General features: G+C 34.1%; 15 protein-coding genes across 20 annotated transcripts in view; 7 read left to right on the top strand and 8 right to left on the bottom strand.

Moving 5' to 3' along the window:
- Positions 1-21,435: 21,435 nt before the first annotated feature.
- On the bottom strand, positions 21,436-33,017 carry LOC120250304 (very-long-chain aldehyde decarbonylase GL1-4-like). Its single transcript, XM_039259101.1, is given in 9 exon segments — positions 21,436-21,660; positions 28,111-28,218; positions 28,292-28,667; positions 28,786-29,005; positions 29,117-29,349; positions 29,500-29,567; positions 29,569-29,724; positions 29,886-30,066; positions 32,727-33,017. Coding segments are annotated over 8 exon segments (1,281 nt in total). The 5' UTR covers positions 29,946-30,066; positions 32,727-33,017; the 3' UTR covers positions 21,436-21,600.
- Positions 33,018-35,894: 2,877 nt separating this feature from the next.
- On the top strand, positions 35,895-37,810 carry LOC120249272. The gene is made up of 5 exons (XM_039257781.1): positions 35,895-36,111; positions 36,606-37,034; positions 37,134-37,338; positions 37,422-37,594; positions 37,671-37,810. Exons 1-5 carry the CDS (start codon positions 35,895-35,897, stop codon positions 37,808-37,810), a joined length of 1,164 nt encoding a protein of 387 aa, XP_039113715.1.
- An 11,718-nt stretch (positions 37,811-49,528) lies between these two features.
- Positions 49,529-52,382, bottom strand: LOC120250303 (very-long-chain aldehyde decarbonylase GL1-4-like). The gene is made up of 10 exons (XM_039259100.1): positions 52,257-52,382; positions 51,941-52,161; positions 51,595-51,830; positions 51,273-51,492; positions 50,811-51,186; positions 50,629-50,736; positions 50,321-50,521; positions 50,141-50,239; positions 49,880-50,053; positions 49,529-49,795 (listed from the first exon to the last, which is right to left on the bottom strand). Exons 1-10 carry the CDS (start codon positions 52,314-52,316, stop codon positions 49,619-49,621), a joined length of 1,872 nt encoding a protein of 623 aa, XP_039115034.1. The 5' UTR covers positions 52,317-52,382; the 3' UTR covers positions 49,529-49,618.
- Positions 52,383-81,098: 28,716 nt separating this feature from the next.
- LOC120250375 lies at positions 81,099-81,786 on the bottom strand. The gene has a single exon (XM_039259181.1). It carries the CDS (start codon positions 81,709-81,711, stop codon positions 81,286-81,288), a length of 426 nt encoding a protein of 141 aa, XP_039115115.1. The 5' UTR covers positions 81,712-81,786; the 3' UTR covers positions 81,099-81,285.
- Positions 81,787-82,901: 1,115 nt separating this feature from the next.
- LOC120249271 (BTB/POZ and TAZ domain-containing protein 4-like) lies at positions 82,902-84,315 on the bottom strand. Its single transcript, XM_039257780.1, has 5 exons — positions 84,106-84,315; positions 83,873-84,006; positions 83,476-83,782; positions 83,092-83,399; positions 82,902-83,007 (listed from the first exon to the last, which is right to left on the bottom strand). Exons 1-5 carry the CDS (start codon positions 84,313-84,315, stop codon positions 82,902-82,904), a joined length of 1,065 nt encoding a protein of 354 aa, XP_039113714.1.
- A 612-nt stretch (positions 84,316-84,927) lies between these two features.
- LOC120250162 (interferon-related developmental regulator 2) lies at positions 84,928-89,345 on the bottom strand. 2 transcript variants are annotated; one of them, XM_039258948.1, is made up of 13 exons: positions 89,038-89,345; positions 88,309-88,474; positions 87,412-87,492; positions 87,143-87,225; positions 86,956-87,071; positions 86,757-86,867; positions 86,505-86,617; positions 86,093-86,399; positions 85,920-86,003; positions 85,792-85,842; positions 85,623-85,694; positions 85,287-85,364; positions 84,928-85,183 (listed from the first exon to the last, which is right to left on the bottom strand). In XM_039258948.1, the coding sequence occupies exons 1-13, from the start codon at positions 89,039-89,041 to the stop codon at positions 85,139-85,141; spliced, it is 1,311 nt and encodes a 436-aa protein (XP_039114882.1). In that variant the 5' UTR covers positions 89,042-89,345; the 3' UTR covers positions 84,928-85,138. The 2 variants fall into 2 exon arrangements, with proteins under 2 accessions (XP_039114882.1, XP_039114881.1); XM_039258947.1 differs by having other exon boundaries at positions 89,032-89,344.
- A 5,292-nt stretch (positions 89,346-94,637) lies between these two features.
- LOC120283609 (cyclin-D5-1) lies at positions 94,638-96,810 on the top strand. Of its 2 annotated transcripts, XM_039290314.1 has the most exons (5): positions 94,638-95,250; positions 95,347-95,433; positions 95,698-95,989; positions 96,077-96,210; positions 96,294-96,810. In XM_039290314.1, exons 1-5 carry the CDS (start codon positions 94,951-94,953, stop codon positions 96,465-96,467), a joined length of 987 nt encoding a protein of 328 aa, XP_039146248.1. In that variant the 5' UTR covers positions 94,638-94,950; the 3' UTR covers positions 96,468-96,810. The 2 variants fall into 2 exon arrangements, with proteins under 2 accessions (XP_039146248.1, XP_039146249.1); XM_039290315.1 differs by lacking the exon at positions 95,347-95,433.
- A 1,461-nt stretch (positions 96,811-98,271) lies between these two features.
- LOC120283721 (calcium-transporting ATPase 10, plasma membrane-type-like) lies at positions 98,272-105,681 on the bottom strand. The gene is made up of 7 exons (XM_039290444.1): positions 104,897-105,681; positions 103,953-104,007; positions 101,867-103,818; positions 101,617-101,775; positions 101,182-101,353; positions 100,789-101,087; positions 98,272-98,868 (listed from the first exon to the last, which is right to left on the bottom strand). The coding sequence occupies exons 1-7, from the start codon at positions 105,071-105,073 to the stop codon at positions 98,620-98,622; spliced, it is 3,063 nt and encodes a 1,020-aa protein (XP_039146378.1). The 5' UTR covers positions 105,074-105,681; the 3' UTR covers positions 98,272-98,619.
- A 4,673-nt stretch (positions 105,682-110,354) lies between these two features.
- On the top strand, positions 110,355-111,690 carry LOC120283556 (probable strigolactone esterase DAD2). Its single transcript, XM_039290261.1, has 2 exons — positions 110,355-110,822; positions 111,100-111,690. Exons 1-2 carry the CDS (start codon positions 110,416-110,418, stop codon positions 111,527-111,529), a joined length of 837 nt encoding a protein of 278 aa, XP_039146195.1. The 5' UTR covers positions 110,355-110,415; the 3' UTR covers positions 111,530-111,690.
- Positions 111,691-112,086: 396 nt separating this feature from the next.
- Positions 112,087-112,542, bottom strand: LOC120249270. The gene has a single exon (XM_039257779.1). It carries the CDS (start codon positions 112,540-112,542, stop codon positions 112,087-112,089), a length of 456 nt encoding a protein of 151 aa, XP_039113713.1.
- Positions 112,543-117,365: 4,823 nt separating this feature from the next.
- LOC120283476 (U-box domain-containing protein 4-like) lies at positions 117,366-119,078 on the bottom strand. The gene is made up of 2 exons (XM_039290170.1): positions 117,664-119,078; positions 117,366-117,544 (listed from the first exon to the last, which is right to left on the bottom strand). The coding sequence occupies exons 1-2, from the start codon at positions 118,636-118,638 to the stop codon at positions 117,491-117,493; spliced, it is 1,029 nt and encodes a 342-aa protein (XP_039146104.1). The 5' UTR covers positions 118,639-119,078; the 3' UTR covers positions 117,366-117,490.
- Positions 119,079-123,818: 4,740 nt separating this feature from the next.
- LOC120249616 (mitochondrial outer membrane protein porin 5-like) lies at positions 123,819-127,263 on the top strand. Its single transcript, XM_039258189.1, has 6 exons — positions 123,819-123,990; positions 124,091-124,158; positions 125,803-125,913; positions 125,996-126,082; positions 126,352-126,560; positions 126,646-127,263. Exons 1-6 carry the CDS (start codon positions 123,942-123,944, stop codon positions 126,950-126,952), a joined length of 831 nt encoding a protein of 276 aa, XP_039114123.1. The 5' UTR covers positions 123,819-123,941; the 3' UTR covers positions 126,953-127,263.
- A 1,729-nt stretch (positions 127,264-128,992) lies between these two features.
- Positions 128,993-134,756, top strand: LOC120249617 (adenylyl-sulfate kinase 3-like). Of its 2 annotated transcripts, none has more exons than XM_039258190.1 (7): positions 128,993-129,316; positions 131,701-131,841; positions 133,067-133,216; positions 133,513-133,628; positions 133,716-133,800; positions 133,899-133,945; positions 134,205-134,756. In XM_039258190.1, exons 1-7 carry the CDS (start codon positions 129,148-129,150, stop codon positions 134,301-134,303), a joined length of 807 nt encoding a protein of 268 aa, XP_039114124.1. In that variant the 5' UTR covers positions 128,993-129,147; the 3' UTR covers positions 134,304-134,756. The 2 variants fall into 2 exon arrangements, with proteins under 2 accessions (XP_039114124.1, XP_039114125.1); XM_039258191.1 differs by lacking the exon at positions 128,993-129,316 and adding an exon at positions 130,494-130,869.
- A 1,062-nt stretch (positions 134,757-135,818) lies between these two features.
- Positions 135,819-140,010, top strand: LOC120249269 (endo-1,4-beta-xylanase 5-like). Its single transcript, XM_039257778.1, has 7 exons — positions 135,819-135,891; positions 136,501-136,547; positions 136,996-137,218; positions 137,319-137,488; positions 137,620-137,718; positions 138,114-138,887; positions 139,654-140,010. Exons 1-7 carry the CDS (start codon positions 135,819-135,821, stop codon positions 140,008-140,010), a joined length of 1,743 nt encoding a protein of 580 aa, XP_039113712.1.
- A 2,109-nt stretch (positions 140,011-142,119) lies between these two features.
- The window catches only part of LOC120249565 (putative FBD-associated F-box protein At5g56560), a 5,938-nt gene continuing 4,294 nt past the window's right edge, over positions 142,120-143,763 (top strand). Inside the window, exons 1-4 of one of the 3 annotated variants that reach the window (XM_039258118.1) lie at positions 142,120-143,128; positions 143,200-143,358; positions 143,450-143,668; positions 143,746-143,763. The exon at positions 143,746-143,763 is cut by the window's right edge and continues 119 nt beyond it. In XM_039258118.1, coding sequence (XP_039114052.1) covers positions 142,184-143,128; positions 143,200-143,358; positions 143,450-143,668; positions 143,746-143,751 — 1,329 coding nt within the window. In that variant the 5' untranslated portion in view covers positions 142,120-142,183 and the 3' untranslated portion in view covers positions 143,752-143,763. Of the gene's footprint in view, positions 143,129-143,199; positions 143,359-143,449 lie in introns of all 3 variants that reach the window. The other 2 variants (XR_005532852.1, XM_039258117.1) reach the window with 2 other exon arrangements.

The following is a 143,763-nucleotide window of genomic DNA, read 5'->3' as shown; positions in this document are numbered from 1 at the left end:
TAATCTTAAACACATATTTTTTTTATTATTATAAATCACCTATGCATTGAGAGAGAGTCGAATTTTCGATCTATTGTATGGAAGTCATATGCCTTAATTGCTAACCTATTGTTGCGAAAACACTTTTGGCTTATAAGAGAAATGAAATATCACCTCTCTTATTACAAAGATAGTTTAATAGAAATAGAGGTTCCAATTCTTAATTTTTACTCCCTTTAGTCTTTTTATTTTTATTTTTTTCATTTTAACTAAATCACATGTTAAGAAAGTTAGTTGAAATTAGTTGGTAATCTAAAATTTATAAAAATTATATTAACTTTATAAAATTACTTTTATTTAAATATGCTTTAAAATATGTGTAATTAAATATAATTTATTGAAAGTTGTAAAAGTATATTAAATATAAAAAGTAAATTTGAAAAAAAATAAATAATATTTAATACTTTACAAATTTTTAAATGGACAAATAAAAATAACTAATTTTTTTTAAAATGGGACAAGAAAAAAAAAATCAGATAGAGTATTTTAGGAAAATAAAATACTAATTTTTAATCATAAAAATAGTATGGGGAAGAGTGTAAAATGTGAATGGTTATCCCTTTTATTGTTTTCTTAAATAATGCAATTAATCGGAACATGTAAATTTGCCTCAATCACATGTATGAACTATCATTTAATGCAAAAGTAAGTAGTTGATAGCTATGCATCCAAGATGCAGGTTTGGTGAACGCTGGACAAAGTTATTAACTGATATGAATATGCGAAGCAAATTAACTAAATCATCAAAGTTGGTTGATATAGACGCAAGTGTACATACCAATCGTGTAATATAAATGTGTAAAGTAAGATATCGTTCCACAAAGAAGAATGAAAATACTAGTAGTAACCCTAATTCTGAAAATTAGCCTAATCAATTGAATGATGTATGTATGAACAAAAGAGAATAAAGTAAGAAATAAAGAAATAAAATATGAGAGAAATCAAGAAAAGAAACGATGTTCGGGTATAGCATCCCTCTAAGGTTTGATAAGGTGCAGAACAAAGGTCGTATAAATATGCAAGCCTATTTGAGCCAAGAGATTTTCTGATTATACCAAACCCCTCGGTAGAGGGTGAAGAGTAACTAAATCAGTGGAGAGCTAATACAATCATCCACACAATCGCATTAATACTCTATGAAACCTCATTGTGGGATTACCTACTTAATCTCTTAAGTAGGTAATCCCTCTTATGAAGAGAGATTACTCCTAATCCGAATACAAAGTAGAGGTTTGATTTCTCCTAAAATCTACTTATTAATTCACTCGGGAGATTTGAGAGAGACAGAGTCTCTAAGGTACCCTATGTCTAGGCTCACTCACAATTCCCTCGAATCACCGCATGTCTATGCTATTAGAGAAAACAATCAAGCATTCAAACACGCAATTAGACTTAAATATAATAGATTGCAATAGAGAAAATAAGTAAATTACATAAATCTAACAACCCATATCAAAGAGTAAACCCTAGAGTTCACTATGTCCAAACATCTACAAATTAGCCTTCCATTAGTGGAGGGCAATCATTCAACAAGCAAGATACGATGAGAAACATTAAAAGCATAAAAACCCCTTTTTTTAATCATGTCGTAGGTGAATTGTCGAAAAAACCCTAGGAAAGCTTCCACGCATAGCGCCAAGGTGAGCTTGGCAGCTACGATCTCCTATCCCCTTGAATGTGGATCAAATCTCTTCTATAATCACCCTTTGAGCCTTGGAGATTCGTCTCCTTCTTCTCCTTGCTTCGCCTCCAAGAAAAGAGTGAAAGAAAAACTAAAGAATGCCCTAAAAATCCTCATTAGATCTATTTATACTCGGCTTCTTACAAGCGTAAGCATGTGGCCGTAAGGAGCTAGAGCACATGGGTTGTGAGCCTCATGGAGCTTTATAGGATCACTTACGCCCGTAAGTTCGGTCCGTAAGGTTTTCTGTCTGTGTTATGGTCCAGCTTAAGGTCGTAAGCGTTGGACCATAAGGTTCTCTGTGTTGCCCCTTGCGCCTGCTTTTACGGGTTTATGCTCTGGTCATAAACTCCTCTGGATGGTCCTTACGGGCATAGTTGCGAGCGTAAGTCCTACCCATAAGGTCCTCTGATTTGACTCTGAACTCCTCCTTACGAGCATAAGCATGCCCACAATGTTCTCTAGATTGTGTTTACGGTCGTAAGTTAGACTATAAGCTACTCGTAAGCCTCCTAGTTTGCCATGTCCTTGTTTAATCGATGCCGAGAGAGCTCCAACTTCTTCGTTTAAGAACTGAAATACTTCTTTGGTTCTTTCTCATCTTTAAGTACTGCCCAAAGCCTGAGAATGCAAGGCACACTAGATTTAGGATCAAATTCCAAAATATACTTCAAATACAAGCCAAATTAGTGTACATAATGATACAAAATACATGCATGAATGTTATACACTCATCATTGCCAAACAATATACAAGTAATCAATTTGTTATGAAGTTTATGTTGGACACAAAAGGAGCCATGCATGAGACAATAAATGAAGGTTACCTACTACTTGCCCTCCGTCTGGTTTTTTTTACTCAGATTCAAAAAATTAATTAAATTTAGTTGATAATATAAAATTTATAAAAATTACATTACCTTTTCAAAATCACTTTTATTTAAAATATGCTTAAAAAAATATGTAGTTGAATATAATTTATTAGAAGTTGTAGAAGTATATTAAATATGAAGGGTAAATTAAAAAATAATATTTAATATTTTTCAAATTTTTAAATGGACAAATAAAAAAACAAAAAAAAATCTCTAAAATGTGACAAGTAAAAAAGGACATAAGAAAATACTTTAAAACACCAAATGATTTTACTTTAGAAGAAATGGTCGCATATTTGACAAAGCAGAGGGAAAGGAAATGAGGCATGGTCCTATGCACTTGCTTTCTATATAAAACGAAAAAAGTGAAAAAAACGCAATCAATCACCGAACTATGTAGAATAAGCTATTTTGGTCAGTGAAAAACATATCCTCCATTTAACTTCATCGCTCTATGTCAGTTCCCACAACCATTTAATCTAATAAAAAAATATGTTCTCTGTGGACGTTTGTAAAGAGTTTGCAGAGAACGAAAAATAAAAGAGAACGACATAAGAGAGAGATAGAGATAAGGGTGAAGATTGAGAGAAGGCATGCAATAGTAGGGAAGAACAATGCTAGGTTGTATTTTGTTCTGAATGGATAAATAGGTTGGTTGATTGGTTTTTAAAAAAAAAATTCTGCAAGGGTGGTGGGGGGAAAGTTGGGTGCTAATTAGATTTGATAGTTGTGATCAATAGGTTACTGTTGAGATGGTGATCGAATGGTAGTGATGCAATCATTGTTCATCTACAATATTGTTCATTGTACTGTTCACACTATGGATGATGTGCAACTGCACAGACATCCTTAGTAGATTGATCTTCTATATAATATATATAGTTAGATAATAAGAAATAAGAGAAACAACACAAGAGAGGGAAGAGAAAGAGAACGAGATTGGATTGGATGAGGTTCAAATTATTATAATATTCTTTAGGGGAAGCCGCTGTCCAACAATTCTTAGAGATGTCCTTAGAAGACATAAGTTCATATATATATATGGGGACCACTGTCATCTACAAATGTTCATAGATAAAAAAAATCTTTAAACGTTCAAAGATCCACTACCCGAATTCAAATAGAACAACTAGAAGACATGGGGTGCTGCAATTATTTTTGTAAACAGTGCAAAAGTAGGATAAATAGTAAATACTATTTTATAAATGGCACTGTTAAGTGGGATTTATAATGCACATTGTTCAAACGTTAAACAATGGAAGCAATCATCAATCCAAACAGTAATCCCATGATCCGGTCAGCCCAAGCTTATTTGCACCCCAAAAGAAAGGGCTTTTTTCCAAATTGGTACTAATTTTTTTAAATATTGTCAAAATCATCCTAGGATTATTTTATTTGTCAAAATGACCATAGAGCCATCATATTAATACCCAGTCAGCATCCATGTGCTGACTGAGCATTTTTAAATTAAAAAAAAAATCTTATTTTTACATTTTAACCTCTTATCTCTTTTATAATTATTTAAATAACTTATCTGTGACCTTTTATAACCCAATTTTTTTTAAAAAAATTGTTATTAACATATAACATTATTTAAAATTAGAATTATTATTATCAATTATTTTAAATTATTTTAATAATATTTTGATTATTATTAGAGTGGTAATTATTTAAAATTATTTAAAATTATTTTAGTGATGAAATCTGTCCAGATCATGACTTTGATTTGAGTGCACTCGAGTGATCAAGTGATTAAGTAGTAGTGTTGGAGGTGGGTCGTCCTAGCGACTGTGGCATCCGAGCGTGATGCCCTCACCACATCACTTGGCATCACATAAAACCCTTTCAGGTCAAGTTTTGTCGAACAGACAAAACCTGGTGCCCTAGGGACAAGCGTCACCACCGCAATGGATATCATCGCGCGCGCGGCCCTCAGTGCACCTAAACAAAGGAACACCAGCGCACTGCAACGGATGGCGGAGCACCATTTGGGTCTACTCGTGTCAAAATATTATTAAAATAATTTTAAATAATAATTAATAATAATGATTATTCTAATTTCAAATAATATTTTCTATTTTAATAACATTTTTTTTAGAATTTTGGGATAAAAAAGGCCACAAATAAGTTATTTAAATAATTATAAAATAAATGAGTGGTTAAAATGTAAAAAATAAAAAAAAATTAATTTAAAAATACCCAATCAGCAGCTCAACATATGACTCATTATTGATGTGATGGTCCTAGGGCCATTTTGACAAATAAAATGGTCTTAGAATTATTTTGACAATATTAAAAAAATTGGACCTAATATGAAAAAAAAACCTCAAAAGAAATTATAAACACCCACACCCTCTACCCCGTCTACACAAATACAATATTTTAAGAACTGTTCACATATTTGTTGCATTCACACACACACACTCTCTCTCTCTCCCTCTCCCCCCTCTCTCTCTCTCTCTCTCTCTCTCTCTCTCTCGTATTTTGTGTTTTTATCTCTCTCTATTATTTTTTACAAAGGCCAGTTTTACGGCAGGAGAAAGGATAACCAAAGTTGAAGTAAAAAGTCATTCATCATTAATTCCTTCCTTGCTTTAATAATAGTTCACTTTAGTTCTTACAACTAATCTCATTTAAACCATGAAAGTAGAAGATTCCATCACAATAATACGCTGGACAATTCACATGGCATATGAGTTGTCGGATTTATTACTGAATAAGTTACACAGAATGACTAACTTGTATACTATGGTGTTGTGTGGGGACCAATAGGTCAATATATATATATTAGAAAAAACTATTAATTTAATAATATCAATAGAATTATTGCCCGGCTAGTAATTATTGATAGTATTATTGCCAGTTAGTAACAAATTAATGTAAAGATTGATTTATACATAGTAATGGGGTAAATTTTTTTGGCAGAACACCAAACTGTGATTTTTTTTCATTTTGGAGTCCAAATTTTAATTAGAATCAAATGATTACTCAACTTCAATTTTGTTTTTCCATGTGGTTATCTGAGAGATTTCAGATTTTTTTTATGATGTAGATGTTAAAAATTCTCTGTCAGAACATACATGACACACCATCCATCTAATTAGCAATTCCGTTTCATTTGCTGATAGAAAATTTTTAACATTACATCATCGAAAATAAACTGGATTCTCTCAGGTGACCACACAATGAAATAAAATTAAAATTAGATAACTGTTTTTATTCAAATTGAAGTTTGTATACAAAAATTAAAAAAAAAATTATAGTTTGGTGTCTTATTATAAATTTACCCCATAATAATATTATAATTTGAGGACTAAATATAATTTTTTAATAAAATATAGATAAGTCATATATTAAAAAAATATATAAGCGTGAATATTTCAACACATCTGTATTATACTCACACTATATATGAGTAGATGTTTAAATCTTCCTCACCGATAAAAATGCAAACATCCCCAAAAAATCTGTACCAAAAGTCTAAGAGGTGGTAGACCAAATACATTTTTTCTATATAGTTTGAGAATTATTGGTGTACTTCCCACCTACAACATGACTGTACAAGATTAAACAAATGAAATAAATTTCTTTAGACAAATACAATTATAACTTCTTTTATTAAATAATCAAATATTAATATATTAATACCATCATAACAAATATACCCGCCGGTCGAGTTTATTTCTTTTTCTCTTTTTTCTTGTCTTGCTTTTGTTCTGTCTTGCTCATTGTTCTCCTCATCTCTGGTAAAAATTTCAATTAGTTTTTTACTCTTAGTTTTTTTGTTCGTTATTATCTTTCTGTTGTATTTCTTTGTTCTTTTCTTATTTTAATAAATTTATAATTTATTTATTTTATTAAAAAAAATTATAACAAAAATACATTTGTATCTATATTACACAATGCGGTACAGGTAGTATGTTTAAAACGGATGAGTCCAATTATAATTTTACTTGTTTATTAGTTTTCAAAAGAGTTTAAACTACATTTTCCAGCGGCAACGTTGATGTTGTCATTTAATTCCCTCACATGACATCAGACACAACAAAGCAATATTAATTTCAACACATTAAATTGGCATATGAATGACATATGTGGGAAGTTGGGCTCTTCACCCTTTTGTGGTGGCACGGTAGTGCGGTACTACCTATTTAATTCCATGGCATGCATCACAGACAACAAAATAATACTTAATTTTAACATACTCAAGTTTTTGTTTTTACTTTGTAATTTTAATTAATTCATATAAAATTAAAAGAAATTGATTAAAACTAAATTTTATAAAATTATTTTTATTTAAAATATAATTTAATAAAATATGTAGTTCAATATGATTTATTGAAAGTTTTAAAATTATATTAAATATAAAAAATAAATTTTAAAAACTAATATTTAATGCCTTCATAAATTTTATAAATATGCCTTAAACAATTGAACATAACTTTTCAATTTTCAACTCAAATTTTGTTTTTTAGAAAAAAAAGACAACAATATCATTTGGAGAAATAATTAAACATATAATTCACAAAAAAACCTTCATCATAAAACATTAGAGTGCCAGAGTCGCTTGATGAGGTGGTTAGCATCACTAATTATGGATTTTTTGGAGAGAAAAATAATACAGTGAGAGTTCGAATCTCACATTGAAAAATTAACTCCAGAGGAGTTTAGCCTCTCATATGGACCCAATAACCCAATGTGAGGGTGTGTGATGTGTTAACTCCATGGGTGTCTTTTAACTAAACCAGAGGTTTGTCTCTAAAAAAAAAAAACTTAAAGTTGTGTTTGGTTATAAATATTTTGAGATAAATGAAATTTTATGAAATAGATAAAGGATATTCATTACAATGGTGTTGATCTTTATTTATATTTTTTATTTATTATTATCTTTATAATATAGAAAAACCACGACACATTCTATTATATCTCAATGAGGCAAATATTTTTACTGTTTGGCTATTATAATAATGACTGTTTAAAGAATACACTTGTGTGCATTTTTATTTATATCATTTATTATTATTATTTTTATTTTTATTATAATCTAGACAAACCACCTCACATTCTATTACACTTTAGTAAGTTAAATATTTTACTGCTAGGTTATTATGGTAATAACTGTTCAAAAACAATTTATATTAGGTTATAAGTAGGATAAATCACAAATGCAATTTGAAAAAAATATGAAAAAAAAAGAATAATTTACTCTTGCATCAGGCAAACTTAATCATACTAAATTTATTTAGAAATATGTGGATTGACTTAAATAATTGATTTATTTATAATTTTTAAATGTTGTTTTGGATAACTCTAAATAAATTCTTTTATCCAAGATATACCTATTTGCCAAGCAAAAGCAAGAAATCGAGAGTTTTTCAGTCACCTTTTCACAAGTATGAGTTTTCTTTTTTTAAAGATGGATAAATCACTTTAAATTAAAACATGAATATCATATTAGTTAATAAATTGATGGTTTATCTACTTTATTAAAAAAAAACAAAGAATATCATATTAGCAATGGCAGAGGATGCATCAATTTTATGGGTTAATTAGGGCTTCGTATGTATGGCCACTGAACATCAAAGAAAAAGATGAAGTCTTCTTCCTAGAATTTTACTCACAGTGCACAGCCTAACAAAACCACAAGAGAAATGGAGAAGACCTATAAGTGATTTTCAAAATAATATCCTTAGGCCGCAAAGAGATGTGACGTGAAAAGCAGCTGGTAGCAATTTTTTTCTTTCAAACACGAGCTGCTAGACTGGAAAATCATGTACAAGCTTTGGTGGTAAGGGCTACACACAACCACTACTTATATTTTCAAATATATATTCTTTAATTTTAATTGTTATTCGAACTCTCAATATTAATGAAAAATTTAATAAAGATCCAAATATTAATATTAGTAAACCACTTCATCATTGATAAAAGTAACCGGTGGTTGAGAGACTTTAAAAGTATGATAGATAGTAACTATTATTTTTTTATTTTAAAATTATATTGTAAGGACAAATGGTTTTTTTATATCAAAATTAACACATTAAAGATCTATTATTAAATTGTAAAGTCAAGTTTGTAAAGTAGTGGTGAATTAGAAATATGAAAATTTAGGGGGATAGTTTGAGGATTTTTTAAAGATGGGAGGAACTACTTTAAAATTTTTTAATATTTTGGAAAAAGTAATGTTGTGAATTATTTTTAAAAATCTGTATTATAAAATTGGTTCTAATTTTGTGCAATCTAGTGCATACAAAAACATTAGTGGCTCAACTATCACGCTTTAATTTACAAATTTTAATTTAAATAACCAATGCACACAATTACATTTATAAATAGCAACATAAACTATCATAAAGAGAATCGTAAAATTTGCATAATTAGAATTTTTATGTCTATGGAAAAAAGACCAAAGAACTCCATTATAATTAAGAAACAAAGTACAACAACACATAAAAAAGAAAAACCTTGTTTAATAAGATTATGTCAGTAATTTAATGTGTAGAACTTAATTCAAAGAGCAAATTGAGAATATAACCAGGATCTATATTCAAAATTCATGATCTCTATATAATCTCAATTAATGTTCATTATAATCTTCCCATCACAAATCTTTCTTAGAATTTTATCACATATATTTATAATATTTTATTAGATAATCTAGCAAATAATTCATAATTAACTTAGCGTGAAATTACGCAAATATTTCTAATTTTGCATTTAAATTTTCCTCTAGCTATTTACTCATGATTAGTCTTAGTCCATATTTCAACAAATGCTAGCTTTATTAAAGTAACTCAAGTCACTGACATTAAAATCTAATCTTATTTTAGATCTCTTAAACACATAAAATATGATATTAATATAATGAAACGGATTAAATTTCGTTAAAAAAATAGTGATGTTAGCCATCTAACTGCCGTTGTGTAGACAAAAAAAATAAATATTTTATACATGCCATATATAGGTCATTTGCAGGGACGGAACCAAGGGGGGGCTAGCAGGGGCTTCAGCCCCCCCTTGGCACCGGAGATATTCTTTGTTTGGCCGGAAAATACAGAATCAGCCCCCCTCGGGCCGGCCAGCAGCTCAATTAAACTTTGTAGTAGCTCACTCACAGTTTGTATTCACACAATTAATCTGAAAAATGTATATAAAATATACTTGACTAGGAGAAGAAGTAATTTAGATGAGATATAACTCAAAAAACATCTCATACTCTTTCCATTGATCACTGAGAAATTTAAACAAACATTTGATATGCATGCCAGAGAGGCGGTGAGGTTCATACAACAAACACAACCTCTAAATACATAATACAAACACACAGTGAACGCATAAATAAAGTCATACAAAACAATAAGATAACATCAGGTTGATGTCAATTCCATCTGGGAGAGTGTTCACGGGTTCATTCAATTCTATAGCTTGTAGCTTCCACACCAAATGTATTAGCCCTCTGCCAGGGACGGAACCAGGACTTGATGGCAGAGGGGGCTCAAGCTTAAAGGCAAAACAAAAAAATAAAAAGTAAAAAATAATCTAACAAAATAATTATTTTAAATGAAGAATAATGTGCTAATATAACCAAAATTTGAATACACATATTAAAAAAAAAGTATAATTTAAAATTTTGTTACTACCGATAAAAAATATATGAGATTTTCAATAATTCAACTAATAAGAATACATCTCAAGTTTGTATTGTTTTTTAAAATATGGTAAAATTGATCATGCTCATTACAAACAACCAAACTATTGTTTATAAAAAAACTTTTGTTTTTTCACTCTAGCATATATGGTACATTATAACATATATATATATATATATGTTAGGCCTCATGATCAATTCAAACTTTTTTTAAATTACTAAAATTTGTATATAAGATTTATTTTATTAAAATTTTGAAATAATAGTAATTTTTAAATTAAAAAATAAAATGTGAACATATGCACCAAGGGGGATTTGAACTTGGGTGGATCTAAAGACCTCAAACCTTATAAATAAACCCACAAACCACTCAAGCACACCCATAATTTTCAAATATTTTATTTTACATGAAATTAAGTATAGAAAAATCGAAAATCACCAAATTTTAAATTGTTTTAAAAATATTTTCTCCAGTGCTGAGGGGGAGCTTCAGCCCCTGCTAGCCCCCCCTTGGTTCCGCCCCTGTCCTCTGCTTTTGTTCTTCACAGCATCCTGTCTGATCACTATCCTCAACACGGACCTCCTCGGCCAGCAGCCCGGACACCTGTCGCCGCCTCGCCGGCCGGCCCCCCCTCTCCCTTATACTACTCTCTCTCTCTCTCTCTCTCTCTCTCCGGATGGTTGACCCCCTCTCACCTTTTTTTAGTTTTTTTACCTCTCTCTCTCTCTCTCTCTCTCTCTCTCTCTATATATATATATATATATATATATTTATTTTTTTAAATCTCTATCTCTATCTTTAATTCTTCATAGTTTTTTTTATTTTTTAAATATCTCTCTTTATCACTATATCTTCATAGATTTTTTTAAATTTTTTGTTAATATCTTTTTAGATTTTTATTTTTATTTAAAAACAAATCATTTTTTAATAAATTAATAGCTATAGTCTAAAATATAAAAATATTTTTAAAAATATTTACAAAAATTATTATTTAATCTATGGATATGTTATAAATTACTTTAAAAAACCAATTAATTTATATAATATATAAAATTATATTATTGGTAGAATTTTTTAAAAATTATTGTTTGACACTTAATTTTTATAAACTAAAATATAAATTAACATTTAAATAAATTTTAAAAATTATAAAAATTTTATTAATTGAATTTATGGGTGAATTAAATAGAACATGAATGATAAACTTCATTTTTATAAATATGTCTACAATGTGTTCGATTAAATGCCTTAATGAGTTAAAATGCTGAAAATATCAAATATTAATATGTATCATAAATTCATAATGTATATATATATATATATAACTAAATAATATTTAGTGTTAAATCTATATAGCAAAATGCATGATTGTCTATATTGAGAAAGAGGTTTTTGCAACTATTGACAATGAGGCGATTCTACAATATTTTCAAAAAATGCAAACTCGTCGTATTCAACTACCTCCTCTGAGTAGCATGTGTCGCACAGATGACAGTTCTAGCTCGAACTTGCGTAGATAAATGTTTTATGTTTGTTATGTTGACTGAAATAGTTTTTTTTTTGACATTTTACCCTCAGCCCCCCTATGAATAAGTCATGGTTTCGTCCCTGGTTATTTGTGTCCATCAATTGCAGTAAAAGACAACAAAATCCTCACTGTATCGATGACTCTCATCTTGAAAAGGGAAAAACAGGCTCCGCGCGCTTCACACATGAAGTCCCCCATGAATCAAAAGGGAAGGCACTCATCACCAAAGATGTTCCGATCAGCCGTGCACGCGGAGAGGCAACAGGTACGATCACCGGAAACTTTCGAAAGGTCCGGTCTGTCGATGAGCTGAACTCTATTGCGGTGGAGGTAATTAAATAACTCCCACAGCCCAAGCCGAGATCATTAGCCTAACTCCGCCTTCGAGTTTGAAAGGAAAGCAACCAAGGATCTGCTTGATAGACGCGGACCAATAATATGTAGCAATAAACAAACATGCATGAGCAATGCACACTATCAGCAGCTTCTCACAGAGGAACGACTCAGACCAATATTGAAGGAGATACTCAGAAAGATAGATAATTCATTAGCAGCTATGCTTATGAAGACATATAACCAAAAAAAAAAACATAACAAACTACGTCCAGTACATGTCCTCACACCCATCACATGTCAAGTACTACAGTGTGATAACATTAAGCTCATTTATAAAGAGCAGATCTTCATCCTATCCTCCATAGCCGGCATATCTCCAGAGAATGGGATGTCTCCTCCCATTTGTACCTGCTCATCATCATAATATTCAATCAGTCTGCTAGCTAGCTAAAGAAGTGGTGGGCGGTGGAGGTTGTTATGTCACGCCCGAACCTGGCTCGCCAGGTCCAGTGTACTGACAAACAGCCACATACCAACCAAGCCAAGACCTAGTAGGCATGCAAGGCCTCAAAACCCCGATCTTAAAAATCATAAAAAAATCTAATAGAGAAGCAAAAACTAGAAACAAGAATATAGTTCAACACTAAAAGACATAACTAAGTGTTTTTGCATGACTCATTACAAATTTATTTCAAATAAAACCTATGCCCACAACAAACGGGACTTATTACATGCTAAAAGAATTGGCGATGGCCCAACGATCCCCACTAAGCTATCCACTACTCACCCTTACTCCTGATCTGAAAAAAAAATTATCCACAATATTTATGAGCTTGACAGCCCAGTATGCACCACTAAAAATATAGGGATCAATCACACAAAACATAATTTGTCGAAAAAATGCAAAATAATTAATGAAATTTATTCCAAGTAAACACCAATGTCAAACACTAAGCATATAGTTCCCCCAAGCAACTATTGGCAAAAACAAAAATCACAAAAATTCATATGTTTACCCTCGGTGACCCGAGACAAAAATTTAACAAAAAGTCATATTTTTTTACCCTCGGTAACCCCGAGCCAAAAATTATCGAAGGCGTTATTCTTCACCGACGGAAAGTGGTGGGAAACTATAGTTTCTAGAACAAAAATACGTGTCGACACGGTCGGGTGTTTAACCCCCCTAGTGACAAGGTTATTGCAAAGTTATTTGGGGATTAGTTTCTAAGTCAAAAATACTTTCTATTCACAAAAAAACAACAAACTATCAAAATTTAGATTGAGCAAAAATAGAAAGTAATTCGCCAAACAACATTTTTAGCAGTCACGTGATCACTTTCTTATAATATCAAAATATGCCGGTTATTTGAATTCAGACTTGAACAGATAATTTAAAATATATTTAATAAAAACAAATATATATATATATATATATAACACTTTCAAACACGTGAGAGGAATACAAACAATCATAATTTAAATAAATTGTTTAATAATTCAGAATTTTAAATAATCATAAATCAATACATTATATGAAATTTCAGAAGTCAAATAATCGGGATTTAAATGAATTATCTAAAAATTCAAAATTTAACACAATCAGGATTTGCACGACACGCTTTAAACATTTCGATTCTAAAGAATATCATTAATTTAAAATTTTAAACAAATTAAAAATAATTCCAAAAAATAGTATCAATTAAATAAATATAATTTGAATGGTAAATAGAAATCTAATTATCCAAAATAAATAAGTGAAATACTTATTTTCACAAATCTAGCTAGTTTCAAAAGGACTATATACATAGTATAATTTATATGTGGTTACTTACCTAGATGTCTCCCAACTCCAAGAATCCAAAAACGGATTATCAAAAATCAAGCACCGAAGGAAGCCCTAACAAACATTAAACATGTGCATAAATAACAAAACCCCAAATTATAAGCTCACAGATTTTGTGAGAGAGGCATACTGGGATGCACATGACCATACCACAGGGTTGTAAGAAAATACCTAACAGTGCAAATGACTAAAATGGTCATCTAAAAAAAAATACATCCTAAAGGCCAATGTATACAGTAGCTTAAAATCAGTCCACAACAATTATCAAAACTATGAAAATATTTAAGGAAAAGCCAAGTGATAGCAAATCCCATGAGAAGATTCATTCTTGTCCAAGTCAACGATGCAAGATGAAATTGAATGAATGAAAAAGCATTGGTATTCAAGAGAAAGGCTAGAAAACCTATACACATAAATGGGAAACATGCTGATGTATACAAGATACTGAAAATAAAAATAAATAAATGAATGAATAAACAAAAAAAGGGGTGATGAATACATATCAAATTCCTCATGGTAGTCTATGGAGTGGAAACTAGTGGCGGAGCCAGAAACTATAAGGCAGGGGGGTGAATTGCAAAACAAAAACAATTAATTAATTAATTTTTTTATATTTTTAAAAATTTATTTATAAGTTAATTTATAATTTAGATTATAAAAATTAGTTGTTAAATAATATATTTTTTAAAAAAATTCTACTTAAAAATATAATTTTATATATTCTATAAATTAATTTGTGAAAATAAAAAACTAAAACATAGATTTAAAAAAAACATATCTAAATAAAGTAATAGATTAAAGAATAAATTTTTGTAAATATATTTTTAAAAAATTATTATATTTTAGATAATAAGGATTAATTTGTATAAAATTTGATTTTTTAAAATATAAATAAAAACTCTAGAGAGAGAGAGAGAGAGAGAGAGAGAGAGAGAGAGAGGGGAAGAGGTTAAAAAACATAAAAACTTTAGAGAGAGAGAGAGAGAGAGAGAGAGAGAGAGAGAGGGGGCAAGTCCGGGAGAGTGCCACCCTCTTCCTCCGTCCCTAAGTAGGAGAGAGAGGGTCCGCCGAGAGGGTGCGGCCCGCCTCCTCCCTCGAATTAGGGATGAGGATAAGCAGTCACCATGACCGCAGATCTACCTGATTTTTTTTCGTCACAGCTCAACGGGAGCAGCATCGCCAGACACGAGACGAGAGTAGTCCTCCGCCCACCTCTTTATTTAAAACAAAAACGATCACGCAGGATCTCACTGCGTATGAACTGAGCGATCCGGGAGGCTAAGATAAGATAACGATCTTCTTTCAACATAACAACAATCAAATCCCCTAACTGTAGCACCCTAACCACGAGGGTCGTCAGTCCTCCCTCCTTTCAGGGAGTTTAGTCCTCCAAACTTCTAGAGGTATCAAAGACACGATATCTCTTTATCTCAAACTCCAACTCCTGCTTTGCCTCATCGAATGATATCCCTCGACCTGACACGATCTGCCTCGAGTTTGCTCTCAGGTCCACATCGCAGGTCGCTCTCATACATCAACACTGCTAGCTCAAAGTCCCGAGAACTCGACTCACATGGTCGATTCGACTTTGAGCTTAGCAATGATTTGATGTATGAGGAACGACCAATAACGATTGTGGATTTTAAGGAGCAAATACTGAGAAGACGGGTCATTCCTTATGTCAAGGTTCGGGGGAGCAATCATTCAGAGTGGGAAGCAACTTGGGAGTTGGAGTTTGAGATAAAAGAGAGATATCGTATCTTTTTGATACCTCTAGTAAGAGTTTAGAGGACTAAACTCCTTTAAAGGAGGGAGGAGTTTGTAGACCCGTCCTCTTAATTAATTTAAATTACTTTTAGTTAAATTTATTTATTTATTTATATTTTAAAGAAAGATCATTATCTTATCTTAGCCTCCCGGATCTGATTTATGGTTCCGTAACGCCCTAGTGAGGATCCTCACGTGATATTTGTTTTGTTTTTTAAATAAAAGAAGAGTGGAAACCGGAGGAAACCCTATCTCCTCTCGTATCTCCTCTCGTGTTGTGTGGTGACCTTGGCGGCATGCTCTTGATATCTTCCCCCCGTTGAATTTTATGACAAAAAATCCAAGGTAGATGCTTGAAATTTTATTGTGGTTGTGAGATCTTGCTTATCCTCATCCTTAGTTTCAGGGGGGGAGGGAAAGGGGAGGGCAGGGGCGGCCGCCCCACCCACCCCTCTCACCCCACCCCTTTCACCGGCGGACCCCCTTCCCTCCTCTCTCCCTTTTACTTAGGGACGGAGGAAGAGGGGTGGCCGCCCCACTCTTCTCTCTCTCTCTCTCTCTCTCTCTCTCTCTAAAGTTTTATGTTTTTAACCTCTTCCCTCTCTCTCTCTCTCTCTCTCTCTCTCTCTCTCTCTCTCTCTCTAGAGTTTTTATTTATATTTTAAAAAATCAAATTTTATACAAATTAATCCTTATTATCTAAAAATATAATAATTTTTTTAAAAAATATATTTACAAAAATTTATTCTTTAATCTATTACTTTATTTAGATATGTTTTTTTTAAATCTATGTTTTAGTTTTTTATTTTCACAAATTAATTTATAGAATATATAAAATTATATTTTTTTAAGTAGAATTTTTTAAAAAAATATATTATTTAACAACTAATTTTTTTATAATCTAAATTATAAATTAACTTATAAATAAATTTTTTTAAAAAAATATAAAAAAATTAATTAATTAATTGTTTTTGTTGCACCACCCCCCCCTTTTTATAGTTTCTGGCTCCGCCACTAGTTTCCACTCCATAGACTACCATGAGGAATTTGATATGTATTAATCAGCCCTTTTTGTTTATTCATTCATTTATTTATTTTATTTCGTATCTTGTATACATCAGCATGTTTCCCATTTATGTGTATAGGTTTTCTAGCCTTTCTCTTGAATACCAATGCTTTTTCATTCATTCAATTTCATCTTGCATCGTTGACTTGGACAAGAATGAATCTTCTCATGGGATTTGCTATCACTTGGCTTTTCCTTAAATATTTTCATAGTTTTGATAATTGTTGTGGACTGATTTTAAGCTACTGTATACATTGGCCTTTAGGATGTATTTTTTTTTAGATGACCATTTTAGTCATTTGCACTGTTAGGTATTTTCTTACAACCCTGTGGTATGGTCATGTGCATCCCAGTATGCCTCTCTCACAAAATCTGTGAGCTTATAATTTGGGGTTTTGTTATTTATGCACATGTTTAATGTTTGTTAGGGCTTCCTTCGGGTGCTTGATTTTGATAATCCGTTTTGGATTCTTGGAGTTGGGAGACATCTAGGTAAGTAACCACATATAAATTATACTATGTATATAGTCCTTTTGAAACTAGCTAGATTTGTGAAAATAAGTATTTCACTTATTTATTTTGGATAATTAGATTTCTATTTACCATTCAAATTATATTTATTTAATTGATACTATTTTTTGGAATTATTTTTAATTTGTTTAAAATTTTAAATTAATGATATTCTTTAGAATCTGAAATGTTTAAACGTGTCGTGCAAATCCTGATTGTGTTAAATTTTGAATTTTTAGATAATTCATTTAAATCCCGATTATTTGACTTCTGAAATTTCATATAATGTATTGATTTATGATTATTTAAAATTCTGAATTATTAAACAATTTATTTAAATTATGATTGTTTGTATTCCTCTCACGTGTTTGAAAGTGTTATATATATATATATATTTGTTTTTATTAAATATATTTTAAATTATCTGTTCAAGTCTGAATTCAAATAACCGGCATATTTTGATATTATAAGAAAGTGATCACGTGACTGCTAAAAATGTTGTTTGGCGAATTACTTTCTATTTTGCTCAATCTAAATTTTGATAGTTTGTTGTTTTTGTGAATAGAAAGTATTTTGACTTAGAAACTAATCCCCAAATAACTTTGCAATAACCTTGTCACTAGGGGGGTTAAACACTGACCGTGTCGACACGTATTTTGTTCTAGAAACTATAGTTTCCCACCACTTTCCGTCGGTGAAGAATAACGCCTTCTGATAATTTTGGCTCAGGGTTACCGAGGGTAAAAATATGACTTTTGTTAAATTTTGTCTCGGGTCACCGAGGGTAAACATATGAATTTTGTGATTTTGTTTTGCCAATAGTTGCTTGGGGGAACTATATGCTTAGTGTTTGACATTGGTGTTTACTTGGAATAAATTTCATTAATTATTTTGCATTTTTTCGACAAATTATGTTTTGTGTGATTGATCCCTATATTTTTAGTGGTGCTTACTGGGCTGTCAAGCTCATAAATATTGTGGATAATTTTTTTTTTCAGATCAGGAGTAAGGGTGAGTGGTGGATAGCTTAGTGGGGATCGTTGGGCCATCGCCAATTCTTTTAGCATGTAATAAGTCCCGTTTGTTGTGGGCATAGGTTTTATTTGAAATAAATTTGTAATGACTGTGCAAAACACTTAGTTATGTCTTTTAGTGTTGAACTATATTCTTGTTTCTAGTTTTTGCTTCTCTATTAGATTTTTATGATTTTAAGATCAGGTTTTGAGGCCTTGCATGCCTACTAGGTCTTGGCTTGGTTGGTATGTGGCTGTTTGTCAGTACACTGGACCTGGCGAGCCAGGTTCGGGGCGTGACATAACAACCTCCACCGCCCACCACTTCTTTAGCTAGCTAGCAGACTGATTGAATATTATGATGATGAGCAGGTACAAATGGGAGGAGACATCCCATTCTCTGGAGATATGCCGGCTATGGAGGATAGGATGAAGATCTGCTCTTTATAAATGAGCTTAATGTTATCACACTGTAGTACTTGACATGTGATGGGTGTGAGGACATGTACTGGACGTAGTTTGTTATGTTTTGTTTTTTTTTTTTTGGTTATATGTCTTCATAAGCATAGCTGCTAATGAATTATCTATCTTTCTGAGTATCTCCTTCAATATTGGTCTGAGTCGTTCCTCTGTGAGAAGCTGCTGATAGTGTGCATTGCTCATGCATGTTTGTTTATTGCTACATATTATTGGTCCGCGTCTATCAAGCAGATCCTTGGTTGCTTTCCTTTCAAACTCGAAGGCGGAGTTAGGCTAATGATCTCGGCTTGGGCTGTGGGAGTTATTTAATTACCTCCACCGCAATAGAGTTCAGCTCATCGACAGACCGGACCTTCGAAAAGTTTCCAGGTGATCGTCACTGCTGCCTCCGCGTACGTGCTGATCGGAACATCTTTGGTGATGAGTGCCTTCCCTTTTGATTCATGGGGGACTTCATGTGTGAAGCGCTGAGCCCTGCTTTTTTTCCCTTTTTCAAGATGAGAGTCATCGATACTGTTGAGGGATTTTGTTGTCTTTTCATCGCAATTGATGGACACAAATAACCGTGGGACGAAACCATGACTTATTCATAGGGGGATTTGAGGGTAAAATGTCAAAAAAACTATTTTCAGTCAACATAACAAACATAAAACATTTATCTACGTAAGTTCGAGCTAGAACGCTATCATCCATGCGACACATGCTACTCAGAGGAGGTAGTTGAATACGACGAGTTTGCATTTTTTGAAAATATTGTAGAATCGCCTCATTGTCAATAGTTGCAAAAACCTATTTCTCAATATAGACAATCATGCATTTTGCTATATAGATTTAACACTAAATATTATTTAGTTATATATATATATATATACATTATGAATTTATGATACATATTAATATTTGATATTTTCAGCATTTTAACTCATTAAGGCATTTAATCGAACACATTGTAGACATATTTATAAAAATGAAGTTTATCATTCATGTTCTATTTAATTCACCCATAAATTCAATTAATAAAATTTTTATAATTTTTAAAATTTATTTAAATGTTAATTTATATTTTAGTTTATAAAAATTAAGTGTCAAACAATAATTTTTTAAAAATTCTACCAATAATATAATTTTATATATTATATAAATTAATTGGCTTTTTAAAGTAATTTATAACATATCCATAGATTAAATAATAATTTTTGTAAATATTTTTAAAAATATTTTTATATTTTAGACTATAGCTATTAATATATTAAAAAATGATTTGTTTTTAAATAAAAATAAAAATCTAAAAAGATATTAACAAAAAATTTAAAAAAATCTATGAAGATATAGTGATAAAGAGAGATATTTAAAAAATAAAAAAAACTATGAAGAATTAAAGATAGAGATAGAGATTTATATATATATATATATAGAGAGAGAGAGAGAGAGAGAGAGAGAGGTAAAAACTAAAAAGGTGAGAGGGGGTCAACCATCCGGAGAGAGAGAGAGAGAGAGAGAGAGAGAGAGAGAGAGAGAGTAGTATAAGGGAGAGGGGGCCGCCGAGGCGGCGAGTGTCCCGGGCTCGGCCGAGGAGGTCCGTGTTGAGGATAGTGATCAGACAGGATGCTGTGAAGAACAAAAGCAGAGGACAGGGGCGGAACCAAGGGGGGGCTAGCAGGGGCTGAAAGCTCCCCTCAGCACTGGAGAAAATATTTTTAAAACAATTTAAGATTTGGTGATTTTCGATTTTTCTATACTTAATTTCATGTAAAATAAAATATTTGAAAATTGTGGGTGTGCTTGAGTGGTTTGTGGGTTTATTTATAAGGTTTGAGGTCTTTAGATCCACCCAAGTTCAAATCCCCCTTGGTGCATATTTTCACATTTTATTTTTTAATTTAAAAATTACTATTATTTCAAAATTTTAATAAAATAAATCTTATATACAAATTTTAGTAATTTAAAAAAAGTTTGAATTGATCATGAGGCCTAACATATATATATATATATATGTTATAATGTACCATATATGCTAGAGTGAAAAAACAAAAGTTTTTTTATAAACAATAGTTTGGTTGTTTGTAATGAGCATGATCAATTTTACCATATTTTAAAAAACAATACAAACTTGAGATGTATTCTTATTAGTTGAATTATTGAAAATCTCATATATTTTTTTATCGGTAGTAACAAAAAATTTTAAATTATACTTTTAATATGTGTATTCAAATTTTTGGTTATATTAGCACATTATTCTTCATTTAAAAATAATTATTTTTGTTAGATTATTTTTTTTACTTTTTTTATTTTTTTGTTTTTGCCTTTTTAAGCTTGAGCCCCCTCTCGCCATCAAGTCCCGGGTTCCGTCCCCCGGCGGAGGGCTAATACATTTGGTGTGGAAGCTACAAGCTATAGAATTGAATGAACCCGTGAACACTCTCCCGGATGGAATTGACATCAACCTGATGTTATCTTATTGTTTTGTATGACTTTATTTATGCGTTCACTGTGTGTTTGTATTATTTATTTAGAGGTTGTGTTTGTTGTATGAACCTCACCGCCTCCGGCATGCATATCAAATGTTTGTTTAAATTTCTCGATGATCAATGGAAAGAGTATGAGATGTTTTTTGAGTTATATCTCATCTAAATTACTTCTTCTCCTAGTCAAGTATATTTTATATACATTTTTCAGATTAATTGTGTGAATACAAACTGTGAGTGAGCTACTACAAAGTTTAATTGAGCTGCTGGCCGGGCCGAGGGGGGCTGATTCTGTATTTTCCGGCCAAACAAAGAATATCTCCGGTGCCAAGGGGGGGGGCTGAAGCCCCTGCTAGCCCCCCCTTGGTTCCGTCCCTGGATACAACTCACCGTATCCATTGATTTTTCTGCCCTGCAGATCGAGTTTGAGATATATTAATTGGACTGCAGTGAAACTTACAAGCCTTTTTTTTTTAAAAAAAATATTGCTTTTTTTAATTAATTAGTAAAATAGCATTTCTACAATTATTTACCAAACTAGGCATTTTTATTTTTTTAATATTAAATTTTAAATTTTTTTAATAGCTTTGGGTTCCACGGATTTTTTAATATTAAAATTTTATTTTATTTTTTTAAAATGACAGGTCCCACTATTTTTTTAATATTAAAATTTATTTTTTTAAAACTGGGATGCGTCCTACTACTTTTTTTTTAAAATTTAAAATAATTTTAAACTAAAACCCTTATATATAATTTCATAAAATTTTTTATAACTAGTTTTATTCCCATTTCTACTTACAATCCAATGGCTCTTGTGAATAGGGTAGGTACCATTTGCCACTAATAATTCAGCCCATCAACCCCCAATAATACTCTCCACCTACCCTAATAATTACATCTTTAACTATGAGATAATTTTTGATGCGGACCTGGTTGATGAGCTAGCTTGCGCCTACCTGGACAAGTGGGATGCGATAACCTAGGCGGGGTCATTTTCATAATTTTGCTAAAGAGGTAATTTTGGTGATCAGAGGACCCCATTAGATGGAAAACAGGTCAACAAGCAAAAGTCACGAGTTTGCGCAAGTCACACCCTTTTTCGGCCAAATTCCATCATCTGGGCCTCGAAAACAGCAATTTTTACGTTTATGGAAAGATTTTCTCTATCGATATCTTGGCTGAAGATCTCTGATTGAGACGCCGTTTTTGGCATTCACTATGTTTGGTTTTTAATTTTTATTCTATAGTATCAATCGCGAATTTTCTATTTTTGGAAAAATTTCGATTTATTTCTCCTTTAGTGTTTCTTGTTGGTCTATTTATTTGTAAGCCTTCAGGCTATGAAGGCAGCTTGAATTTGAAATAAAATTGATATGTTTTCCTCTAAATTCCTGGGTATTCTTAGACTAAACAGGATTTAGGTTTCCATTTCGTTGTTGACTTGGGTATTCATAGACTAAACAAGTCCTCAACTATATCCCGTTGCGTCAGTTGGTACCAGAGCTTCGTTCGACTTTGGAGGAGACATGGCACCTAGTCGTGAGCAGAACCTTCAAGACGTTTATGAGCGTGACTAGATGAATCAAATGGAGCAGAGGTTGGTGCAATTGATAGATCAACGACTTGAGGGAATAATGGAGGTGATGACCCAAAGGATGGCGGCGATGATGAATAACCACGTACCAAACGTTACCCAAACTAATGTTGGTTCTGGTGAAGAGGTAACTCAATACAGAAGAGGCCCTACGGAGTACGATCAGAGGCGATGGGAGACCGGGATGCGCATTGAGATTCCTGAATTCCATGGAGGCCTATAACCAGAGGAGTTCTTCGATTGGTTGATGATTGTGGAGGAGATCTTGGAATTCAAAGGCGTGCCAGAAGACAAGCGCGTGCCTTTGGTGAATACTAGGCTTCGGAATAGAGCCACGACATGGTGGCAGCAACTGAAGTTGACTCGAAACCGGTTGGGAAAACCGAAGATATGTACCTGGAAGAAGATGAAGAACCATTTGCGCACGTAATTCCTTCCTTATAACTTCCAGAGACTGATGTATCAAAGGCTGCAGAACTTGAGGCAGGGTACCAAGTTGGTTGATGATTACACCACAGAGTTTTACCAACTTGTGGCCCAGAACGAGATCCAGGAGACGGAGGATCAGTTGGTGGCGCGTTATATTGGAGGGTTGAGGATGCAGATTCAGGATACTGTTAACATGTTTGATCCTGTTTCTGTTTCTACAGCACATCAGAGGGTGCTATAGGTGGAGAAGCAAGGAAGGCGTAATCCTAGTATTTCTGGAATGCATAGCAGTGGTGCTAGCAACAGTAATTCCCCTAATGGCGTGAGTCGTCTGTGAAAGCAAGCGAGTGTCGGGTGCACCTCGACCCAGAAAAAAAGCAGTGCACACGTTTTCGGTGTTTTTGGGTCGTGGAGAATCGGGCCATCGACTATCTGAATGCAAGAAGTCCGCCGGCAAAAAGGTCCTTCTCGTTGAAGCAGCAGATTTTGAAGAGGAAGATGAAGATGTGGCAATAGAAGAGCAACCCGATGATGAGGAAGTTATCGGAGGAGATGTGGGTACTGCATTGGTTGTGAGGCGATCTTGCCTAACACCGCGGGTCATTGAGGAAGATTGGTTGCGGACGAACATCTTTCAGCCTACCTGTACTATCTCTGGTAAGGTATGTCGCTTTGTGATTGATGCAGGAAGCTGTGAGAACATTGTCTCTGCAACAGTCATTCAAAAATTGAGAATCGTAATTGAGGAGCATCATAGGCCTTATAAGCTTGCATGGCTCAAGAAAGGAGGTGAGATGACCGTGTCTAAGCGCGCTTTGATCTCCTTTTCTATTAGATCAAAGTACAAGGACACAATTTGGTGTGATGTGGTTGCTATGGATGCGTGTCATCTGCTATTTGGGCGGCCGTGGCAATACGATAGGAGCGTTGTGCATAATGGAAGAACTAACACTTACAATTTTACCAAGGATGGAGTCAAGATTGTGTTACTACCTAGTAGGGACACCACCCACACCAGCACAACTATGGACAGTACCAATCTATAGACCTTGGCAAAGTTCGAGGAGGAGATTCTACAGTCAGATGTCGTGTTTGCCCTAATAGGGAAGGGAGTTGCAGTGGAGGAAGCTATTCCACATATTACAAAACCAATTGTGGATGAGTTCAAGGATGTGTTTCCTGATGAACTGCCCGATGAACTACCACCATTGCGAGATATCCAGAATCAGATTGATTTGGATCCCGGCGCGGCTTTTCCAAATCGGCCCCACTATCAGATGAGCACAACAGAACATGAAGAACTGCGGCGACAAGTAGAAGAATTATTGGCCAAAGGGCATATTCGAGAAAGTTTGAGCCCTTGCGCGGTTCCAGCCCTTTTGACACCACAGAAGGATGGTTCCTGGCGAATATGTGTAGACAGCCGCGCCATCAATAAGATTACGGTCAGGTATAGATTCCCCATTCCCCGCCTTGATGACTTGCTTGACCAACTAAGCGGGGCGGCCATGTTTACCAAGCTGGACTTGAAGAGCGGCTACCACCAAATCCGAGTAAGGCCTGGTGATAAGTGGAAGACGGTGTTCAAAACACATGAAGGGCTCTATGAATGGCTCGTGATGCCTTTTGGGCTATCCAACGCTCCCAGCACCTTCATGCGGGTGATGAACCAGGTTTTGAGGCCATTTATTGGCAAATGTGTTGTTGTATATTTTGATGATATTTTAATTTATAGTGCTAAACCCAAGGACCATCTTGAGCATTTGCGGGCAGTTCTTGAAGTTCTTCGCAGGGAGAGGTTCTTCGCCGCAACCAAGAAGTGCGTCTTTATGACATCGAGGGTATCATTCCTTGGCTATGTCATTTCTGGAGAAGGCCTGCAGGTGGATAAATCCAAGGTGGAAGCAGTGAGGCATTGGCCACGACCCACCACCATCACGGAGGTTCGTAGCTTTCATGGACTGGCATTATTTTACAGGCGATTCATTCCTCACTTCAGCAGTATCATGGCCCCATTGACGGACTGCATGAAAGGCGGGAGACTTCTATGGACTCAGGAGGCGGAAGGGGCGTTCGAGGTGATCAAGTTGCGCCTCTCTTCGGCCCCAATTTTGGTGTTACCATATTTTCACCAACCTTTCGAATTGCACTCGGATGCCTCCAAGGTAGGGATTAGAGCGGTCTTGAGTCAGAACAACAGACCCATCGCCTATTTCAGAGAGAAGTTATCAGGTGCTAGGATGCGGTATAGCACATATGATGTGGAGTTCTACGCCGTTGTGCAGGCTATCAGGCATTGGCGCCACTATCTTTTCCACAGGGAGTTTATTCTATACACTGATCATGAGGCGCTAAAGCATCTACATCGGCAAGATAAGGTGTCCGCACGGCATGCTTCATGGGTGGCCTATTTGGAGCGTTTTACTTTCGTGGTGAAGCACAAATCGGGGGTGACCAATAAAGTAGCCGACGCACTAAGCAGGAGGAAGGCTCTTTTGACCAAGATGCATGTTGAGGTACCCGGATTTGACTCTTTCAGTAACTTACTTGCTTCTCACACCTATTTTTCTGGTGTTCTGGTAAGAGTCAAACGTGGGGAGGAGACTGAATTCTTGCTCCATGACGGGTTCTTGTTCAAAGGGAATCAACTGTGGATCCCTGATTGTAGTTTGCGGGCCCTCATCATCAAAGAACTACATGGGGAAGGTCATGTCGGGCGGGACAGAACCTTGCACTTGGTTCAAACCTCCTACTTCTGGCCGACTATTCGCAAGGAGATAGAACGCTTTGTGAAGAAGTGTCAGATCTGCCAAATATCTAAGGGCGCGGCCACCAATGCGGGGTTGTACATGCCACTTACGATTCCTTCTCAACCTTGGGCAGATGTCAGCATGGATTTTGTGATGGGACTATTCCGCACACAGCGAGGTAATGATTCCATCTTCGTGGTTGTTGACCGTTTCTCTAAGATGGTTCATTTTATCCCTTGCAAGAAGACCACAGATGTGGTGAACGTGGCTCAACTCTTCTTCCGCGAAATTTATCGTTTGCATGGTCTTCCTACCTCCATTGTGTCTGACAGTGACACTCGTTTCCTGAGTCACTTCTGGCAAAGTTTGTGGAAGATGGTGAACACCAAGTTAAATTTTAGCAGTGCCTACCACCCCCAGATGGATGGCCAGACAGAAGTCGTCAACAAATCCCTGGGAAACTTGCTGAGATGTCTAGCTTGGGGGCATGTGAAGAGTTGGGACCAGAAACTGTGGCAAGATGAGTTTGCCCACAATCATGCAGTCAACCGCAGCACAGGCTTCAGCCCCTTCCAGGTGGTGTACTCTTCTTGTCCCAAGGGACCTCTGGACCTACTTCCAGTACCGAGCATGACCAGACTACATGCAAAAGTGGAAGATTTTGTGGGAGGATTGCAGGAACTTCACAAGAAAGTGCAGGCCAACTTTGAACAAGCTGCGGAAAAGTACAAGAAAAATGCGGATAAAATGCGTAGGCATGTGGAATTTGAAGTCGGTGATTATGTGTGAGCCATCCTGACTAAAGAAAGGTTCTCTGTGGGGGAGTACAACAAACTGTCCGCCAAGAAGATTGGACCGTTGGAAATTATTGAGAAGATCAACCCCAACGCTTACCGACTTAAGTTACCAAGTCATGTTCGAACCGCTGACATGTTTAATGTTAAACATTTGGTGTCTTACCATGGTGATTCCTCAGATGATGATAATTCGGGGCGAATTCTAATCAACCTAGGGGGATGATGCGGACCTGGTTGATGAGCTAGCTTGCGCCTACCTGGACAAGTGGGATGCGATGACCTAGGCGGGGTCATTTTCATAATTTTCCTAAAGAGGTAATTTTGGTGATCAGAGGACCCCATTAGATGGAAAACAGGTCAACAAGCAAAAGTCACGAGTTTGCTGCGCAAACTCGTGAGTCACACCCTTTTTCGGCCAAATTGCATCATCTGGGCCTCGAAAACAGCAATTTTGCCGTTTATGGAAAGATTTCCTCTATCGATATTTGGGCTGAAGATCTCTGATTGAGACGCCGTTTTTGGCATTCGCTATGTTTGGTTTTTAATTTTTATTCTATGGTGTCAATCGCGAATTTTCTATTTTTGAAAAATTTTCGATTTATTTCTCCTTTAGTGTTTCTTGTTGGTCTATTTATTTGTAAGCCTTCGGGCTATGAAGGCAGCTTGAATTTGAAGATAGCTTTTGTGAATTTTGTAAGTGCCACTTGTGACCAATAATTCATCCCATCAAGCCCCAATAATACTCTCCACCTACCCTAACAATTACATCTTTAACTATTCTAATATTTGAGATAATTTTAATTTTTATATATATAAAAAATTTTAACCACAACAATTTTTATCTTTTAAATTTTTGACCGAATATTACTCATAATTTTTATCTGTTAGAATTATTGTAAGTAGAAGTGGGAATAAAACTAGTTTTAAAAAATTTTATGAAATTATAAGGGTTTTAGTGTAAAATTATTTTAAATTTAAAAAAAAAAAACTAGTAGGACCCATCCCAGTTTAAAAAAAAAATTTTAATATTAAAAATTAGTGGGACCTGCTGTTTTTTAAAAAAAATAAAATTTTAATATTAAAAAACCAGTGAAACCCACAACTATTAAAAAATTTTAAAATTTAATATTAAAAAAATAAAAATGTCTAGTTTGGTGAATAATGGTAGAAATGCCTATTTTAGTAATTAATTTAAAAAAAAAAAAACTTTAAAAAACAAAAAGCCAACTTACACTTATGCTTGATTAGCGTTTCAATGCTCACAATTAAACAAACGAGAACAAACAGCCTACCTTGTTTAACATTCCTAGGCTCAAAACTCTAATTCCTCTGCAATCTGCCTCAAGAACAGCCTTCTCAATCAGATCATTGATTGCATTTTTCTCCCAAGATAATTCATACTGCATTTAATAGTAATTAATCAAATCAATGAAGATGTCTGAAACTTATGTTGCTCTTAATTTGATTTCTTACTTGGAAAGAATATCTGGGTATTGCCCACGTCTGCATTATTAGTTTCTTCAGTTTGTTTCTCTCAACAGTAAAACAAGAACCATAGATCCATGTAAATGCCATTGATATGAGCGACAATGGCCAAAGCAACAGCATGTACCACTTGGAATCATATGGTTTTGAAGACAAGGAAGGGAAACCGAAACGAAGATGGTAAATAGATTGCAAGGTTGTAGGATGAGTTAGATGAACGACATCACATTTTTCTTCTTTTCCTTTGCGGGAAGTCTCATACAAACAATCAGAAGACTTGTCCATGGTGTTGTAAATGTAGTCATAAAAAGGCATGAACAGACAGTAATTTGTTCTAAACTGAGTATGATGAAGAGAGTGATACCTGATCAAATTAAAGTAAAAGTTATTAGTAAGAACAGACAGTAAATTGAAGTTATTAGTAAGAACGTTTAGATTTGTATGTAAAGATTAAGGATTAAAAAGATAAATGATGAACTTACGAGGGAGTGTACATGAGATACTTGAGAGGCGGGAAAACGTTGAAGAACCAGTTAGGGACAAGCTCAAAGTTACAATGTCCCATGTTGTTCATGAAGTCAATGTAAGTTACATAGAAAAAAAGAGCAAGAATGGAGTTTGTTTTGGTGAAGATGGAGATTTGCAGTGGAATAGAGAAGAGAAAGTAGCACACTATAAGCTCTGCAAATGGATGAATCACGGCTGCATGCAAAGCACCAAAAATTATTAGTAATTTTTAATGAAAAAGACAACAAAAAATAAAGATTAAATAAGGAAATTAAATATATATAGTATATAGGTAAAGATATATACAACTGATGGGCTCAGTGACAATAGAAGCATGGTGGTGAGAGTGATAGAGAGAGTAGAGGAAGTGATGGTGAAGAGCTCTGTGGAACCAGTAGTAGAGGAACTCCACAGGGCCCGCATGGAGAAGCATGATGATGATCCAACCGTCCATTCTCCATATCGGAAGGTAGGTAGCATCCGTGATCAACATGTGGGCCACGTAGAAGAAAAGACCATTGAACAGGATCTGGTCATCCCTGTTCATAACAACCAAACACTAATGTCTTTATCCCAAATATATATATATATATACATAATATAATTTCATTGTGGTGACTGGTGAGAGAGAGAGAGTGAGTAAGAGAGAAGAGAGAGAGAGAGAGAGAGAGAGAGAGAGAGAGAGAGACCAGTTTCTCTCACGGTCAACTTGGTCGAAGTCAAGGCTTCTATCAAGGATATATCCTGTGTTTGCTCCCGGCATTCTGGAAGCGGGATATGGAGATCCAGACCAGGTTGTGAAGCACTCTGGAGAGAAGAAGGGGGAGGATGGCTAGATACGTTAAGTCTACATTCCATCCCTCTCTCATGGCCTTGTGAGCTCCATCCACCACCCATGGAGCTAACAGCAAGTACTGCAAGTTATCATTCATTCATACGATATATATATATATATATATATATATATGAATGGAAATTGAAAGGTGAAAGATTATATATGAATATATATATATATATATGAATGGAAATTGAAAGGTGAAAGATTATATATGAATATATATATATATATATATACCTTGAAGTTGCCAAGGCTTTGCCAGGGCCACTGAGTTAGGTAGCCTGGTTTTGTTGCCATATATGTTTTTCTTAATTCTTACAGCATGGAGGGATGGGATATGTCACGCCCCGAACCCGGCTCGCCGGACCCGGTGCACAGACAAACGGCCGTAGATCCACAAAGCGTGAACCAAGTAGACCTGCAAGGCCTCAGAACCTGATTTAGGACAAACAAAACTATAACAAACCAACTGGGTTACAGGATTACAGACTCTACAAAATATACAATGCAAAAATACAAGAAGTCCAGAAATACAAAATACAGGAACATAGTGATAGACAATGACAATGACTACAATTTTACACAGGACAAGCAACATCTACAGGCAATCTTTCAAGATCCACCATGGTCTACCACTCTTGATCTAAAAAGGATTTAAAAGAATCCTTAAGCTCACTAGCCCAGTAAGTAATCCAGAAATTGTGTTAAAACAACAGGGTTTATAAATCTCGAATTCAGATATAAAGAATAATTCAAAGTTTAAACATAGTTTAAACTAATACAAAATAGATAATTCAACAGAGGTATAGTTCTCAAGTAATACCGCTATTTAAGAATACTATAATCAAAAGAATACTAGATTCAAAGTTTTAAATAAAAAATATAGAAAATTTTCTAAATATGAGCATAAGTTTCCAAACCATAGTTAGACTAAATCAGAAATTACAAAAGTAACTTTTCAAGTATACCGGATTTTCAGAAAAGCACAAGTCTCCGAAATCACAATTTAACAAAATACAGAGTATAATGTTCTAATAAAAGAATATTTCCAAGTACGTCGTTCACCAAAATTTTGAAAACCAGGAATGCGAATATGAAATTTGTACAAAAGTCAATAGCACCAAATAGCATTATCAAAACCAAAGGATAAAGCATAGATAACAAAATCGAGAGTATGTCTCCAAATTCACTGTAAGTGCCAAAGGTCATTTGTTTATCCTCGGTGACAGACCCGAGCCCAAAATAACAGAAATCATTTATTTACCCTCGGTGACCCTAGACTGAATACCAGGTGGCCGTTGATTATTTCACCAAACGGACACGGTGCTAAACTGCAGTCTCTTTTTCCCAAAATTACTTGTCGACAAGGTCAAGGTTTAACCCCCCACTGACAGGGTTGCATATCGCTCATTTGGAGACCAAAACATTCAGATACAAAATATTTACAGAGTACAAGTTCAGAAATTTTTAAAATTCCTCAAGTTCATATATATATTCAAAAATACTAATAAATAACAAAATCTCACTTTAAGGGAAATAAATCGATAACCATAAATGAAATATAAAAATTTAAGTACATAAAGTATTTAAAATTATTCAAAACACCAGCTCCTTCAAAACTAAATTAAATGATTAAATAAATAAATAAATAATGGAATTAACTAAGTCAATTCAAATGATGGCAGAATCATTAACCCATGCCTACAAACAAACGAATTTTATAAATGTTGAAGTAATCATTTGACTGTAATCGCACACATAGTATAAATAATAAATTAACAACCAAGTTAAAATGAATAGCAATCCTTTAATTAGCATTACACCAATGTAGATTTACCAAGTCAACAACTAAACAAAAATAATTAATTAAATAAAATGCCTCAAAATACATATTCCAATTAAATAATATCAATATTAACAAAAATAATAGATATTCAAAATAAAATAACAAAATACTAGATAATTATTTTACCGAATAAAATAATTTCTCAAATATTGAAAATACGGAGTTATCGGTGGATTACTTACCTAGTATTGGCCTAATTGCAAAATGAGATCTAAGACCACTCCCTAAAACGATCCTAAAATCCAATGATTTACCAACGTTAAAACAAAATCATTCTAATCACAAGTTTAAACACCAACCAAGTATTACTTTTACATTCTCTAGAGAGAGAAACCAAAATAAATAAATAAATAAACTAAATAAAATAAGTGTCTTGCATGTATTCCAGCAGGAACACACCCAAGAAATAAATACAACTCAAAGGCATAACCAATTAACATGATTAAAATTAAAGTGATCCAATGCTTAACCTCCAATCATTCGACATTTGCCTTGAACTAATATTTTAACTTGACGAGAACATCTCCACCATCCAATTCTAAACACATTCCACTACAAAACTTCCCTCATTCTCTTACAATGCCTTGACTAATAAATATATATAAAAAAAAAAAAAGCAAACCATTAACACAAAAACATTTCTGCAGGTTCACAACCAAGCTCTAGTCTTTAGACATATTAACACAATAATGCTATCAACTTTACAAAACCACTCCACCAACAACAAAAGTTGTAGAACCCAAACTAAGAGAGAAAAAAAAACATATCTATTTATACAACCAATACATATATATAATACAAGTATATATATATATATATACATGGAAACATACACAATATGCATGGCTTTTAGCATGCTGGTTCTACCCTCAAATAAGGTCCAAGAATCTCCACCATGCTTGGGTGAGCAAGAAACAATCAACTTAACACTCATTAAACTAATGCCAAGGCCAAATCTTTCTCAAAACAAGGATGGTTAAGCATAAGCCCTTGAGCTAACACTAAGCTCCAAGGATTTCAACAACAATTATGAGCTATGAACTAAGAGAACAACAAGCATGAACAACTCCGAATTTAGCCATCAACATGCCAAGGTTTCTAAATAAAAAAAGAGCTAACATGCTATTCAACAAAACATGGCAAGCTAATCAAAGGATAGAGAAAATGTCATGGTTTTAATTACCAAAAACAACACTACTAAAAGAATTTACCAAGAATGTCTAGGGGCTTACTATGATGGCCGGAAAAGAGAGTGTTGAAAAGATAGCCCAGCTGAAAACCAAGCTTCAAAAACCTTCCAACTAGCAACCTCCCTTACAAGACAAAGGAATGAAGAAGAAGCACAAGAGAAGAGGAAAACAATAAAGTTAAAAAGGCTGAAATATCAAAGGCATAGATGTGATGGGAACCCATGAATTCCTCCGGGAATTCCTCATCACCACTTGATTTGAGAGCAACCTGACAAAAGGGAAGAGAATAAAGGGGAAAAACAATGCTTAGACTATTCTAATCAAGCTTTGGGCGGGGTCCACAGGATAGGTGGGGAAGGAGATGATATATATATACACACACTATATAGCAAGCAGAAAAGAGAGGGAAGACGGAAGAAGGTAAGGGGTTCTGGCTTTGAACAGTGTAACAAAGTATAAGATGAGAGTCACAGTCACTCACCTGCCCCGCTAATGCCTGTGTTAGTTACACCAACCACATAAGATGTGACTCATTATTAGGTATGGATTTATAAATTTTATTATTTATTTATTATATAACATAAAAATAAATTGATAATTATCTTAAAAATTTCATACATTTTATTCTAAAAATTAATAAATTAAGATAATTCAATGGACAAGATAAGACACATCTCAGTTACATTATAACTATCACAGAGCAGAGTCTATAGGATTATTTCTCTTCCTTGTGAATGATACTAAGGAAAGCAAAAAATTTATTCATTCCTTCATTTATTTTGGTGCATTATTAATCAAAGGCAAGGTTGTCAAACCCGGACCGACCCAACCGGTTCAACCAAAAAAACAGAGAACCGGCCATGTGGCTGGTCCAGGCAATGCCCCATTGAACCGGGTGTATGAAGACTCGGTGTCAACTCGGTGACCCGGCCGGTTTAACTGTGAACCAGGTGACTCGGTCGGGTCAACCGGGTCATAAAGTTAAGGAAATTTAGGGCTTTCAACTCAAGCTTCCCCTGGTTTCTTTGTAAACTTTCAAGTTTCAACCCTCAAAAGACTCCAATCCTCCTCCATGGCTCCATCTAGCAGCACTCTCTTAAGCCGACTCCATTAAACTCCAATGATGCTCCGGTGACTCCACCAACCTCGTGTTAGATTTTATATTTTGGTACTAGTGGGCTCTATATGGGCTTAATTAGGGGTCTTACACCAAAAAGTCTTAAGACTTAGTGGTTCAACCCCTATTCCTATATATAAACCCATTACACTTTTATCATACAACTGATGTGGTACTATATTTCCAACACCCTCCCTCAAGTTCAACTTGATCGAACTTGTTCAGACTTGTACACCAGAGGTCTGTTTACCAGGACTTGTACACTACTTTGTGTCTCAGAGGTCCTACACACATGGACTTGTACACTACTTGTGTCTCAGAAGGCCTACTCACATGGACTGGTACACCACTTGTGTCTCAGAGGTCCTTTTTTTTAATATATATATTGGGCTCCACTATATTTCTCTGATACAATGTTAGATTTTATATTTTGGTACTAGTGGGCCCTATATGGGCTCTATATAGGCTTAGGGGTCTTAAACCAAAAAGTCCCAAGACTTAGTGGCTCAACCCCTATACCTATATATAAATCCATTACACTTCTATCACACAACCGATGTGGTACTATATTTCCAACACCTCATGCTTGCTCTTGGTAAGAGATTTATAATCTTGTACCATGCTTTGAGAGATTTATCTAGATTATGTTGACAGTTTTGAGAGATTTTTTTGAATGATTTGTAATCTTGTACCATACTTTGAAAATCTTGTAATCCTTGTTTTTTTGTTGTTTTAGATCTCCTTACTCTTGATTTCTTGGAAGATGCTTGCATGGTTAGTGGTCACAACTCACAAGTGTTGCTCAATTTGTTAGATTAAGGTAACTAATGATTTTTTAAAGGATTAGTGAATTAATTACATGACAATAATGTAGTTTGATATTGAATTATACTATAAATAGATGCATGATACATTATGAGGATTATCTATATGTATGGCATGGGAATTACTAAATAGAAAGGCAAGCATGATACATTCATCCTATCTATTTTACAGAAAAAATACAGAAAATATTAAACTTTCTTATTTGATTGCATAGAGATTATAAAGTGGGAATTGTCTTTTGGTATATTGATTATTTTTCTATAATTTGGCTTCACCTCACATTTATAAGAGATCATCTTTGTAGGTTCTAGAAAGGGGTGAACATCTAAAAAATGGCTTTTGTTACTCTAATTTTCCTCACGACATATGGTAAGTTGGTAACATTTTTATTTTTCATTGTTCATTTTTGTTTTAAAAATTTATGAGTACATCATGTGCCTAAAAAAAAATATTTGAGATTACATATTTCATAAACATATATCACAATAGAGATCACACTATAAATTGACAACATATATTGGTTGATTTTGTTATGTGTAGGATCCAGAGGCCATCAATACACAATCTTCTAGTTGTTCAAGTGGCAATGTTCGTTTGAAGACTGATCCTGCTTGGGACCATTTCAATGTATCTAATAATGCACAAAGAAAAAAGATTTTCTCATGCCTTTATTGTGGATCAAAATATCAAGGTGGTGGAATTAATAGAATGAAGTATCACCTAGCTTGCATTAGGGGAAATATTGCGGTTTGAAAAAAACTTCCCGATGATGTTCGCAAGCAAATGGCGGGGTTTCTTACTTCATCAAAACAAAAGGAGGAAGATTCATTTGATGATGCATATGAAGAAGTTGAAGAAGATGATGTTCAAGAATTTAATCCTCTAATGAAGTCACAACAAAAGACAACAACAATAGAAAAATCTTTAATAAAAAAGGAAGGCCAAGGATTCCATTGAAAAATTTATGGTTCCAAGGACACCCCCGAAGTCTCAACCGGGAATCAAGAGTGCATTTGCAAACAAGCAAGTAATTCAAAAGGCGTATATGTCTTTTGCACGGTGGTTTTATGATTCATGCATTCCATTTAATGCATTAAATTCACCTTATTTTCAGGCAGCGTTGGATGCCATTGCTGGGATTGAATCTGGATATATAAGGCCCATCTTATAATGATATGAGGATTCATTTACTTGAGAATTGTAAAAAGGAATGTCAGTTGCTTGTTGATTACTTTAAAAGCAATTAGGCTAGTTCTGGATGCACGATTATGGGTGATGGTTGGAGTGATCAAAGACAAAGAACTTTGATCAATTTTTTGGTGCATTGTCCTAATGGCATTTCCTTCATAAAAATTGTTGATGCATCGGATATCGTTAAGGATGCCACAAATTTGATGAATTTGTTTTCAGAGATTGTGGAATGGGTTGGGCCTTCAAATGTTGTACATTTGGTGACAGATAATGCTAGTAATTATGTTGCCGCAGGTATGTGATTTAAAATATTTTAGCTTGCATGTTATTTTATTAGTTATAGTTTTTTTATATTATTTACTTAACCATGCTTCTTTCTAAACTAGTTTGATATATTTTTTCATCATTGCAGGAAGACTATTGCATGAAATATATAACCACATTTATTGGTCTCCTTGTGCCGCACATTGCCTAAATTTGATTTTGAGAGACATTAGGAAGATGGATCATATGGTTGACCTTGCCTCACAGGCTTCTAAGGTAACCATTTTTATGTACAACCATATTTATGTTGAGTTGGTTAAGAAAAAGATTGGGTTGGAAAGAAATTGTGCGCCCGGGAGCAACTCGTTTCGCTACCGTTTTTATCACTCTAACAAGCATTTATGATCACAAACATGATTTGCAAGCTTTGGTGACCGACAAATACTATACTTGTCATAGATTGTCCAAATCCGCCATGGGTAAATTGGTTTGTTCTATTATTTTGGACAACAAATTTTGGGAAGATTGCTTGTTGATGGTGAAAATAGCGGCTCCAATAATTAAGCTACTTCGTGTTGTGGATGCCGATGAGAAACCTTCTCTTGGTTATGTTTATGAGGGGATGTTTAGAATTCATAAAGGGATCATGTCTATCTTTAGAGACAAGCAAAGGTTGTATGATCCTTACATCAAAATTGTTGATGAACGATGGGATAAGCATTTTCGGCGCAACATTCATGCGGCCGCCTATTTTCTCAACCCCGCTTTTTTATATGATGAAAGCACATTTGTAGAAACTCCAGAAGTAATGCAAGGCCTACTTGATTTGTTAGAGCAAAGAAGCATATGTAGCAATAGTGAGAAGGTGATGAAGGAGATCAAAATATATCAAGATCGATTAGGGAGTTTTAGTCGTAAATCCTCTTTGCCAGCATCTAAAAATATGCAACCAGGTTAGTTCTACATTCCAAATTGTATTTGATGTTAAATATTAATTTAACTTATATCTTGTTATTTACTAATATATTTTAAACTTTTCATACATTTTGTAGATGAATGGTGGAAATTATTTGGACATAGTGCTCCTTACTTGCAAAAAGTGGCTATTCGACTCCTTAGTCAAACTGCTTCTTCATCAGGATGTGAACATAATTGGAGTCTCTTTGAGCGCATTCACACTAAACGAAGGAACAAATTGGAGCATCAAAGGTTAAATGATCTTGTGTATGTAACTTATAACTTACGTTTACGACAAAGGTATTAACATCACTCGTTCTCATTTATAATTTTGTTATTTTTAGTTAGATAAATTTATTTCTTATATTTTAAAATATACATAGACATCAACACAAGAAAAGGAGCTATGATCCGGTTGATTATGATTGTATTGATAAGACGGATTTTTGGGTAGCGGAAGATGAATGTCCTCCCGAACTTGATTATGAAGAAATCATGGATGATAATGTTTATGGAGATAATGCTATTCCTATATTTGATGATCGTCATGGTCAAGGTTAGCAAAAGTTTTAATATTAAATGTATAGTTGATAACAAGCTTTTTAATAAATGGCTTTTATTTTATTTATTAGATGACGTGGATATCCAAGAAGAAGTAAATTTGCAAGATTTTGGTGATGTTGGTGGTGTTGGTGGCCATGCAAGCTTTGATCAAAGATTTGATGGAAATGATGATATTAATTTGAGTTTTGATCCAAGTTCATGGACTTAACTCGTGTTAGTTGTGTTTGTCTATTTGAATACTTGGGTAAATCTTTTGATTATGTAGTTGTGAGTCTTGTGAATATTTTGTTATACTTGGTATGTACATGTTTTGACTATTGAGTGTGGAATTAAACTTTATGTCGTATTGTTGTTAGTTGTATTTGAATACTTTGGTGATTGTTGTTATCTTTGGATTATGTATTTGTGACTATTTTCTTATCTTTAGTTGTTATCTTTGAATTGTGATTGGTATGTGTTTGTTTGAGTGTGAAATTAAACTTTAAATCAAGTACTTGTTATTTTTTATGATGCTTGTTTTGAGTATGTATTTTTTATTATTTTGTTAGGTTTGATGTGTGCATATTATATTTTAATGATGGTTGCTATGAGTGTGTATTTTTTTATTTTTTTTGTTAGGTTGATGTGTGCTTGTTATATGCTTCAAAGTATGTTTCTTATTAATATTATAATATAAATTATTTAATTTGATTTTAACCTTTGTTATAAACTCATGCTATTTGATCATGGAAGGAGTAAGGCTATTTGTTTTAAAATATTATTTTTTTTAATTAATTACCAAAATAGGTATTCCTGTAATTACTTATGAGGCATTTTTTTATTTTTTTAATATTAAATTTTATTTTTTAAAAAAAGTGTGGGTTTCACTAGTTTTTTAATATTAAAAAATTATTTTTTTAAAATCACAGGTACGACTAGTTTTTTAATATTGAATTTTATTTTATTTTTTAAAACCGTGTGTCCTACTAGTTTTTAAAATTAAAAACAGTTTTACATTGAAGCCCTTATTTTACATTGAAGCCCTTATAATTTCATAATATTTTTTTATAATTTGTTTTATTATCACTTCTACTCTCCTATTTCAACTATCATTAATTCTAAAACTTGTGTTCCTCTTAATCTAGGTAGCCTTCTTCGTTGGGTATGACAAGAATATGAATTTTACTAGCTTGAATGCAAAGGAAATAAAATAACTTTGCAAGAAAATAAATAAACTTGAATAACACAAGTTTTAAAGAACTTCTCTACATTGATAATTTTTCTTATAACAATGCTTTTGTGCTTTTACAAAAGAGACTTGTACGGTTTATATAGGCCTCCACCTAACAAATGAATGGGTATGATCAATTTGATCAAATAGCTCTCGTGAATGGGGTAGGTGCACTTGCCATAAATAATTCATCCCATCAACTCCTAATAATGCTCTTTACCTATCGCAACAGTTGCAGATTTGACTATTCTAATATTTGGAGATAATTTTAGTTTTTATGTATTAAAATTTTGACCACAACAATTTTTATATGTTAAAATTTTGACCAAATATTATTCATAATTTGTATCTATTAAAATTAATGAAAATAGAAATAAGAGAATAGAAGTGGGAATAAAAAACTTATAAGAAAATATTATGAAATTATAAGGGTTTGAATGTAGAATTGTTTTTTTATTTAAAAAAACTAGTGGACCGATTGTTTTTAAAAATAAAAAATAAAATTTTAATATAAAATTTCAAACCCCAGCTTTTTTTTTAAAAAAAAAACCTAAAGCTTAATATTAAAAAAAAAAGAAAATGCCTATTTTCGTAAATAATTACAGAAGTACCTATTTTAGTAATTAATTAAAAATAATAATATTTAAAAAAACCAAGAGTGATGGAGTGAATTGAAGTACTAACTTTTTTTTCATTTAGAGATGATTTGTGTTAGTATATATGGTTGAAAACCATTTGCTTTCGGATGTTAGGTTTTATATTATTATTACTATTATTGTTAGTTTAGAGAGGAAGGGGGGGGGGGTAGTTGTGTGATAATTTTTCTCTCAATCTCACAAGTAATGAACTCACACACAAACAATCAAACAAGAGAAAAGAGACACAAATTGGTAATTACCCAGTTTGGAACAACCTTGCTTATGTATAGGAGGCCGAGCAAGGAGAAAACAATCCACTAAAAGAGAAAAAGGAAAGAAGAGTTACAACACCCACTCTTTCTCACAACAAAGGACAATCCTTTTAAGATTGCCCGATGCCCACTCTTCTCAACCCACACACGAGGGTTTCTCATTCGTGACTCATCATAAATCTTCAAGTAGAAATCTTATATGGGCGTACCTATATCCCAACAAAGCTTTCTTTTTTAGATTCTTCGCAGATTCCTAACTTGGACATCATCCAAAATTAGACGTTGCAACTCCAGTTCCAACCGAACTTGTAACAAGGACCACCTATTGATCCTGACTAAGTTTTAGCTCCAGATGCAACACGAGTTGCGACACCTCCAACCCTACCAGTTGCTCCAGGTCAGGTCCACGCAGTCCACTCCTCTCGAGCTCCTGCCACCCGCAACTAGCCTCCTTCCTCATGTCATATCAGAAGGTCCCTCCCCTGAGGGTCGTACCCACTAAGGCGCGAATCTATCTCACCAAAGATGGCCTCCAAAGATCTCCCAATTTTCTTTTCAAACTTAGTCCAAGTTTGGTCTTCACAAAATCATCAAACTTGATCTTCATTCAACCAAGTTTGGGTCTTCAATATATTGTTACTAAACTTAATCTTCTCTCATCCAAGTTTAGATCTTTAATATCTTCCAAGCATGATCTTCCTTCATCCAAGCTTGGGTCTTCAATCTTCTGTCAAATCTTGCCATAGATGTCTTGTGCCCTTGAATAAATTATTTCTTCAAATAGCTTTAGATATTTTCTTCAAATTGTATTGCTACTTATGATATTGAGAATCATGTTGGCTTGCCCTTGCTTTCCGTAGTTTGTGTCTTTAAAATAGCTTCACACCAAACTAAACTTCTATGCAATATTTGATGATCTTTTAAACTTGCCAACATGTAAGAGATCATTCCTTAGTTTAGAAATAAACCTCTCATGAGAAAATAGTTTACTGAAGATAGCTTGGTCTACGCCGGCTGTGGATTCTTAGAATTAGCGCCAGCACCGAGATTAGGCGGCGATCAGGCGCTTAGCCGGCATCCAAGCGGTGAGCAAAGATCTCCGGCGACTCCTCTTTGTGGACTAACATCAAAAACTTTTTTTCCTAGGGACCTAATCAGAAGTTAACCAATTATTAATAATTTAATATTAGTTTTTATTTATTTGTTTTATTAATAGTTAATGAAAGTATAGGAACTAAGATGGAAGAGAGGAAAATAGGGGAACTGTTTTAGTGTTTAAACATTTAAAAAAATACATCAACTTGTGCCTATGTCAATAAAATATATGAAAACTTGCATTATTTAGACATATATCAAAAACAATTTTGGTAAATATCAAATTAACATAAACAATTTTTATTACTTGATATTTAATCAACTATTAAATAAATATCAAAGATGAATTACATGAATAAATAAAAATATATGCAATAAATTAAAATTACCTTAGAAATTCAACAAGTGCAAAATCCTCCAATGTGTATACACCCAATACTCTTAAATAACTAGTATGAATAATAGAGTTTTTCTTCTAGATTTGTTTTTATAGAAATATTTGAGTAATATGATAGGCATAAAGCAATTAGATAAATTAAAATTTAAAAATATATAATAATCTCTAAATCATTAGTAAATTTGACTGTATTAATTTTTATAATTACAATCATGCCTACCATAAATTAGGGTTAAATAAAAGGATAGAATCGGTTTTTTACTTATATAACATAACATAATATAATATAATATAATATAATATAATATAATATATTTAAATAAATATAATTATCCATACTCATTATCTATAATTCAATTTAAAAAAATTAAAGTAAATGATTATGCACAAATTATATTAATTATTTATTAAATTACCTAAAGTAAATGATTATCCAAATTTTGAAGCGGTTTATATTTGGGTATGGCCCTAGGTAAACTAAAATTTATTTTAATTATTTATCAAATTATTGTAATAAATTTAACAATTTTTTAAAATAAAAAATATATGCTGACTTCATTATGTTTATAATAACAAAAAATATTGGTTTTGAACTGTTATATGTTTATATTCATATTTTTTTTAATTAATTAATTAATTTAGCTTAATTTTTTTGTTTATTTGAAATTATGAGATGATGTGTGAATATGGAATTAATAATAGAAAAAAGTAAGGAGAAAGGATAAAAGAGAATTTAAGTAAAATAAGGTGTTAAAAGATATAGAAAGGAGAACTAAATAAAAGATCATCTCTAAAAATCAAATGGGCCAATCATTATTTAGTTCACGACTAAAATATTATGATAATTAGCAAAGACCCAACATACAAAACATTCAATAGAAGTTATCTAAATAAATCTTTAGCATACCCCTTATCACTATTTTTTTCTCCTTTTCTTCTACATTGTCGTCTTCATAGCCATCCTCAGCGAACTTGTTCAAATCAATGATTGAAATTAAATTTTTTTTCTTCTTTTTGTTCGAACTGAACTTCCTTTTCATCAGCACCATTGCTTAAATCTAATTGATGCATTATGGCAGCACTTTCAATGGAGTCATATTCTATCTCATCTACAACACTTTCTAGTGGGTGCGAGACAACCTCCATTAAAACATCTTCAAAAAAATCTTCAGCTTTTTTTATTACAATATATGGATCCATTACAACTACAAAATAAATAAATAAAATAAAACTTGCATGCTCATATAATTTGAATGCATACACTATTGCAATATCAAAAAAATTTATGAACGAATAATAGTCAAGAGAGACATGCCTGACAAGATTCTTCATTAATATTTGTAGGGCTTCAATCTTTATATAGGTGAAAGATAACTATATAAAAATATAAATTAGGGTTTAATAAAAAGATATAAATAAATTAGGGTTTCAATCTAAAAAATATACCATCAATATAAATATATATAAATTAATTTTAAATTTTAGTTTAAAAAAAAGTTAATTCGAATATAACTATATTAAAATAATTTCAAATTTTATTTTCATATTTAATTTTAAAAAAATTATTCGATTTGGATATATCTATATTAAACAAATTTCAATGTTTAGTTCATATATTCCCAATTTACCACTGGTACATGAATCTCTCTCTACATTATATTGATAGATTCTGTTGAAAATCTTGATCATTGTAGAACTTACCATCATGATTCAATTTTTTTTATATATATATAATATATATCAATCACACGTTCACTAAACCACAATTATTGTTTTTTATTTGAAAAGTTGAACCTTCAATTGCCACACATTCCTATATTATCCGAAACAATAAAACAAATAACTAAAATAGATGATAAGCACGTTGCAATGGTAAAATCAATTTACTCTCTTTATCCAAATAGAAATAGAAGTATTGTTTATTTATTCACTTTATCAAAATAGGTATAGAATTATTATTTATTTACTCTCTTTATCCAAATAGGAATATAATTATTATTTATTTGTAAAAAAATTGCCTATATATATGACATGGTTTCCTAATTAGATCCGTTAATTTGTGAGATCTGACTTTTTACCACTCCCGAACACCACCTGCAACTCCTATCTCAAGCAATTCTTGCATAGTAAATAATATTTATTTAGAAAATATTAGTGACATATTTAATAATTTTTCACTAAAAAAATTTATTAGTGACATATGGTTAATGTCAATAAATTAATTAATAAATGGTGACATTCACTAATATCACCCTTTAATGCCATATGTATTTGGGACAATAATATAATGCCAATATTACTTACATATAGGTGACGGATAATATAATGTTAGTATTAATTATATTTAGATGACGAATTTGTATGTCATAAAAAATAATTAAGATACATGACCAAATTTAAATTATCACTGCTAGTAAATATTAATATTGGTGACATTATATTAATTTTTTTTACAAGTAAGATATTTTAGAATTCGTCACAAAAGAATATTGCATTAATGACTTAATATAACTGTCACCCAATGTTTAAGTTGCCACTAAAAAAATTTCCCTCCATCTCCATTTAGTCAGAAGATATAACATCAAATATTTGGTGACACCATCATATGATGATTTAAAATATTGTCACATAAAATATTCGAACTAATGAAATGCGCAATGAAACCATATTTTTGTCACTTAATGTCATTTATTTGTGACAAAAAACTACTATGTCATAACTAAATTTGTTACTAATCATCAATTTTGTTATAGTGGATCATGTTCCTATGTTAAGAGGTGATAATTATAAAACTTGGAAGAAGTTGATTTTCCTTCAGTTGGGACGCATGGATTTTGACTATGCTATAAGGAAGGATGAACCACCTGTGCCGACAGACAATAGCACTCCGGGTACGATTGCCTTGTATGAACGGTGGGAGCGATCTAATCGCTTAAGCATGATGTACATTAAGACACGTATATCTGCTAGTATCCGTGGTTCAATCCCATATTGTGCACATGTAAGAGATTTGTTGAAGGCAATTGATGATCAATTTGAATCTTCAAATAAGGCTCTTGCTTGCACTCTAATGACCAAATTATTATCCATGAAGCTCACAAGTGTTAAAGGTATGCTAGAGCACATCATGAGGATAAAAAACTTAGGGGCTCAATTTAAGGCTTTAGAGTAAATCGATTTTTCATATGCTTACCTTGTGGACTTTATCTTGCACTATCTTCTACATCAGTATAACGCTTTCAAAATCTCATATAACACACATAAATATAATGGTCTATTAATGATCTTTTGACCATGTGTATTCAAGAGGAGGAAAGGTTGTTATTAGAAAAGAGTGAAAGTGCACATATGGCTACTCGAGGTAAGAAAAGAGGATAAACCAACCTGAAAAATGTTAAAGGCAAATTACCTGTTCAGATCGAGAAGGTGTCCAAGTACTTCTTTCATAAGAAGAAAGTGTACATGAAGAAGGATTGTCCGAAACTCAAGATTCATCTTGAGAAGTAAGGTACTGAAATTTCTTTAGTTTGTTATGAATCTAATATGGTTGATGTTTGTCATAACACTTGGTGGATTGATTATGGTACTACAATCCATATTTCTAATACCTTACAGGGCTTCTTAAGCTGAAGAATACTGACAAAGAGTGAACAGTTTATTTATCTTGGGAATAAGATTTGTTCACATGCAGAGGTTGTCGGGACATGCAAATTAGTTTTAGATTCAGACTTTGTTCTAGATTTGGAAAAGACCTTTTATATTCCTAGTTTTTCTAGAAATTTAATTTCAGTTTCACAACTTGTACCATTAGGATATTCCTTTAAGTTTTATCAATCATATTTTCGTTTGTTTTATAATTCTTCTCTTGTTGGGAATTGTGCATTGTGTGATGGTCTTTTTCAAATTTATTTGCAAAGTAATGTTTCTTATAATGTGTTGCATGATCAACTAAATGTTGGTATTAAACGTAGTGTAATCAATAATAAATCTTTTATGTTTTGGCACCAGAGATTGGGACATATCTCCATAAAGAGAATTGAGAAGTTGGTGAATGATAGAATCCTTGACTCTTGATTTTACCGACTTTCAAACTTGTATGGATTGCATAAAGGGAAAGCAAACCAACAAACCTAAGAAAGGTGCTAGGAAAATTTCATGCTTATTAGAGATCATACATACAGACATTTGTAGTCCAGAGATGTACTTGTATGGTCAGAGATACTTCATCTCTTTTATTGAGAATTACTCACGCTTTATGTATCTGTACTTGCTTGATAATAAGGCTGAAGCATTAGATGCTTTCAAGATCTTTAAAGCTGAAGTAGAGAAACAATGCAGTAATCAAATAAAGTCTGTGATATTAGATAGAGGTGGAGAATACTATGGTAGGTACACAAAAGATATATAGACAAGCACCAGGTCCATTTGCGAGGTTTCTAGAAGAGCATAGTATTGTGGCCCAATACACTATGCCTGGCTCACTAGATCAAAATGGTGTAGCTAAAAGAAGAAATCACATTTTAATGGATATGGTAAAGAGTATGCTTAGCAACTCCAAACTTCCTCGATCTATGTGGACTGAGGCTCTTAAAACAGTAGCATATATATTAAACCAGGTTCCGACCAAGGCAGTTTCTAAAACTCCATTTGAATTGTTCAAAGGTTGAAAACCGAGTTTGCAAAATATGCATGTTTGGGGTTGTCCAGCTGAAATAAGAGTGTTTAATCCACATGAGAGAAAGTTAAACCCAAGGACTGTTAGTAGTTATTTTATTGGTTGTGCCGAAAAGTCCAAGGGTTATAGGTTTTATTGTCCATTATATAGCACTAGAATTGTGGAATCAAGAAATGCCAAATTTCTTGAGAATGACTTGATTAGTGGCAGTGATCAACCTCTAGACTTTGGTTTTGAAGAAGATCATAAAGAAACTCCGGATTCTAATCGAAGATTGATTGTTTCACATGATAACCATCAAGATTTGGAAGACATTGAAATGATAATCATTGAGGAACCACATCCTACTGATCTAGTTGATCAAGTCCCATGACATCAATCTGAAGTTGTTGAGCAGCAACTTCATTAAGAAGATAATAATGTGGTATTAAGAAGATCAACTAGAATTAAAAAATTGGCAATATCTAGTGATTATATTGTGTATTTACAACAATCTAACTATGATTTTGGAGCTGCTGATGACCCTAAAATGTCTTCACAAACTATTAATTGTAGTAATTCTAAGTTGTGGTATGATCCTATGAAGGATGAGATGGAATCCATGGCACATAATGGTGTTTGGGATCTAGTCAAGTTGCCTGAAGGGGCGAAAGTCATTGGGTGTAAGTGGGTTTATAAACCAAGAAAGACTCGCTAGACAACATTGAACGTTACAAGGCTAGATTAGTTGCTAAAAGATTTACTCAGAAAGTGGGCATCGACTATAATGAGACTTTTCTCCAGTTTCGAAAAAGGACTCATTTCATATTATAATGACATTAGTTGCTCATTTTGACTCAGAATTATATCAGATGGATGTGAAAACGACTTTCCTTAATGGAGATCTAAACGAAGAGGTGTTTATGAAACAACCTAAAGGATTCTTCTCTAGTGAAGGTGAAAGCTTGGTTTGCAAGCTTAAGAAATCTATATACGGACTGAAACAAGCATCCTGACAGTGGTATTTGATGTTCCACGATGTTGTCTCATCATTTGGTTTTGTTGAGAACATTAAGGATCAATGCATATACTATAAAGACAGTGGGAGTAAGTTTTGTTTTTTAGTCTTATATGTTGATGATATTTTGCTTGCAACCAATGATAAGGGTATGTTGCATGATGTGAAACGATTTCTCTCTAAGAATTTTGACATGAAAGATATGGGTGAGGCATCTTATGTCATTGGCATTAAGATACATAGAGACAGATCCTGTGGTGTTTTGGGTTTGTCTCAGGAAGCCTATATTAATAAAATTCTTGAGAGATTTCCAATGGAAAATTGTTCACCTAGTGTTGCGCATATTGTGAGAGATGACAAGTTTAACTTAGACCAGTGTCCTAAAATTAACTTGGAAAAGGAACATATGGAAAACATTCTGTATGCTTCAGCTGTTGGAAGTCTTATGTATGGTCAAGTCTGTACGAGACCGGACATTGCATATGTTGTGGGGATGTTGGGAAGATATCAAATTAATCCAGGGATTTACCACTGGAAAGCTGCAAAGAAAGTAATGAGGTACTTTCAGGGTACGAAGGAGTATAAGCTTACATACAAAAGAGTTTACTAAAGATAGATTTATCATCTCAGATTTTACCGAAGATAGATTAAATCATATCCAAGATAAACTTGCTTTTCAAGATATATTCTTTTAGCTTGATGTTATTTCCAAAAATAGTCTTACTCATTTGATTGATTGAGAGAAATCTTCCAAACATAAGCTCTTCTCATGGTCTTCTAGCCTTCATACCTTCATTTTTACTTCTTGCCACATCACCAAGTGGTTTTGCCATTTCATCATCCTTGTGACCTTGTTTGTCAAATCATTGCATTTGTCACATCAACATTACTTGTGTCACGTTAGCTCCTTACTTGTCATATAATGCCAATTTAGGCTTCTAATGTTAGTTTGAATTCTATTCTGAATTAATTTCGTGATGATATCAATACAACCTGAATTCAAACTATATAAAGTGATACATGACTTTATCTAATGGAATCCTAAGTTAACTCTAATTGGCACTTTGTATAATTATCTACTTAAGTTTTAAGTGGAGTTAATCCTTTGATGGCAAGGATTATATATTAGACATCACCATGGGTCCCCAATCTATTGTTCTTGCAAATACCTAGCTCAATCGGTGGGAGAGGACGAGATAGATTGGAAGAGTCCCTGGTTACTTCAAGTGTGGACTTAAAGGCTCTCGTCATCTTCAACAATTTGATATAGCTAGAGGTAAGTGATCCTGCTTCCGCATATAATATACGACATATATGTCGCAATTAAGTTTGATGAAATCTAACATCCAAACCTAACAATTATTTTTTTACAAATGTCACAAACACAATCAGGGTGTGACCACTGGTTAGAATTTATCGTCTAGTCATACGTCCTCACCCGGTGATATGGAGTTTAGGTTTTAAGCTTGTATTACCACCAGTGACCAGTTACCGCTATTGCGTCTAGTAAGACTTGATTAAATTAAAAAATTGAATTTTCAACACCAACATTTTTTATGGGTGGGGTCAATACTACTAGACTATCAACTTGGCTTGGCGTTATTCTTAGATTTAACCTAGGTAGTCAGAACCGGATCCGGACATTAGACAGGTCCGGTTCAGCCTATAAAACCGGGCAGAAGAAAAACCGCTGTTGAACCGGATAAACCGGTCGGTTCAACCGTGAATCGGATGAACCGGACCGGTTCATCCGGTTTCAACAGTGAATTAAAAAAAAAAAAAGCCAATGGGCCATGGCCATGGCCCATGTGTGGATTTCATTTCAATGTGGAAAACTTTTTGTGTATGAAACTATACATTTTGAATTTTCTTACCATGCTTATTGCATAGTATTATCTAAATGTATATTTTGTTGAGAATTATGAGCTATGAATTTAATTTTATGGATTTGATTTTAGTGTTTGAGAAAAACTTGATGAGATTAATTTTATTTAGTGTTTTATACTTTTATATGGATTTAGTTTAATTAAATGTTGTTAAATATTGTGTTTTGAATGTGGAATGATTGGAATCAAGACTTGTTTTGTAACTTTTGTTTGATAGGTTGTATTTAAAAATTAATATAGGTTGTGTATTAAATTTAAAAATTAATATAATATTTAATGTATTTTCTTTTATATTTTTATTTATTAAATCCGGTTCGACCCGATTTGACCGCGGTTGGACCTCTTGACCCTTGAACCTTGGCCTCATCAGGTTCAAAGGTCCGGTCCGGTTCTGACTACCTAGAATTTAACCCTCTAAAAGTATATTTATTTTAATCTTTAAATTAAATTGATTCATCTGGTTAATCTTCTTACTGATTCGAATGCACGTATGAATTAACTTTTAACGGTGATACATTTTAAGATATAATCAATAAAAAAAGTTATTTCACATCAATCAAAAGAGAAAAGTATTATATAGGCACGTGTTGATACAAATTAAATTATTATTTGAAACCTATGCAATTAAGAAAATTCTCCAACTATTTTCTCTAGTGTGATACATATCTGAAAAGAGAAATTAATAAAGTTTTTATAAATTTCATTCAAGATATAATATTAATTAGATTTTCAAAAAAAAAAAAAAAAATGGGCACATCTCAAACTAACTCATAGTACTGTCATTTAATGTTATCGAAATCAAAGTAGTACATGGATATATTTGATAGCAAACTATTATTGTCTCAATTATTGTTTTTCATATGATGCTTGAGTTAAAGGGAAGAATCCATGAAGGATTGCAGCAGACAATACTTTCTCAATGTCAAGCATTGTGTCTCCACATTCATGTTCGTTCCATCCTTCCAATGCATGAATTATCCCTGCAACTCGCCATGCGCTCATAACCCTTCTCGGAAGCCAATTCTGTCGTAACAACAGAATAACCTGTTTAGTTTCAGATAAAAAAAAAACCGGAATTGTTTCGAAATTGTAATTGAGATGAATTACCTCACAAGAATGCACATTCTCAAGTGCATCAGGCATTCTCAAGGAGGGGGTGGAGTAGTAAGTGCAATCCTTGCGAGCTTTCTTCAAAGGAAACTGTGAGAAAGGTATGAAGATGGCGCCTTTCGGTGCCATCATTTGCTCTGCATGATCCATTCCTTCTCCTATCAACCAAACCTGCGTGTTTTATTAATAAATCAATTACAGTACAGCAAGTGGTCCTGCCAACTTGATGGAACTCAGAATTATCTCAAACTTAATCACCTGAGTGGTATAATTCCTTGTGAAAGTTAAGTGTCTTGAAGTCGAATCTAACATTCTTAACATCAGATAATCAAAATCAGTCTTGCATGTCATCATAACCTGCCATCAATTAATTACGAGTATTATCAGTAACTGAAACTTGAAAGATTGATAAAGCAACTAAAGTGAAGATTTAACCACCTGAGTTCCCTTTTTACATAGTTCTGTTGCAATTGCACAGCCAATCTTAGAGAGAGTTCCTGAAATCAGTACTTGGTTTATTCCCGATGGAATACTTCTGAGAACAACTGCTGCTGCTAAACTACTTCCATCAACAATCATTAAATTTAAATTTGGGTGTTTCCTCAGATACAATTCACCGTTTCCATTGATTTCTCTGCCCTGCAAAGTTTGAGATAAATTAATTTCAGTGCAGTAAAACATACAGTTGTGCTTAATTAGCGTTTCATGATCAGAATTGGACAAATGAGAACAAATTAACAGCCTGCCTGATTTAATAGTCCAAGACTCAAAACTCTAACTCCTCTGCAATCTGCCTCAAGAACAGCCTTCTCAATCAGATCATTGATTGCATCTTTTTCCCAAGATAATTCATACTGCAATAAATGGTAATTAATCAAATCATCAATGAACATGTCTGAAATTTGAGTTGCAATTTGATATATCTTACTTGGAAAGAATATCTTGGTATTGCCCATGTCTGCATTATTAGTTTCTTCAATTTGTTTCTCTCAACAGTAAAACAAGAACCATAGATCCATGTAAATGCCATTGATATGAGCGACAACGGACAAACCAACATCATGTACCACTTAGAATCATATGGTTTCGAAGCCAAGGAAGGGAAACTGAAACGAAGATGATAAATAGATTGCAAGGTTGTAGGATGAGTTAGATGAACGACATCACATTTTTCTTCTTTTCCTTTGAGGGAAGTCTCATACAAACAATCAGAAGACTTGTCCATTGTGTTGTAGATGTAATCATAAAAAGGCATGAATAGAGAGTAATTGGTTCTAAACTGAGTGTGATGAAGAGAATGATACCTGACCAAATTAAAGATGAAGTTGTTAGTAAAAACGTTTTGATTTTAACGAAAAGATTAAGGATTGAAGATTAATGATGAACTTACGAGGGAGTATACATGAGATACTTGAGAGGAGGGAAGACCTTGAAGAGCCAGTTCGGGACAAGCTCAAAGTTACAATGCCCCATGTTGTTCATAAAGTCAACGAATGTCATATAGAAAAAAATAGCAAGAATGGAGCTTGTCTTGGTAAAGATGGACGTCAGCAAAGGAATAAAGAAGAGAAAGTGGTACACTATATGCTCTGCAAATGGATGAATCACAGCTGCATGCAAAACAGCAAAAATTATTAGTAATATTTAATGAAAAGACAAAAAAAAAAAAAAAATTAATGAAAAATTAAAGAAATCTATATAGGTATATATACAAGTAATGGGCTCGGTGACAATTGAAGCATGGTGGTGAGAGTGATAGCGAGAGTAGAGGAAGTGATGGTGAAGAGCTCTGTGGAACCAGTAGTAGAGGAACTCCACAGGGCCAGCATGGAGGAGCATGATGATGACCCAACCGTCCATTCTCCATATTGGAAGGTTGGTAGCATCAGTACTGAAGCACATGGAGATCGAGTAGGCTATAAAACCACTGAACAAGATCTGGTCATCCCTGTTCATCAACCAACCAACATTTTATCTCTTTATCCCTGATATATATACACATATATAATATAATTTCATTGTTGAGAGATCGAGAGAGAAAGAGAGATAGAGAGAGACCAGTTTCTCTCACGGTCAACTTGGTCGAGGTCAAGGCTTCTATCAAGGATCCTGTGTTTGCTCCTGGCATTCTGGAAACGGGATATGGAGATCCAGACCAGGTTGTGAAGCACTCTGGAGAGAAGAAGGGGGAGGATGGCTAGATACGTGAAGTTTACATTCCATCCATCTCTCATGGCCTTGTGAGCTCCATCCAGCACCCATGGAGCCAACAGCAAATACTGCAAGTCATCATTCATTCATGCAATATATATAAATGATTGGAAGTTGAAAGCGGAAAGATTATATATGAATATATATATATATATATATATACCTTGAAGTTGCCAAGGCTTTGCCAGGGCCATTGAGTTAAGTACCCTGGTTTTGTTGCCATATATGTTTTTCTTAATTCTTACAGTATGGAGGGATGGGAGAGATGGGGAAGGAGATGAGATATATATATAGCAAGGAGAAAAGAGAGGGATGATAGAAGAAGGGAAGGGGTTCTGGCCTTGAACAGTGTAACAACCGTATAAGATGAGAATCATACATCCTAAGCCGAGTGTTGATGACTGTTACCTAATTAATTAGACCAACCAGATTGCCTGTGATATAAATAATGGTACTAGGTTTTGCTTGTGAAGAATATGAAGGTAGGCAAAAATTTATTCATTCATTTATTTTGGTGCATTATTAATCAAAGGACGTTTGTTGGAAAACTCATGCTATTTGATCATGGAAAGATTGAAGTACTAACTTTTTTAGTTGGAGATGATTTGTGTTAGTATATATGGTTGAAAACTATTTGCATCATAACTAGGTACATGTTATCAATATTGTATATCTAATGAGAATTGAATTAGAGAGTTGAACTTTCTACACCAATATTTTTGATAATTTAGCTAATGCGACTAGGCTATCAACCTGGTTTGGAATATATAATTCTTAGTTTTAACCCTCTAAAAATATATTTATTTTAATTTTTTTAATTAAATTGATTCATCTAGTTGATCTTCTAACTAATATGACTTGGTATGAATTGATTTTTAATGGTGATACATTTAAGATATAATAAATAAAAAGAGTTATTTCACATCAATGACGATCACATGCTTCGATACAAATTAAATTATTATTTTATACCTTTGTAATTAAGAAAATTCACCCACTATTTTCTCAAGTGTGATATATATTTGAAAAGATAAATTAATAACGTTTTGATGAATTTCATTATTCATATTAAACAGGTACACATTCATTATTAATACATGTTTGAAAGGGAAACTAATTTTTATATGATAAAAAAAATAACCCCATATGAAATTAGGATTCAATAAATCAGTGACACCATGTACGATTTTATCTTTTCAAATCATAAGTTGCTACATCAGAATTTTATCTTTTTTATTATAAAAAAATATATTTTTTTTTTATTATTAAACACTAAACAGAAAACCTTTCCTGAAACCTTAAATTGTAAACCGCAAACTTCCTCCATTTCAGGCTTCAAATTTAGGATTTAGGGTTTATAATTTAGGGTTTAGAGTTTTGGATTAAAAGTTTACAGTTTAGAATTTTGGGTATAGTTTTAATAGTGTTTGGATTTATGATTTTTAGGGTTTTATAATTTTAAAAATTTAGAGATTTACACTATTTGAATTTAAAGTTTATAGAAAAAAAATAAGGTGGATAATGATGTGGATGCCAACTTGGCATGCACATCATTTAAAAAACATATTTAGTCTGATGTGGTGATTTATAATTGAAAAATGATATAAACTGACTTGATGTCACTGTTTCATATAATCCTTCCTCCCATATGGCAACATAAAAAAATAATCCCAATTTTCTATTGGCCATTATCTGCAAACTATCACTATACCAAAAGAGTGTTTTTGAGGCGGTTGTCAAGCCCTATAGAGGCGGTTTTAACCGCCTCTATAAATATAGTGTTGGTTTTTTCACCCGCCTCTAAACCGCCTCGTATCAAGCCGGCTCTACACTTTAGAGCCGGTTTGTACAAACCGTTGGAGTAAGTTTTATCTATGGAAGCGGTTTTTAATAAAAAGAGTAGAGGCGGTTTTAACCGCCCCTAAAAATTATAAGTGGTAGAGGCAGTTATAACCACCTCTATAGCTATTAAGTTTTCATCACTCTTTAATAGTTTTTAGAGGTGGTTATAACCGTCTCTATAGCTATTAAGTTTTCATTACTCTTTAATAGTTTTAGAGGCGGTTATAACCGCCTCTATAACTAATAATTTCTTATACTACTCAGTAGTTGTAGAGGTGATTATAACCTCCTTTATAACTAATAATTTTTATCACTCAAAAGTTTTAGAGGCGATTATAACCGTCTCTTAAAAGTATAAATGTATAAGAAATTATTAGCTATAGAGGCGGTTATAACCGCCTCTAAATTTGTTCATTAATTGAATTAAATTAAATTTTAATTTATTTTCATACTAATAATAAATAAATTTGTTTAACTTGTAAATCAAAAACATGAATATTTCAATACCTTCAAAAGCATTATAATTCAATTTTATTGACTTTTATTGACAAGTGCAATATATTTTAATTAATAACAAAATGTAAAAAATTTTACATTATTTATATACTTTTATTACAATTTTTTTTGCTTAATTACACAAAGTAAAAAGTTTCGTGTATCCTCTTAATTTTTAACCCTCTCGATCTTTAACCATGAATTCTCCTGCAAAAGTAGACAAACATTATTAAATAAAGACCTATAATTATATTTAAAATCAAATAAAAAATATTAAATAATAAATTATAAATCCATACCATGAATTTGGAAAAAAGGAAAACATGATAATGTGATGCTATCCATTAGACACTTACTCAACCTTCAAATTGCAATAAGAACAGTGGTGGTCCTCTTTGTGATCACATTCTCTAATTGTTAGTGGAGAAGAGGCACCACAAAATACTCATAAAAGTTCACTGATGATGGGTCAACTCCAATAAACACTACATTGTGCCTATAGTTAAAGCATGAGGATATTTAAAACTCAAAAATAAACAACACTCAATGAGAACCACAAAATAGAAGACATTTTATTAAAAAATAAAAAATAAAACAGAAGACATATAAATCATATAACAGAGCTGCGCAACTTGGAACTGATATGACTGCATTGTGCTACCCACCAGAATGAGTAGCTTGCTTAGAACTTACGAAATACTATGCTAACAAGGCTTGAATCACTAAATAAATACCAACACATGAAATGGAAATCGTAGTTTTAAAACTCTAGCAAACAACATAAAGCCTTAGATATCAATTGATGTTAAATATTGTGTTCGATTCCCCAAGTAGTTTCCCCTAACAAATTATTATAAACACTACAAATATCAAAAAGTCAAAAAAAAAAATTATTTTTAACCATGCTTAAATGCAAATGATACGTGTGATATGAAAGATAGAAGAGAAAGAATCAATCTACATTGCATCTAAACAAGTGTGATTATAGGTTTACATATAGAAGCCAATGATACCAATGTACCCCATGGCCTACATACATACAAATATATAACATACATAACATATATACATATAACACCCCCCCCCCTCAAACTCAAGGCGGATCATACGTCTTGAGTTTGGATAACATGAAGTGATGCTGATCACGCGTCTGCGCCTTAGTGAAAAAATCAGCTACCTGAACCTCGGTAGGAAGATAATGAAGTGACACAATATGAGCGCGGACATGACAGCGAGTGAAGTGTGCATCCACACCAATGTGTTTGGTCAGCTCATGCTTGACCGGATCAGTAGCAATCTGAAGAGCTCCCGTACTGTCGCAGTGAATGGGAATAGGCGAATGGATCGATATACCAAAAATCCTCGCGAATCGAACGAATCCAAAGCACCTCCTGTACGGTAGAGGCTAAAAGCACGAACCTCGACCAAAGATCTGGACTTGGCAGTCAGCCCGTTTGCTTAGTCTTCCAAACAACAAGTGAAGACCCAAGAAAGATACAAAGAACTCAAGAATGTAAACTCGATCATCGGAGAGCTAGCCCAAGTAGCATCGTAATAGGCATGCAATCGAAGCGGGTGGATCGACGTGAGTAGACGCACCACGAGATACAGAGCGCACGAAGGTATCGCAGCATTCAAGAAGATGAGCATACTAATGAGCGGGTGCCGCAACGAACTGACTGAGGATGTGAACTGCATGGGAAATGTCTGGACGGGTGACGGCTAAGTAGACTAAACTGCCAACCAAATGTCGATAGCGAGAAGGATCAGATAAGGGAATCCCATCATAGGCACGAGGCTGTAAATGCAACTCCATCGGTGTAGCAGCAATACGGGTATCAGTCAAACCAGAGCGAGCAAGTAGATCGTGAGTATAACGTTGCTGAGAGAGACGGTACCATCAGGATGAGAAGTAATCTCGATACCCAAGAAGTAACGAAGCGGACCTAAATCAGTCATCAAGAAAGTTTCACATAACTTCTGTTTCACAAAGGTAATGTGAGCAGAGTCATCACCGGTAAGGATCATATCATCGACATATAGAAGAAGAATGGTCTGCCCACCAGAGGAAGAGTGAATGAAGACTGCCGGGTCATGTATGCTCGAAGTGAAACCAGCAGCCTCAACCACTATACTGAACCGCTCAAACCAGGCCCGTGGAGCCTGTTTGAGACCATAAAGAGCTCGGCGAAGATGACAAACAGACCCCGGAGGTACCCGAAGGCCAGGGGGAGGAGTCATGTAAACCTTCTCCTTCAAGTCCCCATGAAGAAACGCGTTCTTCACATCAAGCTGATGAAGAGCCCAACCACGAACAGCAGCAACAGCAACCAAAGTGCGCACAATGTGCATATGGGCTACTGGGGCAAAAGTCTCCTCATATGGGCTACTGGGGCAAAAGTCTCCTTATAGCGCTCGAGAGACCCATCAGAACGAGTCTTCACACGGTAGATCCAACGACAAGTGATAGGAACCGCATGAGAAGGAAGGGGAACAAGATCCCACGTATGAGTCCAAGTCAAAGCATCAAGCTCCTCTGCCATGGCAGTCCGCCACTCAGGTAATCAAACTGCTTCCCTGTAGGTACCTGGCTCAAAGACATTTGAAACACTGGTGCTAGCAGAAGCAAAACGGACTGGGGGATGCAAAGTGGAGCGATCGCGTAAAGAATAAGTGTGAGAGTGTACCTCAGGAGCTGGATCGATAGTAGGAGAGGTGTCAGAGATGACCAACGAGATAGAGGCTCTGCGGGATCCCAACGGTGGTATGTGAAACGAATAGGTGGGTGAGCAAGAGGAAGCGAGGGTGGAGGGGAAGACAGTATAGGAGACTCAACAGATAAATGAGGGGAAGACACTGTAGGAGAGTCAACATATAAAGGAGGAGAGGGGTCAAGAGAGGAGTGAGAAAGAAACTCGGCAGGAGGGTTGGATGGTGGAGGAGAGCAAGATACAGGAGGAGTATGCTCAACGGAAGGGGTAGGAAAAAGGAAGGACAGAGGGACAGAGGGAGATGAGGACTCAATGGAACATGGAGAAGCATAGAAAGGTGTGGACTCATCAAACGTAATATCACGGGAGATGTGAATGCGACGAGTGACTGGATCATAACAACGATAACCTTTATGCTCAAGGCTATATCCAAGAAAAACACATGAAACAGACTGGGCTGTTAGCTTTGTTCTCTCCCGAGGTGATAGTAAAACAAAGTAGCGACAACCAAAAACACGAAGATGATCATAGCGGGGAGGTGTCCCATGAAGACACTCACCTGGACTACGACCATTAAGGTAAGAGGAGGGTTGTAGGTTAATGAGATAGACGGCAGTGCTGACAGCTTCAGCCCAAAAATGAGGGGGAAGAAAAGCACCTAGAAGAAGAGCACGTGTCGTCTCTAAGATGTGACGATGCTTACGTTCAGCAACCCCATTCTGAGGATGAGCTCCAGGACAAGATAACTGAGGTAAGATGCCTTCAGAAGATAAAAAGGCACGAAAGACGTGAGAGGTGTACTCACCGCCAGAGTCAGACCGAAAAGTCTTAATAGAGGCAGAGAACTGGGTGCGGACCATAGTGGAAAAGGAGCGATAAATAGATAATAACTGGCTACGGTTAGGCATAAGATAAAGCCAGGTGAATCGAGTGTAGTCATCTATAAAAAGAACATAATAGCGATGACTACCTTTAGAGACAAAGGGAGCAGGATCCCAAACATCAGAGTGAATAAGTTCGAAAGGAGCAGTAGTCCGAGACACACTCAAAGGATAAGGACGTTGGAGTTGCTTACCAAGTTTACATCCAAGACAGACGACATCAAAAGGAGGAGAGACAGCTCCTAAAACGCTATGACGAACAAGAGACGACATACGAGACGAACATAAGTGGCCAAGACGATGATGCCACTTATGATGAGACTGAACGGCAGTATAACAGTGATGAACGGGTTCAGGTGAAGATGGAAGACGAAGGGAATCCAACGCATAAACTCCATTTTGACGACGGCCAGTTCCAATCACCGTCCCACTGCGATCATGCACATGACACGAGGTACGGTCAAAGATAACCTGACAATCATAATCAGTAAGCTGGCTAACAGATATAAGATTCATACATAAACGAGGAACATGAGAGACTGAAGGAATTGAGAAATCACTAGAAGAGAAATGACCAGTGGAGGAAATAGGAAGAAGTGTGCCATCAGTAGTGCGAACACGGGTGACATGAGAAGGTGAATGGGAATGGTGCAGATGAGTGGCATCAGGGGTCATGTGGAGAGAAGCACCAGAGTCAAGAAGCCAGAGAGGACAGAAACTACCTGAAGCAGATGGAGCAACCTGAGTGGAAGTCGCATGTCCAATAGATGATATGGAGTTTGTCAAATAAGACTGCTGAAACTGCCGGAACATGGTTAAAAACTGCTTATATGTAAGAGATAGTGGAGTAGGATAAGCCTGTATAGAGTGAGGTGTTGGAAGAAGAGGTGGAGCCGGTGAAGAAACAACAGGGCAAGTGACGTGCGTGAGTCCTCGCTGCTCGGTCCTCTTTGGCCTTGGAGGAGGCCTAGAGGAATCAAGGGGAGGAGCCTGGAAGCAAGTAGGAGAAGACACTGAAGGGACAGAAGAAAAGTGCGAGACAGTCAGAGCACTGTCCTCCCTTCTGAAAGAAGCCTGAGGACGTGTTCCCTTAGTACGAACAAAAGCCGGTCCATAAGTATTCATCATTTTTATTTTTAAAGCAAATCAGGAATTTTTAAGCAAATCGGGATTTGGAATACAATCACAAGTGCACAGTACAATCACATCAAAGCCTTTGCTTTAGAAGACAATGAGTCACTTCATCTTGGTTTCTTGTGTTTGGAAAAGGCTGAAAAATCTTGATTCTAGGGGATTTGGAGAAAAAGGGTGAGGCTGGTCGGCTGAGCGGCAAGCAGCATCGTCCGGCGAGCGGCGGCGCGGCGGGCGGGCAGACGCAGCGTGGTGCTGGTCCCGGGCGCGGGCGGAGCGCCGGGCGATGCGTGGGCGAGGGCGCCGACGGAGCGCCGGGCGGGCGTGGGCTGGGCGCTGGTCAGCTGGCAGGCCGTGGCTGCAGGGCGAGGCTTGGATGGTGAGGTTGATGATGGTGGGGAAGGAAGCTTGATGATGGTGGAGGTGGTGAAGAAGATGGAGAAGAGAAGATTCCGTTTTTGAAAGAAGAGAAAGAATGGATGATGAAGGAAAAGAGTATGTAGATGAAGAGTGCCGAGGAAGATGACCGGAGAATGCCGATGAAGATGGCCCGGAGTAGTTGGCCGGAAAAAAAATAACCTAACCTAGCTCGGATACCATGATATGAAAGATAGAAGAGAAAGAATCAATCTACATTGCATCTAAACAAGTGTGATTATAGGTTTACATATAGAAGCCAATGATACCAATGTACCCCATGGCCTACATACATACAAATATATAACATACATAACATATATACATATAACAACGTGAACCCATTTTGCTTAAATCTGAGTCATTCACATTCTATTATATATAGTCAAACTAGTATCTACCTGTGTGAGTAGATGATCTATACAAACCACAACTGTTTCCTCCAAGTAAAGTTTTGATCTTGAACAAAAAGGCTCTATGCCATGACAATCCAACTTCCAAGTAAAGCAAGAGGAAGAACAAGTGTTCAGAGAAGTTCACAATTCATAACTTCTGACTGGCCACCTTCTTAGCATATTATTAGCATCAACAACAGGACATCTCATGTTATCACTCCAAGATCAATAATCTTTACAATGAAACCTCTCAATAATCAGACAAATTATGTTGTTCTACATTGTAAAACAATAGATGCCACTCTCCTCTCAAGGTTTTCATGCTGAATTTATTCTCTCAAGGTTGCCTAAATCAAATAAGTAAAAAAAATTGTTTCAAGTTATGAAGATCAAAGCAGAACAATAAAGCTTTCAATATCATAATATAAATCATAGGAATTAAAAAAAAATCCACTGCTCACTCGTAATGAACTCCCAAACAAAATCATTGCAAATTCGCTCCTAAATTATTGATCATGAGCACCTCTGCATTAATCACTAGCTATAGTGATGAGACAAACGTCCATGTGTTGCCAATAAATAGCTTTTATTATCATTAAACCAATCTTGTCATCTTACTTAAAGTTTCATTTATCACGTAACTAGTCATACTTTACAAGAGATACAAAGTCCAAACAAAGCCAAGGATTTTATTATTGATGTCAATCATCTCTGCAGTCAAATGCCACAATTAATTAGCAATTTAGCAACAACAAGCTTCTCTCAAACAAAAAAAATTAAACTAATCAAAGTTAATTTACAAACAACTATTCTAGTATGTTATAAACATATAAGTTAACAGCATATTCAGCAAATCACCATCATGATTATATTTTCTGACGGAAGATTATTTCTTCATTTTTTTAACTTAGTCACCCCACAAAATATTAGTTGAGAATTTTACAACTAATATAACTCAATTTTCACCAGAGATTAAGCATAAGGCCATTTAAAAATCCACTAGAATCACACTATCAAGATTGATACTTACTGTAACTATGGGAGGTTTTTCCTTGGTCCCCTGGCAATAGAACACCAATGGGAGGTTTTTCTTCAGCTTCCATGACCTAAGATTTATACAAAAGAATGAAAGATAAGGAACACCAATGAGAAACCTTGGAACAACAGTTGATTTTGAGATGCATCATCGAATCTTAACGAATAGACAATATCTTCCAGAGAAGAATATGAAAATATTTGAAGAAAAACACAAATCTTGAGCAGAACTCAATCGTCAAGAGGCTTGAGATCTTTGACATCATCAGTATCAAGAATACTAACAATATCATCCTCCTTTAACAATATATGGTCAGGCCCTTCCAGCTATGTTCCAGCATACTTGGAGTATACAACCTCCAATCATTTTATAGACAAAACTTATCACATAAAATTCTCATGAAGTGGTTATTTTATCTACAAGAACAAGTGAAAATTAAACCATAACTCAATAATAAATAGAAATTTGGTCATTTAAAAAATCCAAGTGAAAAACTCAACATAGCCATGAGAAATTATATAGGAACAAATGCCTTTTAGAACAAATGCATTTCTACCATAATATGTTTTTCTCACCATAACTCAATTAAAATGTCTAAAAGGCATTTGTTCCTTACTACAAATCTCAACAGATGATTTTTCTGATTGCTTGCTCTTGGGAAATTATATAGGGCATGGTAGAAATGCAAAAGCTAGTAATGGGCATGGTAGCAGCGGCAAAGCTAATAGTGGGAATAGCAGCAGTGGAACGGCTGCTAATAAACAGAGTCAGAAGAAACCAAAGTAACCATATTCCTCTGATAAATCATCCCCGGGAAGTCGAAAAGGGTGTGCTCCTAGTGGAAAGCCTGACTGCCAATGTAAACAAAGTGAGAAGAAACCAAAGCGACCACATTCCTTTGATAGCTCAATTCCGGGAAGTCGAAAAGGGTGTGCTGCTAATGCAAAGCCAGAAAACCAGTGTAAAGCTAAGCATGGTCTGAAAAATCCAAAGCAAAAATCCAAATGAATGATAACAGTTGGTTTTTTGCTTCAGGAGGTTGTTGGATGAATGAGCAACTCAGTTGGGCAGTTTGGTTTGTATAATGAGACTTGCTCGATGATGACCAGTGGAAGAATCTTGTGAATCTAAATAAGATGCTTGATTTAGTTTGTTAATGCCTAAAATCGGCGATGATTGACCGGCAAACCATGAAAGGGTGCTTGATTTGGTCTCTATTGATTTGCAAAAGAGAACATCTAAATAGAGAGCTTCGGCATTGAAAGATATCAGAGTAGCGGAAAAAATCAGAAATGATACAACCAGTGGTTGCAGATATTACCCAAAAATACCCATTGAATTTGCCGGCGGAGTAATACATCAAACAGTTGATTTTCAATCATATTACACACAACATGTAATGCAGAGCCATTGTGCTTCATGAACAAGAACACACTAGGTTTAGTAAAAATGTAGGATATATAAACGACTTGGATAAAGTGACAAGAATGTACAAATATAGAAACAAAAACATTTCAAGAAAAGTGATAGCATGGAAGCTCATCTTCAAGAACTATAACAGATGAAAATTCCTGTTAGAGTTAACAAGGCAGGTGATTTTCAAAATTTACAGCGGATACAGAAATGCAATATAGAGCATACAAAGACAAAGTGCTTGGTAGGATAGTGTCAAATTAATTACTGCTGACTTCTTTTGAAATCACACAAGTTCTGTGATGAGAGCAAGAAAACCATGCATTTTAGAAACCCTTTCAAGATCAAAAGTTGTGGCTTACACTTTTAAGTGTTTCAGCATTAACTTGGCAAACTACGAAGCTCATCATAAAAAGGTTTGCTGATTTATAGTCAAGACATCAACCTCCATAGTGTATATATTTGAATACATAATTTTTTTTCATAGGTACATAAAATGCACTCACTGAATAATGTGGTATAAAGGCATATTTTTCTTTCAATATAAGCTTGGGTAGACACTAATACAATCAATCCTAACCAATATCACGAATGTTAAATTTTGAGAACTGATAATTTCCTTGCTCTATTGGATGTTCATTCTATTATTGAACTGAAAAAAAAAATACTTATTTTTTAAAATTTTGAGCTATTGTAATTAAATGCATGTGATTTGCATTAGGATGTTTTGCATTTCTTTTTTATTAAGTGAATTGTTGTGATGCTCATCCAACTGGTGGTTTCCATATTGCATTAATTGTTGACTTTTGTTGCACAGGAGGCCGTTATTCAGAATTCATCAAAGGAAGTGGGAATTGGGTTGCGAAGGAGTGCGCGCTAGACTAAAGACAAGCCATTCGCCAAATTTAAAGACTTCATATTATAATGAAATATAGTATATTGTGGGTTGTTTGAGGTTGTTATGGATGTAATTAGGCAAGGCGTAATTAGGAAGGTTGTTATTACGTTACCAGCTGTATTGGCACAGAAGATGTTTGTTGAAATGCCAGACTGGCAAGGTCGTTAGCATCTTGTATTGATTCCATATATCGAGAGTACTGATGAATGGAGAAGGCTATCTTTTGGCCTAAAAATCCTCTTTCCTTCCCTCTTTCTCTCCTATCTTCCTCCTTCCCGATCTTTCTCTCACCTTCTTTTCTCAACCTCATTGAAGATTCTGAAGAATTTCCAATTTGGAGCTACAATTTGGTGCTTTCATTGATTCATGACGGACGGGATGATGACGCGTGCACGCGTCATTAACGAGCAGTTGTCGTCTATCACCGATCAGCTTGCCCGTCACGACATTGTTTTCTCCAAGATTGATTCTCTCTGCAACACAGTCCAACAGCATTCTGAATCATTCGATCTACTGCGGAAGAATCACTCAGAGTCCTTTGACATCCTTCGTAGCTCCCTGGCAGCTTAACAATCAATCATGGCTGAGATGATGGTAAAACTTCAACATCTTGACAAAGCTTCACCTGCATCTCCTTCTGCCTTCTCATCGTGCCAATCTCCATTACTACCACTACCCTCATCCCACCAAGTTACCCCAATCCATTCGTTGTCTCCTCTAATGCCTCCATCCCTTCATTCAAACACCTCTAGATCTATAACCCGTCCACCCAAAATTGAAATTCAACTTTTCTCTGGAGACGATGTTCTAGGTTGGTTATTCCGAAATTAATCACTATTTCCTTTTTCATCAAATTCCAGCGGATCAACGATTGGCCATGGCTGCATTCTATATGACTAGATCTGCACGACAATGGTTCCAATGGCTTCTTTCTACTGATCAGCTCACAAATTCGGATGATTTCGTCCGAAAGCTTGAGCTACGCTTTGGACCATCCTCTTTATTTAACCATGAAGCCTCTCTATTTAAACTCAAGCAAACGACCACTGTCACAGCGTTTCTCCAGGATTTTGAGTGTCTGTCCACTCGGGTGACCAACTTAAGCCAGCGGAGCCTACTGAATTGCTTCTTATCTGGCTTAGAGAAGACATACAGCGTGAGCTATACATCCTAAAACCCAGTGATCTTCATGAGGCGGTGGGGATAGCGAAGCTCATTGAGGATAAATTCTCTACTGCAAAACAGAGACTCCGCGACCGTCTTTTCCTAGGCTTGCAATGGTGCCACACACACCGGCAGTCCAACGCTCTGTCTCTTTGCCTATTAAACGACTCACTCCAGCGGAGATGGCGGCCAGGCGGGAAAAGGGCCTCTGTTTTAATTGTGATTCAAAGTTTACTCCATGTCACAAATGTAATCCGACATTATTTCTCTGCTTGATGATTGAGCATGATGACCCTGTATCTCCAGAAGAGGATCCGTTACCTGATCTCGAAGCTTTGCCAAATTCCTGCTCTCCTGATGCCGAATGGGTGACAAGGACTCCCTGTATTTCTTTTCATGCGCTGATGGGTCGCATGGTGCCATCTACCCTTAAACTCTCTGGCTCTATCAATGGCAGGGAGGTGATCGTGCTTATCGATGGCGGGTCGACAAACAACTTCATCCAGTCACGGTTAGCGACTCACCTCAATCCTGCAGTCCAACCATCAGCTTATATGAAGGTGACAGTCGGTAACGGAGATGCTCTGTCCTGTGGTGGCGAGTGCTCGGCCGTGAAACTCGAACTAGGAGATGCATTCTTTGCCGTTGATCTAATCTTGTTACCGATCTACGGCGCAGATTTGGTCTTGGGTGTGCAATAAATGCGGACATTGGGCCCGATTTTGTTTGACTGTGAGCATCTATGGATGGAGTTCTCGCATCAAGGTGCGCTCATTAGGTTGAATGGGGTGAATCCAACTCAATGTGACATGACCCGATCAGCTTCATTGTCTAAGTCAGGAGGTGATGCAGCCCAACACTATCACTTAAGGGTGGAACCCGTTACTCTAGACCCATCCCCAAAATTGGGTCCCGATACCCCAGTCATCTTCCTCAACAGAATCAAGACACTCCTCTGCAACTTCAGTGATGTCTTTCAAACACCAAACGGATTGCCGCCAGTCCGACCTCACGATCATCGAATTCCCTTACTTCCAGGGACTGCACCTGTTAATGTTCGTCCATATAGATACCCGCACTTCCAGAAAGCGGAGATGGAGAAATTGGTGGGTGAGATGCTCTCCGAGGGGGTCATACGACCTAGTAATAGTCCATTCTCATCTCCGGTGTTACTGGTTTGGAAGAAGGACGGGACTTGGAGGTTTTGTGTTGATTATCGGGCTCTCAACGTTGTCACAATCAAAGACCGGTTTCCAATTCCAACAGTGGCGGAGCTCTTGGATGAGATTGCCGGCGCCAGGGTTTTCTCGAAGCTAGATCTTCGTGCTGGTTATCACCAGGTCCGCATTCACCCTAAGGATGTAGAGAAGACGGCGTTCAAAACTCATGATGAGCATTTCGAATTTTTGGTGATGTCGTTTGGCCTATCGAACGCTCCGTTGACCTTCCAATCTTTGATGAATTCAACCTTCAGGCAGGTATTGAGAAAATTTGTCCTTATATTTTTTGATGGCATTCTCATCTACAGCTTCGACTGGGATTCCCACTTGCTTCATCTCCATGATGTTCTCGATCGACTTCGTGTTCACAAGTTATTCGCAAAGATGTCCAAGAGCGAATTCGGGTGTACCTCACTCGGCTACTTGGGGCATATCATCTCTGGTAATGGGGTGGTTGTTGATCCTGATAAGATCCAAACTATCAAGAATTGGCCAATTCCGCACTCTGTGAAGACCTTGAGAGGATTCCTCGGATTGTGTGGATATTACAGACGATTTGTGCCGTGTTATTCTGTTCTCGCTGCACCCTTGACGGCTTTGTTGAGGAAGGATGCCTTTGTGTGGACAATGGATGCTACGAAAGCCTTTCAGAAGTTACAGACAGATTTAATGCACACTATGGTACTGCAATTGCCGGATTTCACCAAGCCATTCATTGTCCAAACAGATGCATTGGGTACGGGTATTGGCACGGTGTTGTTACAGGAGGGACATCCCCTGGCCTATTTCAGCCGACAATTGACTCCCAGGCAGCAAGCGACTTCTACATATGGTCGCGAGATGTTCGCGATAACGGAAGCAGTTAAAAAATGGCGTCAGTATCTCTTGGGGAGACATTTCACTATCCAAACTGATCACCGGAGTCTAAGAGCACTGATGCATCAGACGATTCAGACGCCGAAACAACAGAGGTGGCTCTATAAGCTGGTGGGGTTTGATTTTGACATTAAATATAAACCGGGGGTGCTCAATGGTCTGACAAACGCGCTGTCACGAATTGAGCGGGTTGCTTGCAATGCTCTATTCGCGGAATCACGACCTCAACCGATTCTTTGGGACGCTATTCGTATGGATTATAAATCCCATCCAGAATCACTACAGCAAATTGATAATGTCCTCAAGGAACCAGGAGAGCATCCTAATTACTCAGTTCGTAATGGAATTTTGTTTTTTAAGAACAGGGTGTGCATTCCGGCGAACTCAGCTTGCGGCCATTGATAATGGCAGAGTTCCACTTAACTCCGACATGAGGGCACGCAGGTGTGCAGCGCACTCTGTCCAGATTGGCGGGAGTTTTCTACTGGCCCGGGCTTCGGTTAGCTGTACAGGACTATGTTTCCAGCTGCTCTGTTTGTCAAGCAACAAAGCCATTCAATCGAGCACCTCAGGGGTTGTTGCAGCCACTACAGATTCCCGGACAGATATGGCACTCTATAGCAATGGATTTTATAACCGGGCTGCACCCGTCGGGAGGTAAGGTGACTATCTTAGTGGTCGTCAACCGATTGTCCAAGCATGCCCATTTTTCTGCCTTGGGACCCAACTTTACAGCACCTCAGGTCGCGGAGATCTTGATACGGGATGTGATTAAAATTCATGGGATGCCAGCACAGATTGTATCTGATCGCGATCCACTGTTTATGTCCGGGTTTTGGCTGGAATTGTTTAAATTAGAAGGCACACTGTTGGTGACAAGTAGCGCATATCACCCGCAAACTGATGGACAAACGGAGGTGCTAAACCGGTACCTGGAGGATTACCTCAAGTGTTTCGCGGGTGACAATCCACGGTAATGGTCTCGGTACTTACCGTGGGCCGAATGGCACTATAATACCGCTTGGCATTCGGCAATTAAAATGTCACCATTTGAAGCCGTTTTCGGTAAATCACCTCCGTCCTTAATTGATTACCTCTCCAGCTCGTCGATGGTGGCATCAGTGGATGAGTTACTCACTGACCGTTCCGCACTCATAACTTCATTGTAGGAGAATTTAAAACAAGCCCAGCAGAGGATGCAGAACCAAGCAAATGCCTGTCGCATAGATATTCAATTCAATGAAGGTGATTGGGTGTTACTCAAACTACAACCTTACCGGCAATCATCACTGGTGCGTCGAACCTCTCATAAACTTGCCCGCAGGTTCTTTGGGCCGTTTCAGATAATCGAACGAGTGGGTGTGGTAGCATACCGTTTAAAGTTTCCAGATTCTGCCAAATTTCATAATGTATTTCATGTCTCAAAACTGAAGAAGTTTATAGGTGATCCTTCAACTGTTCTTAACCCATTACCTGCAGAATTCTTTAATCAACATCCGTTCCTACAGCCGAAGGCCATTCTGAAGTATCGGGATGTTATAAAAAAGGGCAAGATTTTCTCAGAGGTGTTGGTCCAATGGACTTATCAGTCGATTGAAGATGCAACGTGGGAGAATACCACTGCATTCAAGAGTACATTTCCTGAATTCAACCTTGAGGACAAGGATCACATCCAGATGGGGGCAATTGTTGCGCAGGAGGCCGTTATTCAGGATTCATCAAAGGAAGTGGGAATTGGGTTGCGAAGGAGTGCGCGCCAGACTAAAGACAAGCCACTCACCAAATTTAAAGACTTCATATTATAATGAAATATAGTATATTGTGGGTTGTTTGAGGTTGTTATGGATGTAATTAGGCAAGGCGTAATTAGGAAGGTTGTTATTACGTTGCCAGCTGTATTGGCACAGAAGATGTTTGTTGAAATGCCAGACTAGCAAGGTTGTTAGCATCTTGTATTGATTCCATATATAGATAGTACTGATGAATGGAGAAGGCTATCTTTTGGCCTAAAAATCCTCTTTCCTTCCCTCTTTCTCTCCTATCTTCCTACTTCCCGATCTCTCTCTCACCTTCTTTTCTCAACCTCATTGAAAATTCTGAAGAATTTCCAATTTGGAGCTACAACTTTAGTTTGTAAAGATTTTTGTGTTTGTTTAATTTTGTGCTTTCTCCAATAATCAAGATTTTTGTTGCCAATTTTATTTTGTTGTGAATAAATTAGGTGTTGGACAATTTGGTAGTCATCTAGTGCTATAAGAACATATATATGTGCCCATTTATCATTCTATATATATACGTGAAAATGTTATATTTGACCTCAGGTCATTGAGAATCATGAGTGCCTGTTCATTGTCTGAAGTTGGTCACTTCTAAATGGTTTTGGGATGTTGGAGGTATCTAGATTTAAATGGTTTCTTGTGTGACAAATTTGCTAGTTGGTTTGTTTATGGGCATTCTTCTGAAGCTTGGTGGTGTGCCTGATATTTTATAGGAGTTATTTGTTGCTCTTCTCTACCCTAATCAAACCTAAATACAATAAAACTTCTCAATTTATTGAATACCCTAAGCTAGGGTTTCCAAATTCCAATTCGGCTACAAAACTAATTCTTCAAGGTCAAATTCTAATGAAGCCCTAATCATTCAGTCTCTTAAAAAACCCAAATCAAGCAACTGGTCTGCAATACAAAACCTCAATCCTAGGAAAAAAAAAAAAGCCAAAAACTCACCGGAATCCGAGTCAATTGCGGCCAAGACAGTGTCCGAGGAGGACGGCGTCAATGATTTGAGGGTGGCTCCGCGAGTAGCGCCACCGATCTGGTGGTGGTGGTGGGGCCTTGGGAGGAGATGACGACCATAGTGGGGGCTAGGGCTTAGAGAGAGAGAGCAGGAAAGGAAGGGGCTTCATGGGATTTATTGCCGAGGTGCTTTGCTCTCACCAACCCGAGGTCCCGAAGTTTGTAAAGAATCCACAGTGACATTGGCTAATGTTTTTTTTATAACAAACACTTACTGACTTACAGAGCCGATTCCTTTAAACCGGTTCTAAAGTGGGATTAACTTTTTAATCCTATTTATTAGTGCCAGTTTTCTAAAACCGGCTCTCCTTATCTGCTTCTATAATTATAATTTGGTGTAGTGTATTTATTAACTTTTTTTTCAAAAGGTAAAATTAAAATTTATAATTCATATCTAATAAAACTATAATATATCCACTTTATTAAATATATATATATATATATCTAAAATTTATATCTAAAATTTTTAATTTGATAAACTTCATACTTTTCTTATAATTTTCTATTAACAATTTTTCTTTTGTCGCATTATAATTAATGTGAAAAATTTAGATCTAATTCTTCCCATGCTTTCTTTCTATCTCATCCCTCATTACATGCGATATTGATTCTTTTGATAAATTATGATTCAACTTTTAAAAGATATATTTCACCATAAAATTATTAAAATAACATGAAGGGTTAATTGGATATAACACTTTTTAAATAAATAAAAAAAAATCTTATCCAATTAATTGCAACTTTAGAAAAATACATGTTGGCAAATTATTTTTGGCATTTAAAAAAATATCTTTATCATATTAAATTTATCATTCAAAAAGAGTACATCAAATGTACATTATAGTTTATGTGATTGGATAATTTTTATTTTTTTTTCATCGACAAAAATAGAAAAATTATGTTAGTGGCATGCACAAAGTATGACATTAATCCCTCGACATACTTATATCTCATCTTATTAATCTATTTTTAAAAATATATTTTTCAGTGAAATATTTTTTATAAATGTAATTATATTTTTCTAAAGGTCAAAAACTAGCAAATTCAAGTTTAGAATTATCTCAAAAACATACTTTAGAGACAAATTTAACGATCACTAAAGCGGTGTCTATTTATCAATGGCTAAATTAGACATTATAGACAGGCTTTTTTTTTTTAAATAATGTAATTTTTTTATTTAATTACAAAAATAGGTTTTTTTTAAATTATTTACCGAATTAGGTAAAACGGGATCATTGATCCCGTTTTCAACTTTATATTTTTTTTAAAATATTTGTCTTTTTTGAAAAACGGGATCATTGATCCCGTTTTCCATTTTTTATTATTTATTATTTTTTAAAATTTTTATATAAATTTTTATTTTATCTTTTTAAATGTCTTTAATTATATATATTTTTTTAATTATTGATTTTTTTGCACTTTAACATGTCATTTCTTTTGTTATTATTTAAATAATTTATTTGTGTCTTTATACGAAATATATCCCAAAATAGGGTTCATTTAAAGTGATTATCACTTTTACGGGATTTCACATAAGCTGGAAGATATTGTTGGGAATTAGCATACCTAGCTACCTTATACAAGTTTATGTGCCGTGCATGTAACAAAGACATGAACCCTACTGTATCGTGTATTAAAATATACCTACTTTCCGTTTTACCTAAACTCGTAAATAATTTAAAATATACCTATTTTTGTAATTAAATAAAAAATTACATTATTTAAAAAAAAAAGCCATCTGCCGGCTAGGGGAAATAACACATTTATATGTTTGAAATTCTATACCATGACCATAATTGGAGTGATATCATTGATCCATTAATATTTTTCATGTCTTTGTTACATGCACGGCGCATAAACTTGTATAAGGTAGCTAGGTATACTGATCCCCAAATATATCTTCCAGCTTTTGTGAAATCATGTAAAAGTGGCACTCACTTCAAATGAACCCTGTTTTGGGACATATTTCGCATCAAGACACAAATAAATTATTTAAATAATAATAAAAAAAAGTGAGGGGTTAAAGTGCATAATTAAAAAAATTGTAATTAAAGACATTTAAAAAGTTAAAATAAAACTTTATATAAAATTTAAAAATAATAATAAAGAATAAAAAAATTGGAAAACGGGATCAATGATCCCGTTTTCAGTGCAAAATGCCTGAAAGCGGGGTCATTGATCCCGTTTTCCAAAAAGACAAAAGAAAACGGGATCAATGATCCGTTTTACCTAATTCCGTTAATATTTAAAAAAAAACCTATTTTTGTAATTAAATAAAAAAAGTGCATTATTAAAAAGAAAAAAAAAACCTTATAGACAAGTGTGCAAGTAGTCATTTTCCACACCAAAATAGAGGTCTCTCCTATTAGTTACCAATATATACATAAAAGCTAAATTGCTTGTTAAATATTAGCTATGTGTGATTTATTGGCCGTAATTATTGTGTCACTAATTTAATTATTAAAATAAGTAATCACTGATTTTTTTTACATTATTAGAGATTGAAAATTAATATTTTTTTTATTAGCCAAATAGGGTTTGAAGACTAGAAAAATAATTCATAATTACAGCATGTGCATTGCATGGTTGTCCTTTTTTATTTTTGATTTTTTAAAAAATTTTAATTAATCGATTCATATAAATTTAACTCAATCACACATTTATATGAACTTTCATTTAATGTAAAATTAGTTCATAGTTATGCATCCGAACTTAAGTTGATATATGACAAAGTGATCCACTGAAAAGCATAAGATTAGAAACAAATTAAAACATCAAAGTTAGTAAAAAGCAAACGTAAACGGTCAATCAACTTTATAGCTGATATGACAATAATACCATTAATCAATACTAAACTTATAATCACTGATTTATTTTACATTATTTGAGATTGAAGACTAATATATTTTTAACTAGCCAAATAGGGTTTGAAGACTAAAAAAAATATTCATGATTACAGCATGTGCATTGCATGGTTGTCCTTTTTTATTATTGAATTTTTAAAAAAATTTAATTAATCGGTTCTTATAAATTTGACTCAATCACACATTTATATGAACTTTCATTAATTAATGCAAAATTCTTTGGAAGTCATGCATCCGAACTTAAGTTGATGTTTGAAAAAGTGATCCACTAATAAGAATACGATGAATCAAAATAAAGCATCAAAGTTAGTAAACAGTATACGCAAGCGGCCAATCAACCTCATAGCTGATATGACAATAATCCCATTAAACAATATTAAACTTATAATCAATGATTTTTTTACATTATTGGATATTGAATACTAATATGTTTTTATTAACCAAATAGGGTTTGATGACTAAAAAAATAATTCATGATTACAGCATATGCATTGCATGGTTGTCCTTTTTATTGTTGACTTTTTAATAAATTTTAATTAATCGGTGCATATAAATTTGACTCGATCACACATTTATATGAACTTTCATTTAATGCAAAATTTGTTGGTAGTTATGCATCCGAATGATTGCAGCATGTGCATTGCATGGTTGTCCTTCTTTATTGTTGACTTTTTAATAAATTTTAACTAATCGGTTCATATAAATTTGACTCGATCACATATTTATATGAACTTTCATTTAATGCAAAATTATGTTGGTAGTTATGCCCCCGAACTTAAGTTGATGTTTGAGAAAGTGGACCACTAATAAGCATACGATGAAGTAAAATAAAGCAATACTAAACTTATAATCAATGATTTTTTTACATTATTAGAGATTGAAGACTAATATTTTTTTATTTAGCCAAATAGGGTTTGAAGACTAAAAAAATAATTCATGATTACAGCATGTGCATTGCATGGTTGTCCTTTCTTATTGTTGAGTTTTAAAAAAAAAATAATTAATCGGTTCATATAAATTTGACTCAATCATACATTTCTATGAACTTTCATTAATTAATGCAAAATTCTTTGGTAGTTATGCATCCGAACTTAAGTTGATGCTTGAGAAAGTGATCCACTATTAAGCATACGATGAAGAAAAATAAAGCATCAAAGTTAGTAAACAGTATACACAAGCGATCAATCAAGTTCATAGCTGATATGACAATAATACCATTAATCAATACTAAACTTATAATCGTTGATTTTTTTACCTTATTAGAGATTGAAGACTAATATTTTTTTAATTAGCCAAATAGTGTTTGAAGACTAACAAAATAATTCATGATTACAGCATGTGCATTGCATGGTTGTCGTTTCTTATTGTTGAGGTTTTAATACATTTTAATTAATCGGTTCATATAAATTTGACTCGATCACATATTTATATGAACTTTCATTTAATGCAACATTAGTTGGCAGTTATGCATCTGAACTTAAGTTGATTTTTGAGAAAGTGATCCACTAATAAGCATACGATGAAGCAAAATAAAGCATCAAAGTTAGTAAACAGTATATGCAAGCGGTCAATCAACTTCATAGCCGAGATGACAATAATCCCATTAATCAATACTAAACTTATAATCAATGATTCTTTTACATTATTAGATATTGAAGACTAATATTTTTTAAATTAGCCAAATAGAGTTTGAAGACTAAAAAAATAATACATGATTGCAGCATGTGCGTTGCATGGCTGTCCTTTCTTATTGTTGAGTTTTTAATATATTTTAATTAATCGGTTCATATAAATTTGACTCGATCACATATTATTATGAACTTTCATTTAATGCAAAATTAGTTCATCGTTATGCATCCGAACTTAAGTTGATGTTTGAGAAAGTGATCGACAAATAAGTATACGATGAAGCAAAATAAAGCAACAAAGTTAGTAAACAGTATACGCAAGCGATCAATCAACTTCATAGCCGAGATGACAATAATCCCATTAATCAATACTAAACTTATAATCAATGATTTTTTTACATTATTAGATATTGAAGACTAATATTTGTTTAATTAGCCAAATAGGGTGTGAAAATTATTCATGTTTACAGGATGTGCATTGCATGGTTGTCCTTTCATGTTGTTGAGTTTTTTAAAAAAAATTTATTAATCGGTTCATATAAATTTGACTCAATCACACATTTATATGAACTTTCATTAATTAATGAAAAATTCTTTGGTCGTTATGCATCCGAACTCAAGTTGATGTTTGAGAAAGTGATCCACTAATAAGCATACGATGAAGCAAAATAAAGCATCAAAGTTAGTAAACGGTATACGCAAGCGGCCAATCAACTTCATAGCTGATATGACAATAATCACATTAATCAATACTAAACTTATAATCAATAATTTTTTTTTACATTACTAGAGATTGAAGACTAATATTTTTTTAATTAGCCAAATAGGGTTTGAAGACTAAAAAAATAATTCATGATTACAGCATGTGCATTGCATGTTTATCCTTTCTTGATGTTGAGTTTTTAAAATAAAATTAATTAATCGGTTTATATAAATTTGACTCAATCACACATTTATATGAACTTTCATTAATTAATGCAAAATTCTTTGGTAGTTATGCATCTGAACTTAAGTTGATGTTTGAGAAAGTGATCTACTAATAAACATACGATGACACAAAATAAAGCATCAAAGTTAGTAAAAAGTATACGCAAGCTGTCAATCAACTTCATAGCTGATATGACAATAATCCCATTAATCAATACTAAACTTATAATCGCTGATTTTCTTTTACATTACTAGAGATTGAAGACTAATATTTTTTTAATTAGCCAAATAGGGTTTGAAGACTAAAAAAATAATTCATGATTACAGCATGTGCATTGCATGGTTGTCCTTTCTTGTTGTTGAGTTTTTAAAAAGAATTAATTAATCGGTTCATATAAATTTGACTCAATCACACATTTATATGAACTTTCATTAATTAATGCAAAATTCTTTGGTAGTTTTACATTTGAACTTAAGTTGATGTTTCAGAAAGTGGTCCACTAATAAGTATACGATGAAACATAATAAAGCATCAAAGTTAGTAAACAGTATACGCAAGCGGTCATTCAACGTCATGGCCGAGATGACAATAATCCCATTAATCAATACTAACCTTATAATCAGTGGTTTTTTTTACATTATTAGATATTGAAGACTAATATTTTTTTAATTAGCCAAATAGGGTTTGAAGACTAAAAAAGTAATTCATGATTACAACATGTGCATTGCATGGTTGTTGATGCGGACCTGATTGGTAAGCTAGCTTGCGCCTACCTGGACAAGTGGGATGCGATGACCTAGGCGGGGACATTTTCGTAATTTTCCTAAAGAGGTAATTTTGGTGATGAGAGGACCCCATTAGATGGAAAACAGGTCAATAAGCAAAAGTCACAGTTAGCTGCGCAAACTTGTGAGTCACACCCTTTTTCGGCCAAATTCCATCATCTAGGCCTCGAAAACAGCAGTTTTGCCGTTTATGGAAAGATTTCCTCCATCGATATCTTGGGCTGAAGATCTCTGATTGAGACGCCGTTTTTGGCATTCGCTATTTTTGGTTTTTAATTTGTATTCTATGGTGTCAATCGCAAATTTTCTATTTTTGGAAAATTTTTGATTTATTTCTCTTTTAGTGTTTCTTGTTGGTCTATTTATTTGTAAGCCTTGGGCTATGAAGGCAGCTTGAATTTGAAATAAAATTGATATGTTTTTCCTCTAAATTCCTGGGTATTCTTAGACTAAACAGGATTTAGGTTTCCATTTCATTGTTGACTTGGGTATTCATAGACTAAACAAGTTCTCAACTATATCCCGCTGCGTCAGTTGTCCTTTCTTGTTGTTGAGTTTTTTTAAAAAAAATTATTTAATCGGTTCATATAAATTTGACTCAATCACACATTTATATGAACTTTCATTTATTAATGCAAAATTCTTTGTTAGTTATGCATCCGAACTTAAGTTGATGTTTAAGAAAGTGATCCATCAATAAGTATACTATGAAGCAAAAAAAAAAGCATCAAACTTTGTAAACGGTATACGCAAGCGGTCAATCAACTTCATTACTGATATGACAATAATCCCATTAATCAATACTAAACTTATAATCGTTGATTTTCTTTTACATTACTAGAGATTGAAGACTAATATTTTTTTAATTAGCCAAATAGGGTTTGAAGACTAAAAAAATAATTCATGATTACAGCATGTGCATTGCATGGTTGTACTTTCTTGTTGTTGAGGTTTTAATACATTTTAATTAATCGGTTCATATAAATTTGACTCGATCACATATTTATATGAACTTTCATTTAATGCAACATTAATTGGTAGTTATGCATCTGAACTTAGGTTGACATTTGAGAAAGTGGTCCACTAATAAGTATACGATGAAGCAAAATAAAGCATCAAAGTTAGTAAACAGTATACACAAGCGATCAATCAACTTCATAGCTGATATAACAATAATCCCATTAATCAATACTAATCTTATAATCACTGATTTTTTTTACATTACTAGAGATTGAAGATGAATATTTTTTTAATTAGCCAAATAGAGTTTGAAGACTAAAAAAATAAGTCATGATTACAGCATGTGCATTGCATGTTTGTCCTATCTTGCTGTTGAGTTTTTAAAAAAAAATAATTAATCGGTTCATATAAATTTGACTCAATCACACATTTATATGAACTTTCATTAATTAATGCAAAATTCTTAGGTAGTTATGCATCCGAACTTAAGTTGATGTTTGATAAAGTGATCCACTAATAAGCATACGATGAAGCAAAATAAAGCTTCAAAGTTAGTAAATGGTATACGCAAGCTGTCAACCAAATACATAGCTGATATGACAATAATCCCATTAATCAATACAAAACTTATAATCACTGTTTTTTTCACATTACTAGAGATTGAAGACTAATATTTTTTTAATTAGCCAAATAGAGTTTGAAGACTAAAAAAACAATACATGACTGCAGCAAGTGCGTTGCATGGTTGTCCTTTCTTATTGTTGAGTTTTTAATACATTTTAATTAATCGGTTCATATAAATTTGACTCGATCACATATTATTATGAACTTTCATTTAATGCAACATTAGTTCGTAGTTATGCATACGAACTTAAGTTGATGTTTGAGAAAGTGATCCACTAATAAGTATACGATGAAGCAAAATAAAGCATCAAAGTTAGTAAACAATATACGCAAGCGGTCAATCAACTTCATAGCCGAGATGACAATAATCCCATTAATCAATACTAAACTTATAATCAATGATTTTTTTACATTATTAGATATTGAAGACTAATATTTGTTTAATTAGCCAAATAGGGTGTGAAGACAAAAAAAATTATTCATGTTTACAGCATGTGCATTGCATGGTTGTCCTTTCCTGTTGTTGAGCTTTAAAAAAAAATTATTAATCGGTTCATATAAATTTGACTCAATCACACATTTATATGAACTTTCATTAATTAATGCAAAATTCTTTGGTCGTTATGCATCCGAACTTAAGTTGATGTTTGAGAAAGTGATCCACTAATAAGCATACGATGAAGCAAAATAAAGCATCAAAGTTAGTAAACGTGTATACTCAAGCCATCAATCAACTTCAAAGCTGATATGACAATAATCCCATTAATCAATACTAAACTTATAATCACTGATTCTTTTTTACATTACTAGAGATTGAAGACTAATATTTTTTTAAATTAACCAAATAGGGTTTAAAGACTAAAAAAATAATTCATGATTACAGCATGTGCATTGCATGTTTGTCCTTTCTTGTTGTTGAGTTTTTAAAAAAAAATAATTAATCGGTTCATATAAATTTGACTCAATCACACATTTATATGAACTTTCATTAATTAATGCAAAATTCTTTGGTAGTTATGCATCCGAACTTAAGTTGATGTTTGAGAAAGTGATCCAATAATAAGCATACGATGAAGCAAAATAAAGCATCAAAGTTAATAAACAATATACGCGAGCGGTCAATCAACTTCATAGTTGATATGATAATAATCCCACTAATCAATACTAAACTTATAATCACTGATTTTTTTTTACATTACTAGAGATTGAAGACTAATATTTTTTTAATTAGCCAAATAGGGTTTGAAGACTAAAAAAATAATTCATGATTACAGCATGTGCATTGCATGGTTGTCCTTCCTTTTTGTTGAGTTTTTAAAAAAAAATAATTAATCGGTTCATATAAATTTGACTCAATCACACATTTATATGAACTTTCATTAATTAATGCAAAATTCTTTGGTAGTTATACATTCGAACTTACGTTGATGTTTCAGAAAGTGGTCCACTAATAAGTATACGATGAAGCAAAATAAAGTATCAAAGTTAGTAAACAGTATACGCAAGCGGTCATTCAACTTCATAGCTGGGATGACAATAATCCCATTAATCAATACTAAACTTATAATCAATGATTTTTTTACATTATTAGATATTGAAGACTAATATTTTTTTAATTAGCCAAATAGGGTTTGAAGACTAAAAAAAATTCATGATTACAGCATGTGCATTGCATGGTTGTCCTTTCTTATTGTTGAGTTTTTAAAAAAAAAATAATTAATCGATTCATGTAAATTTGACTCAATCACACATTTATATGAGCTTTCATTTATTAATGCAAAATTCTTTGATAGTTATGCATCCGAACTTAAGTTGATGTTTGAGAAAGTGATCCATCAATAAGTATACGATGAAGCAAAATAAAGCATCAAAGTTTGTAAACGGTACACGCAAGCGGTCAATCAACTTCATGGCTGATATAACAATAATCCCATTAATCAAAACTAAACTTATAATCACTGATTTTTTTTTTTTTACATTATTAGAGATGAAGACTAATATTGTTTTAATTAGCCAAATAGAGTTTGAAGACAAAAAAAAAATAATTCATGATTGCAGCATGTGCATTGCATGGTTGTCTTTTCTTATTGTTGACTTTTTAATAAATTTTAATTAATCGGTTCATATAAATTTGAATGGATGACATATTTATATGAACTTTCATTTAATGCAACATTAGTTGGTAGTTATGCATCCGAACTTAAGTTGATGTTTGAGAAAGTGATCCACTAATAAGCATACAATGAAGGAAAATAACGCATCAAAGTTAGTAAACAGTATACGCAAGTGGTCAATCAACTTCATAGTTGATATGATAATAATCCCACTAATCAATACTAGACTTATAATCACTAATTTTTTTTTTTACATTACTAGAGATTGAAGACTAATATTTTTTTAATTAGCCAAATAGGTTTTGAAGACTAAAAAAATTATTCTTGATTACAGCATGTGCATTGCATGGTTGTCCTTTCTTATTGTTGAGTTTTAAAAAAAAAAATAATTAATCGGTTTATATAAATTTGACTCAGTCACACATTTATATGAACTTTCATTAATTAATGCAAAATTCTTTGGTAGTTATGGATCTGCACTTAAGTTGATGTTTGAGAAAGTGATCCACTAATAAGCATACGATGAAGCAAATAAAGCATCAAAGTTAGTAAACGATACACACAAGCAGTCAATCAACTTCATAGCTCATATGACAATAATCCCATTAATCAATACTAAACTTATAATCACTGATTTTTTTTCTTTATTTTAGATTGAAGACTAATATTTATTTTAATTAGCCAAATAGAGTTTGAAGACTAAAAAAATAATTCATGATTGCAGCATGTGCATTGCATGGTTGTTGTTTCTTATTGTTGAGGTTTTAATATATTTTAATTAATCGGTTCATATAAATTTGACTCGATCACATATTTATATGACCTTTCATTTAATGCAACATTAGTTGGTAGTTATGCATCCGAACTTAGGTTGACGTTTGAGAAAGTGGTCCACTAATAAGTATACGATGAAGCAAAATAAAGCATCAAAGTTAGTAAACAGTATACACAAGCGATCAATCAACTTCATAGTTGATATAACAATAATCCCATTAATCAATACTAATCTTATAATCACTGATTTTTTTTTTTACATTACTAGAGATTGAAGATGAATATTTTTTTAATTAGCCAAATAGAGTTTGAAGACTAAAAAAATAAGTCATGATTACGCATGTGCATTGCATGTTTGTTCTTTCTTATTGTTGAGTTTTTAAAAAAAAAAAATAATTAATCGGTTCATATAAATTTGACTCAATCACACATTTATATGAACTTTCATTAATTAATGCAAAACTCTTTGGTAATTATGCATCCGAACTTAAGTTGATGTTTGAGAAAGGATCCACTAATAAGCATACGATGTAGCAAAATAAAGCATCAAAGTTAGTAAACAATATACACAAGCAGTCAATCAACTTCATAGCTCATATGACAATAATCCCCTTAATCAATACTAATCTTATAATCACTGATTTTTTACATTATTGGAGATTGAAGACTAATAATTTTTTAATTACCCAAATATAGTTTGAAGACTAAAAAAATAATTCATGATTGCAGCATGTGCATTGCATGGTTGTCCTTTCTCATTGTTGAGGTTTTAATATATTTTAATTAATCGGTTCGTATAAATTTGACTCGATCACATATTTATATGAACTTTTATTTAATGCACATTTGTTGGTAGTTATGCATCTGAACTTAAGTTGATGTTTGAGAAAGTTATCCACTAATAAGCATACGATGAAGCAAATTGAATCATCAAAGTTAGTAAACAGTTTTCGCAAACGGTCAATCAACTTCATATCTGATATGACAATAATTCCATTAATCAATACTAAACTTCAAATGTAATACATGCGATATATTGAATTTTTTCCCATAATCTTGATAAATAGAAAAAGAGACATTTAGAAAAGTATAAAATGGAGAAGCTTACAAATTAATTCTTATCCTTTTCTTGCTTAGGAACAACAGTGACCACATTCACTTCAACACAATCATATTTAAACAAAAACAAATTAAGAAACAAAATTCATATGATGAAGATTAAAGGGCTCAAATGTATCTCTCTATTCAAGCTCAAAAGCAGACACAGGGAAGCTATCAGAGAGGCCAGTGCCGGTCTTGAAGGTGATTTTCCCAGAAGAAGGATCCTCAATGTACATCTCCACAACAGACAGCCAAAGAAGAAGCTCTCTAGTCTTCACTCCGCTGATCTTCATCATCTTTCCCTTCTCAACAAAGGCAGTAACCTCAGTGGCATAAGACACAACTTGTTTGATCTTCTTGAATGTGTGTTCCTTCTTCTTCTTCTGGACAAGCCAAATGAATCCACCTGCACGGTTGTAACCAAACTCTTGAATGTCATCCAATGGAAACAAACCATTCGGAAGACCGAGCTCTCCGAGCACTTCGGCAGCCTTCTTCTTGCAAGAGGCGTCACCTTTTACGATCTCTGCACCTTCCCGGTGACTCTCAATGGCTTGGGATGCCATTTCTTAATGAAAAGAGTTAAAATGTATTGAACTAGAAGAAGAAGAAGAAGAAGAAGAAGAAGAAGAAGAAGAAGAAGAAGGCTAAGGAGTTTGATGAAAAGAAAGGTTTAGTTAGTGATATATAGATAGATTAGGAGGTGAGAAGTTAAACTGTTTTAATTTGAAATGGACCGAGTTAAGTGTAGAGCGTGTCAAAAGAGACGGTGGGTGGAATCGGTTTATTTATGGTGAAATATGAACTCAATAATTGGCCGGTTGAGATGTATTCAGAACATGGTTTTAGACTTCAGTGGACAAGTATGGCTGCTTGAAAATGATAAATAATAAAGTTCATGCTTGTTTTTATAATTCACATGGTCCACCTTTTCAAAAAATAAAATAAAATAAAATAAAATAAAATAAAATAATTCACATGGTCTTGATCTTTTATTTTTTTTTCTTTTTTTTTTTAATAATTGATCTTTTAATTTTGATTTTTTTTTAAGTGATTACTTGAATCATATTTTTAAGTATTTGAAAGAGATTTTAGTGGAAACTTTAAAAGTGGTGGATTTATTTTGTCAAATTATGTTTGTTTTTTTTGATAAAATGAGTCATATTTTCACGTATTTGAAAGAGATTTTAGTGGAAACTTTAAAAGTAGTGGATTTATTTAGTCAAATTATGTTTTTTTTTATAAAATAAATCATATTTTCGAGTATTGAAAGAGATTTTAGTGGAAACTTTAAAAGTAGTGGATTTATTTAGTCAAATTATGTTTGTTGAGAGGTAGACAAAAGATGCTAATTAATTTAACTCCAGGTCTTGCTGTTTCTCAAAATAAACCATTTTCATATTGGTGGCGTGCAATGTATTTTAAGAAAAGGAAGCACTTTACTTCACCTCAACATAATTAAAGAATTAAAAAACTTCAAGTTGACTTTAATAAGCAGCTAATTGTCACATTAGGGATGATGGACAAACATTTTGTTTTATTCAAGTCAATAGGTTTATAACTTTATATATTATTTTTAAAAAAAATAGACAGATCATGTTGCCTTTTAGAAATGAAATAGACGGAAAAATAGTAATGCACAATTTTTTTTTTCTTTTGTTAGTAATCCAAGAAAAAAAAATCCAAGGGTGTTGTTACTTTTTTTCATTCCTTGAATTATGCTCCCAAATTATACAAAGAAACAGTTCAGTTAGTTTCAGGAAAACAAAGAAGTTGTTTTAACCTCCATCACCTTTCTCACCAACAACTTCCACTTCAGCTCATCCTTCTTGTTTTGCTGCAACACCTTCTCCTTAAAATGCCTTCACTCATACACCCAAAATCAGATTAACATAATAATCATAATAGTCCCACATCAGTTAATTAAATAATTTAGTAAAATATACCTGCAAAGGGGAACGTTGCACCCATCTTTTGTTGAGCATAACCTGGAATGGAGCTCGAGGAGTTGCCACATTCTCTTGCACTGACTGCAACCACCAAGTGCTCTATCTTTACATGCGGCAAAATGCCGAATAAGCGATTCGATCCCTTTACATGCCGGGAATTCACAACTACTTCCCTTGAGCGCTTTATCATGTGGACCAATTGTTCGACATCCGTTACTGCATATATGAACAAGAGCTTCCATGGCTTCATTCAGTTGCAGATATATTTTCCTCTCCTTCAGTTTCCTCTGTTTCTCTTTCCTTTCCTGAAAATATATTTTATATTAGACTAGTCTCTGTATTATATGGTTATTTCATGTAGTTATATTGTTTAAGACTTACTGAATCAACATCTACAAGGGACTCTAGTATCTCTCTTTCAAGCTTTGGATTGCTTTGTTTCATTACTTTCCATCCATCAGTGGCCGAGACTGACTTGAAGTTTCGTATGATCAATCGGTGGCAAACTAGGACAAGACGAGGAGCGTCGCAAAGGCAAGCAAGTTGTAAGACATCGGCAACATTTTGGACAGTGATTAACCTCTTTTCCAGCTGCTGCACACACAATTTTTTCAATGAGGTGATCACAAACACATGGGATAGCACCAGCAGGTGAAGTGCATACTGGTTGATCTCCTCTTCCTCATAACTACATAAAATGCATCCCAAGCAATATGTATACTTAAAAACTGATTGAAAACTTGATCAGCATTTGTGCTGGAAAAGATTTAATAGCTACCATGATGAATATATAAACCGAAGGAAGGCCCGAACTGCTTGATCAGGAGCTCCACTGATCGAGATTATTCTCCGACCACCCCTCCGGCCTTTAGATTGCCTAATCATGTTCTTCAGCACAGGTGATGCCATGCCCTGTGATATATACTTAATTAGCTAGTCAAATGTTGCCTTTTATCTTGTTATATAAACTTGACATCCAACTGAAAAATAGAAAAGTTAATAAGAGCTAACAAGAATGATGGCATGAGCAGGGATGATGCAGCCATTTGTAACAACAAGAACATCGGCCCCATAACCTTCATTGAAAAGCCGAACCCACAAGTCAGCATTTGAAGGGTTTGATAATCCTCTCCAATGATTTTTCCTTCTAATGAATCCAGAAATGGATGGTGCTAGGGGAGAAGAAGCTTCACTCCCACTGATCCTTCTCTTGTCCGCCATGTGTTTCTCCTTTTATTTCTCTGCAATGGGAAATCCCCATTAAATTGAGAAGCATAACCATGAATTGGATGGATTTCATGTTTAAATTTAATCAATCAAACAGGAATAATAATGGAAATGTAGGACTATTTAATGTTTAATGGATTCTAATGTTCACCTCAGAGATGGAAATCAGAATGATGGTTCTCGTCTTTTTCTCTCTGGAATTCATTAAGGATTGGGCATGTTTATATTAAATGGGAATTTCCCGGGAAAACCACTGGGTCACGCGCGACTCACGAGCCTGAAAAAGCGGGACGAAAACTAACCGTTATATTTTAAATTTAAATTTTATATTTTAAATTTTAATTTATAATTAACAGCGTTTCTGCGTTTCCATTACTATTGATGGGAAATGCTTTTCTCTTTATTTTGCACTTTGAATTGAGAGGCTAATTTTTTCTCATTTTAATACTTAATTTAGAGCTTGTCATGGTCTTTTGCTTCCAAACAGTTTTTTTTATTTTTTTACAGCGAAATTTCGTTAAAAATTAGGAGCAATAACAGTGAACCTCAACAATGTCATGTAGAGATACATGTTCTTAAAATTTGTAAGCAAGGAAAAAAAACAGAGAGAATAAAATAAACTTTTATTATTCCAGTTGAAATGTAATGTAGGATAAAGTAGTTCACAAACCCAGCCTTGCGACAATAATAGATATAGAGAGGATTCATTCCAGACAAGAGTCCAAATGATAAACAATGAAAATACTAGAACAAAATGGAAAAGATTATCCTCAGTGGGATTCATCAATTGTTGTGCTGTCTCAGACCACTGATCTTACTAAGCATCTTCAGCAATCACAGAGTAATGCCCCTGGTTCCTATCCTGCAAACACAACGTTACACGCATTGAAATATTTAAGTTTTCTCAGTTTATTAATGATGAGAGAAAAACAAATAATGAGTAATCACAAGCAGCCAATAGATACCTGGGCCCATGAGCGGTACTTGTTTCTCATTTGAGTTCGTTCTTTATTAACCACAGAATTTGGTGACATGAACATCCTCTGCAAGAGAAAATTTCAACATTTATGATGCAGTAAACAGGAATTGGAGATGTTATTGAGATAACCAAAGTGTGTTATAAGGTTTTGGAGAGATCAGTCACCAATGTTGAATGAAAAAAAATGCATATAAATGCATATATAAATGAACAAATTCATAATTAAGAAAATATTCACTTCATTGGGAAAACGTGTCTCTCCAAGCTATTGCATATTTATTGACAACAAACTCCAAGCTATCACTAGGAAAATTGCAATTACCTTTTCTTTGCTTGACAAGTTTCCCTTCTTCCCCGGAGTGAAACTAAAAACATCATGAAGTAACTCATTGTCCTGCAGAACCCCGATGAAATCAATCACTTAATGTGAACACATTTGAAATTGGCAAATAAAAACAATAGCCAGAAAGGACTATTTAGCAGATTCTAACCTGCATGTGCTTCAGGAAACCACTTGCAAGGAAGCGTTTCAGAAAGTTTAACTGACGAAAATAATGTTAGTGAAAGATAGCAATTTATTATACAATGAGGAAGGTAACAACAGCTAGAGCCAAAATACCTGAATGGATTGAGCACGCGTTGTCACTCTCAGTGCACCCAAGTTGTTAGAAATCCTCATAGAGATCTCAGGGCACTCACCAGTCTGACAATAACAGTTCAAATTATGCCACCACTACATATAGTTTTCTTGGTAGAAATTGCCCAATGAATAAAAAATGAAAAAAGAAATACCTCGAGAAATATTAAAATGTCCTGAAACAAATCCCTCTGAAGATTAAGGTCTTTCTTGCCAGTGCCCTTACCTCCCGCCTCCGCCGAAAGTTCCCGGACTTGATTTAATATTTTGCCTTTCATTGAAGCAACATAAGCAAGCCCCCGGGGTTTGAAACCCTCACGACCTGCACTATCTGTTTCACCCTCCTCTCGAGAGAACTTGTCCAGCCTCCCAATCTCAAAAATAAGGGCTATTGCTTCTCCAGCAGCAATACGGACAGCACGATCATCTCTCTCCAGTAGAATTGAAAGAAAAGAAATTGATCTGAACAGGATTATCAAGATGTTGCGATTTTGATTTTAATGCTACATAAACATCAAATGAAAATTAAAGAACTAACTAAAAATGTATCAATAAACTTCCACTTACTCCTGCCAATTATCAGAGTTGTTTCCCCAACCATTCATGGTAGTTAAGAGAAATGACCATGCAGAAATAGCAGCTGCTAATACAGCAGGTTGAAGTTTGGCGGCCGATCCAACCTAAAGATATCAACAGGATGGCATTGTAAACCAAAGATGAAAAGAATATTACATTTCTGAAGATACACGGTATTATTCAAAAAATGGGGGCAACTCAAGCTATTTAAAAGATAAAGCCACTATAACTATGCTCACTTACAATGGTTCCTGATTTTGGATGAATGGTTTCCCAAATTATTTTCATAGCATTCTCAGTTTCATCTGTATCAATAGCACCAACAAAAGTGACAAGAGCGATGCAATCAAGTACCTGCAATTTTCAATTGAAAAAACAATTTATCAAAAACGCAATTACTCGCTCTGAAGGAAAGAATCTATGGACTTGATGAGAGCATTACAGATGATTTTTTCTGAGCATCTGATCCACACTTCAAGGCTAGTGAAAGTGGTGGCAATGACTCTTCCATTATTTCATGAGCACTGTCTCCAGCACCAACAGTAATTGCCAACAATCCTGGAACGGAAGAACATCAAATGAGAACATTACAGAAGACAACAAAGTAGATTAAAAGGCTATAGAGTTACCAATGGCACGAGAAGCCAAACAAGCTTCCTTGGAAGAGCCCTTTTTAACAGAATTTAGGTACTGATGTAATAAAGTGATACATCTGCATCATGCAACAAAAGAAACATTACAGAAGATAACAAGGCATAATATATATATATATATATAAGTCACGAAAATAAAATAAACTTTCACAATTGGTATCTGAAAAGCATTGGATCAAGCCCTGCGCCAATTAAAAAAGAGACATCCATAAAGTACAATCAAGTAGAATCACTAATAGACTTACTTGTTTTCTACAAAACCGTGCAGCAATTGGCTGCTGAATGCATCAACAAGACCTGTCAACGCCTTCTCTCTTGTCGATGCCCTTCATTAGCAAATGAAAACAAAATATTCATAGCAAAAACTTGGTACCAAATGAAATCAACATGAACATAAAACAGAATAACATATGTACAATAATGCATTTTTCTACTTATAGATAATGCAATCATTGGTGTAACAAGCATAAATCATTCACAATGAAGAGTTGCTAATAGTTAAGCTTATAACACAGATTGCTGAAAAACAAAGAGCAAAGATTAAAAGAGGTCAGGAATGAAAAAATGAAAAAGCGCTACCTTTTTAAGTGGCTTTAAATCATGGTATGAAATTGCAATTTTCTTTAGTTGTGGTGAAAAAAACAGCAAGTAAAATTCTAAGTATTTGAATTGAGATTTCAATCCATGCTATGCAAGCGGTTAGCATTTAAGTCTATTCCTAAAAATAGAAATAACAAAGCACTCTCAAGAACTTTCAGTTCAAATGTAAGGCAAAACATTTTTTTAAATTTCAAGATTCCAACTTTCGTCTCAACACATGAAAGAACAACTAGAATGCCATTCACAGTTTCAGTTTACTGTCAGGAATACAGTTTCCACAGTAGAACAAGACAAAAAAAAACCTGTTGCTCACCAAAACTTTGCATTCCTAAAAATAAATACAGGCCAAGCAAGACCAAAGGTGGCCCACCTACAAGACATGCTACCAAGCTATGCAGTTCCAATTAATATGCGCAAGGAATGACATGACAAACAGCTTAAATGCAGGATCACACAAACTTCCAACTTTACACCAGGTACAAACATTCTTTAGCTTTCTATTCTAAAAATAACATGTGTGGCATTACGTTGTCAAAGAATACCTCTTTTCATATAGGGCATCAAGGTATTTTTCAAGCAAGAAATCTTGAGAGTTCACACGCTCGGTCTCGTGAGCCATGGGTAGATCAGACATAGCTGTTGAAGTGGAGCTGAGGCTATCATCATCGCTGCTATCAAGTTGGTCAGCATTCCTCCTTTGTTCACGTTCTACAACAAAGTTCCCAAGCAGTTAACACATTATCCAAAGAATCTCACCCACCAAAGGAACATCGTATCCAATCCATGGATATATAGATCCATCAAACACAGGGTTTAAATAAAAATCAATCAGACGAGAAAAAATCTTTCAATAACATAACTACTTTCTTAACTTAAATTAAACAAAAACTCATTTTTAACCCAAAGATTGAACTTTTTCCTCAAGAACTCCATCCGGAAAAAAGTCAACTAGAGAAGAACTATTCTTCCAAAATTTATTACCAAACAAACCACAGAGGCCTCAGCTTTAACAAAAAACAATCCAGTAATTCAAGGAAAAAACAAATAAACAAACGCGTTAAACCTCCTTATAAATCAGTACAAAAAGAGGAGCTAAATTCCGACAGGAACCAACAAACCTAAAAGTTACGGCTATTCCCCGCAATCAATCATTCATGATTATAGAAAAATCAATCAAAGCAAAAACAAAAAAAACAAAAAAACAAAAAAAAAACACAAGAATAACAAATTAAAGATCAAGAGATCGAATTAAGAAGAACACTTACTCCTACCCATTTCGCAAGCCACAAAACGTCACAGGAAAAGATCAAGGACGACGAAAACGAGTCGATATCAAAGAGTTACAAAAGAAATCGAAAGCTATAGGAGATTGGGAAAGATCTGAGTCGGAATTGCTAAAAATCAACAGAGAAAAGGGGATAATTGCATCAATTTGATGGGATAAGGGTTGATCCATGTGATGACGGATAGAATCGGGAAGAATCGGAGCTTCTCAAAAGGGGAGGAGAGAACCAGAGGCACAAATCGGGACTTTTTCAAGCGGCGGAGCGTATTAAAAAACCCTAGATTTCGTAGTTTGGCAAAAAAAAGGGATTATTATTTTTACCGCCTTTGGGAACAAACAGTTGCTTGCGGACCGCGGAAACGGACCTGATTAAGAGACCTTTAGTATATTTGACGTGAGTTCTATTTGAAGGTGCCAAAGTGTGAGTTTTTTTACTGTTTTTTGGGTAAGCTTAAGCGTTGGTGTAGAAGATACCACGTAGATTCGGTCTGAATCACCGACACGACACGGCACGTGTTATATATTGAATTCAGTGATCAAATTCCTGATTAGTCCTCCAAGTTTATCATCACTGTAATCAGCCCACACTTAATTTTTTTTTTCTTAATCTATAAGAATTCTGTTTTGTGTTTGTTACGTTAATTTTTCTTCTTCCCTTTTGCATAGAAGATAGTGGCCTTTTTGTTGAAAGTTTGCAATTTGTTATACTTCGAGTTAAATTTATTAAGCCTATGTTATTGAGTGATAGCTTGTATTTTTTTTATTATTTATAAATATAAAAATATTCTATATATTCGACGATGTATGTACAAATTAAAAATTTAATTATCCAATCTAAATGACCTAATGAATTAACTACAATCAGGGATCTGTTATCATTACTGTATCCAACGAGATTTAAACTTAAAATTTTTAAATGATTAAATCTCTACAATAAATAAATATTATTGGGTTATAAATATTTTCATTTGAGTATAGTTGAATTAGTAAAATAAAAGAAGTTTAATTTTGACGTTCATATTTTGATCATATGGAAGGTTTGAGATTGGAAAAGAAAACCCTTAGAAACACACTCAATGTTCTAGAAAAGTACAGTTTGGACTGCTTGTAAAGGATAGGCTTCAGGGAATATTTTTGAGGAATATACTCTCCAAGGAATATGAGCATTGAATATTCTTGGAAGCCAACCCAGTAAATGCATGAATTCCAAGAACTTCTATTTCTGTTTTAAATTTTAATTCAAGTATCCTCAGTAAATCCTATCAAAATTACTTTATTTTTTTATAAATGATAGTCTTAGAAGACAAAAAATATTAGCATGAAAAATAAAATAATTAGAGCAATAAAAGCCCAATGATAAACTCATGCTTATGCTGGGCCCAACAACTCTTAAAAGGCCCAATGATAATTTACAAAGCCCAGATAGTTCTAAACCTCGTTAAATGGGCTTTTATGGTGGGCCGAGTGACATCTTTATTCCAAGGTTTGCTTTTGAGTCATGAAAACCAGGTTAAGTTCGTTTCTAAGTTTGGCTGTTTGAATTCAACAATATTAATTTAAATAAATATTAAAAATAAAAATTATTTTTATAACTAATACTTTATTGATATCAAATTATCAAATTAATTAAATATTAAAAAAATACTGACCCAAGTTATATGAGGCAAAAATTAATACAAATATAATCACTAATAGAGATCAATACAAACAGTAGAGTTTTCAATCATTTAATAATTAATTTCAAATTTGAATTCTTGTGTATAAAAAATAATTTAGAGAGATTTATTTTTTTACAGGCTCCTAATATTTTATCTGGATTGATTTATGTTTTATCTCGAATTGATTTATAACACATGGATTACAGGAAATTTTTATTATTTCAAAAATAACTTAAAGAAAAAAAAATGATGCTTATTCCCAAGGGAGGGGAAAGGAAAAGGTTATATCCCTTGGTTGATATGATAAGACAAGGCTAATCTGAAAAGGGCCATGAGACATGAAGGTTAGCTTTGGTGTGGGGTTAGGCATGGAAAATCATTGTTTCCATCTTTTAGTTGGCATTAAATTAGGTTGAATGGTGATGAAAGGGAGGTGGTGATGTGGGTGGGCTGATAGAGTCTGACATGCACCACATGATTTATGGCAAGGGAACTTGCAGCTCAATGTATGTGCAAAGTGTTGGAACTTGGGTGCATGGGTTGGGTTGGGACCCTTTTCTTTGCCCCTATTCTTTTTTTCTTTTTTTCTCTCTCACTTTTCCTTCCTTTACAGGAAGAGGAAGAGGGGGCTGTTTCCAAAGTTGACAAGGAAATGCTCTCAAAATCATTCTTGCAAGGGAATATGGGCATTATTCTCTATCAGGTTAGGCTCTAGGGAATATAGACTTTTCTTTATATATATATATATATAGAGAGAGAGAGAGAGAGAGAGAGAGAGAGAGAGAGAGAGAGAGAGAGACTTTTCTTTGTTGTACAAGCACTATTAAGTGTTTTTTTATTGCTTTGTTTGAATTTGTTATTTGATGCTTTTAAAATCATATATGGTTGTTGAGATGAGAGGGAGCTTTCTTAGTTTTAGGAGTTAATTGTTCTTGTTTTGTATTTCAAAAGTTTTGACAAGACATTTTTTTCATTATTTTTAATCTATTTTGTTTTAAGGGAAAGATAATTAAATAATAATTAAATAAATAATCCATATGTATCAAGAAAAAAGAGCAATGTATGATATATATTTTTTGTTTTTTGATTTGAGAGATGAATTATTTTATTAAAAAGTTTTTAGAAATATGATTAAATAAAAATAATATGTTTATTTTTTTTAACTATGCACAAAATAGATTACTGCTCAACTTTGTATTTTATTTTTCATTTAAAATTCATTTATAATTGTATTTTATTTTTCACTTAAAATTCATTTATAATTCAAGAGCAAAACAATTTTCTCAGTTTTTAAAATTTAATATTTTTTAAAATGTAAATTTTTTTTTATTTTTCCATCCATCTTCACTTAAATTAATATAAAAAAAATATTGAATATGCATAAAATGCATTTTTATCAAAATCATTGAATATACACCTTGTGGCAATGAATCACAAAATAAATAGTTCTAAAACATCAATGGGGTCGTGGTGTAATAATATTCTCGATACAAACAAAGACTTATTTGTATAACAAAAATACAATAAAAAATACTAATTAAATGATTTAGTTGAATAGTTAGCCTCCAAAATCTCATATTAAAAATGACAAATACATATACTATATTGATTGAACAGTTAAGTATATCCAAAAATAACCCAAAAAAAAAAAAACAGAGATGATTTCAGTTAAGGATGTTCCAAAGACAAGGACAAATGCTGTTAAAAGAAAAGCAAGCATGGGGTTTACTTAGCCTTTTATCAAAGAAAAGTGTTACTTTAAGAGGGGACACAAGCAAAACTCTCAAGAGATAAAGGAAAGCAAGAAAGAAAAGAGCACCTCTCACTTATGAGAACAACCACATACCCTAATGGAAAAAAAGTTCCTCATCTTACTTATATATATATATATATAATAGGGTTACCCTTGCAATAGTAATGGTAGTTAGTAGATAAGCCATGGACCATAGGACATTTGACAAACCATGTTTGAAATTGGAACCCTAAATCCACTTACAATGTGTTAGGTAATAAGCTTTGAAAACATGCCCCCCAAAATGATATATTATAGAGGGAGAGAGAGTCCAACTAGAGGGCCATCTTGTGATGCAAATGATGTGTGTGTGTGCACTTGTGAGCCCTTGTGGGGTATATATTTAGTTATATGTTTTTTTCCAATGGGTTATCTAGTGACTGTTTTGACTCTGGTTGGCTTCTTGTTTATGGTTTGGATGGAGACTTCCAAGTACTATTCTCTTATCACTAATCTCTATGGATCAAATGTGGCCTAACATTTCACTCTTTATGATCCCTTTGCTTATATCTCTATACATTGTATTGTTTATCAATTAGCTTGTGTTTGTGCTTGCTTGTTTGTTGATAAGTTTGGGATTCCGACCAAGACTGTAAACTCATTAGGTACATATATATATATATATATATATATAAGGTCTTGTTTGTTACTGGGATTAATCAGATAAACAAACAGCAAGTTTTAGAATATCTATTATTTTGTTAAGTTGTGTTTGCACATGATTTGTGAAAAGAGTCCACAAGAGAATGTTCTCATCATGGATTTCATAATATATACTCATATTGTATTTTGTCGAAAAGAGGAAGGGATTATAATTTTTGGGTTCTAGAATTCAATTAAAAAGCTAACGGTCAGTAGGGTGATCATTGTCCGAGTTTGAAATATGCTAAACGCAGTACCAAAAATCCTCTATTATAGGTGTAGATTTGCAACCAAATTCTACTATCAGTCTGGTGAGGATGCATGGACAGACTCGTATTGTCTTTTATAAGTATGTTCATGACAGGAAATACACCTATCATACTTGCAAAAAAAAAAAAAAATCAAAATTTCCATTCATTAGTTATTGAGAATATTGGCTCGAATTTTGCTTATATATTTAGCTCACATTCAAATTATATTATACATAAAAAAGAATATATATATATATATATATATCAGAAGTAGAGTATACTGCATGGACAATCAAGTATCCTCTTATTAATTAATCTAATAAGATAAAGATTCAAATAAAATAAAATAATATTATGAATCAACTAACATACACCTAAGTCTTTAATGAAACATCTTTATCAAGTTAGGACTTTGAAAAGGGAATTAAAGCAACATAGGCTCAATGAAGATATGAGAGCTCCCTTCCACAGTTTGGGGGGCCTAAGTTTTGAACTAATGCACCCAATAATTCAAGTTACAAGGATATAAAGCATATGTGACATTTCTAAACACGCCATTATGACTTTTCAATGATACATATATATGTTTTTTTTTCTCTTTATAATCCTTGTTTAATTATGATTTAATTAATGTTTTGGATCATTATAAGAGGTTCTTAACAAATGTAAAACATTAAAATAAAATAAAATTTCATAACCACTTGGCCACTACAATGTGTGTGTGTGTGTGTGTGTGTGTAACTTTTTAAGGAAGTCCTTCCAAGTTTGAGGTGATGAAAGAAAGAATCAAATCTCAATGCTATTGCTAGACCAAGCTGAGCTGGCACCCAATCAAAATTTACTCCAAATGAAAATAAAAAAGTTCCAAAAATGAAATAAAAAAAATAAAGCACCTAAAATTCATACCACACAATCCAACATGGTAGCATGTACCATTCTCATTATAAATTCCAAATCCAATGCAAGCTGTGAAAAGCTTATGGTTTTGGTTATTAAATCCTAAATCTTTGTCACCACTTCTAAACTCATCTTAGACCAAATGAAGGAAAGACTTTAGAGAAAGCTCTTAATAATGATGTTATTTAACACTAAAACTTTGTCACCACCTTTAGTTAATAATCTTAATTAATTACTTAAAAATAATACACTAAACTTTAGACAGTGTTTCATGATGTGAACTAGTTGGAGATTTGGATATAAAATGTGAGCAAGTTCAGTTGATCAAGAAATGAAGAAGGAGATGTTGAGCCCAAAAACACATCAAAATGTGTCCCATTGTCCTCAAAATGGCAAGTCCTCCCCACAATCTTGAAAACCAGAACAAAAATCCAATATCACAGCTCACCATCCCCACTTGTTGAGCCTTTAGAGGAGTCTCTTTCTCACAGAAAAACACTCTCTCTTCTCTAGGCAACTGTTGGCAGTGACCCATCAATTGCATGAAAGCATAGAGATCAGATGGTGTTGTAGCTTATTAGTTTGAAGGGACAGAAGGGAAGAAGAAGTAGAAGTAGAAGTAGAAGTAGAAGAAGAAAGTTTGGATATATAGGTGGCAAATGGGAGACTCTGAATGCTCTTTTTCCATATCCAACCTCATGTGTCAAGAAGATAGAGCATTGCTTGATGATGAGGATGAAGAGGAAGAAGAGGATGAGGAGAAGAGTGAAGTGTTTCTGGTGCTGAAGGATTCAGAAACTGAGGATGATGAGTATATTGAGAGTCTTTTTTCAAGAGAAGCTAGCTTTGATGGTAGAGGTGTGGATTCATTGGCAGGGAATGAAAGCTCACTGCTTCTTGTTGCTGGTGGAGATTGGCTCAAGTGTGCTCGTTCTGATGCTATTCAGTGGATGTTGAGAGTGAGTACTACTACTGATGAGCCATTGCCCCAAAGTTACCATTTTTATTTGCATTTGCATTTGCATTGATTCTAATGGTTTAATGCTTTGGATTAGACTAAGGCGTGCTTGGGATTCAGCATTCAAACTGCTTTATTGGCTGTCTCTTATCTTGATCGCTTCTTGGCTCGGCGAAGCATAGAAGTAAATCTCTGTTCATTCCCAATTACCCATCTTTTTTTTTCTCCTTTTTGCCACAAAAGAGATCATCTTGTCTGCATTTATGCAACACTTGATTGCTTTCTTTAATTTGTACTTGTTTCTCTCCATATAGAGTTTCCATCAATTGTCACAGCTCAAAAGCTTTCTTTTATCATTATGTCTTGAATATTATGTTCCCTTTGATGTTCTAAAGTTGTTCTTTTTCTTTGTTTTTCCTTTTATTTATGGATTTTGTTGCCTGCTTAGGAGGGCAAGTGTTGGGCAGTGAAGTTAGCAGCAGTGGCTTGTTTATCACTGGCTGCAAAGATGGAAGAACTCAGAGTCCCAGCATTATCAGAGTTCAGATTAGAGGAATACCAATTCCGGAGTGATATAATCCAAAGAATGGAACTTCTAATCTTGAATACATTAGAATGGAGAATGAGTTCAGTGACTCCCTTTGCATATCTAAGCTATTTCACAGCAAAATTCCAGTTTGGGTCTGAACTGAAGGACCTGTTACCCAAAGCCATTGCATTGATCTTCTCAACCATTGAAGGTTGGTGTCTTTGCATTGAGTTGGATTTGTGACTTTGATCAAATTGTTAATTTCTTACCATCCAGCCATTAATGAAATTAACTGCAGTGATGAATTTAGTTGATCACCGAGCCTCAGAAATTGCTGCAGCAGCCATTCTAGCAGCATCAAACCAGAGATTAACAAAGAAGTTAATGGAGTCTAAGATGAGTTCCATCTCATTGTGTGCATCCTTGCAATCAGTAAGTCAAAGGACATTTTTGATTTCTAAAGTTGCAAACTTTAGTCTTCAAGATGAGTAAATGCGCTATAATTTTCTTCTCAGGAGCATGTGTTTGCCTGCTATACTATGATGGTTCAGAAGTCACACAAGGTGGGACTGAAAACATCAAAGATATTAATTTCTTCAGACCTTTCAACTAACAGAGAGAGTGGCAACAGCTCCATTGATGTGATCAATGTTGTAGCTGCAAGCAGTAAGAGGAGAAGGTTGGAATAGCAAGCCAGGTGTTCTACAGGAATGCTTGGATTGAAGCAGAGAGACACAGAAAGAGAGACCCCAGCACTATTTTTTTTGCTGTTCTTGGGGGTGATTTGATTTGATTTCATTCTATTACTATTACTATTATTATTACTATTACTATTACTATAAAATTAGTGTCTGAAGTGTATGTGTTTGAGATTTTTTGGGGTTTTTTTTTTTATAATTTTTTTGATAACTCTAAAGGGAAGAGGAGAAGAAAGTGAAAGTGAAAAAGGCTGACTGAAGTGAAAAAGCATGGAAGTAGGAGTCCTTTTGGGTGATAGCCCTTGTCATTTATTCATGAATACTTACCTACAAAGGAAAAATCATTTATATTGTATTTTTCTTTTGCTCTGTTTTCATAAGTTTCTGGTTGCAGTCCATCCATGATGTAGAGGTGCTTTCACTGAGAGCGTCTTTGAAAAGACTGAAAGCAATGAGAGGGTGTGGTTGGAGTGTGGGGGAGGGTGCACTTGTTGCTGCTGCTGCTGCATGGAGGCCAGCTTCAACAACTTTGTAAAGGTGCACCATTGTATCTGATTGGATTTGTTGTTTGAAATGAATATTGGGAATGAAATTTCAAGCTTGTTCTTTCATTTAATAATATATACAACTCTTGTGCTTATATAATAACTATATATCTAACAAAGTTATCATAAGACACTGTTCACTGATGACTACTTTCAGATATCTTAAAACAGTGCTATTCATTGAATATATCTGCAAAGATGTGGTGGAGTTATTGTCTTTAGCCACTTTGATATGTGGGGTTCCACCCTTAAACAAGAGTATTCATGTCTTTGAACAGTGCCACTCACTCAAGAGAGGAGTGCTAAAGAAATGCCAAAGGACTTGAGCAGTGAGCATGTGGGTTCTGTTTTTTACTTACTTCAATGAGTAGTAGGGGGGAGCTTTGATCCATGGCCATCTGATCAAGATCAGATGGTTGTGATTCAGTGAATCAGATAAAGACCCACCCATTTGTTTGGTTAAACTTGTTGGTGCCTCACAGGTTCACAGCAAAGCAGCAGGGGGAAAAGGATAAAGAAAACCTAGCCTGTGGCTCCAAACTAAAGTTTTCTTGCATTGGTGCTCTGCCCATCTTTGCAGACCTAAGAAACTGTAAAAATTTAAGAACGAATACCCATCTACCAAACTCCATTGGACAAAGCACAGTTCTCTTTAGTCATTCTTTGACTGAGTCAACAAAAAAATTTTCTATATCTCCTGCTGAATGATGATCTGTCATATAATAATTCAGCACTGCAGAAACCAAGCATCAGCAATCCAGACTCAATGTGGGGTTTAAGTACATAGTACTAACAAAATTGCAGGCAAAAAAAAATGTATTGGGAGTACTTACTGCATCTTGTGATTCAACTCTTCATGCAGTCATTTTGTTTTTACACCTGTTATGGTTGAGGTCATGAACTGGAAAGCTGAATTTGGTCAAAGTTGTGGGAGTGAAGAGATTAAACAAGAGTTTTATAAGTTTCTGAATGTTTTATGTGGGGATGCGCATGGACATATCCTTTTGGCTAGGCATGTTGAGTGAAACATTAACATCTCAGCATGTTCTGTTTTATTCCAACCTGTGCAGAGTACTTATTTCACAGTTTTACTAAATAAACCTATCGATGCAAAATTGATCATTTGCCTTCATTGCGAAGATCCAACAGAAATTCTTGAATGTAGTAGAATTCATTCAGAGTAATTTAAAGGCATCAGTCACTTACAAAAAAAACATAAAAAAATAAGGGAAACATTTGAAGGGACTGCAGATACAAATCCAGCTATTTCAATCTATTTCAATTAAACAAGTTTGTATTTTTGGAACAAACAGAAAAAGAGATACAAAAATGAGGCATCCTGCCGACTGATTCTGATTTTTAAGTCATAGTTGTAGCAATTCACAGAGTTGTCAGGCACAGAATCTGTTAGCATGGCAAATGGTTTAGCTGTGTGGAGGAGATCAGTTGTTTGTTTTCCATGTATATAGAAAGCCATCTTCAACCAAATGTTTCGCTAGCGCTACGAATATAAAGCATGTGGCCGGTCTTGAGAAAAGACCTTAGAGAAAATGCAAAAGTGAATCTCTACAAGTAAAGCTTCTGCTTTCACTAATCTCTTACTTTGATCCAACAGGAACCAACTTGACGGCAGCGGCAATAGGCATGCCAAGAAACCCGATTAAGATGCTCAAAAACCATTGAAAGAATGTTAGTGGAATTGTGTATGCAAAATCGCCAAGAAACTGAACAATAATAAACTGAAAAAGGACAGTGCAGGTCAGAACAGCCACAAATACATAATTCTCCAACATGCCATGGAACACATTGATCTTCTCCATATCCCTAGAGCTGATCTCATTGAACACCTGCAAGAAAGAATGCTAGATCAATAATCACTCACATCAACAGCTAGGGAATTCACTATAATGTTGAACCAAACTTCTCGATGAATAGCTACAATTTAGATAGGTGGGATCATTGTGAGCTCTAGTGAGTTCATTGATTTCAATCAATAACTTTCACACAATTTCCCCACATCACATACCACAAACAATTTTGCATTTGTTATCATTGGAAGGATCACCCTTCTTTTATGGGGAGAGGAGAATTCTTGGACTAATTCTATTTCTGGTGATCACCTCCACTTTCTGAGGTTGTTTGTTTCCATGAGATCTAAACTATCTCAGACAAAAAAACTTCTTGATCAACCACCTCAGGACTTCCAACTTGTTCAAATGGTAAAGGATTACTTTACTCCTTCCCATCATTAAATGGCAATAACATTGTTCTTATTCCTAAGTGTAGAACTTCAACTCATGGAAGGACCAGAGGCCCGCCACTTCATGTAACTTAACATATCAAATAATCTCGAAAATCATCTCCGAGGCTTAAAATTGTTCTGATTGATAATATATCTTTCGAACAAGCCACCCACATCCAAGACTGGAATGAGTAGAAAACAACATTTTTCTTGTTCAGGATATGACCGTTCTACCTTCCTGCGTCAGAGAAAATGTTCTGTGTCATGTCGGACCATAACAAGGCCTTTATTCGTGGTAACAGTGGATACTTGTATTAACTCATGAATTTTACGGACTCCCCTCCACAGTTCACTAGTTGGATTAATTAAAAGTCACAAAGATAAACTGTTCTTTTCAATCCAAATTAATGGTGCTCTGCAAATGATTACCATTCCAGGTGACAACTATCTTGCCACAGGCATAAAAAAAACTGGGTTGCGACTATTACAATTACCTGACAAAAGTCATCTGAAAATGATTTTCTCTGAAAATGGCAGCAACTTGGAGCAATTAAGGAATGTGCTAAGCTTTTCTGTTACTTCTTTTGCACTCTCATACCTTGGAATCTGTATACAAATCAGGCTTTATCCCCTGTTATATAACTAACAAACTGCAAAGTCTCTTGTGTAATTTCTTATGCTGAAGACAAGCAGAAAACAAAAGCATTATTCCTGTCTCATCCCAATCTAGGTCTTTGGGATCTAAAGACTCCAAAGTGCTATTCTATGTAAACTAGCCTGGAAAACACTTGTGAAGCAATTACTATGGACCAAGTGGATGCACTTTCCAGTTAGCCAAACATCACGATTGTTCTCTTAACTGGAGGTGCAGACTCGGAGTCAGAAGATTTTTCTCTATCTCTATCATTCTCACAATTGGCAAGGGCAGTTCTGCGCACATTCTACATGATCGATGTCTCTCCAGAGGATATCTTATTAACAGAATGATGGCAGACATGTTCCTGGTCTTCCCCATTTGTCCAGGGAAAGCAATTTGATCACATCCAGACACTGGGGCCTAGTAATTTTCCACTGCCTACACAAATCAAGGACAAGATTGTGGCTAATCATTAACCATGTGGATCTGCTCCTTAGTTACTCAAACACCTTTGCTTCAGATGTGAGTATACCAACTGGATACTTAAAAGCATTATTCATATGCCATGCTGATCATTTATGACATATGGACTCCACAGATGCCTATATTGATATCTTGTCCCTCACTTTTAGAGGGAACAAAACAATGCACATATTTGATGGAGTTCAGAGACAGACCTATGCTTGCCTACTTCTATTACTCATTTGTTGCCTCTCTGTAAAGCTAGGAGATCTAATTGAATGCCTAACGTATATTTGCCTTTCATAAAGAAAGTAAGGAAAAATGTCTACGAATATGTTCACCGTATCAATTTAATCTTTAAGAACAACTTCAAAGAGACAAAGAAATCATATTTTGAAACAAAAAAGCTTGTTGCAACATGCTTACCTGGCAAAAGACAAATGAATTGAAAATGAGAGTATTCAGAGTAAGATCAGCATCAGTGTCGTCAAGTCGAAACAATCGCTTTCCTTCTGTTTGAAGATACCATATCACGACAAACTGATAGAACGATTGTCCTAGTATATTCCTCCACATTACATTGCTGATAAAATTTCCTTTCCTTCCAACTGGTGTTCTTCGCATTAAGTCATCCTTCGGTGGCTCGGTAGCTAATGCAAGAGCACCTAATGTGTCCATTATCATGTTTACCCATAACAACTGAACGGCAGTGAGAGGAGCACTCCCTGAAGCACCAGGAAATGTATTAAAACAAGAACAACAATGAGACCTTAACCAGATTTTTGTATTCCCTGAAGAATGTGAGCAGTAAGTTCTTACCGGTTAAACAAGCTGAAGAGAAATTAACAATTAGAGCAACCACATTAACGGTCAGTTGGAACTGTACAAATTTCTGAATGTTTATGTACACAGAACGCCCCCACTTGGCCACAGTTACAATTGTTGAAAAATTGTCGTCAAGAATTATAACATCAGCACTCTCTTTTGCCACCTGCATGAAACAAATGGTAAAATTGACAAGAAGTTCCATAATAAATTTTTTTCTATAAAAAAAAAATTACTAGAAGCAGTGAACAAGACTCCTCAAAAAAACAGAAGATTGCATCGTTGAGCATTTTTCCTTTGATGAAAAACTCCTAAAATGAAGTGAATTTCTTCCATCTCTAATAAACTAAAGAACAAGTTTGCAAGGTATACGACGATCTCATTATACTTCTTAGAGAGAAATAAAGTAGAATCACAGAGAGAAGTTACCTCTGTGCCGGCAATACCCATTGCAAGCCCAATATCTGCCTCATGAAGAGCTGGGGCGTCATTTGTGCCATCGCCAGTCACAGCAACAACTTCGTTGAACATGGAGCGAAGGTGCTTCACCAACGTATGTTTGTCTAGAGGTGAAGATCTAGCCATTACCTGCAAACCAATACACCTTACCAAGTTGGTGAGATATGATCAATTGATGATGAGTAAATAACAAGAAAATATTTGAGTGACATGCTAATACCTGAATTTTTGGAATCAATTCATTCAGCTCTTCCAAACTTTTCTCTCTAAAATCTGGACCTTCGATAGCAACACCACCATCAGTAAGGATGCCACATTCCCGAGCAATTGCTTTTGCCGTGTTAATGTTGTCACCTGTAACCATCCTCACAGTAATGCCAGCTGATCTACAAATTGCGACAGATTCTTTCACACCAGGCCGGACAGGATCTTTGATACCCACAATGCCAATACACGTATATCCATTAACAGGAATTTGTTCCTCAGCTATGAAACGATTTTCCATTTCCATATAAGCAAGGCATAGTGTTCGAAGAGCTTCACTAGCAAAGCTTTCAATTATACTGTGTAGTTGATTGAATGCTGCTTCATCTAAAGGTATTACATTACCTTCGGCATCTAAAACCTTGTCACAAGCAGCTAAAATTATTTCCGACGCACCTTTACAGTGAGCACGATGTGAACCTTCAGGAAGCTGAAGCACCACTCCCATTCTCTTTTTCACAGAATTGAAAGGTTCGACTTTGACAATCTTAGATTCCTGGCGTACTACTTGAAAGTCTCCACCAATCAACAGTCCAAACTCTAACAACGCAGTTTCAGTTGGCGTCCCTAGAATTTCCTGCTTTCCATCCTGGTTGACCACAACTTCACCACCTGTATTATTAAATATAGACTGGACAAGAGTCTTCACCACAATATCTGGAAGTCGCGAGAACATGGCCAAAGCTGCCTCAGAATTGCATACATCCATTACATTTCCACAAATGCAAGCTTTCACAACGGTCATGTGGTTGGTCGTCAGTGTTCCTGTCTTGTCGCTGCAAATGGATGTAGCCGAACCCATAGTCTCACAAGCTGCAAGGTGGCGAACCAACGCTTTATCATTCATCATCTTTTTCATGGCAAAAGCAAGGCTTAAAGTTACAGCTAACGGCAGGCCTTCAGGAACTGCAACCACAACTATTGTAACTGCAATTGCGAAATACTCCAACATCTGCAGTGCATCGTCTCCGGACCAGCTCAGATATGAACTTTCTTGAAACTTTCGAATAATAAGACCTTGTGCTAGCACCGCAAATGTCACAACTGCAAAGAATAAACCTATTTTTCCTATGATAGTGGCAACTCCATTGAGTTTGACCTGCAAGGGAGTTTCATCATCGCCTCCTTCACTGAGTGTGGCCATCAGCTTGCCCCATTGAGTTCTCATGCCAACTGTTGTCACCAACATCTTGCAAGAACCGTCTTGAACCTTAGTTCCGGATAAAAGAAATGGGCTTTCAGAATTGATAATGACAGGCTCGCTTTCGCCAGTAAGACTGGACTCATTGATCAGCAGAGAAAATCCAGAAACGAAAAGTCCGTCAGCAGGAACTTGATCCCCAATTCCTAGATGCACAATATCACCAGGGAGAAGATCATATATCGAAAGCTTTTGTCTGAATCCTCTCCTTGTAACTTGTATGGTTATCTTCTTCTTCTCCTTATCAAGATCCTTGAACTGTAATGATTGTCGGTAATCACTAGTTGCAGTGACAAACACAACTAGAAGAATACTCGCAACAATTCCAAGGCCATCATGAGCACCTTTCGGCCACCCTTCCATGGCAATGCCAACGACAAGAGAGACAAAGGCACACGCAGCAAGAATCATCAGTGTCATATCTTGAAGCGCTTCCCATACAAATACCCAAAAACTTTTAACTTCACTTTCGGCAAACATATTTATGCCAAAGATATCTTGTCTACGCTTTAAACTGTCCCCTGTATCAGTAAGTCCAATCGTTGTCGATGTCAAAAGCTTGTTGCCAATACCGTCAACACCACCATGCCCTTTCAACTTCTTCACATCATGGCCTTCAACAATAGACTCTAACTCATCAGCACAAATCTGGAAGCCAGCTTCCTTGACTTCCTCCGGTACTTTGTATTCAGTACGCAAAGTGATACCTAAAAGACAGCTAAAGATATTAGTATCATTACAATCTAAATTTTGAACAAAAGACTTTGTTATGAGGAAAGGCAAATCATTCAAATTTTCTCAAGTTTGAGACTAGAAAAACAAACAAAAGTCATATAATTACCATGTATAAACTGCAGTGCAGCTTTTGAAACTAGAACAGCAACTCGCAATTTCTCCTGAAACACAGTGCATCTGGAAGTCAGGGCATAACAAAGGCACCAGACATTGGAACTCACCAAAGCATACAACTTAAAAATGGTTCCCTTGTTCAATATTAACAGTAAAGATGAACCAGCATCACTCTGCCAAGGCTCAAGGTATTAATTATATTTAAATCCTCAATTTCCAATTCTCATGAACCCAAATTAGGAAGTAGGAAGGTTTAAGAGACCAAGATCACCCTATATATTGTATCAATATGGAAAATTACTTCAGAAATGAGCATCACAGATACTAGAAGAATTTGTGAACTTAAAAACTTACTAAAATGGGAAAATTACAGCAACACAAGCACATAAACGGCGCAAAAAAACCTCATAAAATTAGGAATTCATCAAAAGCCTTTACCAAGAGCATGCTGATTAGTCAAACAATCAAACAGCACTACCACCAAAAGAAGCTAAGTGAAACTTCGGTTATTCTCTAGAATTTCTTCAAGTTAAGATCATGTGAACAGTATCAATTCACTGGGGGAATAAACTTTTTCACATTATTCACATTATCATGTTTCTAACTTTCTAAAATTCCCTGGCAGGAACCCACCATTTATCACAAACAGCATATATTTTCCCCTAATAATCTCTTGACAGGAAACAGAGTTACAGAACATCCACCCATACAGTACTACCAAGAGGTTTACGCATTAAGCTTCTTCCTAAGAATCTTCATTTAATTGAATGAAAACCAAAGCAACCCAAATATCAAAAGATTTAATAAATTCATTAACAAAGTGTCAAGAAATTGAATTTTTACCACTGGAGCAGTGGAGCTCAAACAAACAAAGAATTAATTATATACATACGTATATATATATATATATATATATATATATAAATAGAAGATGACCTGATTGGTTCTCTTCATGGCAGCAGCCTCAGAACGCTTGGAGAGATTAGCAGTGAACCGGAACCGCCTTTTAGGGTTCTTGACGACGCCGCAGAGCCGCCGCCATCGCCGGAGCGCGTCCTCCGACGAGTTCTTCGACTTCACCCCGCCAAAATTCTCATTCAGATAGCTCTCCATCTCCCTCCCTACCCAAGATCCAACCTTTCCTCCTCTTCCACCTTGCAACCCCTTAGCACACCCGAATCCAAGCACTTATACTCCAAAATTCGCACAATTGCAAGGAATCTAATGCAAAGGCGACTCCTTTGGGAGAAAAAAACTCAACTTTTTCGCCCAGGTAGTTGCATTTCAGAGAGAGAAAGTAAATGGATCCGAGAAAAGATGAAGACGGGGCTTGGTGGCACAAAGTGCTTCGATTTTGGAAACTGAAACAGCAAGTGGAGGGTCAAAGATCTCAACTTTCAACAACGAGAGGACAAATACATGGATCCAACACTGGAAAGTTTGGAACTTTGGAAGGTGTTGGTTTGGTTTCCTTGAGCTTCATGAGCAACTGATTAGGACTTGAGAAGAACTCTTCTTCTTGTGTTTGGATTTGGTACATTCCACTCAATGAGCCCGTTTGTTTTTTTCCCATGCATTTATATGGTAACTATGTCCGTCATTATATGTGTTTTTGACTTTTCACATAATAATTTCATCCGTGTGATTAGTAATTACTAGTAATTATTACGTTTAGATAAGTTTATTATACCCAATCATGCAATTATAAAGCATTGATGAGCATTGGAAAGCACTATGTAATTGTTAAATTAAAATAAATGATTGTGTCAGTTGAAGTATTTGATCCACCGTGTTAAATACTCTCTATGTTATTTTTTATCTGTGAATAACAAAAATTGATTATTTTATATAATTTAATAAAAAATTAATTATATTTTTTTAAACTACCCATAATTTATATCTTCATTTTTTTTTCATATTAAATTTAAAAAAAAATAAATAGAGTATTTTTAAGAAAAAAAAATTAAATAAAATATTAAGATAATTTTAAAAAAATAATAATAAATACTTTTTGATATTTAAAAATGACAGATAAAAAGAATTATGGATTTATGATAGCTAAAAAAAAACGGAGGGAATAATGGTTATATAAGTAACTAATAAGTATTGGATCAGTTATTATTAAATATTTTTGAAAACTAATAACGGTAAAAACGTACACACTTGATATATATATATATATATATATTGAGTTTAAATTTGATTTTTATAATATTAACCGAGTGTATGAACACCAGAGGCATTTGTACACTGGAGGCCTCCAAATGTAATGTCTGAGAAGCACCTTAGCATTAACAAAATGTTAAAGTACTTGTTTGGTGCCTCACTTCCTTACCTTGCAAATCTAATGCTAACTTTTATATGGTACGTTGAATTTATGGATTATTATTTTGTCTCCAACTTCTTTGGCAACATACTATATTGCCAATGAATTTAGTTTTATGTAATTAACATCAAGAAAGAGCCTTAAAAAAAATAAGAACAAGGACAAGCGTACACTAAACATTAAATGGTTTGATTTCAAATATAAATCACTGGATAACAATGGATTCCACACCTATGATCCAATTTGATTTTAAGTGATAAAATAGACATTGAGAAGGAAGTATCCATCAAACATACATGCATGATGCATTCAAAGTTAATATATTATTTTAATATTTTTTTAATAAAACTAGATAAATCATAATTTTATTAAAAATTACGACAACCCTACCAAAAATAGTCAGGGAAGAAATTATTATTATTCATTAAAGATAGACTTGACCAACCGGTGATTATGGTTCTATAAACCTTGAAAATGGAGCCATAGTTTTAAAGTTTCCATCGCAGTTTAGGTTTGGAAGCAGTTTTGGTTTTGGTTCAATTCTAAATGACTTGGTCATTTTCTATTAATTAAATTATATTATATATTATACAAATTTTATTTTAAAACTAAAAATAAAATCGGAATAAGTAGTTCAATTTCATATTCTAATTTGAAAGAACTTTATTAAAAACCTTTAATTCTTGTTCAAAATTCCTGTTAAATTTAGCGCCAAGAAGACACTCAAGTGAGATGTTGCTGAGGGAGCTAATCCGATGCTATATGTTTTTATAAAAAAAAAATTATATATTTTTTGGGTAAAGAACTTAAATGTCTCTTGCTTTTATGTGTGCTTCTATTTCAACCGCACAGATTTATAAGTTTTGATTTAATTACTGTATTAGTTTTTGTTACAATTTGATCATCAAACATACACGGTTAACACCAATTATGTGACACATCTTTTCTCAAAGTTGGTATTTGAGTTTACCACATGTGATTACCATTAATGGTGCATATTTGGGTGATTAAATTGTAACAAAAACTAAAAATTGAGTATCAAATTGTAATTTGTAAAACTTATTAACCAAAATAGAAATATATATATAAAAAAAAAAGTTAGGATTATTTATTTATTTATTTTCTCATATCTTCTTCACATGATAATAGTTGCAACTAAAAGTCATGAGTCATATGGTTCGCAAATCTCAAAGCACTGCAAGATAACACACATATCTATCTTTGAAAATATATTTAAAAGTAATTGAAAATATATTACGTAAGTGATCAAGGCAAGTGGATGAGAAGAAGACAAAGAGGTGGGCCAGGAGAACCACTGAAGCCTTGAGATTGTGTTGTTGAAGTGAATCAGATTCTTTTCAATACCAACCAAACCAATCTTTGTAAAATCAAATTTTATTAATTTTTTTAATAAATATTTCCCCAATAAAAATATTACAAAGTGGATTGAAGTGTACTTCCATTGCCATGGAATCGCAGATATTTTTATCAATAACACTTATTGCCTAATTTAATTATGATATTTTTAAGACCAAAATTGACTAAATTTATAAATTGTTCTCATGCACAGTTCAAATTTTTAACCACTCATTAAGTTTTTAGACATATTCCATACTCCATAGCTGTACAGATTATCATATTTTATAAAACTTTTCAAATAAAGTGTATCATGAAATTTAAAAAATATATAGAAAATTCTCTTTTATACAAGAAACATAAAATAACTAAACATATATATACATAAATTGTGGTCCAAATATATAAAGTATATGTGTTCAGGTGATTTGTTCACATAATATATATATATATATATAATAAAAGAGAATATATACTTGTGACTGAGATTGTTAGAATAACAAGAAAAATAAAGAAAGAATGATAAATAAATGAATAAATAAATTATGATCAAATAAAAAGAAAAAAAATATGTAAATAAAAAATGTATATGTTTAGATGATTTGTCCATATTATCAAAAATATATATAATAAAAGAGAATATATATTTGTGACTGAGATTGTTAGAACAATAAAGAAAATAAAGAAAAATAATAAATAAATAAATAAATTATGTAACAAGTATATATATAATGTATATGTAATTATCCACGCTAATTATTCCATAAGTAACACTGTTGGAATCCTCTCATAACCCACCCAGAAACAAATCTTTTTTTTGGGCAGGGGTGACTTCCACATTATCTTTCTTCCGTTCATGCATCACGAAATCCATCAGAAATGGTTCTAACACTTCACTTTGGTCTGATCGTTGGCATGCTGGACTTCGTCTTAAAGATTGTTGGCCCGATCTCTTCAATGATTGCACTACTCCATGGATAACCATCAGACAATTCACTCAGTTTTTAAACAACCCCGAACTCTTATTTCCCACTTCCACCCCAACATGTTATCTGCTTTTCTTGAAATTATATCTGATTACACCCAGACTGAAGATGATGTTCACACTTGGACCCTTGATAAAAGTGGCACATTCACTGTTAAATCTTTTTATAAATTTCTCATTGATGGTGGAATACGCAGCCCGCTTTATCCCCTTTTCAGGAAAATTCACTGCCCAAGCAAAATCACTCTCTTCTGTTGGCTTGCTGGGGAAGACAAAATCCTCACTCTCTCAAATCTCTTCAAGAAAGGTTACAATTTCCAAAATTCCACCGACACCTATGTCCTTTGCCACAATGCATCTGAAAATCTTCATCACCTCTTCATCGATTGTGAATTCTCTAAACGCATCTGGGCACTTTTTTCACAAATTTTAGAAGCAAACTCTCTTCCACAGACAATTCCCTCACTGTGGACCATTTGGATACCATCCTTGGTCCCTCAGCGCCGAATCCTCTGGGACCTCACGTCCCGTGCAATCCTGTGGAATATCTGGCTTGAAAGAAACAATCGCATCTTTCAATTGACTGCATCTTCGCATCTCAATATTATTTATAAAACTGCTAACATGCTTCTTTCTTGGTTCTCAACAGCAGCCGACAGACATCAACAAAGTCTCAATGGAGCATCACAATCAATCAAGCGCTCACTCAACTTCTACAGCGCTAGAGCCTCAAATCCTGCTAGCGATCCCGACCACGACACTGCTCCGGCATAGTTACTTCTACTACATCTCTAAATAGGCCTGAGATGCCAGACGACGTCTTCCGCCTGCTTAGACTCCCCTCTACTTTCTGTTTCTTTGCTTTCTCTTCTATACTTTGTTTCCCTCACTTCTAGTGAGAGGATTTAGCACTTTTGTACTTTTGTTTCCCTTTTAATAAATTAGTGGTTTATCCACTTTTATTCAAAATATATATATATATATATATGAAATAAAAGAGAATATATATTTGTGGTTGAGATTGTTAGAACAACAAGGAAAAAAGAAAGGGATAAATAAATGAATAAATAAATTATGATTCAAGTAAAAAAGAAAAAATATATAAAAAATGTAAGTGTTCAAATGATTTGTCTATATTATCAAAAAAGAATATATATTTGTCGCTGAGATTGTTAGAACAACAAGGAAAAAAAAGAAAGAGGGATAAATAAATGAATAAATAAATTATGATTCAAGTAAAAAAGAAAAAATATATAAAAATAAAAAATGTATGTGTTAAGATGATTTATCCATATTATTAAAAAAAAAAAATATTTGTAGCTGAGATTGTTAGAATAACCAGGGAAAAAAAGGAATAAATAAATGAATAAATAAATTATGATTCAAGTATATATATATATATATATATATATGAAACATATGCTCTGATGATTTATCCATATTATCAAAATATATATATATATATTTGTGGCTGAGATTGTTAGAACAACAAGAAAAATATAAAAAATAATAAATAAATAAATTATGATTTAAATAAAAAGAAATATATATATATATATATTGTATGTGTTCAGATGAATTGTCAATATTTTTAAAAATATATATATAATAAAAGAGAATATATATTTGTGGTTGAGATTGTTTAGAAGAAAATGAAAAAAAAAGTAAAGGAAAGAAAAGAAAGTGTGATAAATAAATAAATAAGTAATAGTATAATAAAACTCACATCTCATTCTCCACCCTAAACAAAGCAAAGCAAAGCAAAGTACCACTTCCTTTTGGAGTAAAATGAAAGGCATTGGCAATTTGACAAACACCTCGCGCGCACCCAACAAACTCTTGGAAATCCTCAACGTGAGGGTCGTCGGCTCCGGCGACAAGTTCCTCGTGCTCTCCCATGGATTTGGCACCGACCAATCCGCGTGGCAGCGCATCCTTCCCTACTTCACCCGTGACTACAAGGTCATCCTCTACGACCTCGTATGCGCCGGCAGCGTCAACCCTGATCACTTCGACTTCCGTCGGTACACAACCCTTGATGCCTATGTCGATGACCTTGTCTCCATCCTCGGCGCGCTCCACATCGACCGCTGCGCTTTCATCGGCCACTCCGTCTCGGCCATGATCGGGATCCTCGCCTCCATCCGCCGCCCCGATCTTTTCTCTAAGCTCATCCTCCTCGGCGCGTCCCCCAGGTTAAAAGTTAAAGCCTTTCTTTCAGGATTTTTGAGAAATTTGGGCCAAAAATCATTTTTTTATATTTGGTTGAAATGAAAAAAAAAAATCCCAATGTATTTATTAAATCAAAGGACCAAATTGAACAGCCAATGTTATCAATAGATGAAAATGAATTGTTTATATTCCCCAAAAACAAGCAAACAAACAAAGAAACAAAGAAACAAAGAAAAGAAAAATATGTTGAGCATTTTGTCGAACAGGTGATGTGCACTTAAAAAGGTTTTCAATTTGAAGGTTTTTGAATGACAAGGATTACCACGGAGGATTTGAGAAAGGGGAGATCGAGAGGGTGTTCGCGGCGATGGAGGAGAACTACGAGGCGTGGGTGAGGGGATTCGCGCCACTGACGGTAGGGGCCGATGTGCCGGCGGCGGTCAGGGAGTTCAGCAGGACGTTGTTCAACATGAGGCCGGATATCTCTTTGTTCGTTTCGCGCACGGTCTTTAATACTGATCTGCGTGGCGTGCTGGGTCTGGTGCGCTCGCCGTGCGTGATCGTGCAGACCGCAAGGGACGTGTCGGTGCCTGTGACGGTGGCGACGTACCTCAAGGACCATCTCGGTGGTCGGACCTCCGTCGAGATCCTCAACACTGAGGGCCATCTCCCGCACCTTAGTGCTCCCCAGTTGCTCATCCAAGTGCTCCGCCGCGCACTCTCGCGGTGATGACTCATCTCTCTCTCTCTCTCGATCGTTCTTGGAATAGTGGAAGCTTTCTTTGCATATATGCCCCTTTATATTTATAAAATTATTATTGTACGTCTCTATTGTCCGTACGTATGAGTTTGATCTTTGCATGTTTATTGAAGAAAATATTTGAAGGTCAACACTTTCTAATTTTTTTCAAGGATCAACAAAAAAATTAATAATAATAATAATAATAATTGAAATGTTAAAATAATTTTATTGTGTTAGATCAACAGCCGCCTGATGGTCTAGGTGTCAAATCTTATAGATGTATTTTTCACCACTCCAAGCCTCCAAGCCTGTAAGATAATAAGCACTTTTTCATGCCTGTAAAATAGTGGATATTCTATATTACTATACAAATATTATAATTTATAAGCATAATATTTTTCATCCTTCCAGCCGGTAAGGTAGTGGATATATTAATCCACTCCACATTGATAATAAAAATAAATAAAATAATAATATATTTTCACTTGTTAAAAACAAAATTCATTAATAAAGAAAAAAATTACAAAATTTGATAGTGTTTATTACTAAACATAAACAAGATTATCACATTCTTCTTCAAGCTCAAAAGCAGATATAGGAAATTTTTCCGAAACACCCTTGATGCCACTCACAAAAGTTATCATCTCCGGCGAGAATTCATCGGCGAAAATTTCAACTACATTGATCCAAAATATGAGTGCTTTAGTTTGGACACCAGAAATATTTTTTACTTTTTTGTTATCAACATAAGCAGTAACCTCTTTATCAAAAATCACCGTACGGTCAATCTTCTTGTAACTATGACTTTGCTTTTCTTTTAAGATGAACCAAATGAACCCTGAAGAAGGATTATATCCAAATTCTTGAACATCTTTCATGGTAAAAAGACCATCAGGTAAGCCCAGTTCTTGAAACAATTGAATGTATCTAGACTTACATTCGGCGTCGCCATGGTAGATTTCGGACCCTTGTCGATGCAACTCAATAGCTTGTGAAGCCATTGTTAAATCTGGAAGCAAGAAGAAGAGGATGAAGAAGGCTTTTGGATGTTTCAAAGTATATAATTAGACTTAATACTTTTGTGTCATTGTGTGTGTATATATTTACATTATAAAGCTTGTTTTGATTACTAATAGAAGTATAGAACAAGGCAAACTTTGGATTCTAAGGAAGAGTTAGGATTTATTTCGGAATAAATTATTAATTTTGAAAATAAAGATAAATTCAATTTAATTTTATCCTGTGGCTAATAGAATTAAGTATGATTTAATCTCAATTCTATGGCGGGATTTGAACAATCCAAGTAGGAAATTACTGTCAAGGGTTAAAAATAATTTAATTTTTAACTATTTTTTTAATTTATAATTAAGTTTTAAATTGAATCTTATCTAGATATATGTAAGGCAACTCAAATAGTTTCTTTATATATATATATGATCATATTATGTGCGTTTTTCCATTATGGGCTTGTATGAGTGCATGGGCTTATACCAATAGTTATCATTTAACTCACTTTTAAATAAAACACAACTCAAAATAGGCTAAACCTGTGAACAAAACTTAATAAAAAGGGTTTACTATTTACTGGTGGAGGTTATAATTCAGTTTGTGAAAGGTATTATCAGAATTTTAACAAATACAAATAGTAATTCAAAATAGCCCACACAAAAGCTAATTTATATTCAAAATTTGCAACGGCTCGGCTAATATAGTCAAATTTTAAATAAAATTGTTTTATTGTGAGATATAAATAAATATGATTTTTATGAATGTATATTAATAATTATTCATTTTTACATAGATATACAAGCAATTTTTTTTATTGAATTTTGTATACAACTAAGACCCAAAAATTTTAATACAAGCATAGTAATTAACTACATCTAATAAAATTAACTAGGTGAATTCTCTTGTTTTGCATCATGTTTTTATAATTTTGAGGGGTTTGAGTCAATATTGTATATAAAGATATAGTAAAAATTATAATTAAATAACTCCATATAATGCAAATTATTGGCATATTTAGTTTTAAAAAATCTCATGAACATTATGCCACAAACAAATAAGTGCAATTAATTTTTTTAATTATTAATACTATACTTAATATAAACAAAAATTAATTAACAAAGTGTGGTTTTCATTCAAATTATTTATTTTATAATTAACAAATTGTAATGAATATTATATATATATATATATTACATATCATATAATTAAAAAATAGTTCATAATTATAAAATAAAAGTTTAAATTTTTTTTATTTAACCTAACATCGAGTGGAATGACTCAATGATTGAGCCATTTATTTAAGATTCAGAGTCTAAAAGGGTTTGATATTTCACCCGATTCTAATAACTAAACTCCAATCAATAAACAAACAGCTGGATTATTTTTTTCACAAAATAAAAATATATTTGTTATAATTGTAATTTGAAATATTTAATGCAAACAAATGAATGGTAATAAATATATCTCATTGCATAAAATGCAACAAAACAAACACATAAATGCTATAGAAAAAATTTTAAAAAATTTTAATTTTTTTCTTAAAACCCTATCCAATAAGATTATACAACTATTTAAATATATGTGTACATTAGAGTGATTAACATTTTTAGAGATTCTCCATGATAAGTTACAAGCATAAATTAATTGCAAACTTGATTATTATTATTATTATTATTATTATTATTATTATTTATAATAAAAGAATTAATGAATGATAATGTTTATTGTTAAAGTTTTTATAATATTGCTTACCATCAAAGCAAATATGTTTTCTTTTCCATACATAAAATGGACAAGCTATTCACTGTAAAAGAGTTATCTATGTTTTTTTTTTAATATGTTAGAATTTAACAATATCTGTTGATGTCTCTTAATCATTGATTTGAAATTTTATTCTAAATTATCCATAAAAATATGCATCCCAAGATATTTCATTGTATTTTCAATTATTTTTTAGAAAATAAATTGACAGTCTACCAAATTTATTTTATTTTATTTATAAAATGTAAAGATTTAAATAAAATTAATTAAACAGTTGGATTAAGTTTCAAGAGTTCCTTATGCAATAACTAGCCCGGCCACCATATGCTTAAACAATTCAACCATCCAGTGGATATAATTAATAAATAAAGCCTATTTGGGATGCTGAACTTTTGAAAGGGTTCTGTTTTAGAGAGAAACATGATTGGATTATGACCAATCATATATTTTACATTAAACATTATATTGCAGAGATAAAATTTTTATGTAATCGCTATAATAATAAGAATCAAAGAGCTATTGGTCCAATGATATTGACCATTATGAAACATTTGGTTTAAGAGTTATTTATTAGTCGAGTTCAAAATGTATTGAATATAGTGGTGCAAAAAATACCCGATTATAGTCATAGGTGCAGGTTTACAACTCAATTCTTGTGTAGTCTGGGCGAGGGCGCATTGGCAACCCATATTACCCAGTGTGTACTCTTTAAATATCTAATTGTACATGTACATCACATTTTATAAAATAAATAAATAATGATGATGAGAAAAATTATTATTTTCAAAAAAACCTTACACAATGTTATTTTTTTTTTATATTTTCTGTATTGTATGTTTATTTAAAAAAAATAAAAAAAATAAACCCAACAAATTTATCTCCCACGGATAATTTCAATAAAAATTTGAAGCTGATAGAATGCCCTGGAAAAGTTTTTCCCCCCTTGTGTATATGCACCCGGATACCCTTTCAGTACTAATCATTTGTAGTATTCTATATGCCCATGAAGCATTGAAATTTAACTCATGATGCCTGAAGTTTCACATTCCAACACTTCTCTTTCAATTTGTGAAAGGAATGATTCAGAATTTCTATGTTAAAAACATAATTTCATATTAGATAAATATAAAACTTTTATTTTAAGAGTTGAATGAAATTCTCTAGTCAAGCATTGAAATTATAATCCCAATGAAAATATTATATATATATATATATATAATATTGAAAGGTTATTATCAGCTGAGCAAGCAACGCGGTAAAACTGACATTTTAATGCGAAAAAAAGCTTGACAATATAAGTCGTCTGCAAAGCTTGAAAGATAAGTTTTAACCACTTGCCTAAAAATCCAAAATAATAATAATAATAATAATAATAAATATAAATATAAATATAAAAAATCACAAGCTTTTGGAGAGTGAAAGAGAGATTAGTAGTTGGTAATGGTCGCTGAGTCTGAGCCACTGCTTTCCTATTATTTATCTATTGTATTTATTTAATTATTTATTTAATTTTTTTTTTTGGGGGGTGGGAAAGATGGAAAGATGAAAAGAAGAAAGAGATCACAGGAAGGGCCAGTGCTATTGTTCTTTTGTCCACCATATCTTTGATGGAGGAATCTTTTTTTTTAAAAAAAATTAAAATTTTAATCAAAGTATTTTAAGATGGTTTAAAACAAATTTGCAGTTTTATATTTTTTAAATTTTATTTGCTCTTATTTTTAAAACATAAGAATTAAAATTCAACTTTAATGTCAAGTCAGTCCAAAGTTTAGTACATTCATGACTCATCTGGATATGCATTTAGTGGAATTGTTTCCTTATTTACATCAAATTAGATCCTCCGGTGTCATTATTCTTCATTATTATACAAGACTCTGGAGTTCAATCATTAATTAACTTATTTAATTTATAGATCTTTCACTAGTTAATATGCTTGCGTTAGGTGAACACAACAAATCTTATCCGGTGACAGCAAGCAAAAAGGAATATTAATAAAAAAAATAAAAAGTTTAAAGAGAGTTGATGATAGAAGATGAAGATTCTGTTTTTGGTGTGAGACTAAGATGCTAACAATTTGTTAAATAAACAGAACAAAAAAAAATGAGACAGCTTGGTGAGATAGTTTTAATTAACTACTTCAAGTTGTAATGTATACATACTAAAAAAAAAGGAAATGATTTTGAAGTGTCCAAGAGTTTGGAAAGAGCTTTTAGGGGCATAAGATTTGTTAGGTAAACGTTATATTATTACTTTTTCAAATACACTCCCAATAAATTTAAAAAAAATAAAATTTTATTTATTTTTATTTAGTACAAGCTTACAAGTGCTAGCTCACTTCTATCATACTGAGCTTGTTTTAAAGTGAACTCCGACTAATGGCCAAGACGAGCTCATCCTAATCCTAACTATGGGTTATGTAGATTAATTTCTGTTTTTACAGAAAAATCAATACAAATAATTTTTTTAAACTCAGAAGTACTTAATTTATAAAAAAATATTTTGGATTTTTCAAAATCTAATACAAACAAACCTTTTAATTTGTTTTGTAAAACAAATATCTTTATATATATAAATAAAATAAAAATTTGAAGTAATTCTTTGATGCAAACCTTATGTGCATCCAAAGAAGAGAGGGAGGGATTGCCACAGCAAAGGACATCTTGCGCTTGAAATGACTAGCCTAGAATAATAGGTATGCTTTTTAGATGAAGTTTCCAGTTAAACGAGGAATATGATTCACAGGGACAGATGTAAAACCACGTATCTCATCACTTGCAGCGTTGCAGTCACCTGACCCACCCCACCACTAATATATTTTCATTTTCATCAAATAAGTAAATAACCCATCTCAAACTTTTATAATCTTCAGCTTTGCTTGTTTTAATTAATTAAATGAGATTATTTTTGTATAATTCCATTCAAAACCAAGGCATTAGCTTCTCTCTTGTTCGATCATGATAAGCATAAAATTATCCAGCATATCCGCACTAAAAACCCAGCCTTTTTCAACAAATTTTAATATATGTATATATATATATATATTCATTCCTAGTCCTAGCATAAAATTACTCTTGCTCTAAATAATAAGACTAAAATTATGCACACACACACACTCAATTCCTATCTACACCTTCATTTATCTTACACGTGTCAATATTCTATTTGGCCTAGTAGTAATACTCAACAGTCCTCCGTTGTCCTCAGCTGTCTAAGCATCTCAATTAGCATTTCCGCCTGGTAATTAACAAATTTAATCAATAATTAGTAACTTAATCAAATTCACGCCGTTTAAACGGAAAACCAGGAACGGAAAACCGGAACCGAAAGAGTGGTATTTAGAGGATTAGGGATACCTTTTTCATGGCGCGCGAGGTGCTGGATTGAGAGAGCGAGACGAGCGGCGGAATGGCGCCTTCGCGGACGGCGAGCGCGCTGTACGCCGGCGAGCCTTCGCAGATCTGGAGCAGTGCGGCCGCGGCGATCTCCTTCTGGCGCTGTGTGCCGACCTCGATGACCTCCACCAGCACCGGGATCCCGCCGTCGGAGACCGCCGCCACCCTTCCTTTCTCCTCCCCGGTCACCTTCCTCAGCACGCATCCGGCCTTGTCCACCAACTCCCCGTCCGTCTCCGCCATCATCTCCAGTAGAGGCTTCATGATCCCCGCTTCCACCGCCCTGATTTTGTTCTCGCTGATCGAGCACAGCGCGTAGAGTGCCGTGATGGCGTCCTTCTTCGCTCGCAGCCGGCCGGATTCTAGAAGGGAGATGAGCGGTGGGATTGCGCCGGATCGGGCGATGGTGGCTTTGAGGGCGTCGGAGTGGGAGAGGCGGAAGAGCGCACACGCGGCGTTTTCCCTCGCGGCAAGGGAGGGTGATCGGAGGGCGCGGACTAAGGGCTTGATCGCACCCGCGGCGGCTATCAGGTCCTTGTTCTCATCGAGCAGCGAAAGGTTGAGGATCGCTGTGACTCCATGTTCTTGGAGGAGGGAGTCGGGGCTAGAGATGAGCGAGATCAAGGGGACGACGGCGCCGGCGCCGGCGATCTGGAAACGGTTCTCGGGGCTATGTTTAGCGAGGAGACGGAGCTCCATGGCGGCGTGGCGCTGCGTGTCTATGGTGACGGAGGGGGATTCGAGGTCGGAGATGAGGGAACGAAGGGATTCGTCGGAGTAGATGGTTGCGGATGAAGGGGTTAGGCGGTGGTGGAGGGTGGTGGTGCCGCCGGCGCAGGAGGAAGAACAATCGCTGAAGGCGCCGCCGGGGTCGCCAGCGGAGTCGTTGAAGTTGCGACGCATATACCGGTAAGTCACTGGGTTCTCAGTTTCCATTCGGTTTCTCTCTCTCTCTCTTTTTCTCTTTATTCAATTTGTGTTTATTTGCTGGGTTTTACTTGGTGGTTACGCGGGCGAGGTGAGAACTTTAAAAAGAGGGAGGAGGCTATGTCAGTGAGTAGTGTGACACGTGCCACGAACCATGGATTGAGTTCGCATGTGTCCATTATGAAACGTGGCATTCATTGGTCTTGCACGTGTGGTTTCTGCTTTAGGTGACTATTTGACCCAAAAAAAAATGTTAATTTTAGCTGGTTAATCACATAGAAATTATCTTTTTATTTTCAATTACAAAAATAATACATCCACTTTAGTGTAGGTTATCGGTTCTTATAGGGTATCAATTGACCCAAGTTAAATTTTGTCAATTATAATATAATAGTAACGAATTTTTATATAAACTCAGGTTTACAATCCGAATATCATATTTTTAAGTGAGAGCATATAGCTAAATGATCAATTTTAATTTTACACATACCCTAATTAATTGGGTTATTTGTATTTCTAAAAAAAAAAAATTTGACCAAGGCATACCACAACAATATTTAATTTATTTTAAATTAACAAATTTATTTAAAAATAATCAATAGCATTTTTTTGTTGATCTTAATTAAATTATGTATGGAATCAGAGTCAAAAGAAATGATGTCCACTTTTCGTAAATTTCAATCTTGAGGATTTCAGTTTGATTTTAATTCAATGCCCTCCTTTTCACTAATAATTTTCCTCCATTTAGGCTGACAAAATGTCTATTCTGCTACGAATGTTTTATTTTTTATTTTTTCTTTAACAAAAATTCTATTGTGCTATGTTTGAAGTTTCTTTAACTAAACTAGTAATGAAGAAACAAAATTTTCTTGTGCTACTGTCATGGTCTTTTTCAATTTGTCATTTAACTTACAATGAAACAAAATAGGAATCAAAGGAACATTCAAGTGGGACCCAATGTTTTTTTTTTTTTCCCTTTTAAAGCTCATTTGCCGTGGACACTGGACGCCAATGAATTAAATCAATTAATCCCTCATATATGCTGGGCCTGATCAAAACTGTTAATCTTTATCCTCATTCCTACTAAGTAGTTAGTCGTTATCTTGTTTATTTTCATCTGTTTGTTAATAGTTTATTAATTTTTATAAAAAAAGAAGTTAATTTTTTAGATAATCGATTGCCACCAAAGACAAATAATACATCTTTAACAATCATCTCTTTTAAGTACTACTAATTATGTTCTCTCTTAATTTATTGACGTTCTTTATGTCAATCCCTTAGCTCATGATGGATAATGGAAAATACCTTTTGCACCATCAGCTTTTGTATTAACCTAACATTCATTTATTTTTTAATCGCTTGTTGATTTCAATGAAACAGTCAGTTTTTATCATAGATAATTAAATAAATAATAAATGTAAAAAAAAAAAAGGAATGAGGAAAACTTTGGTCATTATCTTATCTCTCTTAACTAAACCTCCCAAACTAAATTAATATAGTTAAAGAAAACAAAATCATTCTATGACTTGTCCTTATTTATATCTTAATCTTCTCATCAACTTGGAGAATACAAAAACATGAACATTATGGTCATTGACTTGCCTTTTCTTTGTGTGTATTTCACTCTTATTAATTCTGCTCATCTTATTTAACAGTTTTATATCTCACACAAAACCAAGGTTGAAACATTCAGAATTATATTGAGCAGTGTGTTGTTCGATTTAAATGGACAAATATTTCCATTTCCAATGCCCCACAAAACCTAGACTGATGTTCTGCATGCGTTGACCGGAAGAAGGAAGTTTTTTTTTTTGTAATAACTTTTTTATCAGCATTTTGAGAAAAATAAGACGAATTTACAGACCGCATTAATTTTGGTTTCTCTTCATCTAAAGCATTCTTGACTCTTGATTCTGTTGTTTTTATTATGATACAGGGCAGGTGGGACTTTAGGCAAAATTATTAAAAATTTAAAATAATTTGTTTAAATAATAATTATATAATACAAAAAAAATACAGATTATAAAAAATAGTCAGAGTTTAATATTTCTTTGAAAAAGTATTTTTATCAATATGATTAGATTGATAAAATAATAATAATAACCATAAATAAAAAATTTCAATATATATATATATATATTTTTTGAGAAAAATAATGAATTGTGAGCCCAAAAAATTATGGGCTCAATCTTGATAATATGATAAAGAGTATTGATATAATTATATATAATCATAAATTAATCAAATAAGATCAAATTTATATTTTAAAAAAATAGTTAAATTCCTAACAATATGGTTGTTTAGATATAATAATATACGGGGATGTTAATTTAAAAAAAAAAAAAAAGAATTATGGGGCCTTGATAAATCATAGGCGCTGGCACTTGCTTTGGTAGCCTATGCCTAAAACTGGTCCTATTATGATCTCAATTTAAGAGAGATGTGATCGATATTCGATGCTCTTAAACTATGAGTTTACTTTTCAAATGTGTCATTATCCAATTAGACCTTTAAGAATAGTTATCAGACTCAATTCGGTCATTGACTTGGTCGAGGCTTTGGGTCTTAGGTCAATTGGATCAAAATATTTTAAATTTTTTTTTAAATTATAAATTATTTTTAATTATATAATGATATATAATAATATTCATGAATTATTAGTAGTATCAAATCAATAATTTGATAGAAAAAAAAAACAATTGTTAATCACTTATTTGGAAATAGTAAAAAAAGGAATAAACACAAATTTGACAAAATTACATATATACCCTTCAACTTATTAGAAAAAAATATCAAAAAGATGAAAAAGGCCATTTATCATTTACTAGGTCGGGTTATAGATACTAGGCTGGGTCACCGGGTTTGACTAGGTCGAAGCGGGTCAAACAGGATCAAAGTGGATTGATTGGGGTCTAATTAGAGATCCAGACCGGTTTAAGCACCGAGCCACCCGGTCCGCCCACCGGGCCGGTCTGGGCTATGCCTTTAATTGGCCTGAATTGGATAAGAAAAAAATTAATATATAATCTGTTTTTTAAAAAAATATTTAATTTTCATGCGGAATCCTTGACTTTCCTCTAGGGGCCGTTTAGTTTACGTGGTAATCTTTTCACATTACCATGTTTGGATTATTAGTGGTGGTAATATTGATGGTAATCTGTGATTACTAACCTTGGAAGATTACCAAGAAACTTGGTAATCCCATTACCACCAAAATAGGTGGCTATGTTGGATTACCAAGTGGGTGGTAATCTGAAATATTTTTTGGACAAATATGCCGTTTGTTTAAATATAATAATTTTCATACTTTATTTGTTGGATAAAAAAAATTAAATTTAAATAACATTATTTTTGGAATATGTTTAGCTTCGAAAATTTAATTTTTATCCAAAATTTTATTTTATTTTAAATTTAAACTTGTATAAAATAGTAGACATAAGGGTATTTTGGAAAATTTAGAATATTAACATGAGTTTCCAACCAAACATGGTTATCATGAATTACCACAATATTCCTGGACATATAACATTCCCAATCTTATTACCACGGTAATATCGTTACCGCAAACCAAACGACCCTTTAATGCGTGATGAAGACACAAATAAAATGTGTGTGGTTACCAGGGTTACGCATGACTCATGCATATATTAATAATGTTACAAATAAAATGTTTGTGGTTACCAGGGGTTACGCATGACTCATGCATATATTAATAATGTTACAATGTATGATCATACATTGTATGATCCTAATATTCATTAAACCAGACCAATGGTCACAATATATTCTCCATTTTAGGCATTCCAATACAAGTAACTTGATCAAGGTCATGTGTTCAATATAACTCGATTATTTAAAATTAAAAGCATTTGATTTAAGAAACAACTTTGATATGATAACAAACCATTCATCTACCCATGAAGGATGACACAATCAACCTAACAAACATAACAACCCATACAACAGACCAATGTAATGTAATCCATTCAACTTTTCAAGGGGCAACCCAACACACCTTTTTTAATATGAAAATAGTGGCTGAAATCATATCGGATGTTATTAATCAGTACTATTTATATTTAATATTTGAAAGCCGGCCTATTTAAGCAATAATTATAAGCCGGCCTAATTAATCACTATTTATATTTATAGGTAGACAAAGAATGCCTACAAAACTAAACATAGAGATTGCATTAGATGCTTAATTAAGATTAGCAAAGAAAGATGGAAGGTTTGGTACCGTTCGTAATACACGCCATCAAGAGAAGCAGAGATCGGAGCAAGTACGAGTGCTTGTACCAAGGCAGTGCTAGTAGTCGTGGCATGATTTCGAAGTGGTCGCACAACGACTCATCCGGCCACTGCCACTCCGATGCTGATTTCCCCTCGAAGATTATCGGATCCGACTGCGTCTCCTCGGATCCGCATCCGGTCCCAACCCCGGGCCTCATCTCTATTAGGGACGCTGGACCGGATCCTCCGATCTCTAGTGCTATCGGATCCGGATCCGTTAAGTATTAACTTAAAAGCATGTTTTATTATTATTATTATTATTATTATTATTGAAAGAAGAATATAGATACGTTACCGATCGAATCCCCCTCTGTCTAATTGAAAATAAAAATAAAAATAAAATAAAATGTCAATTTTCTTATTAAAAGAGTGATAATATGCATACCATCCCTATTAACCTTTGAGTGCAATTCTCTATTTCATTAAATGAAAATATTTTTATCTTCATAATTTTTAGTGTTTTCAAAATAAATATTTAACTGAAAAGAAAAAAATATTTAAATTTCCAGTGTACTTTTCATTAGATTTAGGGAAACCATTGCCATGAGATCTGAGTCAATTTCATCATTTTATTTTTTTATGAGATTTTTTTAATATAATTTTACTGATTTTTTTAGCTATGAACAATATAAAATCACATTGTTTAAGGTTCAGTAAAAACAATAAAAAAATCTTCATATATTTTTTAATAATTTATTTAAAATAGCTTAATTTAAAATGCATAAAGTGAACAGTGTAAATGGAGGGTCATGATATTAAATAGCGAAAATCCCAAACGAAAGTAAAGAAAAAAACCTGGGGTTTTCAGTAAATGAAATTAAGTTCAAGGACTTTTCTGCAAAAAAACGCATGAGCGGAATCATACGGTCCTTCCTCTGCATGAGAGAGAGAGAGAGAGAGAGAGAGAGAGAGTTTTGGGTAGCCTTGCCCTTTCCCAAGTAAACTCGCCTCTTTAAATACTCTCCGAATCGCAAACCATCTGAGCTTCTCCGGCGGCGGCGGCGGCGACGACGACGACGATGATGAAGGGTCCCGGGCTCTTCTCCGATATAGGAAAGAAGGCCAAAGGTCTTGCGCTCTCGTTATTTATACCTAGTTTTTTTGTTTCATATAGTTGAGATTTTTTTTTTTTTTTGGGGGCTGATTTTTGTGATAATTTTGGTTCTAGATTTGCTCACCAATGACTATATCAATGATCAGAAGATAACTATATCGTCGGAGACGGCCACTGGCGTGGTAAGCCGATCATCATATTCCTTGCCTTTTCAGTGGGTTTATACTATTTTCATTTCTTTGGTCATACCTCCACTTTGTGAAATTTTTGTTTCTCTTAGAGGAGCAATTAGCGAACTTTAGTGTTTGATGAGAATGTGACTGTCTAATTTGATTTAGTATTTACAAGTGGGATTTGATTTACTATTTATTGAATGTAAGCTCTATTGCGCTTCTAGGGTTTTGATTTATGAATAACATAGTGTTTTATCTTGAATATTTGTTGTACAATGCTTGCTAGTTTAACTTTCTTATTGCTTTTTAACTCCCGTGAGATGGTGGGGTCTGGACCATGCTGACCTGTCAAATTTTTTCAAATAGATAAATAAATAAATAGAAATCCATTTGTTTGTTTAAATAGATATGTAAGATACAAATTTTGTTTTCATTTTTCCTCAGTTTAAATGCACACTAGGGATCTTTCTGGGTGAATTTGCAGTGTCTATAATGTCAGCTAACCTCCAGCTAAATATTCCGTGATCCTTGTGTTTTGTTTCATGAATTTCTCGTTTGTAGATGTTTGTGCTATAGTTAGTTATAGGATGGTATATCTTAATTATCACAATATTTATGGGATTATGTTTGATTTACTAAATTGAATTTAGCCAATAATGATTGATGGCTTGATCGTGCTGGTGTTCATTGTTCAATTGTTTGTTGATTGTTTGGTTATTGATCGAGTAGGTGATAATTCCAAATTGTGCTTAATTGTTCGTTTTGTCACATTTTTCATATATTACTTAGATTTTTATTTTTGTTTTTCCTTTTATGTTAGTAGCCTTGCACTGGGGATGTGTCTATACAACCACTGGGTATGCACACATTCATTTACCATTTGTGTGCTATACACAGATCATGTTTTAAAATTAGGTCAAACTGGTTCAGTTTTAATCACAAATCATGTTTTTGGAATATCTTTATTCTTCTTTAGTGTTCTTCTATTTTAACTCCAATTTTGAAAACATAATTTGGTACAAAGATCATTTCTGTAGTGTATAGTTCCTTGCTATTAAAATATGAAACTGACACAAGTTAAATTCAGTAATGGTTTCTGCTTAAGTTTTGAGCATTGTGCGGTATCTTCTTTTCTGGAAGGTGTAGCTGTTATAAAGGCAGAAGTGGGAGAAGCCCCAGTCTTATTTCCTCAACAACAATGAAAGGATAGTGAAGGTCAAAACTCATAGCTTATTGTGCAATTCAACTATAGTGAATTGTTCGTTCTGCTTAAGTAATTATTGGTGATGTTCCAATTTTCAAGAAAAGATCTCTGCTGTGTTGTGAAATCCTAGATTGATGGATAAATAATGGTTCATTAATTTCCATTGATTTAGATTCCTTCCCACTTCCCTCATACGAAACAGATTGAGAGGGGCTGAACCCAATTAGAGTTTCAGTTGTCTTGGTTGGGAAGACTACCTTCTTTTCCCCAATAGCATGAGAAGACAGAATTATTAACTAATGTTTTGTGGTAGACTGCTAACTTGTCTGTTCACTATGCTTCTATATTTTCCAAAAATCTTAGTATTTTATTTTTGCTTTTCAATAATCAGGTATTCATCTCAATATTCAATGAAATGTTTTATCCACTGTGCTTTCTTTGTTTTCCAGGCTGTCACTTCTTCTGCCCTAAAGAAAGGGGGACTGTATGCTCTTCATGTTGGCTCATGTTTTAAATACAAAAAATCCATCATCGATGTCAAAGTTGATACTGATTCTAATGTAAGTCGGTCGCTTCTTTTTTTCTCCCGTGAGCACCAATCTTTTCTCATAATTGAATACTTTCATTTTTGTAATTTATCAGATCTCTTCAACTATTACTTTCACGGAACTTCTCCCATCAACAAAGGCAATTACTACTCTAACTCTGCCTGATTATAACTCTGCAAAGGTAACTGGATAGCACATTTTCATATTCTTATTTTGGATGTTCTGTTGATAATTTTAATGGCATTTTTAATAATAAACAACCTTTTTGATGGTACATTTCCACCTTTTTTTTCGACATTTTGGTGCTAATTATCATATGTAATACTAAACAACCTTTTTGACAGTCTATTTATGCATTCCTTTCTTTTTTCCCCCTTTTGTGAATGTTATGGTGCTACTATCGTGGATTTTTTTTTTCCTTTATTAATGAACAACCTATCTTTCCACAAGGTGGAGGTGCAATATTTCCATGATCATGGCAGTTTGGCTTCTGTTGTGGGTTTCAAGCAGAACCCCATTGTTGATCTCTCTGCCACTGTGGGTGCTCATGGTTTTGCCTTCGGTGCTGCAGTAGGCTTTGACACAGCTGTGGGGAATTTTAACAAGTACAGTGCTGCCATCGGTCTGACTAAGCCTGACTACAATGTTTCCTTTATTCTGTAAGTTTGCATGCAAGGTACACCATTTCCTATCCTATGAAATAGTAAAGGATTTCCATTATCACTGTTACTGTATTATCACCAGGGGGGACAAGGGAGATACTCTTCGAGTTTTGTATGTACACTATCTGGATGAAAAACAGAAGAGTGCTGTGGGTGGAGAGATCAGCAGGAGGTTCTCAACAAATGAGAACACTGTCACTGTTGGAGGGGCATATGCACTGGATGAACTGACCAGAGTGAAGACAAGGCTCAACAACGCCGGGAAGTTGGGTGCCTTATTGCAGCATGAGCTGAATCCCGGTTCGGTTCTTACAATCTCTGGTGAGTTTGACACGAAAAACCTTGACCGGACTCCCAAATTCGGTCTGGCCCTTGCCCTCAAACCATGATAAACAAGCATTTGCAAGCAGGTTCAAAATTATGTGTAATAAGTAGAGTTCAAAATTAAGTTCCCCACTTTTGTGGATGATTCATTTATTCATTCTAATGGTTAGAGTTTTGGCCCATCACTATTACCGTTGTAGTTGTTGCAGATTACTGACACGCTGAGGAGGCACTACACTCCTTATTGTGAATTTGTCATAGGTTTTGGCTGTAGTTAGTTTCAAGTCTTGCAGAATTCACCCTGCAGTTATTCTTTGCTGTTGATAATTGTTATTCAACCTGCAAGCCTATTTGATGTGCAATTCAAATGCTTCTCCGACATGAAAAGATGGATTAACTACTTTAATTTTTATTTATGTATATATATTTGAAAAAAAATATGAAAAAGATAGGTAAACTACTTAATTAATATAGACGTGGATGCGCGGTACAGAGACTTCTCCCATTTTTGCTACATTAGTGTTTTTCTCACATGTGGTTTTTTAGACGAATTATTTACTTTGTTATCCTTTGTGATTGTATCTAGACCTGTTCAAGGGTTGGGTTACCTGCTCAAGTTCGAAGGCTAGCCTGAAAAATGGGAGGGTTTGGACAAATATACAAGGCCCGATGTTTGGGTCTTGGAAAAAAAAAATTATTTTAAAAATGGGCCGGGTTTGATTTTCATTGTTAAAAGCCCGACCTTGCCTAACCCGGCCTGAATTATAAAATATATTTTTTAATTAGTTTTGTATGTACGTATATATATAATGGTTTGAATTTCCATTGATTATTTATTAATTAGTTTTGTATATATTTATATAATATATATTTATTGTTGATTGTTATTGATTATAATGGTTTGAATTTTAGTTGTTGTATTTGGTATTTTAATTTTTAAGTGTTTTGTAGAATAATATTTGGTCATATTCATATATTAATATTATTATTAAGTTTTTTTTATAACTTATATAATATTTGATAAAAAACTTATTTGGGTGGGCTTGGGTGGGCCTTTGGTAGAGGTCATTAAATTTAGGTGAGTTGTCAGGGTTCTGACAACTGACAAAGGTTAAAGCCCAGATTTTCAGGTCAGGCCGGGCTTGGACAAGTTTGAATTTAAGCCCCGTCCGAACCCAGTCCGGCCCAACCTATGGATATGTCTATTGTATCTTGAAAATTTAATTTTGTCATTTTTTTAATATAAATATTATCTTTTCTTTTTAAATTTGTTTGTACTTAATAAAGGTTAAATAATAGAATTCATTAAAAAAACAAAGTTTGCCTTATCTTTTATAGAACATTATCAAATTATAATCTCCAATATTTTCTTGCCTCATTTTTTAATTAAATTATTCAATCAAAGTGGAAGTCTCTTTCAAGTTTCATTGTGGATAGAGACTTTTATGGTTCATGCCAAAACAAATCAATCAGTCCACTTTTGTGAATGTGGGAATTGTGGTGGTCAGGTACATCATGTAAAGGTTGCATCGTGGCTTACGTGGACATCATCTATGCGCAGCTGACGTGTCATGCCACTTTGTCTTCCACTTTCAAGTTATCAACACTGTGATCAATAATTAAAACTTCTACTTTGAAATCTATTTCCAATTTCTCAATATTTATCAACATATACTAGTAAGGAAAAAAATTAGTGTTTCACATTATCAATTTTATAAATACTCAAAAAAAGCAAAATTTGGAAAAAAAATAACCTTAAATAGATAGCTTGCAGAGCTTTGTTCTCTCTCAATCAGTCAATTTTAAGGTCATTTCTATAATTTTTTTCCGTTTCTATTTATATCTTATCTTCTATTATTACAATAAGACAAATTTTCTATTCTTTCACATTAAAATTAGTACCTACCATGTACCCTCAAAACTCTTCATTATATCCTAATTTTGTAGGAACAAACATGTAATTATAAAAACATTTGAGGGTAAACTAATTTAAAAAAAAAAATTTATTTTTAGATTTTATTTGCATATATACCCCTGACAAATATAAAAATTTCAAATATATATATATCTCAATCTATATTAGCAATTCAAGACCATTTTTTTTTTTTCTATAGCTCTTCTCCCGCTAGTTCTCTCCTTTTCGTTCTAAACTCTTTCGATCTCGATCTCGTTGTTCGTCAATGTTCTCCGGTCGGTGCTCTCGTCCACCGCACTGTGAATAGGCTTCTGGATATCGTGGGTTCATTGGGGCAGAGAAACCATGCTTGCCACTTCGCCAATAAGTCCTCTTCCTCGATGCCCGCGGCCACTCCTCCTTCGGAGCACCCCGGTGATGGGGTTTCAACTCCCTGTTGTCCCGTTGAGGGGTTTCCGCAAGAGAGTCTCTCGGATCGAAGCCTCTGATTGCAATGAGCATTCCTCCTTCTCAGGTATATAGTTTTATTGTTGTGAGATTTTTTTGCTTTGGTCTTTCATCTTCTCGATTCCTCTGTTGCATTGCTGGGTTTTCTCTATCGTTTGGTTTTGGAGTGATGTTTTTTGAGAAAAAGTTTGTGATTTGTTGCGATATTGTTTTGTTTGATGTTTTGTGTAGCTATGGTGACGAGTTATTGATAAATTTCGTTGTTTGTGGTTTATATGGTTCTTCGATTCATTGAAAAAGTCGAGTTTTTATGTGAAATTCCGATGCTTATGATTTTTCTCCATTTTATTCTATTTTTCTTTGCCGTTTCTTTGTCACTTTTAAGTAGCCTGTGGTGACTACCAAATTCTTATGAGATGCGGTTGTTTTTTTCTTTATCAAAACTATAATGTTTAAGAATGTTTATCTATCTATCTATCTATCTATCTATATTGGAAGACTCTGTGATGCGTTGGAGAGACCAAGTCTTCCACTGCGCTCACATGTCGTCTTCTCTATTTTTATTTTTATTTTTAAATTATTGTTATTATTATTGTTTTGTGTTTTAATCATTATTTAGAAGTATGGTGATTTTATCAAACAGAAAAAAAAAATTGGCTAGGTGATTACTTGTGTCTGTTGGTATCTTGTTGCATATGGTAATGTTATTGTATTTGTACAAACTAGTTTTCTCAAGAAAGATTGGCTTTTTCTTGGGACAAGTAATTGGAACTAATCATGGAATAAGACATAAATAGAGATATGGTTCCGGTTGTCAACATTTGTATGTGCAATATTTGTTGGTTGGTGTAGTAAACATAGATGTACACAATGCTCATTTTCAGCCTGGCAGGTGGGGTAGTAGAATTCAACTCGAACTTGTGATATATAATCATGATTTGTAATGTGTGGGTCTTGGTACAGGAGTGCTAGCCTAGGACAGAAAATAAATATCTGAATGTAATATCTGTATATTTGATTATATTCAATCTGGTTCAACTGTATGAAATAATTTGTAATTTATTTGACTTAGCTGTTTTAGGTTCCTTTCCAGTTCTCAGTTTGGGGAGTATTTTTTTTTAGCTGTACTCTCTCAATTTCAATTTTAATAGATACCCTTTTTACTTTTAATTATTGTTTAGAAGGGCTCATCCTTGAAGTTGAGGTGTCCTTTTCTGTTGATTTAAAAGTTGAGGGAGGGTCCTTTTAAGAAGATGTTGGCAAGTCCAATAATCGAAGCCATACATCAGGCCATCAAATGGGCATCTGAAGTTGCGTGGACAATTAAGTTAGAAAGTCATCTTAAAATGCGTCTAGTGGCATATGCTTTGGTATAATCATCTAAGTGGCATGTCTAGGTTGGACTTCCTCTGGATCCCCTCCGTGTAACTTCTAGGAATGGTCAGAGGCTGAAGAAGAAGGGTTTGAGGCCAAATTAATCCAGACAAATCCGTATGGGCATTATGCATCTCAAATTTATAGTTTGTTGACATGCCAGCTCTAGCTGTACGCCTAAGTGTTTGATCAGATCTAGAAGGACGTTTGTGCTTGAGACGTGGATGTGCAAGGAGGTTTATGCAGGTGCATTTGAATAGACTTATCAGTTAATTAGCTGTTTTTATGTTGTCTTGATGATGTTTTTCAAAAGCTTATATCTTTTGAGGTGGATTTGTATTTAGTTTAGCTGTTTTATTATGAGGAATTTATTGTGTTTTCTATTGAGTTATGAGAAATCGATTAGAGAACAAGGAAATTATTGTTTGTGGCTGATTGCCCATGAATTGCTGCTTTCTAACATACCCTTTTGTTAGTTGCTTTATTAGAAATGTCTGTCTTTAAAATCCAAACAGAGGTAATGATGCCCAATCACTGCATATAATTGTTTAATTACTTCCACTTGATTACCTTAAGGAACTACGTTAGTTCAACTTTACAATATGGTTGGATTTGGTGCTAGTTTTCAGCTTGCCTATTGTTTTGTGCTTACTCATAATATTGATCACTGGTTTATGGGTTTGCTCTCTCTTCCTTTGAGTCTTTAGATCTAGAGTTGGTCTAGATAATATTATCGCAACCGCTAGTTTTCAGCTTGCCTATTGTTTTGTGCTTACTCATAATATTGATCACTGGTTTATGGGTTTGCTCTCTCTTCCTTTGAGTCTTTAGATCTAGAGTTGGTCTAGATAATATTATCGCAACCAATAAGTTTCCTTATTAACATGTTACACAATTCAAATAATTCAGAATGAATCCTGTAAATATGTAATATGGTGTATTATGGTCAGTTTGGCATAAGATTAGTAGAGCATCACGATTTTATCTTTGGAGATCTAATTTTCTGTAAGTCATATGTCATCTATCATTTTCTACTTTATGTAATGTGCTATTTACATTATGATTTTTATTCACTAGGTGTAAACAACAGTGTCATGTCAACTGTGGGAAAGTCCACGAACATTGCCTGGTATGAATGCAAAATTGGGAAGCATGAGAGGCAACAGTTACTTAAGCAAAAAGGATGTGTTGTATGGATCACAGGACTCAGCGGGTCAGGTTAGTCAATGAGCTTTTTATTGAACTTTTCATCTTTTATTAAATTGTGGTTAACTATGCACTTAATGATTGCACAAATTTTTATTTTACCAACTGGTTATGTACGAAACAACTCATCCATTCCTGTCTCTGCTGAGGTTATTATTTCCTTCACCGTCAAATACTTCAAACTTCAATATTCAGATAGCTTATTAACTGGCTTTAGTTCCTACAATATGAAACCTGATAAAACCTCCTAGTTGCCTAAGAATTTTGTACCTTTTCCTCCATTTTGCGCATTGTTTGGCATGAATGGCTGCTGTTATCTGGGAAATGGAGAGAATTTTAGTATTTTGCTGTTAACTTTTTATCCAATTTGTTGCTATATTTTATTGTTGCCAAATCTCCTGGGTAAATCTACTTCATTCCAAGTGCTAGGTATTGGTTACTAATCTTTTGATTTCTCTGGGGCTAATAAGATAAATGTCATAAGACATGGTTTGTGGTAATAACTTGCACAGTTTTACCATAGTGACATTGCATGAGCAACCTGGGAAACATGTGAAACAAGAATACCAGAAGAATCTGCTTTTGTTTCAAGCGGACTGAGTTTGAAGAGAGATTGCGTAAATAGATCCTTTTTTTTCTTTTTTTTTTTAATCAAAATTGTAAAGTATTAGTGCTCTGCTCTCCCATGTTGGTTGTTAAGTATTTTTGTTGGCAGCTTCAAAGAAACTGTTCTTGTGATGTGTTTTATGAGAAATCTTTGCATTCTTTTAGGCCCTTGTTGCTATATCTCTCCTTTTGGACCTTTTAAAATATTCTTTTGTTTTGCAGATCATTCATTAGTTTTGAGTAGTTTGTCTATGGACGAATCGCCTTTTTATTCTTGCAATAATTCTGGTCGCATTGGTTATATTGGCAGCTAATATTAAGGAATCCACATGTAATACATTCTACTGTAGAACTGCATATGAGCTACTGGAAATTATACTTCTATTGTCTGAAAAACTTTGACATGCGCTCATGCTTCACGGTGTAATTTTCCATAATGATCTTTTCTTGTTAGCGTGTTGTATACTACCTTGAAATTGAAATCTCATAAATGTAGAACTGTGATAATGTCTATTGCTCCATGTCTGCTGCCCACTCCCTTGTGCTGATCTTTTTGTACTAGCACTGTGACATATATTTTGTGACATTCCAGTTTCTCTATTCTGATGAAAGTGCTCCAATTATACTTCAGGCAAAAGCACTGTGGCTTGTGCATTGAGTCGTGAACTGTACTCTAGAGGATATCTGGCATATGTCCTTGACGGTGACAATCTCAGACACGGGCTTAATCGGGATCTTAGTTTCAGTGCAGAAGATCGTTCAGAAAACATACGCAGAGTTGGTAGGTGTTCAAAAGCAAATTGATTTTGTTTTCTGTAGTTTATAACTTCATAACTTATCTAAAGATGACAGTGTCATGATTTACTTAGTAATAGAGTTTCATTACTCGCTACCAGTTCAGTTTCTTTACTTTTTGTATTCCTGCATTTCAACTTTTTAATTTGAGCATCTTGCTTGGATCAGCAACATCTTTTGTAAATTTGTTCTAATGGCTATTCTTGTCACAAAAAAAGATTTTCTATGAAAGACACCACATTAAAGTTTGCTTGACTTTTTTTTTTTTTAATTTTGTTGCAGGGGAAGTAGCTAAACTGTTTGCAGATGCTGGTGTTATATGTATCGCCAGCTTGATATCTCCATACAGAAGTGAGCGGGATGCCTGCCGTGCTATGGTGCCAGACTCTTTCATCGAGGTGATTGCCTTGTGCATAACATTTTTTCACCTTCTGAAGTCAATTACTATCGCTACTTTGCATGGTCTGAACACACATTTGCTACAGGTCTTCATGGACATGCCACTGGAATTATGTGAAGCAAGGGATCCAAAAGGTTTGTACAAGTTGGCACGAGCAGGTAAAATCAAAGGTATGCTCCATAAACAGTTGAATTTTAGGGTCTGAATATTTTCTTCAAAGAATACCAGCAAACTTGTCCAAGAGCTGTAAACTATATATATCTCGCAGGCTTTACTGGGATAGATGATCCATATGAGGCACCCTTGAACTGTGAGGTAAGTCTATGGTGACTTTGTTTAACCAGAACACGTCTTACTCTTAATCTTGCATGTTGGCATATGATCCAAGTTAGCTTGTGCTTCTGGTTGCATAGGCGGTGATGATGATGTCCAATGCTTATTTAAATGGAAAACCGCATTCACTGCCATTGTTTCTTTGCTATGATTTTTTCAAAAGATTACCTGGACTATATTTTACATGGGTTAATATCGCACTGTATTGCGAATGCTGATATTCAAACTGCTTTTGTCACAGCTAGTGATACAGATGAAGAATGGGGAGTGTAGTTCTCCTAGTTCAATGGCCGAACAAATAACAATGTACCTGGATGAGAAGGGCTTTTTAAAGGCATAGTTTGATTCTTCCGGTCCGCACCTCGTGGACCTTGTATTGTAGTCCACCACAAGCAACATTTTTAGTTTGTTTATTGATAGAAGTGGCTTAACCACTAAAATAAAGATTGTAAGGCCCCATGGTGTGGCCAAGTGCTTAGGCCATTGCAGTCCAACGGCGAAAATAAAACAGGAAAAAAGAACCAAGGAGCAGAGTCTGGCTGTCAACAAAGTCAGTAGGAGTCTTGCCCTTGTTAGCTTCCTCATGTCTCATCGGCATGGCCATTTGTTAAGCTGTTTTCTTAAAGTTTATATGAAGTTCTGCTGCTCTAGCTCATCGATTTGCACGGAGGCATTGTATTCTTCTCATTACAAACTTGAGTCAAAATTCGATACTTCACACCAAAGAGATGATTGATTTGTACCATGGTTCCTCCTATTTGAATGCAAGGAATAAAGTCACACTTTGCTTGAACTCTATAATGTGTAATGTTAATACTGCAGGTGATAAATTCATCGCCTGCCTCTCACATTGCCATTTCGAATCGAAGTTTGCTAGAATTCAGGGAATCTTCATCGAAAGGCGCATCTAACCGGGCAGATGAGCGGGGGACTCGATATTGTTTGTACTCCCGGCAATGGTGGTCACAAGTGCCCTGTGAAGTAAATGAATGATCAGTGTATATTGTAGTTATGGTTGATATTTCTCGTTGTAAAAGACAGCTCCTTTAAAGGGTTGAAATTTTGTAGATAAATGTTGAAAGCATTCCAATTTTTTCCATTATCATCCAAGTTCCACCCTAACCCGGAAATGTGATTCTTCATTGCATTCAGAAACATGGAAAACTCTCAGAAATAAGCAGAATTACTTTTGCTTCTCACTTTCTGAATTCCATTCTTGTGTTTTTGTTGCACCAATAATTATGTTCATTATCATTTCTTTGACTGTTCAGGTTTTAATTAATAATACTGAATCTATAATTTTTAAGCTAATTAAAATTATCATAAGCATTAAACATATAAATTTTATGAATTCATTATTGTTTAAAAAAAATGAAAGGAAAGTGTGAGAGACAGCCAGACAGGATCATTGATCATAAATTCATAATTCATCCCTGAAAATAAAATAAGAAGTTAATTAAACCTCCGCAGCCATTTATTGCTGAAATTTATGAAATTTGGTAAGTAGTTCAAATTACTCCCTAATTCAGGCCAGAGATCCAACTCATTTATCATTTGATTCATTTACCACGGACCAATTTGAATCCCTTAATATGGTAAGTTATTAAATGCTATAATTACACTACATAATTGTGGTGCCTTGTTTCCATATTAGAAAATTTTGAATCCAATATATATATATATATATATGTATGTATGTATGTATGTATGTACTAATGCTGTCCAACTTTCTCTCAAATCCATCCCCTTTATTCTCCTTGATTGTAAGTGATTTTCTACAACATCTTTGTGTTTTGTAAACACTGGGAGTAAATTGGTTTTCTGATAGCCTTATTAATTAGTTCAGGTTTCAAGAATGGAAGGGGCATTGTTCTTGGTGATGCATTGTTCTTTATCATTTATATTGTTGTCTGCTGCATTATTTTCAGGTTTGCCTCAAACTTCTATTTGATGATTAATGGCATATTGGCAAAACTCATCTTCTTATTTTCTTATTTAATTATTTATTTTTTTGAAATCTGTAATTTTCACTTTGGATCAATCAAAATGTTTTGAGTGAGAAAGAGAGTTTTTAAAAAAAGGAAAAATATATTTTATTTTATTTTATAAACAAGAAGAGAATTCCATTGTTGCCATGTTTTGGGTTATATATCAAATTTTTTTTTATTTTTTTTTATTTATGGGGTTTTTTTAACCAAGATTAACCATTAAGTTTGATTCCTTTGCCTGATTTTCAAATCTCTTTAAAAGAATAACAGAAATTATATTTTTCTTTTCAAGGTAAGTGTATGTTTCTTTTAAATGTTTAAATATTAAATATTTTAAATTATTGTGTTTAGAAATAATGAGGAGAATCTAAATGTACCGTAAACTCTTCAATGGTTTCCATTAAAGGCTAAATTTCACCTATTATAAATAAATTATTTTAAAAAAAACTTCATTATTTTTTATTTATTAATAAAAAACTAATAACCAAGAATAGCCGATAAAACAAGTAGCTAACTTTAATTTCTGTCTTGTGTCTCGTACGTTTGCAGGAACCTTAGTAAATTCACTTCCATATGATTATTCAGCGATCATTGAGGTAGGTTTATTTTCTAAATTCTCACTATTTTTAAATTATAAAAAATATGTATATATATATATATTTTAATTAGGTATTAGACACAAACCATTGGATAAAGCCCTGATCAGATGATAATCTAGAAAATATAAGGGGAGGTTATGGGTTCAAATCCTCCCCGATAGATCTGCTCACCGTCATCGTTTATATACTATATCATCCAGGGCTCCAATCTTGCTTTGGATCTTGTTTGTATTCATGTAAAAAGGACGTTTGTCGTCTATTATTCACAAGCCACAGATATATGATTAGATTTTTTTAAAAATTTAAATACTTGCATCATTAAAGTTTTATTCCTATATTAACATGCAAACAACTAGGATTTTTTATTTTTATTTTTATTTTTTATTAATAAATTGGATGAACCACTAATCTCTCTTTTTTTCTATATACTCATGCATATATATAGTGCTTGGCTGAGCCACCAAAACCTCAATACAAAGGTGGAATCATAATCAATCCAGAGTTCAACAATGGCCTGAAAGGATGGGCAAGATTTGGACACTCAAATCCTGCAGAAAAAACATCAGAAACTGGAAACAAGTTCTCAGTGGCTCGCAGTAAACAAAATCCTTTTCATTCTCTTTCCCAAAAGCTCTTCCTTCACAGTGAAAAGCTCTACACATTCTCTGGTAATTAATAATCTTCACAAATCTTATTAATTTTCATTTAAAAACAGAAAATTAATTAATTAAATCTCGTTATTTATATATATTGTATGTTGTTCATCAGCATGGGTGCAGGTAAGTGAAGGAGATGAGATTCCAGTGAAAGCCATGTACAAAACTAGTTCAAACATCAGCCATGCAGTTGGAACAGTGATTGCAAAGTCTGGGTGTTGGTCCATGCTCAAAGGTGGCATCTCAGTGAATAACTCTGGACCAGCTGAGTTATACTTTGAGGTATTGTTATTGTTATTATTATTATTATTATTATTATTAATTCATCATCCTGTTAATTTGTCATTGATTTCTCATTTATATTTATAAAGTATATATATATTTGAGCTTTTAAATTAAATTACTGTCTTCAGAGCCAAAATGCATCAATTGAGATATGGATAGACAGTGTCTCTTTGCAACCATTCACCAAAGATCAATGGAGAAGTCATCAATCAGAAAGCATCAACAAGGTTTGCCTAATTAACCGATTAAGATGAACAATTAATTTCTCTGTTTGAAAGGTGGGCATTAGAGAGCGTTTAATTATTTGCTCTGAAATTGTAGACAAATCACTGAAATGAACTGACTCCTTTCTTTTTAAACGTTAAATACTTTTCCTACTTCAATACTTTTTTTTTTTTTTAATTTTTAACTAAATTAAAATGGTTTTTAATTTTTCGCTTTAATATTTTTTTCACTTCTTATCAAATGAACATCAGAAGTATTGAAAATGATATAATTACTTCGTAACTACTTTATTAAAAGTATCATTAATTTCTACACACTTCTTCAAAGCTCTGATACATTTTTACTTGAAATGATCAAAACAAACAATGACATACTGCATATATAAAATCATATGCAGGTGAGGAAGAGGAAGGTGAGAATCAACTCGACACCGGGAACAAAGATCTCGATCAAACAAAGCCGGCCGGGTTTCCCCTTCGGCAATGCCATATCCAAAGACATCCTCTCCAACACAGTGTACCAGAACTGGTTCACTTCTCGCTTCAAAGTAACCACATTCGAGAACGAGATGAAGTGGTACAGCACTGAGTCATCTCAAGGGACCGAAAACTACGCCGACGCCGATGCCATGCTCGCCTTCTGCAAACAAAATGGCATCAACGTGAGAGGCCACAACATCTTCTGGGATGCCCCACACTACCAACCAAACTGGGTCAATTCCTTGCCAACTCCACAACTCCAATCAGCCACTGAAAAAAGAATAAACTCAGTTATGAATAGATACAAAGGACAAGTGATTGCATGGGATGTTGTGAATGAGAACATGCATTACTCCTTCTTTGAAAGCAAGTTTGGGAAGGATGCATCCTCAGTGTTGTACCAAAAAGCACACCAGATTGACAATGCTGTTCTCACTTTCATGAATGAATTTAATACATTGGAGAATCCTGGAGATGAAGTTTCTATTCCCACAAAGTATCTGCAGAAACTGACAGAGATTCAGAGTTTTGGTGGGAGTACTAGTACTGGTGGTCCAAGGATGGCCATTGGACTTGAAGGCCATTTCAGCCAGCCTAACATTGCTTATATGAGGTCTGCTTTGGATTCTCTTGCTGCTGCTAATGTTCCCATTTGGCTCACTGAAGTTGATGTTTCAAGCTCTCCACAACAGGTACATATATAAATAATTAAGAACAACTGCTGATAATCTCATTTGACTCATTTTCTCATGACTTTTAAGGTTTAGGATTTGGTTTTGGTCTTTGTTGTCTTCTTTTATTCAAGTTTTTGAACTTATTTACTCAATGAATGTTATTCTTATGTTTAGGTTAGTGTTATATAAGGTTTAATTTTAAAGTTTAGGATTTAGTATTTTGGTTGATTTGGAGTATAGGGTTTAGGGGGGTTGATGCTCAAATTCTATTATTTGAATGGGGGAAAAAATAACTATAAAGTTTGGATTTCGCTATAAGTTTAGTTTTTTTAAAAATTCTAATACTAATTTTCTATCATAATTCTTACATCTACAGATCTACTTGCACATTAAGTAATTACACCCTTGCATCAAATTAATTCATTGTCAACTCTGCTTTTGTTATTTTCATATTTCAATTTAAAACTACTTACATGCTAAATATTTTTTACTGAATAAATTATAAAAATACTTCTACAAGTATTTTTAAGTACATTCTTAACAAATATATATATATATATATATATATGAATATAAATTGGTCTAAATAGTAAAGTCTTAAGTCGTTTAAGCAAAAAATTTCGAGTTTGAAAAATCTGTATATGCAAAACAACACTAGTTGGAAAAGTTCTGCCCTTTACAAGGCTAAGGACCAATATATATATATATATATATTATATATGTTTAATTGTGTATGATAATAGATTTTATTTTTCTTAAAATTCTGATTGATTAATTTAAACAGGCAGAATACCTGGAAGAGATACTAAGAGAAGCATTTGCTCATCCTGCTGTTAATGGGATTGTGATGTGGGCTAGTTGGCATGCACAAGGCTGCTACAGTATGTGCTTAACTGATAACAACTTCAAGAACCTACCAACTGGTGATGTGGTGGACAAACTTCTCAATGAGTGGAAAACTTTCACCCAAATTGAAGCCTTTGCAAACACTCATGGCTTCTTTGAGCTTGATCTCTTCCATGGAGATTATGAGATTACAACAACTCATCCTTCCTCAAACTCCTCTTCACTTCATATACTTAATGTTCATGGTGCAAATCATCATGAGGGAGTGTTACATGTCCTTGATGTTCAGGCTTGAGTAACATTTTTCCTTAATTTCTCTCTTTCTTGTCTTTCCTTTTTTTTCACAATGATGTATTTTGGGAGAGAATGGATGACTTAGGAATAAAAGTTAGACGTCTTTAAAGATTTTCTTTTATGAATAATAGGTAACAGGTGCAGCCATCTCTTACTAAAAGTTTGTCAAAAAACAGACCGGTACAAAAATATATAAGTGTATTAGTTACGGTGGTTTGTTGATCTCTCATAAACTTATTTACTTAGTATGTGGGTCGTTGATGTTTTTGACTTGAGTTTTTGAGATGAGAAAGAATTACTTAACATTGATAGGGAATACGAATCCCTCTCCTCATGTATGCATAAAAAAAAAAATAATAATAAGCACTAACTATATGATTCAGTCAGAATTGATTCAATCAAAATGTATCATGTAATCAATTCATACATTATAAAATACAGAATTTGGATCATCAATTTGTTTTTTTATAATAAATACAGAGAATTCTTTCTACCGTATAAGAATATAACTCCCAACTTATTGAAGCATCGCATCATGACTTTGCTATATAAAAGAGTATGAATTATTCAGAAGAGACCAACAAGGAAATAATGAAGAGAGAATACTTAATGTAAAAGGTATATCAATCAATATAAAACTAATTAATCATGGGAATACATACAAAAAAATTAATCAGTGTGGACTTTGGTTTAACAATACGTTAAGAATGAATTGTCAACAAAATTGGTTAAAAAGTTTGAATATATTGATAGTGATCGCACCCCATTTTAATTACAATGAGATGAGAAGAAGATGATCATTCACATTGAATTATCAAAATCTCGTTTAGCACAAATGATAAGATATAATAAAAATACCAAATATTATATATTTATATTAATCCCACCGTCATAGAAGTATATAAATAATTTTTCAGTTTAACCTGATGCAATAGACATCATTTTCTTTAACTAAACCTTGATTAAAAATTATTTTGACAAATATAAATAATCCATTTATGCCAGGAAATTAAAAACCAACATTTATTATAGGGTAATATTTTTCATACATCATGACAACAAATAATATAGTGAATTACACAATATGTGAGAGATAGGATGAATTTATTGGACCACGTATAAATTTATATACACAAAGAATTCATTTAAAATTCTCATACGTCACAGAGAATAAAAATGGCTAAAAGTACTAACAGATATGTGTATATATCTATTAATAAATATCTGTTTGTTCTCTCATTTTATTTTATTTTTCTCTTGTTAACATCATAACATGGGCTAGTAAGTTGTGCTAATCTCACTTGTAGAAGAATAATAAACATCATGATAGACTAATCACCTATTCACCAAATACAAAACTTATCCTAATAAATGATAATATAAAATAACAACAATAATCATTTAACAGTGAGTATGTAAGAAAGAATTATAATGAAATATTTCCAATTGCAGTTAAGAAAAAATAATAATTGGAAAAGGATGTATTGATAGAATTAAAATTTTGAGCATGTGAGAATATAAAAAGAATGGCCATTCATAATTAAATTTGGTTTAAAAAATCACAATAAAATAGCAATGAGTTTCCAATATGCCTTAATAGAAAAAAAAATTTAATAAACAAACAAATTCATATAAAGAGAAGGAAAAGGCAATGATGAATTTTTCTCAAAATTATAAAGTATCAACAGTAAATATCTAAGAACAACATCACCATTTAAATGAATTATCAAAAGTCAATTGACAATTAAAAAAAAAATTCAATATACTCATAAAGTAAAATGATCATCTACAGTGAATTATAAAAAAATTTATTTAACAAGTGGACAAAAACTGACCGAAAACATTACTACGAGTAATACACGATCGACAAACAAAAAAATATGCAAAAAAATCATAATAAAGAATAAAAGTTTAAACATAAATCGATACGATGCAGATACAACAACTGTACACAAATAAAATCACATTAAAAATATTTATGTTGAGTGATATAAAAAAATTCATCTGTCGCAATATCGTCAAGATACAGTAATTAACATTTATTTCAAGTTCGGTTCGATTCAATTTAATTTGAGAGTGTTGTAGAAGATGAAAGAAAAGAGTAAGAGAGACTTGTCCCTCTCTCCCACCATCCAGTGGAGGAGAAGGGAAAGAAAAGAAAAGAAAAAAAAAAAATGGGACACTCAAAGAGTGATGAAGCAAAGAGTACCACTACCACTGCCACTGATGACGAAGGGGACCGTCTCAGTGCCCTTCCTTCGGAGCTCCTCCACCAAATCCTCGCGTTCTTGCCAGACACCAAGTCACGTGCCCGCACGTGCGCCCTATCCCGCCGTTGGATCCGCCTCTGGGCATCCCATCCGTCCATCGACCTCCCCCTTCTCTACCACCTTGACCTCGTCGCCGCCGCCACCTCTCACGCCGCCGCCGTCGACGCGGCCCTCTCCGCCGCCTCCCCCGGTACACTCCGTCGACTTGCCGTCGACCTCTGGCTCCCCTCCGGCCCTGACCTGCGCCCGTCCAACGCCGCCACTGTTGACCGTTGGTTCCGCGCCGCCGCCCGTTTAGCCGTCAGCGAACTCAGCATCCAGGGCAAGTCCTTCCCCGCCGGCGGTGTCACCTCCTTGCCCAGCTCCATCTACTCATGCCGCACTCTCGCGTTTCTACAAATCAAGAGCGTTGTCATTCCTACTATCCCTAGAAACTTCGATGGCTTCCGTGCCCTCTCGACCCTGCTCCTCGAGCACGTCTCGATCCATACTCTCACCCTCGCCGCCATCCTCGCTGCCTGCCCTCTTCTCCAGGTTTTTCAGATGGAAGGGTTTCTTGGGGTGACTCGTCTTGATGTTTCCCCGGAGAAGCTCCCGAAGCTCGCGAGCTTCGCTTTGTCTGAGTCTTATGGTGCCCCGGTGACTGTCAACATCGTCGCGCCGAATATCACCTCGATCCTCTTCGTCGGCGATCTTAATCTTCTCTTCTGGAACGGTTCTCCTTGTCTGGTTGATGCTACGCTGAGGAACATCGCCAAATTCAAGTTCAAGAGTGAGAGCTGCTGGCTGGGGCTTGTCTCTGCTGTTTCAAACGCTAAAATTCTCACTTTGAACAATTTGTTCTACCAGGTTTCTCTGCATTTTGACTACTTGCTTTATATTCATTGGTATTCTGCTCATTGTTGATCGGGTGATTGTAGTTTGTGATTCCGAGGAAGTTTGTCAATGGAATTCATGATGCCATGTTCAAGAATCTCCATAAGTTGACCTGTGAGATTGATTGGGTTACTGGTCCTCTGCTTTCTAGCTTCATCTGTAACGTCAAAGAGTGTCCACTGTTGGAGAGTCTCTGTATAAGAGTATGGCGGGCTGCATTGCTCAAGTTCTCGTGTTTTATGGCTGACCTTTAAGTTTTTCTGCTGATATTCTTATCTCGATTTGAGCTTGCAGTTTAACAGGGAGCTGAGGTTGAAGGCCAAGAACAAGATGAAACGAAGTTTGGGTTTGTGTTATTACAAATCTTTTCTCCCTGCAGAACTTGTTAAAGCTGTGGAGGAGAAGTTTGAAAGGGACTATGTGGATCTGCCAGAAGTTTGTGGGGGACCAGGGAATGCGTTAAATTGTCTGAAGATTCTTGCCATTGAACACTTCATGGGAACTAAGAATGAAGTACTTCTAACAAAATTTCTTCAGAAGAATGCTGCTAATTTGCAGAAATTTACCATTGATGATTTTTTTATGCGTAGCAATGAGGAGATTCATGA

This window comes from Dioscorea cayenensis, chromosome 19 (genome assembly GCF_009730915.1).
Source record: "Dioscorea cayenensis subsp. rotundata cultivar TDr96_F1 chromosome 19, TDr96_F1_v2_PseudoChromosome.rev07_lg8_w22 25.fasta, whole genome shotgun sequence".
Classification (NCBI taxonomy): domain Eukaryota; kingdom Viridiplantae; phylum Streptophyta; class Magnoliopsida; order Dioscoreales; family Dioscoreaceae; genus Dioscorea; species Dioscorea cayenensis.
The sequence above is the reverse complement of the archived record's forward strand: the minus strand, read 5'-3'. Positions and strand labels throughout refer to the sequence as shown.

Bases quoted from the DNA above. Each gene is read 5' to 3' on its own strand.
- LOC120283721 (XM_039290444.1), bottom strand. From the start codon at position 105,073: ATGGAGAGCTATCTGAATGAGAATTTTGGCGGGGTGAAGTCGAAGAAC. The intron at 104,008-104,896 runs GTCATCTTCTAT...ACTGTGTTTCAG, and splicing joins CCATGAAGAGAACCAATCAG to GAGAAATTGCGAGTTGCTGT. The intron at 101,354-101,616 runs GTAACTTCTCTC...TGTTTCATGCAG, and splicing joins TGGGTATTGCCGGCACAGAG to GTGGCAAAAGAGAGTGCTGA.
- LOC120283609 (XM_039290314.1), top strand. From the start codon at position 94,951: ATGGGAGACTCTGAATGCTCTTTTTCCATATCCAACCTCATGTGTCAA. The intron at 95,434-95,697 runs GTAAATCTCTGT...TTGCCTGCTTAG, and splicing joins TGGCTCGGCGAAGCATAGAA to GAGGGCAAGTGTTGGGCAGT. The intron at 95,990-96,076 runs GTTGGTGTCTTT...AATTAACTGCAG, and splicing joins GATCTTCTCAACCATTGAAG to TGATGAATTTAGTTGATCAC.
- LOC120250303 (XM_039259100.1), bottom strand. From the start codon at position 52,316: ATGGCAACAAAACCAGGGTACTTAACTCAATGGCCCTGGCAAAGCCTT. The intron at 52,162-52,256 runs GTATATATATAT...GATGACTTGCAG, and splicing joins AAAGCCTTGGCAACTTCAAG to TATTTGCTGTTGGCTCCATG. The intron at 50,737-50,810 runs GTAAGATATATC...CATTTATTGCAG, and splicing joins TACCAAGATATTCTTTCCAA to TATGAATTATCTTGGGAAAA.
- LOC120249616 (XM_039258189.1), top strand. From the start codon at position 123,942: ATGATGAAGGGTCCCGGGCTCTTCTCCGATATAGGAAAGAAGGCCAAA. The intron at 123,991-124,090 runs GTCTTGCGCTCT...TTTTGGTTCTAG, and splicing joins TATAGGAAAGAAGGCCAAAG to ATTTGCTCACCAATGACTAT. The intron at 126,561-126,645 runs GTAAGTTTGCAT...TATTATCACCAG, and splicing joins TACAATGTTTCCTTTATTCT to GGGGGACAAGGGAGATACTC.
- LOC120249272 (XM_039257781.1), top strand. From the start codon at position 35,895: ATGGGTGATGGTTGGAGTGATCAAAGACAAAGAACTTTGATCAATTTT. The intron at 37,035-37,133 runs GTTAGTTCTACA...TACATTTTGTAG, and splicing joins ATCTAAAAATATGCAACCAG to ATGAATGGTGGAAATTATTT. The intron at 37,339-37,421 runs GTATTAACATCA...AAATATACATAG, and splicing joins AACTTACGTTTACGACAAAG to ACATCAACACAAGAAAAGGA.
- LOC120249269 (XM_039257778.1), top strand. From the start codon at position 135,819: ATGGAAGGGGCATTGTTCTTGGTGATGCATTGTTCTTTATCATTTATA. The intron at 137,719-138,113 runs GTTTGCCTAATT...AATCATATGCAG, and splicing joins AATCAGAAAGCATCAACAAG to GTGAGGAAGAGGAAGGTGAG. The intron at 138,888-139,653 runs GTACATATATAA...TAATTTAAACAG, and splicing joins TTTCAAGCTCTCCACAACAG to GCAGAATACCTGGAAGAGAT.
- LOC120249270 (XM_039257779.1), bottom strand. From the start codon at position 112,542: ATGGCTTCACAAGCTATTGAGTTGCATCGACAAGGGTCCGAAATCTAC.
- LOC120283476 (XM_039290170.1), bottom strand. From the start codon at position 118,638: ATGGAAACTGAGAACCCAGTGACTTACCGGTATATGCGTCGCAACTTC. The intron at 117,545-117,663 runs GTATCCCTAATC...GTTAATTACCAG, and splicing joins CCTCGCGCGCCATGAAAAAG to GCGGAAATGCTAATTGAGAT.
- LOC120249617 (XM_039258190.1), top strand. From the start codon at position 129,148: ATGCTTGCCACTTCGCCAATAAGTCCTCTTCCTCGATGCCCGCGGCCA. The intron at 129,317-131,700 runs GTATATAGTTTT...TTTATTCACTAG, and splicing joins TGAGCATTCCTCCTTCTCAG to GTGTAAACAACAGTGTCATG. The intron at 133,629-133,715 runs GTGATTGCCTTG...CATTTGCTACAG, and splicing joins TGCCAGACTCTTTCATCGAG to GTCTTCATGGACATGCCACT.
- LOC120250162 (XM_039258947.1), bottom strand. The intron at 86,868-86,955 runs GTAATGCTCTCA...TGAAAATTGCAG, and splicing joins ATGCTCAGAAAAAATCATCT to GTACTTGATTGCATCGCTCT. The intron at 86,400-86,504 runs GTAAGTGGAAGT...AATCCTGTTCAG, and splicing joins AACTCTGATAATTGGCAGGA to ATCAATTTCTTTTCTTTCAA.
- LOC120249271 (XM_039257780.1), bottom strand. From the start codon at position 84,315: ATGGCGGACAAGAGAAGGATCAGTGGGAGTGAAGCTTCTTCTCCCCTA. The intron at 84,007-84,105 runs GTTAGCTCTTAT...TATATATCACAG, and splicing joins CTGCTCATGCCATCATTCTT to GGCATGGCATCACCTGTGCT. The intron at 83,400-83,475 runs GTAAGTCTTAAA...ATATATTTTCAG, and splicing joins CCCTTGTAGATGTTGATTCA to GAAAGGAAAGAGAAACAGAG.
- LOC120250375 (XM_039259181.1), bottom strand. From the start codon at position 81,711: ATGGCATCCCAAGCCATTGAGAGTCACCGGGAAGGTGCAGAGATCGTA.
- LOC120283556 (XM_039290261.1), top strand. From the start codon at position 110,416: ATGAAAGGCATTGGCAATTTGACAAACACCTCGCGCGCACCCAACAAA. The intron at 110,823-111,099 runs GTTAAAAGTTAA...TTCAATTTGAAG, and splicing joins CTCCTCGGCGCGTCCCCCAG to GTTTTTGAATGACAAGGATT.